Below are 144179 nucleotides of genomic sequence, written 5' to 3'. Positions count from 1 at the left end.
GGCGTGGCAGTATATATTTAGGAAAAACTCGAAAAATATTTTACATCAACAATTCCTTCCAGCGTTTCATAGTGAAAGTACAAATTTTCCTGTAAAAATCTCGTTCCAAGACGAAGTTTCTGGGCTAAATGTTTGATTTTTATGTTAGTAGTTGCTGTAGTCCATTCTCAAGCACTGCTCTCTTTAAACAACCTAAATTTAGCCAGAAGAGAAAATAACGAAAAAAAAGCAAACGCGACGTTTTCTCGCACGAATATTTTGGTAGCATATTTCCCGTCCAGTAATCCATGCCATAGGAGCGTAAGGAAACTGCTTTGAAGCAACTTGTTCGCTGAAAACAAGGTTTTGACGGCTGCCAATGTGGTAAGGAAGATGCATGGTAAGCTGCTGAAAATGTAGGACCCTCTGCGTGAAAGTAAAAATGCGAGACGTTTGCAGCAAATCATGGAATTATTGCTGACAACGAAGAAAAAGAGGTAGAAGGTCCCGTTACGTATATTTAAAAACGTTGCGCAAACAATGTGCATGCACTTGTAGACGGTGGTCATTCTCTAATGTATAGTCGGGAGAACACCACCATAGTGCACCACAGTGCAGGGCCACCCACGTCCGGCGGCGTCCAGGCAGAGCCCCGGAAAGAGCACGCTCGCCTCACCACACACGCGCATACTGTTTATACTTCTCAAATTTCTCCTCCCGGCGTTTCTTTGGCGGCAATCACCGCATCTTTACGGGTGTGAACACGCAAAGCTAATGATTTCTTTCGTGGCTAAGCTTCTACTTATTTAACCCGTATCTGCATACAGTTACTGAGGTGGGTAGCAAGATTTCTAAACCTCAACCATTCATGTGGTTCTCGTACAGTCTAAGCCTCTGCAAATCAGCTAAACATGTTCCCAACAAGTACGGCAACAGAATCAAACTGTCAGAGGTGCGAAATTTTCGGTATATTGTGGAAACTATTGAACAAATGTAAAATCACTTTGTCGTCGATGTTTCTTCTTTCCTGCATAAAGCGTGCAGGACCAGAATAGGAAATTTTTAGTGAAAAAGAAAGCTTTGGTAATTAAAAGTAGTGGCGCAAGATAAGTATCTGTGCGTGGTAAAATACTTTGTACTTAATATTAAATATTATTTGCATGTTTGGTCAACGTCCAAGGTAAGTGACGATAAGAAATTTAAGGAGGAATATGGTGTCCTGAAGCTGCTGGTACCTCATTAGGATGAGAATAAACAGCGCGTTTCATGTGGCAGGGCATCTCATTTGTGTGCGAATATGCCTTCTAAAAGTTCAAGTCATGGCTGCTTAGTAATTAGCCCTTTAGAATACGCCTGCATCCTCGTGTACCTTACTGCTTACCATTGAGTTTGAACGGAATGTAAAGTGCAGCCAACTTATATGGATACGTAAACCATACAGCACATATAACACTACACCAATCAGGATGGCTTAATGAATGTTCCTTTTTGTTTATTCCATATAATCATGCGATTCAAGGGATGAGACTATCAAGGCTACGGTGTGATGCTGCCCCTAAGTAGGCTGGTTTGCGAGATCAATACATACGATGAGCGCCGCTTGCTGACTGGGATCGACGGGGTGTTGAAGGAAGTTCTTTATTAGCGAAAAGCGATAATGATCCTGCAAGAAATGAAGGCAAGCGTGAAACCTTCAAATGCAAGAAAGTGAAACTTTAGCTTAAAACACCGTCGTCCTCATCTATAAAATATTTATCACAGTTAATAGGCTTAAAAGCTTGACCGTGCCAGCTTTCGCGTATGATCAATACGCCATTGTATCTCGCTTGTTTACGCTGAACGCAATGGTATTGATGTTCATTATTAATGCGATAGCGTTAAAAAGATCGTTTCGCAGAAATTCCAGTGTCGGTGTCGTTGGGTTGTGAGCAAAAACTCTGCGTTGTCCGTGAGCGAAAATTTGAGATGGACACAAAAAAATGAATAATAAAAATGTTTGATCCGGGTGGGCATCGAAGCTAGGCCTTCTGCGAGTAGCCTTCGAAAGAAGTGCAGGCATATTAGTTGATGCCTTCATTACTTTGTGCAACTTTTATTTTTTCCAGACTTTTGTTTCTTACGGGGATCAAAACATTATCAAGTGTCAGGGTATGTGCATCGTTTCGTGTCTCGCACCAGTTTTATTTCACATGTTTTTATAGCTGCTGCTGACCGAGAGTTGGCTCCAGCGCTTCACGATGCAAAACGTGCATCATGTTTTTAGGCATCTAGATGCTTTTTAGTGATTTTATATTCTGAGCTCTCTGCCACAGCGATAAATCTGCATGTGCTTTTTATGCAACATGGCAAAGGCTCTACTTTCCGCATGAGTTCCTATTACATGATAAATTGCAGTTTCTAGATTCAAATTTAACATTATCAGAGCGAAACATTTGTCGAGCCTGCCGCCGTCCCTCGTGCATAGAGCTTTTACCGTATAACTAGACACATGATATCTTTTTACAAAATACAGGAGTTTAATTATGAAGTAAATAGGGTACGTTTAGGCGGGTACGCTTACTCTGCCGTGGTAGCTGCAGCACCTTTCCAAGTCCAGCAAAGCGCTGGACTTGGAAGCGAATGTACCACAGGCGTCAATACGTCATCCTGCAATTGACTTAGGGTAATTATGCCTAATTAAGAGTCAATGCAGCGTATATCATTGGAAACCTTGGAAACGTGTTTAAAATAAACCGCGTTTCTATAATTCTGCTGTCAGTGGTGGGATATATCGCGGGCAAAATGATACATACGAGTAGGTGTTGCAGGACCACGCCTTGGTGGTAGTGGAGTTCTGAGGCCTGTGCGAGAATTAGCCGCGTGTAAGGTTTGTAAAAAAGTAAAACGTATTACCAGTGTCAATACAGTAACAAGAAAACAACAAACCATCAAAAAAGTCTGAAACACACCGCTACCGCAGAAACAATAGCTCATGTTCAAAACCCCCATCCAAGCGACGGTTTCTTTTGAGCGTTAGGAATGCTGGCAATATCTCGGGATGTTCCCAAGTTCCTTGCTGGCTGCAAAAAAGCTAGAGGAGTCACCATTAACTCCGAGAGCTGCAATAATACCCTGACTGTAATCTTCTGAACATTCTTGAACATTTGCCTTCATAATATGTTCATATATATTCGTTTGCAGCCTCACAGAGTTCAGTATGTACTGCTAAAAATAGATTATGACGATATTAGTTCTCTCACGTGCTAACGTCTATTTGAGAGGAGGCTGTCCGAAATGAAAATAACACTGATCATATCCTGCCCTATTTATAAGGCAACCATATCAAGTGTATCGCCACCGTTACCAGCGGCTACCATTTCTAGTAGATCTTGCGAAAATTGGTTACAAGCCTTTTTCCCTCAAGTGGCACTATATTTTGAAAGGAAAACAGCTTTCAGTTGACAAGAAGATAGACAGTGTGTGTGCACAATTGATAATAATAATATAATGGGCTTTAAGCTTGAAAAACTCGACATAACTTAGGCACGCTGTTGTCGTTTGCTCTGGAAATTACGATCATCTGGTGTTCTTTAACGTCCGCTGAGAGCGCACAGCAGCACATCACGTGAGCCTCTAGCATTCGGCCGCCAGCGGTTGCGGCCGCCGCGGTAACCCTCAACCCCGTGGCCTTCAGGACAGTAGCCGAGCACCGTAAAAACTGTGCCACTCAGGCAGACATATAGGCACAGAAAAAAAAAAAGGTTTCCAATAGAGAATGCTGTTTTATGTTGTGTCCTGTGAGTTCTCTTGGTGATATTAGTAGAAAATCAAGAAACTACGTACCAGGCTTTAAGTCCCGCCTTGGGTCTGGTGGCGGGCTCTTAGGGAAGTGTTTACGCCCTAAAAATGAAACAGCAGGCATTATTGTTTGAATTGAAAAAGAAAAATCTTAACTCAGTATTACCAAAACATTGCAGGAGAAAACTCCAGAGTGTTTTGGCTTAAAGATGCACTAAATACGGTCATCTTCACGTATCGCATGTCTGTTTTTTCCCGCAAATGAACGTTCTATTAGTTTTTTTTTATTTTCGCACCGCCACCTTTATTCTGATACATCAATTTGACATGGTTCAATTGCATGGTCTTTTTGTATTCCGACATCCTTGGTTCCAGGAAAGCTCATGCAACTTGCGAGTTTTAAGTCCCTTACCTAGACTCTACACAGCGCACTCCATACCTTTTGCCAAGTATAGGTATATGCGCTACTGAACTCTTCCAATGCTCAGGACGTCATGGTGCGCAGGGGTGCTATGTGGACACTGTCGAGTACTGCCATGTGGTCAAAATCGCCATCTTGCCGACGCACGTTGCCTCAGGAAGCTGCTATAAACTCTCTATTTGGCTTAAAATACCTACAATAAACCTTCGTACAAGATAGCGGCAATTGGCTGTTCTCAAAAATGTACCCAGATGTGGATAATTCAAGGTGGCGTTGTGAACCATTGTTACTGGCACTTTTTTTTGGATCGCCAGTGGCGTTTTTGGCGTAAGACCGGTGCTTTTGTTAATTGAAGGTTCGTTTACTAATATTAGTCATGTTTTAATGATGTATTTATTTATTTGAAGCTGTCTCAATTTTCCTGTATCAGCCAACAATGCGGGCATCGAAAGAGGAATATCTGCAACGCAGTTTCTTTAACCAGGGTGTCTACCGACCGGGAAAACCGGGAAAACCGGGAATTCTCAGGGATTTTGTGTAGTCTGGAAATTCTCAGGGAAAACTCAGGGGAATTGTGCTCCCATCAGGGAAAATCCACAGTAACTTTATTGAAAGGCGACGAAAGTCGCGGTAGCGCTTGCTCGATATTTTGTGAACGCATTTTTGAAATCAAACGGCCGCTGCGGCTACGGGGAAGTGGCGTACCTCGATGCTGTCATCGCCTTCGGAGCGGTGAAGTGGGAGAGAATCCGGCTAATGCGTGGCATGCGGGAACCGCGAACCACGGCACATCGTATCGCGCAATGTTGTCAGGGTGTTCTGTGAGTACGCGGTGTTGTTCTGTAATCTTTCTCGCGCGTGCTGTGCGTTAGCGCCCGATATGGTGTTTTTGTTATCGCCGCGTGTCAAGTAACAAGCATGATTAGTTGTAGAAGCGGTAGCAGTAGATGTAACGAGCTTGAGTTAACTTGCAAGCGATCGCGATCGTGCAGGAAGCGGATGTCTTCGACAAGGTTTGTATCTGGCAAGCCATCCCGATCGGCGATAAAAAAGACGACGCTTGTTGGCTGTTATCGGAGAGCTCACTCGCTCTGATCCCGAGCTTCAAATATGCTATTTAGGACTCCGTGAAGAATAGAATAAATTTCCAGGCGAGAGCTAGCGTAACTAACGGGCCCATTCACAGCAAGTGAAAGCTTTATTCTTTCTTTTTTGCCCGGTGAGGGCACTGCTGAAACAAATTTTAGGCAGTCGACTGATATTTTTTGGGGCTGCAGCTCGCACTTACCAGCCACACCACGTGGATGTTTGCTACAAAGCCGAATTACAAAACTTTTCAGAGCCAAGGCATAGCGGCGACCGAAATTCGCGACACCGGCAAATGTCCCACTCGCTCGATTCGGCGCGCGATGTCGGAAAACAGTAACGTTTCCACTATAATCGGATATGCCGTAATTCAGGCTGTTGCCGTGCTTTCATGCGATCTTAGCCCGCAGCTATATTGCTTTTTTTTTGCGATAGCAATTATATAGACACTCCGACGCGAATTTTTGCCTTCGCCATGATCTTCCATATCAAGTCCAAATCGCGATTACATCACCGCGCGCGTCGTATGCTCCATGTGCGAGTGAAAGTGCTTAAGCAGAGATGAAACGAGCCCACCGTCTCATTCGCGCGATGGGCACATGGAGATAGGAGCCAGCGCGTTGGGAAGGTGGGGGGGGGGGGGTGCGTGAGTCCGACAGGAAGTGCGTACTTTGTACCAGCGGGCGTGGTCGCGTGCGCCGCGGTATCGTTAGTGGGGATCAGCAGACGGCTCATACCTTTGTAGGTATTGTGCTGTAACTGCAAAACTTCCGTTGAAGCCATAGCAGTGGCAGATCCCGGGGGGGGGGGCGGTAGCGGTGATCGCCCCCCACTCTAAGCCAGCCCCCGCCCCCTCCCTTCAGTGCCTGTCGTCCACCTCCTTTATCAGGCTGCCTGTTGAGTTTGCCCCCTTTGTCAGGTTACTTTGCCTGCCACTGTTCAAAAGGGGTAAAGAAAATCTTGTCTCTGCTCTCTACCTCTCATGGCTCTACCCTTTCCTGCTTCCCTATGCACATTTACAACGAAGGCTTCTTAGGCACCGCCACAATCCCCTCTGGGCTGTTGTAAATATGAGTGACCCACCAAAATGCACTGCTTAGCCGTGGCTTCAGCCTTTGTACCCCCCCCCCATTATGTACCTGAATCCACCCCTGTGCCATAGATAGGGCACTTCTCTTAGTGCAGCGGCTGCGTTTCCTGAAGGAGCGAGCTGCTAGCCTATATTCATACAAAATTTCCTCTTTGTTGCTATCAGATTTACTATTTTGCTCTCGCGGTGAAACTGTGACTTTTTTTTTCTAACGTGGGATGGTTTTCCATGTTGTGCGTTCGTGGAGAGCAAATGGTTCGGTTGGGCAACGTGATAGCAAAGGCGTTGCATTGCTCTGGGCAACGCGCGAGGATTTGACAACCCGCAGCAGCAGAACAAACGCAATTCCACAGTGCATTAAACACGCATTTGTTTGGTCTTTACATGTGACACTCTGACAACGCATCTAACTGTGATTGCTGCATCTCAGGCTCAACAAAATTGATTTTTTTTTCATGCAAAAAATAAAAAAAAAAGTTTTTTCATGTCATATTAGTCGAGCATTCTGTGGTATTTTCAGTTTAAGATTAATACTTCAGTAAATATGCCTTGCATGAAAGGTCGAATTTCAGTTTAACGAAGTTTCGATATAACGAAGTGAGTTGCGGCTTTTACCAACTTCGCTAAATCGAGGTTTATCTGTTCTATGTACTATTCAAATTGGATTAAGTCGTTTTCATTTTCTAACGTGCGTATTAGAGAGTGACATCACCGAGCGATATGGTCTATACCCATCTTGAGATAAAACAAAGTTCTGTTTCACTCAGGGAATTTTAGCAAAAACACTCAGGGAAAACCTGGAAAACTCATGGAATTTGGAAATGTCAACTTGGTAGACACCCTGCTTTAACACAATTGCGTCATATATCCCAGCGCTTGCGTCGGTGTGTTCAGATAAATAAATAATATAGGCATGACTACGTGAATGTTTAATTGTTTAAAAATACGAATTTGAAGAAAAACAAAAAATGCGTTCGCAAATAGACTGTTAGCTGCAGCTTAAATGTCAAGAACACGATAGTTTGTGATCTGGTATATAACGTTACCTAATTTCCTTTTAATTACCGATGTATTGAGATAATTCCTCTTTTTTGCTTGATGTCAGTCCTCAACATGTATCACAACACAAAATTCTCAATAGCGATTTTGTTTCCACAGTGAAGGAAATGCCATATCCGTTTTATTGCGATAGCAATTATATTAACATTCTCGAGGGGTACTTGCCCTCCGCGTCATGTTCCGTTTATGTATATGTATGTAATGTATAAAAAAGCCGCATAACTCAGAAAATAAATCGGAAGCGCGGAATTCGAACCTGTGACCCCTCGCTGCGCAGCGTGCAGCGTTAGACAACTCTACCACGCGCCATGCGTTCTCCAGCAAACTAACGGCGAGCTATTTACATACACCATTTACCGCTGTCGGCACGCAGAGCTCGGAGGTGCTTCAGCGTGTTCAACCGCAACATGGCGCAAAGGGCGTGCTTTAAACGTAACCACCCTGAACGCTCCCAAAATGTCTCTAAGTTTGAAAACTGCCCTTGAGAACGCACTAAAAGTCGCCCATTTCTACGTCCACTCGCGATGTGAAACGCCGAGTAACCACGTCGAGCGCTACAACGCGGCAGGAAACCCATACAGGAGGCTCAACGCTCCTAACCTTAACACAATGCCTCCGAGTCGCTTGTTCGGACGTGCTGTGGGAATAGATGTTACGGGAAGCAAGCGGCGTACAAGGCCCGCAATTAATGATATCTTGTCACGATGTCGGTCCCTGCCGGCGGCAAGTTATCTTTTCGTCCACTTTACTTTCTGCACATTTATATTCTAATTACTACAAATAACACCCCCTATACTTCCCTTGGCATTGCTGTCTGTTAGTTCTCATTAATATTGTGTCTAACAAAGAAAAACGAGCCCTTAAAAGTGTTCTTCTTTCCTTCTTCTCACGATATGTCGCTCACGTTTTTATAGACTCATGTCGTGGTATGCAAATTGTGGTATACAAAAAGCCAACTACACGGTCACGAGAGCACAGACACGCAGACGATTGCATCATGGTTTACATAACCTGCGTGTTACGATTTTCATGTTGTGACCATCCATTTATGTTATATAATAAGTTAATGAAATGGCTACGACATCACAAAGAGAACCCTAATAAGCTGGGTAGTCGGGATAATAATGCGCCAAACGTCACCGCGCGGCAGGAGACGCAGATCGGTCACTCCAAAGACCGCATAAATAGAAACACGAAGTAACAACTGTGGCAGTTGTTAGCGCTCGTCCTGTGTTTATCTGTGCATTCTTTTCTGAGCTGTGACAGTTGTTAGTTCGTGCTCATCCTGTGCGCGTTCCTTTCGTGCGTCTTTTGTGCTTAAGCGGCGCGCCTAAAGTTTCGAGCTGTTTGCCGTTCTTCGTGTGTCATTCCAATATTTTGCTATCGCAATCATCGCAATCGTTGCTTCGACCTTGTGGCGAAACTGTGAGCTTTTTGAAACAAAGAACCGATAGTTGTTTCTGCAGCGCGATTGCACGCTGATTTGTTTTGGCGAAAGCCATAAATGACAGTGTTTCAAGATGTGTGTCGTGCAAGACAAGTTATCCAAACAATGAGCGAGCTAGGTAGTCGTGTACATCATTCACTTCATCTTTGCGGCTTTCGGGTGCATGAAAATAAAATAAAGCGCGTTAATGGCGCGTCGTCTTCATCTTGGCCTTCAAGGCGTTATGGTTAAAATTGTATAAAAATTTTGATGCACGAACGCTTAGGCCTTTCTCAAAAAGTGAAGGCAAAAGCCTACTTGGACCTTGTATTTATCTTGTGTTGAACATTCTACCGATGTGCTGACCTTCAAGATGAGCGGCAAATATTATTAGAGGCACGTGTTTCGGTTTGGAATTTCACAATCAGCAATGTGTTCAACCGATAGAATATTCATCAAGCTACTTCATAGGTAATACTTGTAAGCGTGGATACCGAGCAGCCGCTTAATGTTGCTTGAGGTGATGTGTACCATTGTGCTGTGTATCAAGTGGGCAATGATATGTTATGTCTTTCGAAGCGGACGTGAAAGGCTCGTTCTGTAAGGATGGGACACTTGGATATTATAGACTATGAATAAAGGGTCCAGATAAACAGTGAGGTTGGCGGGGGCTGAGTTCATTGCAACTTAATAAAAAGAATGTTCGTTGACAAATGCATGTAAAGAGCACATTTGGCGCGCTTTGAGAACATTGCAGCCTAGTAAAGACAAAGTGCTTTCAGAGCTTACGTGCACCTGTTAATGTAGGTCGTCGTAGTATACAATCGGTTGCACAGTACCGTAGCAGAGGCTAATGTAAAATATACTTGAGGGTACTACGAACGCCAAATCAGGTGTTCATAAATAGACCAGTTTCCTTGCGCGTCGACAGCAGCTTTGCGGATGCAAGTAGGCATTGGTAATGACTGGCAGCCTGCGTCCGCAAAACTGCTGCGGACGACCAAATAAACAAGCCTATTTTCAGCAGAATGTGCGCCCATTGCCTTCAATGGGAAATTCTTGAGAAGCCTCACAGATAATAAGAATTATTGATGTATTGACGTTTTATTTTGCCCAAAATCACGAATTTCGGTCAATCAGGGTGACGTGCACCTAGTTCTTGGATGTGCACCTAAATCCAGGCAGAGATATATCTAGCATTTCGCCCCCATTAAAATGAAGCCACTGCAGCCGGGATTCGATTCCCCGACCATTCGGTCAGCAGTCAACCGTCAGAACCACAATACTAGCTCGGCTGGTGAAGGATCATATATAGTTTATAGAAATTGTGATGTAATGTATGGCAGATAGAAAGTCTCACGGGACATCATTACCTAGTTCGCCAAAAACTTAATCAGCAAATCTACTTAGCTTCCATTAGAAAGTTCAGCACACCAGTAGAAAGTTCAACAGAAGGTCACCAGACGGTCCAAGACGGTTTCGCATTCTTAATCAACAGAGACATGTCAGCGTAGACTAGCTATAGTCGGCCGAAGGATTCCAGCTAGCTAAATAATAACCTTTACATTTAGAATTGGCCTCCGCAGTCACTGCAACACGTCTCCAGGGGATGCTATGTTTGGACTCGATTTCCAGTGTTCCTGATGCGCCAAGTTTGTTTCATGCGGAAAAGAACAGAAGGTTTTCGCTGGCTACGGGGCTGTTGTGGGGTTTCAGAGAATGACTTTTGATTTGCTTCATAAGCGCATAAGACATTGTAGTTTCCGTGGCTACAATCTGTGTATTGCCAATAACCGCGAAACATCGCTAAATAAGCACTTCATTGGAGAATTTCAGCTGTAAGCTACGCAATTCCCATGTTTATCAAAATTAGTGAAGTACGCCTAACCTGAAAATTTGCTCCTAAAGAAAAGTGTTTTTGTTATTACAGCCAAATTTAGTAATTTTGAAAGTTTTTGCTCGAGCGCCTTGTATACAGAACCAGCAATACAAGACGCGTCGAATGCGGTGAAAGCTTGAAGGGCCACCTTCATATAAACTGTATTCCTTGAGAGTCCCCATATATACCATGCACAGGTCACGTACATACGACTCTTACTACGAGTCTTATTACGAGTCTCCATCCGAGCCAAGACAGAAGAAAATACGTACCTTGAAGAGGTGTAGGAGGAAGAGGCATATTTCTATACAGCATTTTGGAGCCTGGAAAAAACGGTCATTCCAGAGCAATGAGTAGCCTCGTAGAATTTATTTGCAGCCACGAGCTGTTTATTTCTTCTCAATTTGTGTAAGTAATATATTAAGCAGTCGTGGTTAATTTAAAGTAAGTTATTGCTCACTCTAGGACACAGTGCATATAAAGCTATACAAAACTACGATAAAGGGTTTGTGTGGTTGCCTAACCAAATGGTCTCACTGCCAGCAGTTCCTCTTTCGAAAGATATGGAAAAGCTTTCTTGTGCGAAACGTTCAGCCATGGTGCTCTGCATTCATGCGCCATTTTTTGACAGTGCTTCGAAAAACATGGCTGCGATCGGCGCTGACTAGCACTCCCACGTTTAAATGCACATATATACCCGATATTGTGGACGAGAAGATGACCGCCGCCGTAGCTCAGTGGTAGAGCTTCGGACGCGTTATTCGAAGGCCGCAGGTTCGGTCCCTGCCGGTTGCAATTTATCTTTTCGTCCAGTTTACTTTCTTCATTTTTATATCCTAATTGCTACAAATAACAACTCCCATATTTCCCTTGGCATTACTGTCTGTTAGGTCTCATTAATATTGTGTTTATAAAGAAAAATGAGCCTTTCAAAGTCACTAGCAGATCCTTAGAAAAGCACTTAACAATCCATGACACCTTTTCATTTTATCCGCAAAGTGGCCCAGGACGGCATTTTACAAGCGCTAAGATCATATGTGCCAACCTGAGTCAACCGAGTGCAGGCTGCTCTCTGCAGCATATCGATACGCGGAGGAACGCCGCCAGGATACTCGACAGAACCGCAATGGCACAAAAGCCTTCGGAGCGATGACTGCTGTTGTGTCAGTGCATAACGCACCAACTATTTTGTCTGCACCGGGATATTTACTACCCCGCCTGGTACTTCCTGTAGCCTCTGACCCGTACAGTGGTTCTAACCGCATCGTGCAATAGACGTGCACTGTTAACTGCACTCTATAACCGTTTCCGCCGTAAGTTATTTTTGGGATGCTGAACGTCGTATTGCGTTCGCGCTGGTACGCCAACATTGCTAAGCACAGTTTTCGTGTCCTCCTTTTCAGTTGTCAGCCAAGCTTCCTAGTTTTCATTTGTCAGCTCAGCTTCCTCGTAGTTGTAGCAACAAGGAAAGGAACGCCCGTTGACAACATGATCTTTAGTGTATAATCATGATCACAATGCCATTCTGTCGCTATGCCATAACAACGCGTTATGTTTTTAGGGTGTGGCGGGGGGATAATATTTTTTTATTTATTTACACAATACTGAAGACCCTATTTGGGGTCTGCAGTATTGTATTAGATTGTTTAAGACATAGGTATTTGATAGACAGGGACAAGCTACACATGTGCCCTAAATTTGAACAGTGCCTAATGTTAGCACTTTTGTTTGTCCGTTGTTCTGTCTATAGTTAGATTATATGCAAAATAGTAATTTCCCTTTTTTTCTCAACAGCGCACGTTTTCAGCATTCAGGATGTGTACTAACCTTCTGTTCTGCTAATAAACGGTGCAGAATGAATGAAAATTTTATGTGAACTCCTGATGAAGCATGAAGAAATTGCTTCCGAAATGTTTGGAATTGTGCTAAAACATCGGGAAAAGAGGCTGTCCGTCGTGCACACCTTGTGTGTGCGTAACTATGCTGTGAAAGCGACGATGGAGACAGTGGACCATCCAGTGCATTGTATTTAGCCTCTCGCACATGCTTATGAAATTTCAGTTATGAAATCGCATGTGCCACGGATGAAAAACTGCCACCTCTAAACATGGCAATTGTCGTTACGTAATTTATTTCTTCATGCATGGCCGTACTTACATATCTAGCACTTTATACCAAATAGCTCGTTGCACTCTAATTTTCCACGAGTGCTCACAAATAACTGCCGATGACAATGCCTGTCACCAGAAAATTTTACCACAGCCCAACTAGAAGAAACGCTTCCTTAGTGAAAGCAGCCTGTAACCCAAGAAAATTTGCTGTCTTCGTAGAACAAGTGCGAATATATAAGATATTTTAGGTTGCATTTGAATATATACGACAGATAATGATCTTCTATAGTGCTTAATTATTACCCATGTCTTACAATTTTCGCGTGATGTAGAATTTGCTATCTGTAATGCTACTGCATAAACGCTTTATACAGTGAATATAGGATGAACTGGATCTGACCCGTTGAAATGTATAGGCCGCCAAGTTCAATATATCCAACGCATGCCCATGGTCATGTGATGACTGCGTTTTTTTATTTATGAAGAACTCTTAGAACGCTTTCTGACTGGGTATGTATAAACCCATAGTACTTGATTTCACGATGCAAGACATGTAAACAAGAAATTGCGTACTTGCATGAAGTATCGAAGGAGGAGGTACACCTGCGAAGAATCAAAAATGGTTCCGTATGTTCAAGAAGTTGAACTTTATTGCCACATAGTTACAAAACATGTATAAGCAGCCAGGATGATGGGATAAAAGCTGCATATAGGCAGCTTGACTGGTCCTACCTCCCCGTACAATAACAGCAGCAACATGACAAGTATTCGCAATTGTTACAATATTAAAATAGAAATACACAAAGCAAATTGATAAACATCAGCAAGAGAGAATGTGAGAATGTTTTCAGGCGAAAGACATGTGTAAAAGTTTATAGCCTGTAAAGCATGCCATAACTTTCTTCCTTTCAGAAGTATTTATATCTTTGTGTAGAAAATATATATCGTGACATTGCACTATTTTACCTCAGGTCTTTTCCGGATGTGATTAGGGCTACCATTGCGATAGTAAGTGTTCAACTTCTGCATACGAAACGTCAAGCGCAAATAATTCATGAACTTAATTTTTTATTTCTTACCTTTATATATGTGTAAATAAGTTATAAATTCGTTCCCTTAAAACGCCAAGAAAAATGTAAATAACTCCACGAACATAACTTGATTAGTTTTACCACACACAGTGGATCACAAAGATTTTCTAGGCTCATAAACACCTCTGTACAAATCGTAATTGGCCTGCTACTTCTTGGTTTCAGCGTTTTGGAGGGAACATTTCAAGGTAAAGTATCTTCATATGCGAAATATTTCCGTGTGAGTAAGAATATTCTGAAAGAGATATATCCTCGTTGCTTATAAATACTACGGACGACGCTTGTGTTGAAGTACGTAAGCAGTGTTCTGTTCTAAAGGTTATAGCATAACATGGTCCTAGCCAACTCTGGGAAATATTGCTAGCGCTGTGAGAAATGCGTGGTGCCATCAATCCAAAAGAAAGAGAAACGAAGGTGAGCATGCGTCTGTCGTGCAATGCGGTGTGCTCCTGGCTTCGAAAAATATTGTACAATAGTACTAGGCTTACGACCAACCATGCCCAACATGGGGATTCTCTTCGTATTTAAAATGTAAGATATTCAAAGAAGCGAATACATACCCTCCTTTGGTTTTGGAGGAAGAGCGTTATGTACTCTCTCCCATTTTGTGTCTCCCAGAAGAAGATAAAGCGGGTTAGTCAGAGCTAAGGCGAACACAAGAAGAAAAAAGCACGAAAAGACTTTAAGGCCAGATGTTTGCATCATAATTCGCTTATTTGAAAATTACAGCACTTATATGCATTCGCAAGAGAATATTTTCGTCTAATATATACCACAGAGCAGTGGTTTCAAAGTAGACGTTTGCTAACTCTAATTTTGCGCTTACCAGGCCATATCCCAATAAGAATGGGCAGTGTTCGCAGTAACTGAGTAAGACACCTTATGCGTGGAAATGCTGACGGGCCACCCTGCTTGTTAATTTATCGTTGATGTTAATTTATCATTGATGGATGTTTTGTGTTAAATATAGGTCGATTATTTCTGTTATCAACTTCAATGTCATTCGCTGCTACTTGAGTGAAATGAATATATGTCGTCAATTATTGTGAGAAGCTGAAACGAATGCACAACGTCCAAACATCGATTCGGGGGTGGGGGGTGTTGGGGGAGGGCGTACCGACGGGAGAATCGGGTGGTTTTCTAACATCCGGTGGTTTTAACGCGATTGCATAAAACGTTTGCGCCAAAACATCCTATGCTAGGTCACAAGATTTACTTTCATTCTCTGAACATTTAAAAAAAATGTTTTTGCACTTCTACTGTAACATTGCGTATTTTCAATTGCTCTTTCCGCGCCAAAGCGATTAGAGTAATCGAGCCAGCCTTGTGGAAAAGAATAAGAACTTCCCCGTGACATGAGGCGCACGAGCCAGGACATGTTTGCGGTGCTCGTTCTGCTCGGTTACGGTGAAGCGCAAGGAGGGACGACGCTGAGCCCAGGAAAGGACTGACTAAAAGCTGCGCTCTGAAATAGATATAAGGCTGACATTGAGCCCAGGAATATTGAGTTCTATATCAGCCTGACAGACGCGACAATACTTCAAACTATCTTCAGAAAAACTTCCATTGAGGCCAAATTCATTTGAAGAGTAACGTTATCAGTTATACGCTCCGTGGTAGAAACTTTCAATCGCACCAGGCGTCCCGATAATAAGTGCGTAATGAGTAGGAGGTTAAAGGCTGCCGACGAATATTATTGGATTCAGTCATACTTTATCATAACCGTCGGCCTCAGTGTCAACAAACCGTGCAGCCACGTATATATGAGCATCAGTGCACAGACGGATAGTGGGTAATTAGTAACTTTGCTTGCAGTAGGCATGGTAAAAAGATTACGACATCCAAATCCGATTTCTCGCGCACAGGCGTTCTCTGCCTCTCGGCATGCTTGGTTGAGGAATTCACTGAGGAAGAAATTATGGCGAGCGAATGAGAAGGTGATGCCAAATGTGTCCAATAGAGACAGCGTGCTGCACTCTCAGAGGAAGTATTAGCGTCCTCCAATTTTTGTATCGACACGGAAAGTGCTCAAGAAATCATTGCTTTACAAGGCCAGCATTAATTGTCAACAACACACCCTCATACTTCGTGCGAGATATTAGCTTATTCGCTTTACGGCTACACGAAACAAGTTGGAGCACGAAAAAATCATCACCACTCATAGGCAACTGGCTACCACAAGGTTCAATACATGCGAAATGTACCCTCTTTCTACGGGAAGCTTTGCTACTCAAAGCAACTATGCGACAAAATATTTGGTGTGTGCTACATAAAGTGCTGAAACACTGACTTTTTGGGCTGTTTGAAAATTTATTATGGACAACGCGGTGCTGAAATTGTTATCTTCCAAACATTTTCGCATAATAATGGGATCAGCGGCAGATGTAATTCTGAATTAAAGCTTAACATTGTTATGTCAGATGTATTGTTCCTTTAGAAATGCAATTGTGCTCAAGATGTTTCGGTGCTAGATTCTGGTGTTATGCTAGCTGCGATGTGCTGTGCTCAATAACAGCTTCAGGAACTGGGTTTCTTTTCAGGTTGACGATGTTGTCGTGAAAACTAAACAAATACGCACTCTCATTTGGTCTCAACGGCAGAGGCCGATTTGCTAACTCCTTTCTTCGGCGGGCCAAGGTCCAGGGATGCCCTAAGTTGGATAGAATAAGAAGATTAGCCCAGAATCACAATATCGTAGGCGAGAGACCTACATCAGTATCTGTTTCTTGAAAAATGTTAGGGCAAACACTTGCATTCACATGTTTTACATATTTGTGGAGATAATACCTATGTTCCAAGCGTGAAGCGCTTGTTTGCTTCTGCTTCTGATGCATATTGGGCCGGTCGAGCGAGAGCCAATATTCTAAGTTATAGCATCACATGCTTTCATCTTAGTAATGGCGAATTGAGTATGTTGTTTGTTAATTAGGGTAGAAAGCTATTTCTTACCCTTATATGTGGATGGTAAAGATACAATACTTTTTCTCCTGTTGTCCATTGCATTTATTTTGCTAATATTTAGCGTCACACACGATACTATTGCTTTCAATGCACAATTTTCCGTCGATGTTTTCAACTCTCGCGACAATTTCTGGCTGCTATTGGATTTGCTAAACAAAACAGGACATTAAACGAACAAGCTGCTTGTTACCAAAAAAATAAAACAGCTGTATCGCCAACATCTAATTTCAGAGGGCTTCCTAGGACGTAGAACATCGCTTGTAAGTGTGCGGTTTGCAAACAGCACGTTTGACATGTTGCTGACATACCCTCTGATCTGGACATGCTATCTACTTTCAAAAAGATGCAAAGAAGTCAGCAGAGGTTCATGTGAAATATAATACACTAATTGTTATTTAGTAATTCACAGAAACCCTAGTATTTAATTGCACGCAAAACTGTGCGTTTTGAGCGTTCAACATTAAGCCTCGCATTAATTTTAAGAGTTGAACGCGATAGTGATATCCACAAGCACACGCACGCATGCACACGCACTTGCTAGCCCGCCTTCGCTTCTCAGTCGAGACCTGAACTGTGCCACCAGGGAAGCCAACAAGTAAACGCCTTCCAGCTCCTATCTTTATTTGCATATTCCTTGAATTTTCGCTGACTGCCAACGCTGCTTTTTCGTGCAAAACCATAGACGCCGCTGCCGACACCACCGACACCGAAAGAAAAGTTTCTGCAAAACGAGCTTTTAATGATATCGCGTTCATATCATGCAATAACATCTTGGTTAGTATCCGTGCGTTTCAGGAGCGTAGCCAGATTCTTTCCTGGAAAGGGAGTGGGGGTGCATCATATTTTATGTATGTTCGTGTGTGCATTTTTATGTGCATCTCTATATGCACATCTAAATTGAATAATTTCATAGGGAGGGTGTTGGAACACCCGTCCTCCCCCAACCCACTGCCTAGCTACGCCAGTGACGTGTATGTTCCTGCATATAGCACAATGAGAGCTGTCACATGTGTGCGTGTATATACAGAAATGAGTCATTGAAAAATTTGAGAGGGCCGTTGAACCCCCCCCCTCCCCACCCCACCCCTTCTCTCCTGGCTACGTTCCTGCTAGTCTCCTAAGTCAATCAACATTCGTAAAACAACCACTATCATCAGTGGAATCTCACGTGCCGGCATCCATACGCTACCGCGTTTGCGGTAGGCGAATGCGAAACGGGAAAGGAGAATGAAAAGCAAAAGAAATTATACTGCAAAATAACTGTTTCAGCTGATGCGTGTACTTCCACTGGACTCTGTTCAGATGTCCAGTGCTGCTGATATAGCGCATGCGATATTAAAACATAATTACCCATTTCCATTAAGCAACTTTTTGTTGCCCGCGCGCTGTACAAGAGCTGTAGCGAACAAAAGCTTTCATTTACCGGTGGCCAGAAATACCTACGGTCGAACGATTATAAAATTTCACGGCCCTCTCATTTGGAATGCCATACCGACTGACGTGAACAGGCGAATAATTTTTATATGGCCATGAAGCGCTTCATGTGCAGTTTTAAGTATTACAATTGTATAAGTGGTTAGTATGTCTGTTGTTATTCCCTGCATAACTGAATTATGTGTTTTTTTTTAATATTTGTATCCAGTTTGTTGTACTTTGTCGCTGTTGTAACCGCTTGCGCAATTATGTAGGCATGTCACCCAGTTGATCCCTCTACTAGCCAGCTAGGCTATGGGACCAAAAAAGTTTTTTCCGAAGTACGTGAATTTCAGTCACACAAAAAAAAGAAAAATGTGATGTGCACGTGGCCTTTGTATGTTTGTAATTTAATTTTAAGTTCTCCGGCGGGGGAGAAATTGACCCTACGCGACTACACCTGGTCAATACGAGGCATATCTCTCTTCTGGGCTTTTAGCGGTGTCGCTATAAGCTTCTGTGCTGCCCTTCTGAACCATGCCGAAAATAAAGAGACCCAAGAGTGTGTTGATTCAACAGCGGGCACTTGACTAACCATGCTACCGCACAAAAGGAGATATCGCATTCCGCGAATCTTGCGGGAAAAAGGGCAATTGCACAGCTATGTTCAACTGTTGGCGCTTTGGTGCCATCATAAACAATAACTTGTTTACTTAGTGTCGTAGTTTCTGAATTTTTGAATGTATTCAAATATATTCAAATGCCTACATTTACGACGCTGGAGGCCTAAAACGTGTTTTGCGTTCCTATTTTTGGCATCTGAAACGTTGTTTTGCCTGCCTATTTTTGGCGCCTACAAGGCGCTTTTTGAAAGCCTAAAAATACGGCCTCTAGTGACGATCTTGCTATTTCTATCAAGGCTCTAGGAAAGCTTTATACTTCTAGGTGACCAACCCTTACGTTATGCCTGAGTGATAGTTTTCCCGCAAGGTCGATTGAGTGCAACGTTAACCACGAATTGGAACGTTAAACGGTGTACGGCTAGCAGCTAACTCCTTGGCGTCCTAGATAGCTTAACACTGCAAAACACTGGTTCCAGAAGTGGGGACGCTGCAGCGAGCTGAGCTTTAAGCAAACTTAGCACGGTACAAGTGTGAGCCATCTGCTGATCACGTTAACATGGCACTTACGCTACAACGCCTGGTCGCTCACAGTACACAGTCTCCGCTGGAACACAGCATCCATCTTCCACATCTGGGTCCCCCTAAGATTCATTCGCGTGACAAAAGCGCGCCGGTGCGTTTCTTTGCCGCCTCAGCCGAGACGTCACATGACCTCGCACGCCGTCACTCGCACGTAGCACATACGACGCGCGGAGCCATGCTACCGACATTGACTTTATACGGAACCTCGCTGCGACTTCGACGGCGACGAAAAAATTGTGGGAGTGTGGATATAATTGCTACCGCCATAAATGTAATGAAGTTCAAGCTGTTACGTTACCTTCTCCCGCGGACTGTACATTGTCGAGCTTAATATTTCAAGATTATCCTGCTGAGCATATACCTATGACTTTTCTTTAGATGTGCGATCTAAAGTATGAAACAAGCAAGTACGTACCAAAGTCAGATCTTGGGGGAATGTGCACTAATGGGTTGAGCACCTCCAAGTATGTCCTATTATGTCCTATTATTGAGAGAAAAACAAGTACATCCAAAATGAAGAATATTTTAAAGTAGAACACCCGCTTAAAGACATCAAACTGCCTGCTTGTGATATATATATATATATATATATATATATATATATAAAATTGGCGTAGCCAAGCGGGGGGGGGGGGGTTGGAGGCGTTCAAACCCCCCCGAATTTTTTTCAGTTTTGCCTGCGTATATTACACGCGCTCATACAAACGCACGCACGAACACACACACAATATATATATATATATATATTATATATATATATATATATATATATATATATATATATATATATATCTGGCATAACGATGGTCTGGCTCTCCGCTGTGTGCAGATTTCAATCGCAACAACGCTGCCCCACACAGTGTTCGGAGTCATCGAGTGAGATTTCGGGGTTTTTTTTATGTGTTTTGTAAGCTGCCGTTATGTTAACTCTTACTGTGCTACCAACATTCCTGGATTCTATGTTTTTTTGTATGCCTACAGCACTAATGCATTGCTGCTCTCTACATATCTGTTTTTGCTTGCCCAGTACATGAATCCTTCGTGAATGAGTGAGTGATATATGCGAACCATTTGTTCATGTAAAATGCACGTATAATATGTTGTCTCTGTTAATTATGTGGATGAGTAATGTGTCTGATATTGTGACCCGATGTTATAGATATCATCTCTTTTTTTTCCTTTTTCGGATACATATTGAGCGAAACCCCAATTCTGATACAATGCGCACTTTTTTATATGTAATGTCAACACGTTATGAACTGCATGGGTGCAGGGGCCTCGTCAGGCTGTTTCAGCCTTTGGTCTCCGTTTGCGCAGGAAATGACCTGAAATAAAATGATTGTTATCTTATTTGATTTGATGTTTGGTATGCGCTGGTGAGACGAATCTCGTTATTCGAAAATTATGGCTTATCGCAACATGGAGGGCATAATAATACAATAATAATAATAATATCTGATGTTTGACGTCCCAAAACGAGAATATGATTATGAGAGACGCCGTAGTGGAGGGCTCCGGAAATTTCGACCACCTGGGGTTCTTTAACATGCACCTAAAGCTAAGTACACGCGACACAGACATTTTCGCCTCCATCGAAAATGCAGCCGCCGCGGCCGGGATTCGATCCCGCGACCTTCGGGTCAGCAGTCGAGCGTCATAACAACTACACCACTGCATGTAGGGCAAATAAATCCACAGCAGTTTTTTTTTGCGTATTTCACTAGTGTATGGCGAATACTTTCAATGCTTTTCATGTCGGGCACGGTTGTATTTTCTCTAATTTGATATCGAGTTATCTTGAAGTTTCAATGATTTTTCGCTAATTCATTTGGACTGGTTAAGAAATATCCGCTTAATCAACGACTTGCTCCGGTCCTTAAATGTGTGGCCCAATATTCATCGTGATATGCTAAAACAAATGCATATCATCCAATCATATCGCTATAGAGTGCTTTCTTCGGCACAAAAGCAGGTAAACTTCTGTGAGTGCGCACAAAGAGCGCCTAGGTAGGTAGGTAAAAACTTTATTTTTCCTTTTAAAAGGAAAGGGGCAGAGGGATAGAGATAGGGGGAGGTTGCTACACACGGTAGTCCTCCGCAACCTTCTCTGCCCAACCCAGGATGGCCTCCTGGACGTCGGGTTTCGAGCTGCGCAAGGCAGCTCCCACTGCTCTCGTTATTTAATATGTTTCGGAGGGACGGGGGAGGGGGGTGCTTAGGGCAGCCCCACATGAAATGGCTGAGATTGGCCTTCGTTGCGGAGCAATATTTACAAGAAGAGGACGGGTAGAGACAGGGTTACATGAGGTGAAGAAGGTGAGGAGAGGGAAAGGTGCGAGTCTGCAGTTGTCGCCGCAGAACTTCGCGCCTGCGCGGGGATTTAGCTATTAGCGGCGGAAAGGTTAAACGGCCGAGGCGGTAGTGGCTGCAGATGTCGTGAAATGTTAGAAGGCGATCCCGCGCAGCAAACGGAGCCGTTGTCGAAACGGAGCTTGACTCTTCTAATGCCTGCGCCCGGACCGTAAATCGTCGGGCGCTGGCGTGAGCCGCTTCGTTACTGGCAAGGCCCGCGTGCGCGGGAGTCCATATTAAAGCGGTATCTTGTTGCGGCGGATGGGCCAGGAGGAGGGAGAGGGCTGTTTTGGACACCCTACCCACTCCAAAATTGTAGATGGCAGTTTTAGAGTCACTGATGATACGTGAATAATTTGGAATGGTAAGTGCTAGAGCAATAGCTGCCTCCTCCGCCTCCACTGAGGATGAAGCACAAATGGAGGCAGCAGTAGCTAGCTGGCCTTCATAGTTGACAACTGAGAGGGCAAAAAAGGGACCGGTACTGTATTCGGCAGCATCGACGTAAAGCACTTCTTTAGAAGTAGAAAATCGCTTTGCAAGAGTTTTTGCACGCTGTCGTCGCCGCTGCTCGTGGTGCACAGGGTGCATGTTTTTAGGGAGCGGCGGGATGTGTAGATTCATGTGTATTTGGTGAGGAATAGTTTGTTTAGTTTTAGTGGTTGGAGTTGGCCTTATACTGAGAGTTTCGAGTATGCATCTTCCGGTTTGTGTGTTGGAGAGACGGGTATATTGTGAGGTTAAGTGAGCTTCAATGAGTTCGTTTAAGGTGTTGAATCTGCCTGTCTTCATGAGCCTGTCGGTGGACGTTCGAACGGGTACACCGAGAGCGAATTTGTAGATTTTGCGTAAGAGGGTGTTTACTTCGTTCTGTTCTCTTTTCAGAAGGTACAGATAAGGGAGAGAATAAGTGACCTTATTCAGGACGAAGGCTTGGATTAGCGCCTATTGATTTTACGCGTTTAGGCATCTGAATAGGGATAAGCGATCCTGGTTCATGTAGTTCGCTAAGAAATTCTTCGCATTTGACAAGTTTGCTGAAATAAAGACTGCTTAGTTACGGCGGGTGTGATCGCTGTTCCAATGCCAAAGTGGTTGCTGCGGCTCACTAGGCCTTGTCAAGGGTCGCCAATTGGTTTTCCAAGTCCATGTCGGGTAGTTGAGCTTCCCATGACCACAGCGTCTCATTAAGCAGCGGCGAAATGGTGGCTGGCGGATGCTGCCCATGCAATATTATTTTGCTGTTCTTGTGGTGGAGTAGTGCCAAGAATATGTGTCGATGTGCTTGTCTGAGAAAGTTGTTCATGTACTCGTAATCGCTGGGTCTCGTGAATTTTCTTGCCATCAGATATTAATGCCTGAAACACGCAAAGCCGTACGCTTCATAAGCAATATAATGCACTAGCATTCGTTGTAATTCACCATTACGTCCAGTGTTCCCCAATCCTTGAACGTGGCTTCTGTGTTCCCACGGGGCTAAATGCAATTTTCTTGGGTGTCCTGTTTTGCAGACTCCTCAACTTTCTTCTGTATGGGATACTCAACGAACGTGTCCAATGCTATAGCAAATCATTTGTTTTGGATTGATTAAGATGAGTGCTACTCGGAGAAGAAGACGACGTTTCGTCATCTCGACGCTGGAAATTGCAGAAATTCGGTATTCTGTTTTTCACTTTCTTATTCTTTTTATTTTTAAATTTTAGCCAAGGCTTTCTCCGAAAGCTCGTTAGCTTTGCAAGAGTTTGGCGGTCTCAATAGAGATTTCCTGCAACGTACAGCCTCCCACAACATTTGAGCGAATAACGGTGCATAAACGCAAGCTCAGTGATAGTCAGGTTTTCAAAGCAAGCTTTGGCTTCTAGCTTAGCCATGTTAATTTCCCTCAACCCTGACGCGGCATCGTATATCGGCCCCTAAGGCCGCATTTCCATGCAGGCAAAATGGCAGATGCCTGTGTGCTTAGATTTAGGTAAAAAATCCAGGTGGTCGAAACGTCTGGCGCCCTCCGCTACGGCGTCTGTCATAATCATGTTGTGCTTTAGGAACGTACAGCCGCAAGAATGTTTATTAGTGGCGCTATTTCACCCACTAGTTTCTATTTTTACATTATTTGTACGTACGTTCAATTCGTGATCTGACATGTCATATCGTCAACGAGAATTTATTTAGCATTATACACTGAGACCCACGTTGAAGTAAGACGCCTCTATATCATGTGAGGCGTATTAAATGCGAAGCATTTCTTAGCGAACCTTTGCCACTTTTGGCGTTTCTATCTACGTATCGATCTATCTATCTACCTAGCCGCCTACGTGTGGGTGCTATCGTGCTTGCCTCCTCAACTTGGTGCAGACCAAACTTGGCATGGGAGGGTAAGAAGATTTGACGAATACGTCTGTCGGGTCATACCATGAATAACGTGAAAATTCTGTCCAGAACATCTACAAACCTTTTCCTGCAGACATGTGCGGCACATACCCGTTTACCACGGGCCGCAGTGTGCGGGTATGCGCTACAGGTGATTGGCAGTTTTATCTACCCAGGAACGGCAAGAACAGACATTGGTAATTTAAATGCGAGAGTGTTAAGAAAAACAGACATCGGCAGCGTTGGCCCAAAGAATGGAAAGAATAAAAATGAGGATCCCAGGAGGAATCGAACTCAAGCATTCTGCGTGGCGATCACGTATTCTACTACAAAGCCACGCCAGGCCTATAAACTGGTTTCGAAAAACAGCCTATGCAGACGTAATGTTGGTGCAACGTCGATAGTGGTTGTGGTGCTGGCCATGACAGTTTTACAAGAAAGCAAAAAAACACTGCACTATGTACTCCTACAATCGAGGCGTCATATCAGATTAGCGTCGGTGGTTCCAGTGTTGGCTCCGCTTTTATAGCAGTCAAATAAACATTATATTTGTATTCCTATGATTCAGCAAGCTATAGTGAAGTTTGATCGACCCCGGAGGAATACATTAGCGAAAGTGACGTATGATATTCAGACCCTTTAAACGCCTTTGTTGTCGTCGTCAACGTGTCTGGTATGCCCGCGATGTGCACACAGCTACTACACTTACAAAACCGCGTCGATCCAAATCGCAACGCTTGGCTAAGACCATAAAATAGAACAGAGAAGTACCCGCCGACTGCTTCGCATCAAACCGATTGCCACGACACGTGAGATCTGCGGAATTTTTTACAGCGAAAGCTGTTATGAGATCATTTCTCCGGCCGTTTTGGCGCCGTAGTTGTCCGCCGCCGCCGCCGCCGGTGCCGTAACCAGTATCGCTCGAATAAGAAAAAAAGCTAAATAAGAAAAAAATTCAGGATGGAACGAGGTTCGAACCTGGGCCCCCTGCGTGGGAGCCCAGTATTCAACCTCTGAGCCATGCCGGTGCTTGAAACTGCTTTGCAAAAAGGTCCTATACAGGCTTCATGTCGGGAAGGAACCACATTAGCATATGCAATATAGCGTGGTAGAAGATTAAAATAAGCACCAAGCGTCGCACAACGCGAATTCTGTAACCTAGCGTCAAACAATTGCGAATTTGCGCAACGAGTAGGTTGTTGAATGCTTCCAACCCATTACAAAAGGGCTCTGCCATAATTCTTCATCGTCATCAGGCGCAGAATCAACAAATTGCGCATAATCCCTTACATGCGTTTAGCAGGTACCAACGCTCTCTGTAGAATGACGAAAAATGGCACAGTGCCTGCTGCCCTACTTCTAAAAAATTACAATTATTTATAGCGTAGTGGGTTCCTCGCAAGTGCACTTGTATTGGTTGCCAAGGAAGCCCATAAGCGCATGATCCACTTCCTCGGGGTCTCAGTAAGATTACAATGATTTATAGTGTAGTGGGTTCCTCGCAAGTGCACTTGTATTGGTTGCCAAGTAAGCCCATAAGCGCATCATCCATTTCCTCGGCGTCTCAGTAAAGTTCTTCGCCCCCCTCCCCCCCTCTCTCCCATGTCAACGTATGTTATACAGCATGACGGGAGAGGGAAATAGCGACCGGGCGTCTCCCAATTCAAATTACATAACTGGTGGGCCGTTTAAAGCTTCAAACCCATTACAAAGGGCTGAGCCATAATTCTTCATCGTCATCAGTCGTCACGTCAACAAAGTGCACATAATGCCTTACAGACGTGTAGCTGGTGCCTCGCTTCTCCATCGAATGACGAATAATGGCTTAGTGGGTGCTTCCCAACTTCACAAAAAGTTTGATTTGTGGCGTAGTGGGTACCTTTCTAGTGTACTTGTATTGTAGCCCCAAGAGAGCTTAACGGGCTCTAGAAACGCCGCTCTTCCAGCTTTCGCTGTGACTGTGCTGCGGTTTCAGCGCAGGCCTGGCGTTTTTTCATTACGTGAAGTTCATTAACGTGGCGATGATTGTACACCAGTGTCCTCGCATTTTGTCCCCATCCTAATGAGGCCTGCATGGCCCTGAATCGAACTCACAGCCTCGAGCTCCGCAGATCGAGACATTTGCTAGGTTACCTCAAGGGGCTTATAATTAATCGTAGTGTGTTGAGACACGTTTATGTCATCAGTATCTGCGAAACACTCTTGCAGGATGTCTGGCGAACTATTAGTCCTCCAACTTGATTAGGAGTTTTAAATCTGTACGGCGTACATGGTAGGTAATCCACACAAATAAAAAAATGAGGTTGAATTAGTGTGTGTGACTAATTACGAGATTTTTAGCTACACTTGCAGTGCAAGCAAGTTACATCGTTCTGCGAGTTGGAATGTACATACTGCTTCAGTTTAGGTTTACAGCGTGAGCGCAAAAACGATAAATGCGTAGTTCATTACCTTTTCCAGCAATAACACACATTGGACGTTGTTCAAACGTTAACCAAAGAAAAAGTGGGCCCAACAAGAATTGAATATCTCGACGAAAAACCTGCATTGTGTACTGCAATCTGAAAAGCAAGTCAGCATTGCATTGAACAGCTGTATTAAGCTTTGCCCATTGGTACGTTTTACTCGTAAATAGAGCCCAAAAACCGAGATGGAAGCACAAAGGAAGGTAAAATGACAACAAGCACTTGTTCTTGTGGTTAGCTTCCTTTGATCGCTGCGTTTTGCTTTTTTGGGCTGTTTTACGAGGTGTTTAAAATAATAATAATAATAATAATAATAATAATAATAATAATAATAATAATAATAATAATAATAATAATATTCTAATAACGTTTTTTCTATCAATACATTGATGCATGGCAGCTGTAGGTAAGAGCTGCTCTCTGGAGAGGCAGCTTGACAAGGGCTCGCAGCCACCTGTGTACAACACGGCAGTAGCAACACTCAGCAGTAGCAACTTAAATAGCAAGCAAGAAAGCAAACAAAGAACAGCTTAGTCAACTAAAAATAGCAGTAATGTAATTGCCGGAAGTGCTTAAAGGTTTACCTATGTATCGCGCGCATTTGGGTTTGCGTGCACCACAGGAAAGCTGTGCCTGCTCTCACATATTTGTTATGTAGATCAGGGAATATGTAAGATAATTTCTCCTTGGAGTTGTTTACAATAAGGGTTTTGACTTCCCACGTATTGTTTTATTTCTTGTATTAAGCAATGTAATACCTGGCTGCATATAGTTGGGAGTGGGCGTGGCAAAAATGTCGCAGTAGCGACATTTCTTTCGCTTCGCGCCTGATTGCCAATGCTAATTTAAAAACGTAGATGTCATGAACGTTAATATTCAAACCTGCGCAAGCGATTCGCCTGTGTGAGCATCATTAGAAGCGCCTTCGCCGACATATAGACACTATATAATAACAGCATGCATATCCCCTCTGTATCGCATCGTGCTGCCCTATGTCGCGCTTTCCGTTTCTTTATTCGTTTCCATTACGGAAATTCGTTTTTTTATTCATTATTTAAAGATAATTACTTGCCTCCTAGGTGCGAACACAGAGCTTTATTTTTCGGTAAACTGCTCTGGTATTATTACCTGAAGAAAACAGAGCAAAGTACTGCACATGTGTGAAGCGTAGATACACGTCAGCGGATGGTGTGCTGGTATAAAGGACCGAGGTTGTCAAGACCAACCGTCTAAAATCGTTCAGGTGGTATCTCTATGGGGTGATGGCGCGCTGCTGAAAAGCTGTTTTGCCGCGCTAACAAGATTCGCGCGAAGCGACCTAACAGCGAACGTAGTGCTAAATAGCGGGTCAAAACAAGTGACGTCGAACATGGTCATAAATACTAGTGCATTCCAGATAACCAGCGATGCTAATGTCATGCAACTGTGCTAGAGCAGTTTGAAGCATATGTGTAGGTATGACCAGAGGCACTTGAGGATGCAACTTGATGGTGCATGTTGTAGTGATATAGGACGCCATCATCACAAACATGCGGAGAGATAGTGGCAGTGTGGGGTCAATCAGCCGGTTAATGAAACCTCTCAAGTGAGGTTCACGGCGTGGCTCATCTTCGATGTTGGCAAGCGCTGAAAATGCCAACCTCCATGTACACTTCCCACTATCAGGAAGGTGTGGTGTGTCTACTGGCTGACACGACAACCAAATGTTGTCGTGTCAATGGTTGCTAATAGCGGTGAAGACTCTTCATACAAACATGGGCGAAACGTTCTCGCTGCTCAGGCAAGCGCGGGGCATTCGCTCTCAGTGATCGAAAAACAACGTTCCGCTTGCGAAAACAGAGAGCTAGTGCATGCAATGACGCGATTACTGTCATGCTGCCGTTGAGGCAAAACAGCGCCGATGCCATTGTCGCTAGCTTCGGTGCGCACTTCCATAGGAGTAGACATATGAGAGTGGCCGAGAACCGGAGGCGACAAAAGTCGCATAGTCTGCTTAGCGAGTGCACTGGCTTGTTCCCGATACCGGACAAAAGCCACATCTATCTTGAGTAGTACCGTGAGTGGGTGTGCAAGGCCAGCGAAATTCCGCACAAATCATCTAAAGTAGGAGCAGACACCCTGAAAGCTTCGAACGTCGTTTGCACAGGTCGACCCAGGGATATCCTTGACTACGCGAACATACTCTTGATTGGAAAGAACACCGCAATAATCGATAAGGGTTCTGAGGTCATTATATAGCTGCTGGCCGAAGTGACATATTGACGAGTTTAGCTGACGTCCTGCCTTGCGGAAAACAGGAAGAACTGTCCATAGACGCTCGACTTTTTTCTCAAAAGTCGTCAAAAAGATATTGATGTCATCCAGGTAGCACAAGCAGATTGGCCATTTGAAACCGCGAAGGATAGCGTCTGTCACTCCCCCAAATGTAGCTGGGGCAGTGCATAAGCCGAATGCCTTTAGTTTAAGCTGATAGAGGCCATCAAGTGTAATTATGGCGGTCTTTTCACTGTCCATATAATCAACTGCTATTTGCCAGGGCCCGGAACGAATGTATATCGAAGAAAATACTTCCCACCACTCAGACAGTCAAGGGTGTCATCCACCAGCGGTAAGGAATACACGTCGCAGACTATATTTACAAGATATCTACAGCTGAGCACTCAGTGGCAGGCATACACGATGGAGCCTATGTCCGCTCGAATATTAGGGGCGCCCTTCTTCTTTCAAAGTACCTTCCTCTTCATCTCTGGTAGAGCTTCGTAGCAATACAAGAGCGCTTGCTGCACGCACGTCCAATCTAGGCGCGTCTGTGTCAGGATTTTGGTGTTTCCGTCGATATAAGCGTGATCCAATTACGAATGTCCTCCGTCTAGTCCAGTAGATTGCTTTACGTGGGACTAAAGAACATCGGCAGTCCGACTGGCAGCGTGTGTTTAGGCAGTCTTAAACCTACATGAATTGCAAGACGTAGGGGCTTGTAGGAATTGCAATTTTATATTCTCACGTGGTACTGACGATGAAGCAAGCTGCAGTCAAGTGGTAGAGACGAAACGTTTTGTTGCGCTATGTTGTGCTGTGTCCAAAAAACAATCTCAAAATACAATCAAAGCAAGGTGTTCACTGATAGAGGCGATCAGAGTCGTCGGATAGTTAGTAAAACGCATTGTATTCTGAACATCAGTGATCGAGCCTTCGAGCTTTATGCTCGGTGCTCGCGTAAGCTTCCAAATAAACTAGACTACGCGTGTCCTGACCGTTCTCTTAACAGAATTAAGATTAAACAATCATGAAGCTTCCTAAACATGGCGGCGCGGCTGGCGCTGAGCGGTGCTACCACATTTTGTGGGTGAGAGACGATACATCCAATTAAAGCAATGTGGCCGCCTGGCAATGCCCCCCTCTGAAAGACCATTGCCAGATGCTAAGAACTGTGCACGCAAATCAAGTATACATACAATGGAAAATAGCACAATAAGTTCGAAATTAATTTCCACTGTTCCTCAGAGCGCAGAGTAGGAGATTAAGGACAATTTAAGGACGTGGATAATTTCGCATTGTAACCCGACACGGCAATCTACTCGTTATCGTTCTTGACTGCTGACACGGAGATCGCGGGATGTAATCCCGGCCGCGGCGACTGTATTTTTGATGGAGGCGAAAATGCTTAACGCCCGTGTACTTGGATGTAGGTGCAGGTTAAAGAACCCCACGTGGCCGAAATTTCTGGAGGCCTCCACTACGGCTTCCCGCAATCATATGGTAGTTTTGGAACAGTTAAATCATAACAATTATTATTTTCCTGTCGTACGCGGCAGCCGCTGAGAGTTTGTAATGTCGTAAGGCATACCTCATAGTCAAGCCCATCGATATGACCAAGTACCGTGCGTGGTGTACTTGGTGTCCAAGTACACCAAATATAGTAAAAAAAGTTTCTCGCTAAAGGCGCGTTCACATCGATACATTAGGCGGATGAAGCGGCGCGAAGCACAGGTCGGCGGCAGTAAGATCCACCGGAAGAGGTCCTCCTTCACAGGTGGGTACCGGACCGATTTCTGCAGCATCTGCTGCCAGACTCCCTTACCGCGGACCAATTGAAGTGCGAGTAAGACATTAAAAAAATGGCTGCCAAGTACTATATGACACGCTTGTCATAATACAATCGTCAAACTTCAGCACCAGCGAATTCGTTCGTAATCACCCCATTCTTCTCTTTTTTTTCCTCAAGCGCCAGAAGCATAACGATAACTTGTCACGAGCAGCAATTTATCTCTTGTTCTCAAAACACCACGCCCGATCTCAGAGAAGGAGCAAAATTAACTTGGCGACAACAAGCTTCTCGCAACAAAACACCACCGCTTCCGTGGATTTTTTTTCGGAGAACACATGTTTGTGCTCTTCATGCATAACCAGGAAATTGCTTGAGCTGCTAGGAAAGCAGTGCGACAATTCGGTTCCGGCTTTACAAGATTCGCCCTAGAAGCATGAGAACACGCGCGAGTGGAGAGCCCCGGGAACATCTGAGAAATCCGGCGCCGGGTTTTTGGTTAGCGCATTACACTGCAGGTTGCGTTGTATTGCATTTCGACGGCGTAGTTGGCGAACAGTGTGAACGATGCAGAATTTCAGTGGCAGAAGAATTCCGTTCACAGTTGACGGTGGATTCCCTGGCGTGAACAAGCCTGTAGCGGCATCATCATCATCCCGCACAATCATCATCACCGTTTTAACCCTTACGCGCCGCGCCTCTCGTGCAGCTCATGCTTAGAGCTCGAGGCGCGAGGGTAGAACGAGCTCACGCTCCTGGCTGTCAGGCCACTTGCAGCCGCCGTCGCAAGGTCGGTCGTCTCTGGAATAATGTGGCGAGCTTTCGGCACGGCCAATTCGGCTGCCTTGACGTCTCACGTCTTCTCTCTCTCTCGCTACAATTGGTGACCCGGAGAACACGCCCTTCGCCGAGCGGCCCCCTGCCATGCTTCCGCGACTCTGCCCTCCAGTTCCGCCGTTTCACCCGGCCTACCCCCGAGCGTGATTTATGCAGCTCGACGCCTGCCTCGCGGTGAATGGCGTCACCGCGCAGCCACTAAAGCACGACATCCTGCTTGACGCCTTCCCGTGTGAGCTGCGTCATCTGTCCGCCGCGTCGTCCTCCAGCCCGCAGCCATATGACGACCTCTGCGCTGCGGTGCTGGCCCGCTACGGCGAGACGTACCGCCGGCTACCGGGGACCCGTGAGTTCCGGGTTTCGCCTCCGCCAACGCGAGCGGTACCACCCGGCCCGCAGCCCTCCCATGACCACGACCTACCTTCCCCGGCTACGTGTCTTTCCACCTCTCGTCCGGCCACCGGCGCAGTGGTTCCCGCGCCGGACGACCCGCCCGGCGATGTTCAGGATCCCACGCCCGAGATTTCCGCGCCCGACGACGTTGCTGCTGCCACCGACCAGTCCGCCACGAGCCGCGTTTCTTCGACGCCCTCGGCCGACGGTCCATCAGGCATACCAGCCATCCGCCTGTCGTCCCTGTCCTCGCCGGCTCTAGACACGTCCCTGACCTCAGCTTCCACGCTCGCTACCTTGCCGCACGACCTGGAAGCTGATACGGACAACGTCTCGCCCGCTGCTCGCCCGTCGCTCGCGGAGCTTTCGCCGTCGACGGTACCCGAGCACGACCTTTCACCGACCTCTAAGCTCTGCGCTTCTTGCCAACAGCGACCAGCGTCGCCCTCGACGTCTACCGCAGCAGAAGTTCGTGCCCCTTACCAACTTCGGCCGCACTTGCAGGGCGCTGCTACTATGACAGAAGCGCCTGAGGACTACATGCCTGATGGTTCGCCAATGGCAGAGCAAGCCACACATGTGACGCCTGCCACGTCGGCCGGCATCCAGCATCCTGACCTGCGCTCGAGCCCTCGTGTGCCACCTGCCGAGGATGCTTCAACGCGCACAGGTGCATCATCCGAGCCTGGAGCGACTACGCCTGCTCGGTGTCACCGCAGATTTGCGTCGGAGCCCTTGACACAGGGCGCCGCCCACCCGACATGTGGCCACTGTGCAGGCGCCCTGTCCAGGCCTCCTCCCTACGTCTATATCCACCGCACCCGCCGGTATTTCGTCTCGCACCGCAGACAACGTGCCCGGAGTGCGCCCAGCAGTCACCGGCATCGTTGCCTGTGCAACACCTCTCCTCATGCCCAACGGACTTTCTGGGATCGGTTCCGACAGTTGGGCGCCCTTGCTCCGGCCTACAGCGTCCATTCGTCGCGAACCCCGCCCTCTACGCTGCTACCAGAGCCGCCCGCCAGAGACATACTGGTTCCCGAAGGCCCTTGCACGCTGACGACCTGGACTTCTCACGGACCCCCTTGTCTCGCGTTCCCAAAACATTTTAAATGCGAAGCATTTCTTAGCGAACCTCAGGCACTTTGCCCGTTTCTATCTACGTATCTATCTATCTAGCCGCCTACGTCAGGGCGCTGTCCTGGTCGTCTACATAACTTGTAATATACCAAAATTGGCCTAGCAGGGGATCTGTGTATGACGAACACCATTCACTGGTTATGACATGAATAACGCAAAATACCTGTCGCGTACGTCATGAAACCCTTTCTCTCGGTCACGTGTGGCACATACCCGTAAACCAGAGTTAATGTTATGCGGGTATGTGCCACAGGTGATACAGAGTCTCAACCAACACAGTAACCGCGAACAGACGCATTGCCACGCAAGGAAAGTGATAATAATAATATTTGTTGGGGTTTTATGTCCGAAAACCACGATATGATAAGAGACGCCGTAGCGAATGGCTCCGGAAATTTTGACCATTGGGTATTCCTTAACGTGTACCGAGATCGCACAGAACACGGGCACCTAGCATTCTGCCTCTATCAAAATGCGACCGCCGCGGCCGGGATCGAACCCGCGACCTTCGGGTCAGCAGCCGAGCACCTTAACCACTACACCACCGCGGCGAACGCAAGAAAAGTGAGGAAACTGAACACAGAACACCCCTGGAAGGCGCTCAAGTACCATCCACTCGTCCACATGGTCCGCAGCGTGGACCACGTGGATTACGCAAAAACCGACGTCAATGCTTCCTACAATAAATCTGCTGAGAGAACCAGGCCTGTCATCATTACCGGTGTCTTGAACATTGATTTATCAAGACCCCAAAATGCTTGGTCCTTATATTGCGGGGAAGGCGGATTGGATGGGGAGAGGGCATCAAAAGACCTCGTTGCCACGTCCACGACAGGAGGCATCATAGATCATCATCATCGTAAGAGGCATCCAGGATTACCACCAGCTGTACTATACCTCGCGCTTGACTACACTTAGGCCCCTCCTAACCGCGATCACGAACGGATCCAATTAACAAGTGCGGTCCAGCTTCTGGTGCTACTGATCACGGTGATGATGACCTTGTTCGAGAACTGTCAAGAACCCCTTCTACACAAACACACAGGTTCGTGAAACGCGCGTGCGTTCTCCGTCATAGCGGACAAGTATAAGCATTACAACTGTAACTGTGACTCTAACGTACGTGCAGTGCGCCTGCACGTGCCGTTCGGCTGTGCATATATCTAGGGAAACTTTCCTGAATGAAGCTTAGTTGCGACTTACGCCTGTCCTGTTCGGATTGGCGCTATCCAGTATTGATGAATATGAGCACTACATATCATTTTACCGTGTCTGGTGTTGGTAACACCCATGTGTCTTTTGCCATCTCTACGCAACTGTAAACAACTGGCTGTATAATAGAGATGCGACTCTTCAACATATGAGTGTGCGTATACCACTTCCATATTTCTCTAGCGTCATTCCGTAACGTTTCGCTCAATGTGAACAATTAGGCCACATTCACCATCCTGCGCATGCTTCGCATAACATCGATCCCCACGGTACGTGAGATCTGCCAATTTTTGTATATACGCTCACATAGCTTTCATTAGGAGGTCATTTCTGCGGGGGGGGGGGGAGTAATCTGTACCGGCATCATCATCATCCCGCACAATCATCATCATCGTTTTAACACTTACGCGCCGCGCCTCTCGTGCAGTTCATGCTCAGAGGTCGAGGCGCGAGGGTAGAACGAGCTCACGCTCCTGGCTGTCAGGCCGCTTGCAGCCGCCGTCGCAAGGTCGGTCGTCTCTGGAATAAAGTGGCGAGCTTTCGGCACGGCCACCTCGGCCGCCTTGACGTCTCACGTCTTCTCTCTTCTCTCCTACTACATGCCCTAAGTCACGTCAGAGTATCGGCGTACAGACCCTCACAATGTCACCCGGTTGGCATTTCAAGTGGCGTCAATGAAGATACTAGTGACGGCTGTCGATAAGCAGACGTTGAGCTTCTTCGGCAGTTTGCATATAACCGGCGACGTCGAGATTAGAGAGTAATAGCTAAGCGGCTCAGCGGGCCCAGCCGACGAGCGGAGAAGGCAGCTGCGCATGCGCGGCACACCGGGGCAGCCAGCGCATTTACGAAGCGAACCGCTCGCCCGCTCGTATCCTCTGCCCAGCGGAGCGTGGCTAGCGGACGAGCGTTTTCGCGAGACAAGATTGTGACCCTCGAAACAAGCGGCCGCTGCATGTTTTCAGCGATACCGGCGAACGCGTGGCTCGCTCGGCTGCAGGCAAAAAGTCGCGGTGGTGCTTTTCAACCGAAATCGTTTGGGGGTCGTTTGGAACTAACCTAAAGTATGTTCAAATCACCGGGAGCTTAAGACGGGCGCCAAGCCGCGAGCTGACACTCCGAGGCTTCAAAGGTCGTGTTGGTCATTTATTTGGATATTTCAGAGTAGACGACACAAGAAACATAAGAAAGTACGTGCTAGAGATTACATTTCATCACGTGTTCACAGACGTGGATAGAACTGCCTACATTTTGTGCATTTCGCATGTGCGTCATGTTGAGACGCGGTCAGCTAGGCTGCAATACGACGGCGAAACGAAGTGGAGGCACTTTCTCACATAGCGGAGCGGGAGGTGCATCCTACGTGCCACTGGAACGAGCGGGTCGACGCTAAGTCCCTTAGCTATTACTCTCCCTGTCCTCTTACGCTTCACTGCCCTCTCCGGTCGTCCGCTGGGTCATATGAGCCGCTTAGCTATTACTCATTATTGTCTTCGTCGGTGTCATTTGGTAGCAGGGCGTCGAGCGTCGTTGTTGCGTTCCTTCCGAAAACCAGCTTGAACAGCAGCGCGTGCGTTACTCCTTCCACTGCCATGTTGTAAGCGAAGGTCATGTAAGAATGTATGTATGGCCCCACACGTCTTGCGTTCTACTTTGACGCACATTGCAAGCATGTCGGCGAGAGCTTTACTCAGACGGTCGTTTAGGCTATTCGTCTGCGGGTGGTAGGCGGATGTCCTTTGCTGGCTTCTCTCGCTGTATTGAGAAGTCGCTTGCGTTAGGTTTGAAACAAAAGTCATACCACTGTCGATGATAATGATTTCTAAGGCGATGTGGCACAGCAGGATATTATTGACCAAAAACTTCGCTACCTCACTGACACTGCCTTCAGGTAGGGCGCTGATTTCAGTTTAGTGCGTGAGGTAGACCTTCACTACGACAATCCACTTGTTGCCAGACGTCGACATCGGAAATGGCCGCAGCAAGTCCATCCCTATGTGCTGGAAGGGTCTACGAGGTGGCTCGATCGGCTGAAGAAATCCCGTTGTCCTTATCGGCGCAGTATTGCGTCACGGACAGTATCGGCATGTCTTCACGCAGCGAGCGACGCCACCGGTAAGGCGTGGCCATGAGTACTTTTCTTGTATCCTGGCGAGCATGCTGAAAAAGTCGAGCTGTCCAGCCGTCGGGTCGTGGTGTAGGGTCTCTAGAAAGTCTCTTATGGCCACTAGGTAGTTGGCCGGGCGGCGAGTAGTTTTTCTATGCAAAGACACTGTTCTGAAAAAAAAAATAGCGCCAATCCTCGCCTGAATACCTTGGGACCACAGTCGTCTTGCTTTCAAAGTAATCTGCCAGACATCTTAACTGCAGATCACGTCACTGTTGTCCGGCGAAGTTGACGGCGTTCATGGGCTTAAAGAAGCTCTCGTTGTGAATGTCGTCATGCGGGGCGGGTCTTCAGGTGCACGGGTAAGCAGTCGGCGTCAGAGTGCTTCCGCCCGGACCTGCGTACGTCGCTGATATCACGTTTCCCAAGTCTGAGGCTTCACCGTGATAGGCGACCTGAAAGGTCCTTCAGGTTCGCTAGCCAACACGAAACGTGGCGTTCGCTCACGACCTCGCAGGGCCTGCCGTATAGCTATGGGCGGACCTTCGATGTAGCCCAATTGATGGCAACGCGTGTTTTAGGGCGAAGCACCTTATGGCCGGCCTTTGTACCCCAGGCATCTAGCGTAGCTCTGGTTTACACGGAGTGCGCTAGGGGCGCTGCGGCAGCAGCGCTCGCTCCCGGCGCGTGCTCTGGTTTGAATGGAGACCATTAGGGGCGCGTTATGCTCTCTGATGAATTTCATATGATAGAGCTTCCTGCAATACTTAGTAGAGGGAACTGTGGCGCCTCTCTCTTGTTAGTCAAGACAAGCTCATCGGAGAGCCATTGTATCAAAACAATTGTAAGTCAAGATAAAGAGAAACCGTAGTATGTACTCTAGAGAATATTTCCCTTGGAGGTGGTTTCGCTAGGTGGTGGGATCATTTTTTTTTATTTTTTATTTTCTCTTATTCAATCGAATTTTAGTACATTTTTGTTTGTTATCTAATTTACCGATTTTCGCCTGCGATACTTGGGTGGTGCAGGCAGGGCACAGATATATCTGTTTTGTAAATTTCATTAATTTTTCGCTCAATTCCACTTTAATGTAATGTCTATGGGAGCTGCAACGCATGGTGCTTCAGCCAGCGTGGTAATGATGCGTAGTACACGGATGTGTCTAAATTTCCTTCTTTCCGCTCCGTTTGGCTCCGCCTCGCCAGCACCCGCTTTGTAGCAAAACGAAGTTCAGCAAAAGTTAGCAGTCCCACTTCACCACTTTCTTTTTAGGCTCACCAATTCAAATCTAGTCTCGAAGTTCACAACGCTCTATTCTTTTATCTGAAATGAACGCCAAATCACAGCAATAAACAAAGCCACAAGTGCGTTCCAAGCCGTAAGCATGAAGATTAGGCAAATCCGTCTACTACCGATCATTCCCATGGTGGCTGAACGATCGCAGCACCAGAGTCCCCTCTCGCTAATTTTAGCAAACTCTATGTTTCGTATGACCATAAACATCCAACAAAACCAGGGGGGAAGTGTATAGACCTCGCCTTCGAAATCTTCAGATTACATCCCATACAATACCTCCTGGCTCTTGATTTCATCGATCACAGGCGGTCCTAATGAAGGGGAAGCCAAGTCCGCATCTCAACACCATATACGACTTATGACATCAATAAAACAACATTGTATATACTGTGCAGACGTGTTTGTCACGCATTTGCATGCTCGAGTGGGCGATGTACGGGGGATTCACGGTTATCCGAATGATCACCGGTGCTTCGCCCACTCATCATCATTCGCTTCGTGGATATGCGTGAAATTTTTCTACAAACGTGCTTGTGAGATCAGTCTCACGAGGTGAGGCGTGCTCCTGAAGCCTGTATAAAAATTTGAAGGCCTTATGACTCTTATTGATGCAACCCCATAAAGGAGCATGACGGGACAACTCGGAGGAAAGGGGGGAGAGTAAACTCTGCAAAAGCACGGAACGGAAAGACCACTTTTTCAAGATAAGCATCCACAGTACCGCGTGCCAGCACGAGGTACCTTTGCCTCCTTCAGAAAAGCCGGTGGCTGCAAACCTCTTTTGTGGGTGCTCGGCAGCACTGGGAATCGACACCAGGACCTGCCGCATTAGAGGCTGGCTTTGTACCACTTCACCACAACAGCGCTATTTCCACTGCATCTGAGGAAATGTATAGGTGGATGGACCCTGGTCAAGCAGGGTTAATGTGCAACCTAGCCAAATGTTTTGTCTGAATAAACTAGATTGAACTGAATCTGCGACTGCCAATACTCGCAAATACAAGAAGAACGATGGGAAGGGGGTTGTATAAAGGGTACGAAGTAAGCTTAAAATACCTAAATAATACTTGACCACGGTTTCACAACCTAAAATTATAATTTAAATTGTGAAGGAGATTGTCGAGTTACCCAGAGAAGCCGCAGTGGCTATGCAGATAACTTCGGTCAGCAGCCCGAGCATAAGTTTGGCTCCATAGAGCAGTAGGCCGTAGACGCTCGCTTCTTTCTCACTTCGAATAATATTTGTTTTGGCCTTCGGCCTTTGATAGCGATCGGCTAGCGTAAGCGATCACCCTTTCACAACCATCGATCAGTTATATAAGTGCGGGGCCAAGTGTTATGCAGCTTGCGTTGGCGCGTAAATTTCTGTATGGCGTCTTCGTCGATTAAAGTAGCAGAGCGGGTTTGTTTGCATGGCGAATTTGTTAATTCTGTGGCATAAGAAAAGACACACAGCGCATTGTCTTCGTCGAGGTGTGCCAGAATCAGTGGCGACTGCAAGCCTTCTGTCAGAGTTTGGAATACCTCGCCCTGCGGCGCTTCCTCCTCGAACTTGACGTCTGTCTTTGCCAGATGACGATGTGGCCCGATGTTGCCGGAAATGTTCCCGACAAAGCAGGTGTAATAGGCACACACACCCAGAAATTTCAATACTTCGGTGGCGGGAAGGTAGCTCCGTTTGCAAATCGGCACTTTTCCTGTTCTACTGTAAGCACACATGGCTTGTGAGCTTGAAACACTATTCCAAGACCGCAGAGGCGTTCGTGAAAGCTTGATTCGTTTACGACGACGTCAATCAAGTAGACAAGGCGAATGTTCCACTTCAAGCCTCGCAGAACTGTGCCCATCACGTGTTGAAACGCCGCAGGCGTTGACAAACGTCCGAACATGCGGGGAGTTAAGGAAGAACATTTCGCCGGACCTCTACGCAAGTTCGTCGAAGAGTTGTTCCTCCCCATCCCGCGTCAGGAAGCGAACCTCGTGAGGTAGCTAACTCACCTGCTGGAGCTTTACATGACTTCTTCGCGCTGCCAGGAACTGGACGACTTGAAACGGGAAAAAAGACACCCACAGGGTGAAGCGCGTACTAAGAATAGTTTATTTTCGTGCCACACAGTTCCTTAAATCTGGCTCAGGGAAAGAAAGGAAAAGGAAGTAAGCCAAACAAAAAGCACAGCGTTTTGCAAAGTGTGCTTTCTTTCCTTTTCTTTCCCTACGTCAGACGTCAGGAAGTGTGTGGCACGAAAATAAACAGTCGTCAGTACGCGCTTCACCTATGTGTGTCTTTATTTCCGTTTCAAGTCGTCCAGTTTCGTGGCAGCGCGAACTAGACATGTATTCGCGCCAACTAGCCCCCAGAGCAGCTTTACTTGCTGAAGGTTGCCACCCGGTCGTATCCCTCGAACCGAATTTCCGTGTTTTCCCATGACGGTGCAGGAAAGGCTCGTGGCCGTCTTAGTTGCTGGATAGCGCAGTACGCCACGCACACAATCGAAGCACGTTGTACATTTGGAGTGGAGGTTACAATCGTCCGTAATCTGATCGTCAGCAAGACGCATTGCCTTTTATACATCAGTCATCGAACCTTGTAGGGTTATCGCTGATGCTCGCGTAAGCTCCCGATTCTGCGTAATCGTAAGAGAACGATATGAAACAATGGCGAAGTGTCGCGAACATATCGGCTCGGCTTGCGCGAACTCGCAATCACATCAACGTAAAGGAGTGGAGGCTCGTGGAAATATGCTTGCATGAAGTCCCTTTCGTAGCTTCATGGACCTTATTTGTTTCAATAAATATATGAATACTAGTCAAATTAGCCTGCATGACTTCTGGCAGCCATGGTGAAGCAATGTACCGATTTCACTCGAGACATGCTAGGAACTCGCCGTCACAATGAAGTTGTTATTAACAGCACAGACAACGAACGCATTACGTTGTGTCTCGGGTTCTGTTGAATCAAGGTTAGTACGAAGTGTGTGTGAATAATGCGCTCACAATCGAACAGCCAGCGTTCATCCACTGTTGCCCCGCCACGGTGGTCTAGTGGTTATGGCGCTCGGCTGCTGACCTGAAGGTCGTGGTATCGAATCCCGTGCGTAGCGGCCGCATTTTCGATGGAGGCGAAAATGTTTGAGGCCCGTGTACTTAGATTTAGGTGCACGGTAAAGAACCCCAGGTGGTCGAAATTTCCGGAGCCCTCCACTACGGCATCTCTCATAATCATGTCGTGGTTTTGGGGCGTTAAACCTCAGATATAATAATTCACCCACTGTTTACATGCACCTCAGGATTCGTGTACGAACTGGTGCTCGGTCAGTGTCATCTCAAGCTCAGGTGTCGCGGGCGCCCCCTTGCGCTTACCTACCGTACACACAGCTACCAACCCATCTCAACTAGCGCACTGACCTCCACGCAAACACCACATCTGCCATTATTAAGGGCGCTGAAAATAGCACGTATCATGGTGACGATTGTGTCATTATCGATTGCGCTAGCGATTACACAATGATGGCGTGTTTGGTGATTTTAAGGGGCATGAGCAATGAGTTACACTCTTGTTTTTTCTTCCAAGTACATCGTGTCGAGCATTTACGGTTTTTCAAAGATTCAGAAAATGTGCTAAAAAACTGGCATGGAATATGTGGTACTGGTTCATGTCAAGAGTTATATCGGATACATGTGAACACGGAGCATACGTTTCTTAAGTATCAATTAGGAGTCAGAATAATTAATGAAAGTTATTTAGTGATTTCATAGTAGGAGTTGCCGCTTTTATTGAAAGCAGCTTGTATAGTTGCGGCACCTGGTGGCGCAGATCTCTACCCTCAGCTTTCCTCTACGCGTGCTGTGCGATCCGCTTCGGCAGTGTGACAAAACAAGAAAATTATTCCTGGAATACACCAAAGAACACGAACTTCGAGCGGCGAGTGCCCTTACCAGACACGCATATAAGAAGTAGGGTCGCCTTCATATTTTTGGTGATTTTCAACCAGAAAATAAGGTTGGCTTGAATGGCGGATCAGATATGTCTAAGAGTATCATGTGCTGCGATGCGATCGCCCATTTTTGTCTAATAGTGACAAAAAAAGCGCTGGCGATTCTCATTAGTTTGCATTGGTAAAACCACAGAAACTTACAATTTCTTCTGCCGCTGTGAAAACCGCAGCAAATGAACTCAGGTCAACAGAAACTGTACAGCAGCTACTTTCGCAGGTAGAGTAATATGCGATAGGCAGAGCGACAATATATGGCGAAGGTCGTGAATGATACAATCCGATAGGAATAATGGATGATATCACTTGCAGCTATGAATACCACGAGAACATTTTAGCCACAAAATTTAATTCGTGATATGCACGAACACAATCAGTAAAGCAATAAATTTATTCCCTGCAGAAGTCTGTATCCAGTATGATCATCCTATGGCACACTTTTATTGTATGATTTTCCTGCGTCACTAACACACACGCACACACACACACACACACACATACACACATATATATATATATATATATATATATATATATATATATATAATTATTCGCATGACTGATTGCCATTGATCAACGCTTCATTGGGTACGCCTATGTGCGCACGGCGGGTTATATTATAATAACCATGAAATGATGAAACGCCGCCTACTTCCACCTCATCATGTCAAAGTTAGTCGGTTTGACGTGTATTTTCTTGTTCCAAGTCTGTGCCAGCGAAGCTCGCTGACGTTCTTCTCATTTCGTCACATTATGCGTGATTCGCGAATCAAAATGCGCTCTGCTTTTCAGACTCCAGGAAGCATTCTTAGTACGTTAAAAGACACTTCTCAATTATGTGAAATGCGTATAGTCGGTGAGAAGCGAAGAATAAAAAAATTGGCCGCGTATCTGCGTGCTTCGCTGCAAATGTCGTGTAAAGACGATAGAAGAGGCGCTGTGTGAGATATGGACGCCATCTGGCAATACGTCGGGAAACATGATTGCTGTGTTGCTTGCTGGTAGTCCCGGCGCAGCAGCAGGCGAAGACCGGCGGTGACCAACGCGACCGGCGGGGACGCCAGCCAGCCTGAAAACGCGGTTTGGCGCGAAGCGCTGAAGCAGAGAAACGTCCGCACTCAACGAGTACTCTCCACACACTCTTCGCCCACAACGCTGCTTTTTCATTTTTTAAATATTTTTTTCACCTTCTTGGCCTCCTCAAAACTAAAGTTTTTCAACACCAACCCATGGCATTCGTACAGTGCAATACAGAACCGAAACCGAAACACAACAATGAGCTCGTGCGAAGGGCACGGAGAAAGGCAAATTTCAGCGCAGTCGCATTTTCAGCTTTGTTGAAACAGCGCTCACTAGACGACGACGAAGTAAAAGAAGGCACAGGACAGGCAGCGCCTGTCCTGTGCCTTCTTTTACTTCGTCGTCGTCTAGTGAGCGCTGTTTCAACAAAGATGAACGCATACCAACTCGCTCAAGCTTCCATTCTTATGCATTTTCAGCGCAGCTTAAGAAACTAGGGTCCTTAAAATTACGTATGTATGCATTTTCTATTAAAGGAACACGCCACCTAATACTTACCTAGTGATGTTGCACCTCAGAAATGCATGATATTTACTTTTTGATCGACAACGTTCACAAGTATGAACAGCCGTACCAGTTCAAGACGGCTGGCCCTTCGGCAAGTGGTTCAACTTTGGCCGGGTGGCTGAATCGAGGGACGTGCCGACAAACAGAAAGACAGACAGACAGACAGAAAGACAGACCAAAATTTCTGCGTTTAAGTTCCCCAAGAAAGACTATCGTCTTTAAAAGTAAACTGTACCGCTGTCCATTTGTATTATGCGCGTCCAACTACGGCGACTTTTTACCATGACGTAATGGTTAAGACCATTCAACATGGCGCCGTTCGCGACGAGAGGCGAGGTACCGCTGCATCGAGACCGAGATCCGTCAAATCGAATTTTCTGCAGTGTTTGTTTCTTCCAGAAGAAGCTCTCTTTTACTGTTATCCGCACGTACCCACCATCATCATCGCCGGTCGTCATTCGAAGCAGTAGAAGCTTGTGACTGTACTGCGTTTCAAGTGCACTGAAGCGGCAGCAGTTCGAAGTGTTTGACAAGGCTTTGGTGCGTTCTGTCGTTTCGGCAGCGTCAAGTTGTAACACGGCTTATGTTTCCTCCATTGCTGGGATACACCAAGCATATCGGCTGAGGGTCACTGCATCGGCAATTGTCGACGCGTTCAATCGTGTGCAGTGAGGTGAAAGTGAAGTCAGAATGTGCGCGTCTGTGTAAGGTTTACCGCCCGCAAACGCCACGGCATTAGCGTTGCCACATGTCCGTGTGTGTGTGTGTGTGTTACTTGGAGCTCGCAACGTGGGCATCTTGGTGACCTATTGTGATATGTGCCGTGCTGTGCTCCTATGTGAGTGACGGATGTACGGACGAAGCGTGAGACAAAGAAAGCGACCAACATAACCCTTTAGCGCAACACAATGCGAAAGTAAACAAACCTGGTCTGGAGAACATGCAGTGGTGTGTGCATTATGTGAAGATAATTGTGGTCAGCCGGTGCGTGTGTGATTGTGTGACGTGTGCCTATTGGGGCAGTTGCGTCGTCTCAACGGAATTAAGTTCCACCAGCCCAGAATGATGTGCTAGGTTGAATGATGTGCCCGTCGCGTTAGTCTTACGCTCGATGCACGAACGCCTTGCAATGAAAAACGCCGTGCGAGGTAATCGTCGTCTACAAACCGCGAAATAATGCGAGCTACATATTATCGCTGTGACGCGGGGATTTTCGATTGCATGGATCATGATCGTAACTGAAGTGACGCCGCTAAAAATATTACTGAGTGAAAAAAAGAAGTTTTTGTTGTTAATGGTGTTGCATCATACTTCACGATATCATATTTCGAATTCTTCCTTTTGTCTAACATGCTTTTTTTGCATTTATTCTGTATTGTGTGCATGTATTACGCAGTGATAATTTGTTCATATTAAATTACAGTACGCTGTCGTGAAGCTTATATTCCGTAGACCCATTTCCAAACGCTTATCCCTTCTTGTGAAGCCTTACCCCCTCACTACGCTTCACCAACAAAGCAGGAGGGGGGAACCGAACCGGAGAGGTGGGGCGTGACAATGGACGAAAGGAATATACTTACTGATTGTGTCCACCGGGGTTAGCTGTATGTATGTATATAAATATACATATATATATATATATATATATATAATATATATATATATATATATATATATATATATATATATATATATATATATATATATTGTAGAGAAGCCTTAGGACATAATGGGTTACCCTCTCAGCGCCTTCTAGTGGGTCGTCCTCTTTGGTTGCTTGAAAAAAGAACGCCGCTCGCGCAAGGCGTTTGTACCTTGCTGTGACTGTCGCCATTACTCATTGCCGTTCAGTCTATTAAACATTGTCTATTAAACACCTTAAAAATTTGGTGGAGAGTGCTCTGCTCCCATTCACTGCCCCTGGAGCTCCGTTCCCGTACCCTGCCATCTGCCATGCCTCAAGACGCCGACCAGCAAACGCCTCCTCTCGCAACGAGCACATGTCCCGGTGTCCCCCGTATACGCGATCCACCTATCTTCACTGGCGCCGATAGTACCGACGTGGAGGACTGGCTCGCAATTTACGAGCGCGTCAGTATCCCCAACAAATGGGACGAAGAAGGCAAGTTAAGCAACTTGGTATTCTACCTCGCGGGCGTAGCAAGCTTGTGGTACAACAACCACGCGTCCGATTTTGCGACTTGGTCCGATTTCAAGACCGCCGTCATCAGCATTTTTGGCCGCCCAGCAGTTCGAAAGCTGCAAGCCGAACAGCGCTTAGGTGAACGATCTCAGCAGGCCGGTGAATCTTTCACAAGTTATATCGAAGACGTCCTCGACTTGTGTAAGAAGGCCAACGAAACCATGTCCGAGTCTGACAAGATCCGGAACGTAATGAAAGGCATTGACGACGATGCCTTCACCATGCTGCTCGCCAAAAACCCTGGCACAGTGGCCGTGGTCATAACGCTGTGCCAGAGCTACGAGGAGCTCCGCCGGCAGCGTTCGATAACCCGTCGCTCCCCATCACGCGACGCAGAGCTTACTGGCTTGGCGGCAATATCTGACCAGGCCGCGTTGCTGGCAGAAGTCAAGTCATTCGTGCGCGAGGAAATTGCACGCCAGGTCTCCGTCCTCGCCTTTGCCCACCCGCAGCACGTTCAACAGTCGTCGACCACCCTTCTTCCTCCTCTCCGCCGAGCGATTGAGCAGGAAATTGCGGAGGTCATGCCTGAGTACCATCCGCAACCTCCGGCTCCTGCGCCCCAGAGTTACCCTCCAGTTGTTGGCAGGACGCCCCAAGTAAATCCTGCGGCTGCCCCAATGAGTTACCCCGAAGCCGCCGCTAGACCTCCGCTCTTTGAGGCGGGTGTGCCGGCTACATATGCTGACGCCATCCCTCGGCCCCGAATGCAGCCCACCATGCAGTCATTTCAGCAGCCGACCCATCAATCACGTACTGCGACATGGGCGGGACCTACCCCGGCGAACCGATGGCGCACCCCCGACAACCGGCCCATCTGCTTTGCTTGCGGTTACGCCGGTCACGTGGCACGTTAATGGAGAGATTTAGTTGAGCGTCCGCAACAACGTACGGACGCAGCCTGCCATAGGAAATGCCTGGCAGGCTGCGTCCGTACGTTGTTGCGGACGCCCAACTATATCTGTCTATTGTCAACGCGTGCAGCCACCTCGAGTCGCGTCACCTGTCACCAGCCAGTCAAGCCGTGTATTCTACGACCCACCTCCACCTATGTCGCCGACGTCACGCCCACCTCCAGCTACTCGCCGCTCTCCGTCTCCACGACGTGGATCCCTGTCACCCATGCGGCCACGTTCGGTCGCACGAGAGCAGGAAAACTAGTCGTCGCAGTCCAGGAGGCAAGGGCTGCGACGCTATCGAACTGTGAAAGCCCTCAGCGAAGTCCATCGAATGTCATCGACGTGCTTGTGGACGGTGTTCGCGCATCGGCCCTTATCGATACTGGAGCCGCTGTATCCGTTATGGACGCAAAACATTGCCGCTTACTTCGAAAAGTGACGACGCCACTTTCTGGGATGTCCCTCCGTACCGCGAGCTCACAGAGTATTCATCCCACAGCAGTATGCACTGCTCGCGTCGTCATTCCGGACGTTCTGTACGACGTCGAGTTCATCATAATTGCGGCATGCTCTCACGACGTCATCTTGGGATGGAATTTCCTCTCCCGCCACGACGCCGTAATTCGTTGCGCGCCAGCCGAAATCAAACTCTCACCGTTCTCACATTTGACGCCGACAGACAGTCCATCGGCAGTGAGCAAGATCCTCGTCAAAGACGATACGAAAGTGCCTCCAAACTCGTCAACGGCTGTGTTGGTCTACTGCGCCAGTCTCTCCGACACCATTGCACTCCTTTCGCCATCTGCCCGCGTCTGCACTAGGAAAGGGTTGCTGGTACCTTTTGCGACCGTGCGAGCCACTCAGGGCAGCACCACTATTTTTGTTACCAACCCATCCCCGTGGATTGTTACGTTGGTTCGAGGGGAATGTCTCGGCAAAGTGAAACCCGTTGAAGACGCACACGTTCTGGACGCACCCGATGACTCGCACTGTACCAGTTTCCGCACCATCACTGCTGTTTCCACGTCTGATTCGTCACCTACTGATGTATTTGGTCCCTCCATTGCTGACAACCTTACGTCGGTCCAGCGTTCACAGCTTCTGTGCTTGTTGGATGAATTTCGTCATTCTTTCGATGTCGGGCAAACATCCCTCGGCCGTACGTCCACTGTTACGCATCGACACTGGCGCCCAACCACCACTGCGGCAACGTCCATATCGCGTGTCTCCCACAGAACGCCGGGTAATTAACGAGCAAGTGGACGATATGCTTCGACGCGATGTAATTCGGCCCTCCGACAGTCCATGGGCGTCTCCTGTTGTTCTCGTTGCGAAGAAGGACGGTTCTGTGCGGTTCTGTGTGGACTACCGACGGCTCAACAAGGTCACCCGCAAGGATGTTTATCCACTGCCGCGAATCGACGACGCGATTGACAGCCTCCAAGGAGCAGAATTCTTTTCATCTCTCGATTTGCGCTCGGGGTACTGGCAAGTACCCATGGCTGATGACGCTCGACCAAAGACAGCCTTTGTCACGCCCGACGGCTTGTACGAGTTCAACGTCATGCCGTTCGGTCTGTGTAATGCGCCCGCGACCTTCGAGCGCATGATGGACACCGTTCTGCGTAACTTGAAATGACACACGTGCCTGTGTTACCTGGACGACGTCGTCGTCTTCACTCCGGACTTCTACACGCATCTCCAACGTCTGCGGCATGTTTTGACACGTTTGAGCAGCGCCGGCCTCCAACTGAATCTGAAGAAGTGCCGATTTGCGGCACGGCAGCTTACAATCCTCTTCTACGTCGTGTCCAAAGACGGAATCCTTCCCTATCCGGCGAAGCTTCGGGCCGTGGCCGAATTTCCCAAACCTACGTCCGTCAAAGAACTGCGCAGTTTCGTCGGACTGTGTTCATACTTTCGACGCTTCCTACGAAACTTTGCCACCATCATATCGCCGCTGACGAAGCCTCTTGGCAGTAACGGACCCCTGAATTCGTGGCCGTCCGAGTGTGACGACGCGCTCGCAAAGCTCCGTCGTTTGTTGACGTCTCCTCCCATACTACGCCACTACGACCCTACGGCCCGAACGGAGGTACACACGGACGCCAGCGGTGTAGGCATCGGCGCTATCCTTGCGCAACGCAAACCAGGGTTCCCCGAATATGTCGTGGCGTACGCAAGCCGTACGCTTACCAGAGCCGAGACCAATTACTCAGTGACGGAAAAAGAGTGCCTGGCGATCATATGGGCCCTTACAAAGCTTCGACCTTATTTGTATGGTCGCCCATTTGATGTCGTCACCGACCATCATGCACTATGCTGGCTGTCGTCATTGAAGGATCCCCCAGGCCGTCTCGCCCGCTGGGCACTTCGCCTGCAGGACTACGACATCCCCGTGCTGTACCGCAACGGACGCCAGCATGCTGACGCCGAAGCCCTCTCGCGCTCTCCCTTGCCTGACGACAATGCCCCCTGCTCAGTATCTCTCACAGCTGTTGCTTCAATCAGCGTTCACACCATCGCTACCGAACAGCGCAAGGATAAATGGATCACCTCGCTGATCGATTTGCTCACTGATCCGACGGCAACACCATCCACTTGCGCGTTGCATCGTCAAGCCCACCATTTCGCCGTTCGTGGCGACCTCCTGCACCGACGCAATTACAACGCCGACGGCCGCCAGTGGCTACTAGTGATACCCCGCAGTCTGCGTTCTGATATATGCGAGGCCTTCCACTCTGACCCGCAATGCGCGCACTCTGGGGTATCCAAAACTTACCACCGCATTCGTCAACGAAACTTCTGGCGTGGGATGTACCGCTACGTGCAGAAGTTCGTTCGCTCCTGCCTCGATTGCCAACGCCGAAAACCTGCAACGCACGTGTCGCCAGCAGGTCTACAACCATTACCTTGCCCTAACCATCCGTTCGGGCGCGTGGGCATCGATTTGTATGGACCACTTCCTCTGACTTCGGCTGGTAACCGCTGGGCCATCGTCGCTGTTGACCATCTAACGCGATACGCCGAAACCGCCGCCCTCCCAGCGGCTACAGCGCGCGATGTTGCCTCCTTCCTACTACACCGATTCATACTGCGTCACGGTCCACCCCAAGAGCTTCTCAGCGATCGAGGCCGTGTCTTCTTATCGGAAGTCGTGGAAGCCATTCTGAAAGAGTGCCATGCTGTTCACCGCAAAACTACTGCTTACCACCCGCAGACGAATGGCCTAACCGAACGCTTTAACCGCACGCTCGGCTCTCAATGTACGTCGTCGCCGACCAAACAAATTGGGATGCCCTTCTGCCCTTCGTCACCTACGCCTATAACACCGCCCCTCAGAGCACTACTGGTTTTTCACTGTTCTTCTTACTGTACGGAAGGCACCCGTCGCACACCATCGACACGATACTTCCATACAAGCCGGATTCATCTCAGTGTGCGCCTATTTCTGACACAGCCAGGCTCGCTGAAGACTGTCGCGAGCTTGCCAAGACATTTACGACGCAGGAAGAAGAGCTCCAGAAGAGCATTCGCGATGGCACCAACACTTCTGAACCCACGTACCTGCCTGGAGCGCTCGTATGGCTCTCGGTCCCTACCACTGCAAGTGACGTTTCTTCAAAACTGCTGCCGAAATACGAAGGCCCATAACGGGTCGTCGAGCGCACATCCCCGGTCAACAACTTGATCGAACCCATCGAACGAGCTTCGGATATGCGCCGTCGAGGGCGCGACATTGTCAACGTGGAGCGCCTCAAGGCCTACTATGACCCACTCATAGTGACGAGCTGTTAGGTCGCCAGACGGCTCCCTTTTCGTACGCGGGGTAATTGTAGAGAAGCCTTGGGACGTGATGGGTTACCCTCTCCAGCGCCTTCTAGTGGGTCGTCCTCTTTGGTTGCTTGAAAAAGGAACGCCGCTCGCGCAAGGAGTTCGTACCTTGCTGTGACTGTCGCCATTACTCATTACCGTTGAGTCTATTAAACATTGTCTATCTATTAAACACCTTAACAATATATATATATATATATATATATATATATATATATATATATATATATATATATATATCTTTTCTCTTTACTTCCTCGAGGATGCACGTGTTTTTGTGTGTATACGCGTGGTCCTTTGGGTACACATTTTTCTCATTTTACCTTGTTTATTTGTTTCCTTTTTACAGCGAAAGCTGTTACGAGATCATTTCACCGGCCGTTTTTGGCGCCGTATTTCTTCGCCGCCGCCGGTGTCCGTAACCAGTATCACTCGAAATAAGAAAAAAATTCCAGGATGGAACCAGGTTCGAACCTGGGCCCTTTGCGCGGGAGCCCAGTATTCAACCTCTGAGCCATGCCGGTGCTTGAAACTGCTTTGCAAAAAGGTCCTATACAGGCTTCATGTCGGGAAGAGACCACATTAGCATATGCAGTATAGCGTGGTAGAAGAGTAAAATAAGCATCAAGCGTCGCACAACGCGAATTCTGTAACCAGGCGTCACACAATGCTAACTGCGCAACGAGTAGGTTGTTGAATGCTTCCAACCCATTACAAATGGATCAGCCATAATTCTTCGTCGTCATCAGGCACAGCATCAACAAAGTGCGCATAATGCCTTACATGCGTTTAGCAGGTAACACGGCTCTCCGTAGAATGTCGAAAAATGGCACAGTGCCTGCTGCCCTACTTCTCAAAAATTACAATGATTTATAGCGTAGTGGGTTCCTCGCAAGTGCACTTGTGTTGGTTGCCGATGAAGCCCATTAGCGCATGATCGATTTCCTCGGGATCTCAGTAAAATTGCAGTGATTTAGAGCGGAGTGGATTCCTCGCAAGTGCACTTGCATTGGTTGCCAAGGAATCCCATAAGCGCATGGTCCATTTCCACGGGGTCTCAGTAAAATTACAATGATTTATAGCATAGTGGGTTCCTCGCAAGTGCACTTTTATTGGTTGCCAAGGAAGCCCATAAGCAGATGATCCATTTCCTGGCAGTCTCAGTAAAGTTCTTCGCCCCCCCTTCTCTCTCCCACGTCAGTGTATGTTATACAGCATGACAGGAGAGGGAAATAGCGACGGGGCGTCACCCAATGCCAATTGCATAACTGGTGGGCCGTTTAAAGCTTCCAACCGATAACAAAGGGCTGAGCCATAATCCTTCGTCGTCATCAGTCGTCGCGTCAACAAAGTACACATAACGCCTTACAGGCGTGTAGCTGGTGCCTCGTTTCTCCGCAGAATGACAAATAATTGCTTAGTAGGTGCTTCCCAACTTAACAAAAATTGTGATTTATGGCGTAGTGGGTACCTTGCTGGTGTACTTGTATTAGTAGCCCCAAGAGAGCTTACAACGGGCTCTAGAAACGCCGCTCTTCCAGCTTTCGCTGTGACTGTGCTGCGGTTTCAGCGCAGGCTCGCGTTTTTTTTCTTCTCTCTCTACCTACTCAGGGGGCGTTCCTATAAATTCGCATCGAAGACTCGTAGATATTGCCTTGTTAAAGATCGTTATCCGATCGAAACGTTGAGAAATAAACAGTGTTTTAGAACAGTATATCATTTTCATATATGTCTAAGACTGCGTTTTGGCAATCTACGTGTGCATATATATATGTAAATATATATATATATATATATATATATATATATATATATATATATATATATATATATATATATATATATATATATATATATATATATATATATATAGTACGCTGGAGCGTGCTATATATAGCACTGGAGCGTGCTGCTCCGTATTATCAACCATAACGTAGCGCCGGCCTTTCTAGGCTGTTGTATAGATGTCGGACTGTGGAGTGTGGCAAGACGCGTAGCGCCAGCTGCGGAGCGGTGTTGCGTAGTGCGAAGTCCGACTCCCTTGCAAATTTCGCTGTGGAATCATGGGCAACTATAGCGAGGGCTAAGCAGCGATTGAGCTTAATATGGTATTCAACACTTCGAAACAGAGCTATGACGTTTTCTCCGCTAGTCGGACGCGTCACCGAACCACCATAAGGTGCATGGCTGGATCATTCGCCAGATCAAGGGAGAAAACAAATACAGACGCGCCGTCTCCGCGGGCTAAAAAGAAAAGCCGCAATCGACGCCACTTGGTGCGTTGTAAATTGCCACGGACGTAAAGGACTGAAGAACCAGAATCAGTGTTACGGATTTTCACAGCTTTCCTACGAAGCAGAAAGGCGAGAGGGCTGGATACGGACCCTTGCGAACGTGTTGGGTAAGCAAATTACTCGCGTTCTACACAGCCGGTTGCATGAGAAGGTGTGTTAACGTGGCTCTGCTGTTATTGCTTTTCGTATCCCTGCCGTACAAACATGGTGATTTTGACTATGAAGCTTACCAGAACACATCGCCGTGGTGCGCGACGTGTAACACGAAGTGAGCAACTAGAGGCAGACCTTAGAAGAGCGATCAACATCACGTCCACCGCGTCTTCCCATAATCTGATTGGTCGTAACCACACACCATCGCAACGTACGTCTTGAAGACTCAGTGTTCGCGTTTTAACTAGCAAATGCTAACACGTGCCTCCTACGAGTAAACCACAAAATGTTGGTCGTTACCACCTTCAGGTTCATTTTGCCCGTGGACTCCGCGTTTGCCGGGCGTATTCTCGCAGGCTACGGTTTTGGCTTTGGTTGTACCCCGCGAAAGTGGACATGAACGTATTTCCATTTACAGTAGGTACAAACGGATAATATGCGTCAACAGAACACCCGAGCATGCGTAATAAAACAGTGCAACGCGTAGGAAGCGAGAGATTAAGGGAGAATGCAACTGAAAAAGCGAAAATCGCCGGGTTCATTTGTTCCTGATGAAATAAACTTTGTACAGCCGATCGTTAAGAACCTAGTAAAGTGATCGTGTATGTGCTTCATCGCTTTCACATGATGTATATAACGAAATTTAACGTGTTTAGGCGCTAGAGAACCGATGTCGGAGTGGTTGCTTCGAACTCGATGTCGTGCGATGCTTGCTTGTACTGGCGAGTTGCGGCGCGCCGAAATAGTTGAAACTTCTTCTGCACTATACCCGCCATTCGCTTTGATAAGCTTCCTACTTTTCTGAAGCGTGGATTGGCGGAAGAAGCTTTCCTGGTGCTCGAGTTTAAGAAAACCGTGCCTCGACACTACAAAAGACGGGGGGGGGGGTATTTTTGCCTATCAGCATTCGCTTGCGGACGGCTTTCTTTGCACTACCCAGATAGCGCCAGGGCTGCGATGAGGGCGCTGGTGGTGGCGTTTTTCGGAGCGCCGCCAGTCTGACATATATAGCAAGACCGGTGCGCTCGTGTACGCCTGCGCCGCTTCCATTTGTTGCGCGATCGCGTCGGATGCACTGGCGCTCCTCGGAGCACGGCCACGGTGAGCTGGGTGCACCCTCAGAGTGGAAAGCACAGTACGTACCACCGGAGGTAGCAGGTTCACCGCTGCACTGTCACCAGGAGTTTAGCACGCTGAAAATGTGCACAACGAAAACTAGAGGCCAGTTACGTCTAGTAACACTTTTGTTGGGCCAAGTAGGTACGTATCATTTAAAAAGAGAAGATCAGCGCAAAACAAAACGGGCCACAGAGAATAGAAGAGACAAGCACAAGGAAGGGTTACTCCTAGTCATAGCTGTTGTACTGCCAATCCCATAACACGGTGAGCCGCGAGTCAGGTACATCTTGTGGTGGGTTCGTGACGTTACTGATCGGGCCTCTGCATTTGTTTCCTGGGTTTCTGTTTCTAATTGAACAATGAACCTACTTGATTTTCGCGATTCATTATTAACCCGCAGCCTTACTTTATATGTTTCTTTTTATCATTTTTGCCATGTCTGCCACTAGAACTTCATAATTCGCTTATTATTGTAAATTTTACAACAAGAATGACAAAGCAAGCCTACAACGCTAAACTGTAGAGCGTCGACTTTCGTATTCAGAAATCCAGGTGCGTTTCGTTTTACAGGCTCCACCAGTTTCAAAGAAAATGCTCTACAGACGCAGAAAATGACAGCACTTCTCATTTAGGCATGCCTCCATATCTTAGGAAGAACGTTATCCGAAGAGGGTGGGCTACCTGCAGAACAGAAAATGTATGAAGAACTTTTTTTTCTAAGTCTGTGGCGCTACACACCTACGTGTATTCTGAACAGGATGTCTGACTACGATAACATCGGCGCGCGATGCTTGCGCTGAATTTTGTTCACACGAAACTGTTTTATGCTGGGGCCACCAGGACTTCACTGACGTCATTTCCGTCAGGGAAGTGATATGTTGAAATGTACATGAACAGACGACAAAGGAAAACAAGACGAAATATTTCTGTTGATTTGAATAAGAGAACTGCATTGTATGCCGCAAAATTGAACGCTGGCGTAACAGTCGACGAGTAGCTTGATCAACGGCTCAAATCACGGATCCTGAGAGTGAGTGGCGTCTACAAGCTATGGGTGGTAGAGACGGACTCTCTATATGTGACTGGACAGCTTGACCCACAATAATGTTCGCTCTGCTTCGCTACCATACTCACGCCTTACTCCAGACAAGCATTTCGGTTTTCGTAAAAGAAGTTTCTTTTTTTTTATAGAAATGAACGGTAAGCACGCCGCGGCTACGACGGGCCTTTTGCTGGGCTGCACATTCGCTGACGACTTACCTCCGCAAATGCTGTTTTTCGGCCACAAAAACACTTTCTTAGAAAAGCGCAAACAAGCAAGATATGCGCCAAGGGATATACTTCCTAATCTATCAAGAAATAAAAGACAAGTCGTTTTGAAAACACATGCCTTACGCCTTGCCGTTAAGGGCAATTAATACACAAAACTTTTTCGGGACTGGTCGGGGGTGGACGTCTGATTCCTTTTTATATATGTTTATGCGAGTTCGTGTAACTATACACAATGTGAAAATTTTGGACAGGGGGTTTCGAGCCCCAAAAGCAACGCCTCACTGCGATACTTGCTCGAATATTCTAAAATTACACAATCTCTAGCATGAACTATATCTATTCTGCATAAAGTATACGCACGTGCACTAAACATATAATAATCAGACGAAATATAGCCTACTTTGCAGAAACCTCGTAAACATAAATTTTAAACCAGGCACCAACTCTCCTGGTATACTGATTCTGTAAGAAAATTATTAGTGACTTAATAATGAAAACACCGAATAAAGGATCTGGCACGGTGACAATGTGAGCTCTATTCAAGATCTTCATTAAGATGTTTACTTTTAAATGTGAAATGTGCGCCTCTAAAACATTGTCGTGGTCTGTAATCTACATATTTGTGGATTTGCGAACCACCTTCTAATAGGTTTTTTTTTAGTGATCATAAATTCTTACTGAAATCAGAACTTGCCTGAAGCGCCGACTCAAGTACATGACCGAAGCGCAGGACCTAAATATACCGTGCCAGTAGTGAACGATTTCTTGTGTTGTTTTGACCACATAGTAATTTGCGCACCATTTTCTATTTAACGACAAATTGCAATCTTTAGATTTATCATCAACATTACCAGAGCTAGAAATTTGCTGGGCCTACTGCGCACGTTCCCGCAAATAACGTTAACTGTACGCCTCGGCGCACCCCCTTATGATAAGCAGAGGGACGCGATAAAACGGTAGACAAAAGGAAAAGAATTTACACGGGACGACACGCTACTAGCAACTGAAACATTTTATTCAAGAAAGACATATTTATCCCCAGTGTAATCACATCAACCCCAACGAGTCAACAAAAAAAAAATCACAGCATATCCACGGAGTGAATGATGATGAGTGGGCGAAGCTGCGGAGGTTCATCGGTAAACCGTGAATCTTCCGTGAAGTCTGCCCAACCGACGTGAGATCGGGCGCGTTTATACTAAAGGTTCGATGAGTTATGACGACTTGCAGCTCACTTTAATTTTACATGTACGCTGTGAATTTTCATTGTTTAGAAAACCATTGCTTTAAAAAAATCTGGCGTCTTTCGTTAAGCAGCTGGCGTTTTTTCGTTTTGCTTTAGAAACATCTGGCGTTCTTTCGTTTTGCTTTTACAAAACATCTGGCGTCTTTCGTTGGTTTATTTCATCAATCAACGGCGTTTTGAACAAAACGTTTATCGTTTAGTCACGCACAGGAGAAATCTCACCAGGCACTACCTTGGAGGTAAACAATGGCTGGTAATGGGAATGAGAGACAGAAGAAGTCGGCTTTTAGCTAACACTTACACTTCTACTTCTACTAACGTTTCCTACTGGCACATGCCAATGGCTGCTAATGGGGAATGAGAGACAGAAGAATTCGGCTTTTAGTTACCGCGCACGCTGCGAATTTTTTATTGTTCAACAACGCACAGGAAAAATCTCCCACCGGCACCACCTTGGAGGTCAAAGCGTAAGACTTGTTACGGACTACGACGACGACTACGAGGGACGAACGGGTGCCGCCTTAAGGAGCTTCGCCCCTAAAAACTAAAACCTTGCGCGCAGCATGCCTACGTCAAGTGACCCTTCTTGCAAACTGATAGAGGGGTGACTAATGCAATCCCGCCCCTCCCTCTGGATAACGAAGGCCTGTACTATCACCCTTTGCACGGAGCCCCTATGCTTGTATATTACTGTTGTGTGATCAAAGGCGGGTTTTGCAGCTACCTTGATCACAATCCTTGCAGTGCAGTGCCAAATGGGTAACGGCCTTCCTATTAAAGAGCTGTTATGCTCTCACAGACGCATATTGAGGCATTTACCGGTTTGCCCAATATATGCCTTGCCGCATGACAGAGGTAATTTGTAAACCACACCACTTGTGCACGGGACAAATTGCTTTACATGTTTGATGACACATCCTCTTTTTTCGCCCTGCTGTGGTTTGCCTATTTTCTTACTAACTGCTGAGCAGATCTGGCCCACCTTATTTTCCACGGAGAACACGACATCAATCCCGGCCTACTTTTTACCTTACTGCGCACCCCCCTTATATTAGTGCATAATAGCTAAACGGCTCAGCGAGAGAGTGTGCCCAACGGACGAGCGGATAGGCCAGTGGAGCGCAAGACGAAAGGAAGAGTAATAGCTAAGGGGCATAGCGTCGCCCCGCTCGTTCCAGCAGAACGTAGAACGTCCTTCGCACTCCGCAGTATCCACTAGGTAGCGTCTTCGTTTTGCAGCCAAACTAAGCGCGTCTCGACAAGACGCGCTTGCCAAAAACGCGAAATGTATGCAGTTCACTAACACTTTTGTACACGCGATCAAATGTCATCAATACGGACAAGACGTCAAGTAGCACTTACTTTCTTAAGTTTCTTGTGTCGTCTTGTCTCCGATATACAAAAAAATAATGTACGCGATGCAGTAGCGTACCAGAAATTGTTTTCGGGGGGGGGGGGGGGGGTGTTGAACCATAGTTTATGTATGCTCGTGCCAAAGAGCATAAAAAAATTGCTGGAGTGGCGATTATTGCGAAATACTGAAGCCGTGCCCACCAAAAGATTGCGGCCATACCGCCATCATAGTAGGGGCAAGATAAACCGGCGTTTGGCGAAGGAAAGCGAGCGTTTTCCACGCACGCCAGAGAAGTTTAATATGGCAAATTTTACGGGTGAGATACTGCTGCAAGTGTGTCTTTGTGTTACTAGTTTTGGTAAATAAGCCTCAGAGTCATGGCAAATTTTATTGGATATCAATCGCCAATACTCCTCTCGACGGGTTACTTTTGTCGGCAACAACGATCTTTTATTTTATAGTTAACGTAGTATTTACACTAACAGATCGAAGCCACTTGATCTCCAAGTAGGCACCACCAGAAAAGAGCATGTTTCCGATCTCTGGTAGGCGAAAGCTGGCTTCAATTTCGCTGGCAAGGTGTTGCGAGACCTCCCACTCCAGAATTTTAAATGCGAATGCATTTCTTAGTCGGGGCATGTCAGGCGTCTGTCGGTGTCCGCGCGCCCGCAGGTGTTATCTCTCCGCTCTCACCCCCTCTCCCATAGCAACGGCTGCGGGCGCGCGCGCGCTTATGCTCGCCCCTAGCAACCGGAGCAGGTGGTGCGGGCGGAGTAGCGGAGAGTGAGTCGAGGGGAGGAGCACGCTCTGGCGCGTGAGGGCGCTCGCATCGCGGGAGCTCGGCGGAGCTCCCGCGTGTGTGGAGAGAGGGTAGGTGCAGTGCTTCGCCGCTCCTTCTCTTGCCGTTCGCTCTCTCTCCACCTGCGCCCCACTCTCCCGTCCGCTCGTTCGCACGTATATATAAATGGAGTGAAGCGCGCGCCTCACTCTCGACCGTTCGCTGGCTGGGCGCCTCTCAAGGCGATGGCAGAAGCCGGTGAAGGCGAATTTCTGACGGCAACGGTACCCCGAATTGTAGACCACAAGTCTGAGATTATGGCCGTCAGGTACAATGGCAACCCAAACAGGTGCTGATGAATGTGTAAATAAAAATCCTCGTCTCGTCATTAATTTACGCCATTAAAATTACTACGCCGTGTACTCTCGGCGCAAGAAATGCATTCGCATTTCCTCACATTTTCCTTCGGGGAGGTGGGGCCATTTTTTTTTTAATTTCCATGGTTCGTGCTTCTGTTTGTATATCTGCACGTATGTATACACATGCAGAATATATTTTCGTGGGGACCTGAGTTGAACCCACGCCTCTGGCTACGCTAGTGACATGATCCTTAAGCCTAGGTGTGTCAGCCCGCGGCCTAGAGCCCGTCCTAATGTTTTCGATTATCAGGGGTGAAGCACCTGAGGGCGTCGGAAGCGCAAGGGAGGGCGCCACCGCCTCAGCGCTCGCTGTGTCGTGAAAGAGAGCGAACGGCGCGCATTGCCTATGGAAACTCTCTTTGTGCGATGAACGCTGAACTACTAGCTCGCGAGGAACGTGAACGGGCCCTCACCCGGTAGAGACAACGCCGACGCAGGCAGCGTCGGCTAGCGAGCTTTTTCGAAAAACCGACTGTTCGCGCTGCACAACAGGTCACCGTAGAGTTACTGCATATGCTACCTTTAGGTAGCATAGTTGCGTATATGTCTTCCAAACGGCGCTAGTAACCATGCAGTGCAGAGAAGCTGCCGCTTGGGCCAAATTTTGTTTTTCTCTACGGCGCCGCAGCTGTGAATTTGCTGACACTAGACATCAACTGTGAAGTTATTCACCGGTCTTAGACACGCTAAACATGTCGATCGGCGACACGGTAGGCATGTCGCCTGCGAAAACGGACAGCGACTTCACCGCACAGCTATGGTTGCTTGCCAGACCTATGCGCAACTCTGCTACCTAAACTTAGCATATACAGTAACTCTAGTTCACCGGCCATCCCGTATATATAGGGACTATATCTTGATCTGCAACGTAGTGTCGCTGGCAGATTTATCCTTTGTGTAGTTGAACAATAAAGATTGGCAGCGTGCACGTTAACTAAAAACAGACTGCGGGTCTATGCGTCTAATCTTTCTACTCTTTCGCATTGCCCATTAGCAGTGATTTTGCTGTGGGAAACGCCGGCGCACACTGCATGCCTCGACCCTCAGGCCTGCCCCGCCACGGTGGTATAGTGGTTATGGCTCTCGACTGCTGACACGAAGGTAGCGCGATCGAATCCCGGCCGCGGCGGCTGCATTTTTGGTGGAGGCAAAAATGTTTGAGGCCCGTGTAGTTAGATTTAGGGGCACGTTAAAGAACGCTAGGTGGTCGAAATGTTCGGAGCCCTCCACTAGGGCATCTCTCATAATCATGTCGTGGTTTTGGAATGTTAAACCCTAGTTATTATTACTTATCCACTGTCTTCACGTTAGTAGAGCTGAAACACCCTTCCTTGCATAGTTCGCCCCTGCCGAAATTTTTTAAATCCATTTTACGTCATTTCCAAACGGCCTGGTCGCCGCCACCTTTCTAAGAATGCAGAGGTCTTCTGCTGAAAAGCACCGCTGGGAAATTTTAGCCTGTAGCCGAGAGAGCACTGTGTTGGCTAATATCGCTGATGACATGCCGCTGCCGCTTGTGTTGGGTGTCGCCAACTTGTCACGTAAAAACGCTGGTCCGCTGCCGACGCTCTGCTGGGATACCAGGCGGCGAGCGGTGCGCTCAGTAATGACACTGGCTGTCCCAGCGTGCCGCACATGCGCAGTTGGCATGTCCGCTCGTGCGCTGGGTTGCCTGGCTCGCTGAGCCGCTTTGCTATTACTCTCTATTGCTAAGATGGCAACGTACGGCCCATGTACTTTGGGAATGCCCAAGAATTGAAGATAGGCTACGAGGAAGGACGAGGAGAACTGAAGGACCCTCTGAGGCCTTGCTGAGCGGAGGAAAACCACCCTTCCTAGCGAGGTCCGCGAAGACCAGGCGTGTGCCGTCCAGCGGGCCAGGGGCGTCGCCGAGGACCTCAGAAGATGTTCCTCGAATAGTGGATCCCAGGCAGCCTAGGCCCGGGCACAATTACAATCTCTGAACAAATAAAATTTATTCAACTCAACTCAACAGTCTCAATTTGTCGTGTGTCTGCGTTAATGTGGTCCTGTGCTCATAAAATGCAAGAATGTTTTGACTACCACGTACAGACGCTATGTTTAGCCGGATATGATTGCTCTGTCATGGTAGCAGTGGAAAACCTTCTTGAACTTAAGGGAAAGTTGAAAAAAACGCCGCCGATGGATAAAAGACCGCGAGCCGTGCTGTATATGCACAAATTTGCTCAGAATCTAGAGGTGGCCAACGGGTACAAGTTACCTATTGCAAGGTATATGTAAACTGGTAGCGTAACTTCCGTAGAAGCCCACGTGTCAAGCCGGTGGCTAGTTGTTGCAACAGTCGCCATCTATGTTAGGAGGGGACAAACAAAATTAAAAAAAAGAATAAGATGACGTCACAACCGGAAGCGGAAATGACGTCACGTTTTAACGCGATGGGCGCGAAATTATGAAATTTTTTGACAGGGCGCCGCTTCTTACCTTTTTTTTATAGCTGCACGTTCTTTTTCTTATCACTATCACGGCTCCATAATGGAAGCCTGCAAGATAACGGGAAGACGAAAAAGACATTTGATAAATAAGGTGTATTTTATTGACGAAATATTGCCGTTGAACAGGATTTTACCCCAAAATATATAACACAGAAATCAGAAGTAGCATAACAATTCAACGTGCACACAAACCTTGCACACGTGTTGCTCTTGCATCCGTAGACAGCGCAGCGTTTCTTCGCGTAGCGTGGCGGACTCATCGTCCCGAAGGGCGACAGCAGGCCGGCCGTGCGCTGGCAAAACAGTCACTGAAACGGTTCCCGATGGCTGCGATGGGCTATATTACCTTCTGCCAAGTACCACGACGAGAAAACAACGCTTATGCGAGGAAATCACCTACGGACGACAGGCACAAACCTACTGCGCAAAAACGAGCGACGCCATTTGCATCTGAAAATGCGCAAAACCGTTGGCCCATGTTACCAGACTGCCTGCATGTGCCCGCTGCTTCTGAAAATGAACGAAAAAAATGGCCACTCAACCACATACCCAAGACTAAAGTTTAATGTAATCTACTAATTTAATTCGTGACAAATAAAATATAACTAATGAAAATAAACGTTTAATTAATTTTTTGTTTTCATTATTTGTCCCCCCCTCACCTAGTAGCGCTTTAATCGTCACGCTGGTGTTGATGTTTGTCGCAATAGGTTTCCGACCACTTTTCGTTCCGACTTTCGCGACCTATTTAGATTATTGACCTTGCCTATTGTTTCTTCGGCATCGCGGTAGTTGGCCGCCTTGTAACCACGCATTGCAGCGCCTCAAAAGCTGACCATATGTGGGAAAAAACACGCAGGTCCGTATGTACTGTCGGCCGCAAAAACCTTGCGCGATCTGCAGCGCGTGGCGGAGCGGTGGAAAACAGCACTGCTGCGTCACCTACTGTGACGAGGCTGGTGCTGCGGCTATCGGCCGCGGCCTCCGCGATTAGATCCAGCAACGGCGCGTTGTCTAATCGTCGAGGCCGTGGCCGATAGCCTCAACACCCGTCGCGTCAGGGTAGGTGACGCAGCAATGTAGTTTTCCATCGCTCCGCCACGCGCTGCCCATCCCACAAACTTTCGCGGCCGACAGTAGAGTCTTAACGGAAAAAAGATTGCCACAAGTGAAGTGACCGGTTATCGGATCGGCAAGATTGCGAGCACGCCGATATCAAGAGTGACAGTCACATTCAATATCTCAAAGCAGGGGCGGCCGCCAGAAAGCACTCCAACAAACAGTGTTTTGGGGGGCAACAGCGACGAGGTACGGTTGCTCGCAACTCCAGCGGAAAACGACATAAATATCATGTGCATAGCCACATCTGCCGATAAGCAACGAAAATATGCTTCTTTAAGATATGGGCTTTCGGATGGGCCAACAGCAAGATTGGGCTGCTCTGTGCCTGACCGCCGGCCACCCCTGCTCTGGAAAATGGAATGTGCTTGGTAATATTGGTATCGGCGTGCTCGTGAGCAAGAGCGCCGCGTGTCGCGATTTTGAGGCTCCTGCCGCAGGCACTTGTGCTATTCTTTCTCCCTGTAGAGACTGTGCGTTGCGCGGTGTGCGTGTGCTACGAAATTCCACTTGCATGCGGCAAAGCATTTATGGGCCAGGCTGGCCGCCGCGTACTGACAGGGAAGGGGAGCAGGAGCTTTCAATCGAAACTACGATTTCTGCCCATTCACCCGTGCACCGAGAATCCTGCATGTGTGGGCTGGATCGTACAATATTCGCTTACATGGCAAGGTGCAAGAACACCGTAGGACATGAAATAATGGAGTGCGCTTTAATCAATAGAAAACGAGATCTCTGTGACCCTGACGCATCGCTCACGCTGCGTAGAACAGAAGTACTATTTTTAAGAGATTGATTAGATAAACATGCTGTTGTACCTAATTGTTCTGCGGAAATTTAACTGCAGGCTGAATTGTATGAGAAGGAAGCTTTCATCAAATAAATGTAGTCGCAAGCTGACGCTCTTTCCTGGAGCTCTTGTTTGTTCGCCTTTCGTTCCTTTATTGTCTTCTGCATTGAATGAACCAACTAGCCAGACAAGAATTTTTACGAAGCTACCTAAATTTACCACGACAGCGTTCCCAACTCTTCCGGCTCGTCTCTGTATTTCGAGTTTCTTATCGCTGCTCAAAAAGACGATGTGTGCTCTACCTCTTGGTGTACTTTTTGAAGAAGGTAAAATGAAGCAGTCACATCATTGAAAATCAGGTCACATGAAGATGACGACCACAAAGTGGAGCTCACGATAATACCAGTAGTCGAAATTATTTGTTCAAGGTATTTTATTGCAACAAAACATTCGCGGAACAGTACATTGGTTGTGACACTGTGCTGAAGGAACCACGTAATGTATTTGATATACATAGGCATTGATTTCGACTTGGTGCAATGACGAAATAAACTTCCAGGAATAAAATCCAGCACTTAGGATAAATCTTCTTCATGCCTACTGAATCGAATCGTTAAAAAATTGCTTTTTCTTGCGCACTTTACCAATTATCCAGTTGTCTCTGAAGAAGCACGTACATGGTTGTTGAATGAACCAGGAGCGCCAGCTCATCAAAAGCCAGAACATGAACCATTGTTGGACCTCGAAGCATCCCGCATTGCTGCATCTTGCAATCGGTTCAGAACAGTTGGTACTTCGGTGACCGCTATGGCACAAATAATATTGAATGCTTTCGCCCATGAAGAACTGCTGTGGCCGATGGTCCTTCCGCTCAGTGCCGCTCCAACTTACTGTTGGTTCCGCAGTCGTACACTTTGATTTTCTTGCCGTCACGGTCGCAACGTTACTAAAAAAGAAAGACTAAATTATTACCTGCGGAAATTATATCTTGAAGTACATCGGCATTGATTGGGTCTTATAATTCATAAAACAGACACTTGTTTTCTGCAGGAGAATGCGACTATTTGTATAACGCTTCACGCAGCGTCAATACATTTTGTGTCAAATGCTCGGTAGCGCCCCGATATTATATAACATACTAGTGAACGTTCATTAACCAAAAATAATTCGAAAAAAGTGCTGCGCACGTGTCTGCAGAGCCTCAGGTTAGGTCTTTATTACATAGAGTGAACCCAGCGCGTTTGCTGTGAGCGACAACAATATGAAAATGTGGTGCCTCCCATTGCATATAAACTCGATCATCGCTTAGCTAACGGTATCAAACAAACGGGTTGCAGGGTGTTCGCGGCGTGCTTTTTTAATACACGAGCGGCGCAGCAAACGACGATATAGAGGGGCAATGCGTGTGATTACTGACCTCGTGTTCTTTATTTTGCACCAAATTAAGAATAATTGGATCACTGGCGGAAGCTCTACAAAAAGACGAATATACCATCTCCGTATTACCCTACAAGTACATGTGAATGGCACGGGCACTGCGGCTCTTCCTGCATGCATAGGAGCACTCTATAGCATTATGTATTTACATTGGTTTTCTAACAGCAACTGAAACCGTACATGTTATGAGAAAAAACTCATTCCAAGAGAAAACTGCGCGTCATTTCTTTTTTAATTTTAAGCCCCTGTGCCTGAGTCTAATTCAGTGTAATCGGCTGATCTCGTCAAGTAGCCTAAATACAGGAAGAAGCTACATGAACTGACTTAGGTACATCAGCTTCACAAGCAATATTTTTTCTGGGTAGTTTGTATTTGCTTCTTGTCAATGAAGTCTAATGAACTGCTGTAATGAAGCACATTTCTTTGACATTACCCGCGGAGTGGGTAATCTCGACCAAGATTATCGGCACCACGCGATGACCTGGATAACACAAATACAAGTGAATTCCTTCGTTGTAATAAACATATCCTTTAATTTGGCGATACATCACGCACTTAATGGGGCTTTCGATGAAGCAGATCATTTTATGTCCTTCTCGTGCTTCTTTCAGAATTTCAAATACTTGCAAATCAACCTAATATGCCAAATAATTTGAACAAATGAGTCAAATGATGAAAGAGATGAAATTTCTTGAACTTTTTGCAACATTCTCGAACAAAATATAAACTATCTGTCTTCGACGCGGGGACACAGAAGTCAGAGTGAATAGAGAATCCGAGTGACCAGTCGTTGCAGAGACACCCGTGCCTATGTATGAGCTAAAATTGAGAGGGAAGTGTTTAAATTCTATGATGATTTTGAAGTGGCCTCTGTTAGCTGATAATACTATTTTTAGGAGCATCATTGCGCATATTCAAGAAACAAGGAAAAAACGTTTGCGCACAACACAGCCGCTCAACTGCAGCTATGATTTCGTTCTTGTGAAACTTGCATTTGTAAGTGCTGCCTGTTCCGAGCAACACATTCGTGCAAAAAAGGGAGAGCTATCCTTCGTTTTTTGCATGGAGGCATTGCTTGTCAGGTGTAGCACTTTCCAATACGAGGTATACAATAAACACATAGTTGCCGTTCAGCGCCTGTGTTGTGTATAAATGTCTTCTCCTTATCTCTTATTGTGTGCCGTCAGTCTTATGTCATATGTACCCTATCGGAAACAACAGCGTTTCCAGTGCCTCCCAGTGACTTTCATCGCACTGGGTGGCACTGGAAACGGTGTACAGTGTGTCCCAGTGCACTACAGCGTTCTGGGAGGCACTGGGACAGACTGTTCATCGTGGCCAGTACCGCCCAGTGCGCTGAAAGGCGCTGGGAATACTGTACCCAGTGGCCCAGTGTCTTACAGCGCACTGAGAGGCACTGGCCACGCTGTACAGTGGCTGCTCGCGCACTGGGAACACTGGCAGCACATCGGAAATAACTGGGCGCGTGGGGTCGAATTTGTATCAAATTTGGTGTTGGGTCGCTAGAAGTCGAAAGAAAAACTTATCGAATATGTTAAAAATATTATTCTATTCTTTGTTATACACATATCTAGCTTTAGCATTTGTTAAGCGACGGGCGTACGTATACGAGAAAGCAATCATCTGTCGAGCGCGCGCGCTTTCACTGAAGTGTGTAATCGAGTGCCGTGAATGTAGTTCATATAACTGCATCAAAAGAACTTACGATTCGCAACACAATATGACATTAGTATTACTCTGAAAATGACATCAACCAACTCTACCAGTCAGTCCTTCCATACGGGCTCGTACCGCTGAAAGCCGCGCCGTGGCCGCACGACACCGGCAACAGTGAGGAAATGCAACGCTCAATCTCGGCGTTCATAGCTTCATTACTTGTGTAATCGAAGGTACAAATTTGGCCTCGTTTCAGTCAGGTATGATCGAAAGTACCTTTGAACGGTTATTAGAATCTTCGTAATTGAATATCCACGTTCTTCGCAGTGATCGTGGGGCACGGCGTACAGCTCTAAGCATAACGGTTGGATCGGCTAGGGTGAACTGCTGCGGCTGTTTATTACGCAGAACTTAAACAAAGAGGACGGGAAATATGTTCAAATGGATGACGAAAACTGGAGTGCTCAGTGTGCAATTCAGATAAACATTGTTTTCTGCATAGGTATGATTAAGTGCTTAGCGAGTCAGTGCGATCGCCGCAACACATCTCGGTACGCTAATATTTTTTGAGGCAAGCGTGCCACATAGACGTTCTGATCCTGGGCAGCACATAACATACAAAGTAACTATCTTCTCTTAGGTTCTCGCGAGCACGAAGTGACTAAAATCTCTGTTTCTAAACGAGAAAAATGGAAATACTGGCTACCAGAATTAGTTATATCATGAAGAAAAAAGAGACTGACTCTCGTTTTCCTGGTGTGGCATAGCGGTAACGTGTCTGACTCAGGATGCACGGCGCGTCGAGGAGGTGGGTTGAACTCCCGCTCGCTCGTGCTTTTCTTTTCTTTTTTTAGGTGTTTTTTGTCGCAGTGCTTGTGTTTCAGGCCTAATTATGATCTTGGCAGAACTACAGTTTTTAAAAACAATTTAAAAGCCCGATTTAGACCTGTAACCGGTGTCCCAGTGTGCTGCGCGCCAGCGTGCCTCGTGGAGCGTGCCAGAGTCCTCGTATTCAGCGCCACACTGGTCCAATAATCATGTATGGTACTGGGACAGTGCCCACGGCGTTTTCCAATAGGTTTGGAAACTAGCAATAAAACTTCGTAAGGTATACGGAGTCCTCATATTGCAAGTACTGTTCTATTAAAGAGAGAACAAACAACGTGTTGTCGAGTAACAGGACATGTATTTTAAGTAAGTACGGTCTTTGAGAAACACGACGGTATCACTATTTATCGATTTGCTCTACACGCATTGTTCCTATCTCTTATGCCTTACTGGCTGCTGTTTAGTCGGAACTAAATGGACAGAGATTGCTGTCTGATGAAGCTACAGGTGGAGCGTTTTCCACAGATGTCACCGTATTAAGATGCACGGCTTAATAACCACTATTCATTTCTTCGCATTACATGTCAGCGGGCTATACAAATGAACAGATTTTCAAGGCTTGGTCGTGGTGCTCGCTTAGAGCACGCACTTTATGTGCACAATACTTACGCTTAATGCCGCCTAATGAGTTTACTCGACGCGGAGGCTTTGGAGGAAGTGGTTTTGCCACATAAAGTGATGCTGATCCTGTAAGAAGGTTTGCCAAACATGAAATGTCCAAATCTATAGAAATCAAGCATACGCTTCAAACACCGTTGTCTCTATAATGTTTTCTAGCTGCTCACGACAACTAAAGCTTGAGCGTTCCTTCTCTCCAGCCTGCGCAGAATATTTCAACATCATACTTGCTTACCCTGATTATGATGGAATAGAGGTTCACTCTTCATTCGACTAGCTGAAAACGTGTTAGTTGAAGGACATTACGAGAGCAATTACAATGTTTTGTTACGCGGTAGAGAGGCGTTTCTATTATTCCCGTTAGCAATTAGTTATTACTAAAGTTGATGCTTGGGTTCATACCTACGAGAGGTGAAATAGCGCAAAGACAAAACACACAGATAAAAAGACAGCACAGCGCTTTATATTTTCGTCTTTCTCTCTATCATTTCCTTTCGCGCTGTTTTGTCGTTGCGAGACATTAATAATGTTTCATCGATATGGTTGTAGTATCGAATATGAGTGCACTATAACATGCATGTGTTTAACTATGTGACCAGGGCGTGTTTACGCTTCGTACGCTTACTCTTATTCAAACAGGATACCATTGAAAACACTCAGCAGAGCCATAGACGGCCCTCATTGGTATATCACTCGGCGAGCCGCATCCGATTTCTCTACCAACACAAGCCTTGAATTATTTTCTCGCGCACCAACCTTTTTTGTATAATACCCGAATTTCTACGTCTGTAGCCAGGCGGCACGCTCTTTTAGCCAGATTTACATATGAAAAACAGTTCCAAGCAATTGTTGGTGTTATATGTTAACTGCCGCTGGAGCGTGGTGAACCATCTTAGTGAAACGTCAAACATTTTCTCTACTCTCGAAAGACCCTATGGACATGAGCGCTTCTGAGGCAGTCATAACTGCGTCGCCGAAGCCTTTCTGTTTCTGTCGTAATTACACACAACAGCTGGAATCCTCGAGCAGTGAAGGAACAAGCGTTAAATCTGGAGTAGTACAGCACACTAGGCGTAATTTGTCTGCCCTCTTACACAAATTAGAGATAATCAAGGTGAAATGCATCGTATAATCTTACAAAATATCGTGGAGATATTTGTAAGTAAGCGTGCTGGCCACGTTACTGCCAATTCGGGTGATGAATGCTGAGCAATACGATACGTACGAACAGGTGTTGTAGGTCTATGCCTTGGCGGAGTTGGAGGTGTCTCTTCTGTGGGGGCAAACTTTGAAGTATTAGGCTTTGCAAATATTAAAACATAACACCAGTGCTATGAACGCCGCAATAGAAAAAACTAACAATGAAACAAAATTATTAGCCAAAGGAACCTCAAGCATTATATATTACCGCCAAATCCAGGAATTAGGGATTTTTTCCTCTATTGAGTAAAAGGAGTCACGAAATGGCAGTGAGTTTCGGGATGATGAAGAGTGCAAAAACTACCAAAGTCAGTAATGAAGACTGCAGTTGCAAGTATGCGAGGGATATAATGTTTTCAACATAGCCATATTCTAAGCATTCATCTTCATTTCTCTTCACACCGATTCGCTTGCACTGTATCGTACATCAGTATATCTGCTGGCACAGCAACATTATGCTGATATTCTGCTCTGAAATGCTAAAGTAACTCAGGCAAGAGGCACTCAAATCCTGAACATTCACGAGATCAGATCTTATTTGTTATATCACAGTGGCACATAATTGCATGAATAGGTGCCGTTTCCAATAACAACCACGCAGACGAACTTGTGCAAATGTATTTCATCTATTGCTTACGTGTGCAGTTGGCAAAGTCGTGATATCATTTCGTTATTCTAAAATACGGAGTTCTTAACGAGACAGTTTCATATTGCAAATCGCGCAGTTTTCAACAATTCCTTTGATATATAAAATTCGATATATAACCAGGCCTTCCTGATGTGTACGTAAATAAATATTTCACATTATGTACACCAAAACTAAAATGTTGGCTCAGGCTTGAAAAGCATTATTTGTTGCCATTAAAGCGCGCCCTGCCTAACTTTATCGATGAAAAATCAATATTACTGCGAAGTAATCAGCGGTACTTATTACTGACCGCTTTAAAATATCGCACTATACGCCGCTGTATTTTTTATAAAACTTGCAGCTATACAAGTCCGGTCCATGTGAAGTATCAGCTCCTCTGGCCATGATGGATGTGATTGTAATAGCGTAATATTGAAGATGATATTCCTGCTTCTACAACGCAACATAACAAGTATTAAGGAAACTCCTCGCGTTACGTAACATTCGTATAAAGTTTTTTCGGCAGCAGTTCCAAGGTCAAGGTTCGATTCCCACTCGCACCTAAGTTTTAAGAGCGGTGCTTTTTAAGCTTTGTGTTCTGCCGCGTAGTGCCAAGAGTAATTATCATCGTCATGGATTGCCTACATCTCGGGCGTGGCCTGTAATAATCCTGATGAGCGAGGAGAGAACGAGTGCAGAGAGAGAGAAAGAAAGAGACAGAAAGAATGACATAAAGTTAGAGAAAATCCAGGAGGAAAAAAATTCTGATAGGGCGGCGGGATTTGAACCCGCGCACTCGCGATTCGAAGGTGAGCGTCCTAACCACTCTGCTATCCAGGCACATGAGCAGAGAAAACCATAGACTTGTATAGTAGAGTATAGCAAGGTGGGAGGAAAGGGAGTAAGGGCGAGGAGGAGAGAAAGGAGGAGTGGAGAGGGTAAAGCATAGCATAGAGAGAAAGAGGGGAATAGAGAGAAAGAAATGGAAAAAAGACAGAAGAAGAAAGTGAGACAGAGACATATATAAAGAGAGATAAGCGAGAGGAAAAAGGAAGCGATGAATAGTGAGAAAGAAAGAAAGAAGGGCAAGAAGGAGAATAGTAGAAAGAGTGAGAAAGACAAGGAATTGCACAGTGAGGGAAAGAAAAAAATACAAAAAAAGGTGGCTGATCCCTCTGTCATAGGAATCGCTATAACACGAAAGTGAAACGTGTAGTCACAGAATTAGTTGAGTGTTTATAATGCATTGGTATATGAGAGCTTGTACAATGTGTACTGTTGTTTGGCCAATATAGCCCCGCTTGGTGCGGACGAACATACGTTGCCGCCTAGTGGCACATCTCTGTACCGACTACTAACGCCCATGATCATGATTTAACCCTTGAGGTAGCTTAACTTCTAAACGTATACGTGGACAACGTATATCGTGAATCCCACGTAAATATGGCATCAACAAGCACATAGTAAACACTGCTACTCGATATGCACTCCTTCAAGGCGTCGTGAAACGCGAAGAGAAACGCAACGAGCGGCGTGTCTTCCCTCAGCCGGGCCGTTAATTCTCACAGGGCAAGCGGGGAACGCGGTACGGCAGTCAGGCGAGCGTCAGAGAGCAAGTTTTTGATATGGACGGATGCTTTGCGCGAGACTTGCGCTAAAGCCACCACCTCGCGGTGTGTTAAAGCGTTGACGAAATTACACTTTAGTGGAAACGCGCCCAATGGGACGGGCGTAGCAACGATGCTTTTTTTTTCTGTTTTTTTCGAGCCTAGTGGCACAAATGTCAATATCACGTTGTAAAAGGGACGCTCATAGCATCTATCCATCCATACAAGAGCACTGAGAGGAAAGTGTGAAAGAGAAAAGGCGCGCTCATGTAGACTCCGTTATGTATTTGGCGGTAGCTGATTGGGCCAAATGCCTGGCAGCCATCGTCGCGCACCAAGAGGTCATGGGTTCGACTCCTATCAACGTAACGTTTAGATGCGAATTATCTCTTGCTCAGGAGTATGTCACGCGGCTGTGGTAATCCGCACGCGGCGTAGTAGTCCGCACTCACACTTCGCATGCGCAACTCTCCTCCTTCCATCACTCCAACAGCTGCGCGTTACTCCCTCCACTTCTCTACCAGCACCTGCTTGCGCTTCTCCTGCGTTCTCGCTTCACCTCTCACGGCGCATACGCTACTCTCCTCCTCTAGTCTCCTATCCTTCAAGTGGTAGAGCGCTGAGCGCGTTCAGTCAAGGGCTTGCCTCGGTTGGCTCCTCTAAAATGCGGGCTCGACAAGCCGACATTCTCTCCTGCGCAGCACCGCGATGACGGCCAGCACATGCGCGTCCCCTCCCCTCTCTCTCCTCTCCTACGCTGCCTCTCTTACGCTCGCCTGTCAACCGCGTTCCACGCCGGCCCTGTGAGAATTAACAGCCAGGCTAGAGGGAAGACACGACGCGCGTAGTGCTCCCTTTCGCGTTCCACGACGCGAGGTCACTAGCATGCCCAGCGAACGCCAACGGAACGCGATCGTGCAAGTGCTCCGGCTTCGCATTGCCCCATGGTCCCCTTTAGCGGGAGATTGTGTCATTTTTTGCAGTTTTCTTGCCACTTGATGGCATTCATTTTGCTGACGTATTTCTGTGACGGAAATACGTCATGAAAGTCTTGGTGGATTCGGGCATAAAACACTTTCGTGTTAGAAAAAAACAGAGACATAATGACATGAAATAAACAGTGAGTTGAAAGAAAAAGAGTGAAAGGGAAAGAACGGAAATGTTTGTCTAATATTTTATCATGGACGTTACTCATCGGAACAGAGAGGCGCCACCAAAAGTCAACTTTAGTGCATCCAAGTTAAACGGTGCCACAGCTGCCAAACACCAAAAGACAACGAGCACGCTTTTTTATATCAATGTACACTAAACATTCAACTAGTGTAACGACACACATTCCTTTCGTGTTATACCGATTCCTATCAACGAGGGACCAACCATGTTTTCTATTCATTTTCATCTATTCCGAATTTCCGCTCACGGTCAACGCTGATTTTTTCCTCGCAACGAACGAAACGGACACCGAAATTTCTGTAAAACGAGGTCTTGAACGCTATCGCGGCAGTACATGAATTTGTGTAGCACTTGGTCGTACGTTCCCAGTATGTTCTTTCTGTGAGTATAATAATTCTGACAAAAATGACACTCGTTTATTGAGCTTTCTGCTCCAGTGTGGTAGTAGAAGAGTAATAAAATACATACTAGGCTTCAAATCACGATGTGGGTTTGGAGGGGGACCCTTAGGGAAGTATCCGCGTCCTGAAAATGAAGTAAAACGTTAATAGCATGACTAAACATGAAAATACGCATTGGATTAGACCGCAATTTCTAATAAAATAATAATGAACGCTCTGGTTTTACACGTAACCCAAAAAGAGTGTACGTTCGGTTACACTGAGAGAGAGAACGATGACATCTTTAATAAATATAAACGAACCCCATTCCGGGATCACTAAAAAAGCAAGGCCTAGCCATCAGAAACGCCCGAAAGTTTGAAATGTGCGAGTACTGCCTTCACGGCGTCTGGGCAGGAGACCACCAGCCACTCTTCCAGGGTCGCAGGTCTTAGGTTGGTAGCTATGTGCCTGAGGCTCTCGCCAATGACTGCACGGTCGCCCAGACCGGACAAACCCACAGAACGTGAGCGTTATCCGGGAAGGCACCGTACGCCAAGAAGGCAGGACACCCGTCCTTGCCTTGTATGCAGTGCTGAATGTGTGGAGTCAGTGAGGAGCGTCCATGGAGTGAGTTGGACAAGTTATATTTCGTTAACTCTATTCTAATTTTTTCACGTATCACATGTTCTTTGTGAGAACAGAACCTTCGTTCTTGTAAATTTCCCGCCCATAGGTTTACATAGGTACGTCATTGTGACGACACAAATTTCAATGTGATTTCAAAATTCTGGCCGCCTTGGTGCTACAGAAGCTCTTGAACATGGCGAATCGATTCTGTGAAGTCGCTCAAAGTAAGGAAAGGACGAAACAATTAGACATCAGCCCACTCGTAGCCCAAAGCATTCCCGTATAACGGGAGCATCTTTGTGCTGGTTTTCTCGAGACTCGTAATAATGCGCATTATCTTCTTCTGCTTGTCACCAAAACATCGGGCAATCTTTAGCGGCCTGCGTGAAATGTCCGTTCTGCTACACGAATTTACCCGAACGCGCATCACCCAGTGGTACAGGGTTTGCACTATAACATTCACCGCCTTCTAGTCTTTGTACCCACTCAACACTTTCGCTATGTAATCATGTGGTACACCAGGTAGAAACGCGTCAATGTCAATTCCCCCACAGCTTCTCTTCGCGGCACTTTTCAAGTACGCCGGTGCCAGTTTTTGTTCAGTCCTATATTCAGTCCTCGCTAGAATTCAGTCCAGTCCACTAGAATTCAGTTCAGTCCTCGCTAGAATCTCTTCTGTAGACAGAGTGGCGCATGTCTCAACGCGATAGTCACAGGTGACATATTCCTCAAAACGCAAAGCGCTCTCTGTACCCAGTCTTTCAGATAATTTCTGATCAATATGACGTCAGAGGCATTGGATGGTGTTACGTGATATGTTGGTAGAACTGAAATGCGCTCTGCCCTCATTTCGTTCAACTAAAACAGGTTAGCATTGGGTCCAATGGCGCTTCAGCGGGGGACTTAAAAACGATTCGTACAACCGAACAGTTAGCTTAACTAAAGTTCGTGGTTGCGGTAATTTACAGTATACGGCAAGGATGAGTGATAAATAGAGGCCGCATTTTTAGGCATTAAAAAGCGCGTTTAAGGCGCAGGAAATAGGCAGGTAAAACAACGTTTTAGGCCTCGAACGTCGTAAATATAGGCACAATGAATTGTTACATAAATTCAAGTAACTTCAAACTAAAAACGTGGGCAACCTATATTTGCAATATTGTTTATTTCATGGGGTTTAACGTTCCAAAGCTACCACATGATTATGAGGGACGCCGTGGTAGAGGGCTCCGGAAATTTGAACAACCTGGAGTTCCTAACGTGCACCTCTGTCAAAGTACACAGAGTTCAAGTAATCCGCCTCCATCGAAAATATGGCCGCCGTGGGCCGCATTCAATCCCGCTTTCTTCGGGTCAGCAGTCGACTACCGTAACCACTAGGCCACCATGGAGGGTGTGCATCTACAATAAGAAAGCAATGAAATTCATTGTTTATGATGACACAAAGGCGCCAACAGTAGAACATAGCCGTACAATTGTCCTTTCTCCCGCATGGTTCGCAGAACACAGTCCTTACATTTATTCTGTAGCATGGCGAGTTAAGCGCCCACTATCGAAGCACCGCACTTCTGGGTCTATTTCTTTTTGGCGCGGCTGCGAAGGGCATCGGTGAAAAAGACATCTCTAACCACATCTTAACGTGATTCCCTGTTCACATGGGTCATTTTGAAGGAGGCCCCACCAACCTCAACGAGCTGGCCCACTCCAAGGCGCGAGGTATGACGTTCCGCGCCCACGGAGGTTCTCCCCAGCCCACGACGTTGCACAATAGAGATCAGTCCACCACATACAATGAAATTACGCAGCACTTCTACCTAGGCAGGAGGGTCTACCCCCCTCCTCACAGAAAACTACACAGAGCCCAGGCCATGACGCTTAGACTCCTGCAGACTGATTCATATCCAAATCTGGCCTTGTTTCACAAAATTTACCCGGATACTTACACTAGCAGCTCGTGTCCCCTTTGTGGGGAAATAGCTAACTTAGAGCATATGCTCTGGCGATGCCCCTCGTTACTGGGCAGTGAACAAGCCGACCCAGCCAAGTGGAGCTCCGCCATCAGAAGCCCCAACAAGGGGGATCAGCTTTGGGCCGTCCAGAGAGCCCACGATGCGGCGTTCAGGCTAAGCCTGCCCGTCCCAACGTGGGAGAAGCCCACTGCGCGCTAGTCGCGTCTATCAGGACTATATTTAATAAAGTTCCACCATCCATCCATGCGAAGGGCAGAGCAGCAGCAGATAGTCAGGCCACTAAAAAACTGGAATGGAGAGATGCCTCGTATTGGCCGGGTCGACTCGCGTAGGGGCAATTTCTTGGTGAAACCTCGAAAAATCAAATTACAAACAAAACAAAAGCTGCGTGCACACCACACAATAACACCGAAGCTGTTTAAGCTGTTGGTAACTTGGCAACCAATACAAGTGCACTTGCGAGGAACCCACTACGCTATAAATCATTGTAATTTTACTGAGACCCCGAGGAAATGGATCATGCGTTTATGGGCTTCCTTGGCAACCAATACAAGTGCACTTGCGAGGAACCCACTACGCTATAAATTATTGTAATTTTTGAGAAGTAGGGCAGCAGGCACTGTGCCATTTTTCGTCATTCTACGGAGAGCCGCGGTACCTGCTAAACGCATGTAAGGCATTATGCGCACTTTGTTCATGCTGTGCCTGATGACGACGAAGAATTATGGCAGAGCCCTTTGTAATGGGTTCGAAGCATTAACAACCTACTCGTTGCGCAATTCGCATTCTAGGACGCCTGGTTACAGAATTCGCGTTGTGCGACGCTTGGTGCTTATTTTACTTTTCTACGACGCTATATTGCATATGCTAATGTGGTTCCTTCCCGACATGAAGCCTGTATAGGACCTTTTTGCAAAGCACCGGCATGGCTCAGAGGTTGAATACTGGGCTCCCACGCAGAGGGCGCAGGTTGGAACCTCGTTCCATTCTGCAATTTTTTTTATTTCGTTTTTCTTTTTGTTATTTCGAGCGATACTGGTTACGGACACCGGCGGCGGCGGCAGCGGCGGCGGCGGCGGCGGCCGACAACTACGGCGCCAAGAACGGCCGGTGAAATGATCTCATAACCGTTTGCGCTGTAAAAGATACAAGCGACCGATAGAAAGATAAGAAGAAAGAAAGACAAAAGTAAGGAGAAACAATGAAGGCCGCCCAGCTGCGCTCTTCCTTCAGGCTTTGCGCCATTAGTGCGAAGATGCCACTTTTTTTTTCTTTCTACCTTGCTCTCTGCGGTTTTGCTATCGCCCACCGCTCGCGCCATGTCAGCGAGGCCACGCATGCTGGCGGGCGCGTCCAATTTCACTGCTGCTAGTGGTTGTTTTCCGGACGTTGGCTGAACTAGAACACTAGGTTAGACAGCATAGAGTTCCGAAGAATCGGTAACATGAATAACACTCTCAAACTGCCCACAAAAGCGATACTTGAGTCTAAGTAATGTTCATATAGGCGTGACTTTAAAATAGGCATTTATAGGCATTTAAACACAAATGCCATAGCAGGGCTGGGCAAAGATACTTTCGAAATTGTATCGCGATACGATACAAGATACTCAGGCAAGAAGTATTGGAAATACAGATACAAGATACTGCCGAAAAAATTGTATCCCATATGATACTTGGCAATTGTATCTTAAGATACTTCTATACATTCTCAAATTTGTTATTATAGACCCACACAATGTAGCAGCAAGCGCCTATGCACGAAAATGTCTGTTTGAAAATTTTTAAACTGTGACCTATTTTGTTTCACTCGAATGAAATGTCTGTTAGTATCTCAAGAGATTTGCCCTTCTTGCCCAACGTATACATTAGTTTCCTTCCAAAATAACTTATTGGAGTTCGTTTTAGCTTCTTCACAGGACAACTCATTATCAATTCGCTGACAGCGGTACTTGCTTGTCATTTTTGCAATTGATGGGAGTCACTGTACAGCTTGCCTACCATCTAGCGGGTTGCCATATAATCACAATAACTTCAATGAGAAGATAAGCCTTCGCACGACGGCGCAAATACCGGTATGGACTTTTACGTTGTCCGTAAAACACCGTTTGCACAGTACCGTATATCCAGACAGGGGTACTGCAGAAACAACACTCGTAGCGACATTTTTTTCGGGGGGCGGGGGGGGAGGACGCTTGGCAGGGGCGTAGGCAGAAATGTTTTTTGGGGGGGGGCACCTCCTTGATCTGTAGTGGGGACGAGCAGGCAGATGTGGTCGAGTGTCATTTTCTGCTCTGTATGCTATGGCAAAAAAAAATTTCGGGGGGGGGGGGGCACGGGCCCGGGTGTGCCCTAACGTGGCTACGCCCCTGACGCTTTGTATATAGTAAGGGTTTGAGACCTTTCGCTAACGGTCCAGCCCGCACACATGACCGTCTTCGTACCATTAGTTTTAAATGCGAATGCATTCCTTAGTCGGGGCATGTCAGGCGTCTGTCGGTTCCCGCGCGCCGGCAGGTGTTTTCTCTCCACCCTCCCTCCCTCTACCATAGCAACACCTGCGGGCGCGCGCGCTTATCCTCGCCCCTACCAACCGGAGCAGGTGGTGCGGGCGGAGAGTGAGTGGAGAGGAGGAGCGCGCTCTGGCGTGTGAGGGCGCTCGCATCGGGGGGGGGGGGGAGGTGATTCTTAAAAGGAAGAAGGAAATGAAAATGGAAATTGGGTGTGGAGTGCACGAAAACTGTCTCTCAAGTGAGGACACCTCAACCGATACACTCACGGGGGATTGGGGATTAAAGGGACAGTGAGAGTGAAAAGAGTATGGTAAAAGAAGAAAAACAAAGGTATGAGTGAAAAAAAAACAGTGAGGGGGTGGGGGGGCAGGAGAACAGGCGTCCGAGTCACCGTGGTGAGCGGCTAGAAAATTCGTTCGACTAGGCCGGCATCCTCGAGAAAAGCTAGTAGGGCCGCAAGGGCTGATCGGCGACGGTGTACGTGGCCGGTGGGATCGAGCAAGTCCTGTAGGGTCGCACACGGCAGTCCGACGAGGCGGTACTTCATGGCGAGCCGCTTCCGCGCAGTGTTGAGAGACGGACAGTCAAACAATAGGTGGCGCAGGGTTTCGATGGCGCCGCAATCGGTGCAGTTCGGTGCAGCGGCGCCGCGAAGACGATGCCTGCGTTCCGCGGGCCACACAGAACCGGTCCCTCAGGGCAAGAAGAAGCGCGCGGCTCGCGGCGAGTGAAACCAGTGGCTGGGATGGGAGGAGGGGGGTGTCCGGAGGCGACCCGTGCGTCAGGATGCTCGCGCACCAGCTCCCGGCGAAGGTTGTTGCGTGCCGAGTCGAACGAGCTGGCGTAATCCGTCAGCGAAGTCTCGGCGGAGTGTGCTCGTTTTGAGAGTTCGTCTGCAGCCTCGTTGCCCGCGATGCCGACGTGTGAAGGGAGCCACTGAAGGACCACATCACAGCCTCGTTCCTGGAGGGCCAGCAGGCTGAGAGCGGCACGCTGAGCAAGAAGGGGGCCTCGTTCCTCCCTCGCGAGCTGGCGGAGTGCAGGTTTCGAGTCGCAGAAGATTGCTGCACTCGTGACGGCCGGCGAATCGCGCAGGAGGTCTGCAGCCAGCTGGAGCCCGACTAGCTCAGCTGTTGTTGAGGATGCACAGTATCGCAAGCGGCACTGTCGTTCCGAGCTGAGCTGAGGGGCTATGCAGGCGGCCGCGGCTGAGCGATCCTGCAGGACGGACCCATCGGTGAACACCTGCGTCCTTCCGGCCAGGTCCTCATACATCCGCGCCGCGGCCTCCTGAGCAATGGCACTGATGGGGGTGTGGCGTTTGGATCGAATGCCCGGCAGGTGCAAGTTCACTCGAAGGGGCACTCGACGGTGAGGGGGTGGCCAGCGCGAAAGGCGTGCGGGGTCGTCAGCCACAACACCGTCGTACACGTCGATAAGTTGGCCGACACGTGAGTTTGGCACAGCACGTAACCGCGAGAGGAGGGGACCTGCATCAGGCGCTCGGTGGAGACGCTGCAAGTGGCACAATGCGCGCAGGTCCGCCGTGAGCGACGCAGGCCACGCACGAGCCTCCGCGAGGGTCTCGGCCACACGAGAGCCACGAGGCATTCCGTGACACATGCGGATGACTCGGCGGTGGTCCTTGTCGATCAGTCGCCACTGTGGCGCCTGGAGTTTGCAGATCGGCAGTGCGTAGTGGATGGCAGACAGAGCCATCGCCTCGTAGATGGTGCAGGCGAAGGCAGCGGGGCAGCCGTTGCCGCCTGCGAGTAGTTGGCGCACGGCCGATTCCACGCGACGCGTCGTCTGTCGTACACGTCGCACCGCCGGGAACCATCGGAGGCGATTGTCTATCGTCAGGCCGAGGTAGCGGACGTTGCTACTCCAAACTATTGGTGCACCATTCCAGCTGAAGGCACGGAAGACGTCGTCGGCTTCAGCACGAGGGTGGACGACTAGGGCCTCGGTTTTCGGCGCCGAGATCGCGAGGCCGATGTTTCTCACGAAGGCGGCCACACATTGGAGGGCCTCCTGCATGCAAGCGCGCACCACCGAGCACTTTCGGGTCGGGACACGCACATACAATGCGACGTCATCAGCGTACACCACTGCGCGAACAGGGAACACAGCCGTTTCTGGTAGGCACTTGACGAGCGGCGCGAGTACCAGATTAAACAGAAACGGGCTGAGGACGCTGCCCTTGTGGGACGCCACAGCTGACAGATCGCGGCGCACTTGTCGCCCCGCCCACGCGCACAGTAAACGTTCGGTCAGTGAGGAAGGCCTGAACGTAGTTCAAGAGTTTGCCCTCAACACCTAGCGCGCGCACAGGCACTGATGATAGACTGAGTGGGGGAGCGAGTCGAACGCCGACTTTATGTCAAGAGGAGTAGGATGGCCATTTCTCCATCGTGAAGGGCCTGCTCGAGGGTGCTCACGACTGCAGCAATGCAGTCGATGGTCGCGCGATGTGGCCGGAATCCACACTGCTCTGGTGGGAAAGCGTTGCGCACCTCCGCGATCCACTGTAGCCGGCAAAGAGCCATCTCCTCCATAGTTTTGCCCGCCACAGAAGTGAGGAGAGATGGGCCTGTATGACGTCACCGATCGCGGCGGTTTGCCTTGTTTGAGGACAGGAATCACAGTCGCGGAACGCCATTCTTCCGGGAGGACAGCACTGGAGAAAACTCTGTTGAATGCATCCAACAAGAGTGGGCGCTGGGAGGCATCCAGGTTTCTCAACAGCTGATGTAGTGATTTTGTCCGCTCCAGGGGCGCTGCGCTTGCGCTTTCTGAGGAGAACCCGTTCCAGCTCGTAGAGGGAGAAGTCCTCCTTGCAGAGAGAGCGAATGTCAGCTGAGGTGATGGGATCCACGGGAGGCAGGGGAGGGGCGGGGGTGCGGCGTTTGTCGTGACACCGCCAGCGCTCCCCGCTCTAGGAGGGGAAGGAGGCGCGAAAGAGGCGGCAAGCAGTTCAGCAAGCTCCCTTTCAGTGATGCCCTGCGCAACGGCTATGGCGAGCACTGGGTAGCACGACACTTTCGGGTTTATCAGGACGCGCATGATGTGCCAGCCGCGGCGACGTCGGCGTGGGTCACTCAGAGAGGAACAGACGCCCGTCCAGCTGCGGTCGCGTAGACGCTGCGCGTGCCGCCGGCACACAGCGTCGAGTCGGTTGTACTCTGTCCATGCGCCGGGGACCGAGGAGCGCAGCGCCCGCCGCTGTGCTCGTTGGCGCACTGCGCGGAGGTTGAGCAGCTTGATGTCAGGGCAGGGCGTGCCGGCGGGAACAACACAGCGCGTTGTCGCACGCTCAGCACAGTCCGCGATGCGCGAAAAGAAATCATCACTGCTCTGCACGCTCGCGCACAGGTCACGGAAAAGTGGCCACCGTACAACACTGTATTCACGAACGGCACCACGGCTGGGGTGGCACGGAAGGAGTGTGATCGGGTAGTGATCAGAACCAGCAGTGTCAGCGTGGCGTTTCCATTCGTAGGAGCAGCGTTCTGACACCAGCGCCAGGTCAATTACTGTCGAGGCCGCACTGCGACGGAAGAAGGTGGGTTCCCCGGAGTTTAGTACGAGGAGTCCCACCGAACTGATCGCGTCGCATAGGTCCCTACCGCGCGCATCCGTGGTACGGCAACCCCAGCTGACGTGGTGCGCGTTGAAGTCTCCACACAGTACGTGGTCACGCGCGAGCACGGCGACAAGGCGCGGCACAAACGCGCAGCTGGCCGCGACGACTGGGCGCACATAAACACTCGCGACAGAAGTGTCCACGCCGTCCACACGGACTGTGGCAGCAACGCACTCACTCGTCGCACAGCATAAATGTTCTGTGGGGACAAGCGCATGAGCGAGTGCGTCACGAATGTACAAACCGGCGCGCGGCTTCCCGGGCGGGTGGGCGGTGTCACAGCACGGCGCATTATTGCACTCAGCCAGCGCACACTGCGTGGAACTGCTGTAGCCGATGTAGCCGGGCAGCGAGACATCCTCCACGCGAACATACGTCTCCTGCAAAGCAAGGACGTCGTAGTCGCGCAGGGGAAGGATCGCTGCGAGCTCTGCTTGTCGGCGACGCAGTGAACGGCAGTTCGACTGCAGTATGCGTGGCCTAGACTCGTGTCGATCACTCGCCATCATTTGTTAACGCAAGGTGGGTGGCCAGCGCTGCAGCACAGAGCGGGCGAACGGGGCAGCCGAGAGGGAGAAAATCCATAGCGGCTGTCAGCGCTGCCGAGAGCACAGCGATCACAGAGTTCTCTTGTCTGATGGCGGTTTGTGAGCTCTTTGCAGACGGAAGACCAGCGGCCGCCGCAGTACGAAAAGTTCTCGCAAACCAGGGGTGGGCACGGGACATGGTGGTAGAGCCGCGTGTTGCTGGGTCTCCTGTATTCTGTCCACGCGCGATAGCGAGCGCCTCACGGCGCGAGATTGGGAGCGACGATTCGGCGCGCACTTCCAACAAGCGCCGCTCTTCCTGCCAACGAGGGCAGCGGGGCTCGGTAGCAGGGTGAGCTGCGCCACAATAGAAGCACCTCGCCTTCTTCGCGGTGCACTCACCGAGGGAGTGCGGTCCGCCACAACGCACACATCGCCGCTCAGACGTGCACGTTACGTCCGTGTGCCCATAGCGTCCGCAGAGCTCACACTGGGTTGGTCGTGGACGGCGAGCACGCACGGGCCGGCGCTGTTTGAAAAGTTCCACATCAGGGGGAGCCTTGTTGCCGGCGAAGCGCACAATACGTGGCGACCAGAGCGAGAGCACTGAAGGACAGGCAACCGTGACGCGATGTTGGGGCGGATGGAATCCTCGTCTAGCGCGGGGTCGACGTTATAGATGACGCCGCTGCAGGTGTTCGTCGACGCCTGCTTCGCGCGCATAGCAATGCCGCAGATGTCAGCCACAGCGAGCAAGGGGTCGAGTGGAGGTTCCGGCGGTGACGTCGACCGCGACGACGTTGCGACCGAAATTTACGCGGACGCGACTGACGCCCTCCAGAGGAGCCAAACAGGAGGAGATGGCTTCTGTGTGGCTGTTCGGAAAGTTTCTCTCCTCACAGCCGGTCTGTAGAGTACCGTCTCCAGCTGGGTGCCGGGGCATGTGTGCCGTGGGGGCCGGGGGCGTGGGTCGCTGGCAGCGGGCTTCTCAGCACGCTGAGACCGACGCCCGGTGTTGATGGGAACACTTGGTGCGCAAAGCCTCTGTAGCGCTCGGGGCTCCAGTGGGGGAGAGGGCGGGGAAATCTTCAGCCGTCAGCTGTCCCAGCACGCGGCTGGCGCGAGGGAGTGGGGAGGAGGGCACGCCATTCAGGGGCTCCTTTCCCTCAAGAATGGGCAATGGCTCGCCTGACCTTGCTGTGCACGTGTGAAGCGGGAGCTGGGTTACCTGGAGTCAGCTGTGCTTCCTCCGTGACGTCAGCAAAGGGGGAAAGGGGCCTGTGGGCGCTCGTGTGGCTTCATTCAACGAAGCTGATGAGGCAGTGATTTCTTCGCTCCCCCCTGCGATGGGAGGGGGAGGGTTCTTGTTTGACAAGGGGCATTGTCCCTCCTGGTTCCCCTCTGGAATGCCAATGCGGTCGTTACCCTCCTGATCCACCGTGACTTGCTCGCTGGAATCTGCCTCGGCGTTAAAATGGCCGACTTGGGAGGGAGGACGAGCCAAGATGGCAGCAGCGTCTTTCTCGACTGTGGAGGAACGGCGCCCGTGGAGTTGAAGGGCCGGGGCTGGATGGCGGTTCGGGCGCCTGGTTGGTGGAGCCTGGCACAACAGTGGCGGGTCGTTTGTACCTGCGTGGCTGAGCAAGACTCTTGCGAACCTTGCGAGGACGGCGGCGAGGTGACAGCGATTTTTTGGCGTCATCTTGCCGGAGGAGGTTGTTTGCCTCCCGAAGAAGAAGTTCAAACGCTCGAGAGCGCCTAGAGCTACAGCTCATGGTGATTTCCGACAGGGAGCTTGGCGGAAAGTTGTCGTCCATCACAAGGAGTGTCGAGGGACAGGGAGGGAATCGGCTGGTGGGGCGTAATAAAAAAACATGATATAAAAGAAAAGGCCGATCGAAAAAAAAGGGTTAGGCGGACCTACATCGCCCTACTTAATCCCCAATGAGGGTTGGACCCGGGAGAGCAGAATAGATAAGTAAATCAAACGATAGAGGAGGGGGTAAGGAGATCATAACTGTGGATGAAAAATAAACAAAAAATAAAAATTCGGCAGATCCCACGTACCGTAGGAGTCGATGTTATGCGAAGCGTGCGGCGGGTAGGTGACTGTGGCGTAACTTTTTTTACTGAGCGACACGTTCCAAAATGATGCTAAAGATTCATATAAATTTTATACGCACACTTATATATGTTGAAGAGCCGCATAAGTGTTATATAACCAGTTGTTTACGGTCGGGTAACGCTGCCAATGGCAACGTGGGTATTACCAACACCAGAAGCGGTAAGCTGATATGTAGTGCTTATACGTGTCCCGAGAACGCACGCACGTTTCACGAACCAGTGTGCATGTGTGCAAGAAGTTCTTGGCAGTTCTTGAACATGGTCATCATCACCGTGATCAGTGAGCACCAGCAGCTGGCCATGACTTGTTATAGGATCCGGTCGTGATCTTGGTGACGAGGAGTCCATGTGTAGTGAAGTATGTGGTGTAGAGCTGTTGGAATCCGTGGATGCTTCGGTCATTTCGTCGACAAATTGTCTGTCGACAGAGCTGGCGACATGTCGGATCCTGAAGCCACCCCATCGCGTTGGTGAGGTATAGGCCGTCGAGGCTGGTAGGCCTAGATAGTGCTACGTAGGCCGACATCAGTGGATGGTATTTGTCGTATTCGTAGACTACCTGGGCGTATGTGGCCTACGTAGCGTAGTCTACAAAGCGGCTGTCAATCACTCTGGCATCATCCTCGGTCAACATGAGGCCATCGTCCAGCCTCGTAAGAAATGAAGAGGACACTGCGTCGTTCTAGTGGACGAAGTGCACTTTACGGTGCGGTGATGTGGATATCATATTGTCACGTTTAATACAAAGGCGACGTGCACAAGGCGGCGATACAAGGCCCCAAGTCCCGAACGGGGTCGGCACAGCACAGCCAAAACAAAGGCACTGGCGCGAGAGCTACTGCGTCTTCGTCTGCCTCTTTCTCGCTGGCATATTAAGCGCGTGGCATTGCCCCTCCTCCCGCAGGAGCATCGCCTCGATGCTCAACGAAGCATTCACGGTAAACATAAACGAAAACCTAATGTCATCAATGTCACAATGTGTAGTATGGTTTTAACCGCACCACGTGCACAATCTCGGGTCGTGGCTGTCGGCGTCGTGGTGATTGGCTTCCGTCCGGAAGGACTTCGTAGTTGACGTCGCTCACTCGTCGTAGCACTTTGTAAGGGCCGAAATACCGACTGAGAAGCTTTTCAGAAAGACCTTTGCGGCGCACGGGGGTCCATACCAACACTTGGTCACCCGGTTGGTAATCGACTTGTCTGTGGCGGAGGTTGTAGCGCCGTGTGTCGACGTCCTGTTGTTTCTTAATGTTCACGCGGGCCAGTTGGCGTGCTTCCTCGGCTCGTTGCACAAACACTCAGCATCTTCGTCAAGATTGTCGATGTTGTCAATGTCGCAGGGGAGCATTGCATCCAACATCGTCTGAACATCACGACCGTATAGGAGACGAAACGGCGTGAAGCGTGTGGTCTCTTGCGTAGCGGTATTGTACGCGAATGTTACGTAAGGCAGCACCTCATCCCACGTCTTGTGCTGTACGTCTATGTACATAGACAGCATATCAGTTATCGTTTTGTTCAGCCTTTCGGTCAATCCGTTTGTCTGTGGGTGATAGGCTGTTGTCTTGCGATGCGTGGTGCAACTTAGCTGAAAAACCTGCTCAAGGAGCCTTGCCGTAAACGCCGTACCTCGGTCTGTGATGACGCAGGATGGAGCGCCGTGGCGTAGTACAACGCTCTCTGTGAAAAACTGAGCGACTTCGGAAGCTGTGCCTTTGGGAAGAGCCTTCGTTTCAGCGTAGCGGGTTAAATAATCTGTAGCGACGATTATCCACTTGTTTCCCGAAGACGACAAGGGAAACGGGCCCAGGAGGTCCATGCCGACTTGATCGAAGGGTGTTCTGGGTGGCTGGATAGGGTTAAGTAACCCCGCAGGCTTAACAGATGGGGACTTTCGGCGCTGGCATTCGCGGCAGGCTTGAACGTATTGTTTAACGCAAGCGGCAAGTTTCGGCCAGTAGTATGACTTGCGTACCCTAGCGAGGGTTCGGGTGATGCCCAGGTGGCCAGATGAAGGTTCGTCGTGGCAGGCAAATAGAATTTCGTCACGAAGCCCTGCTGGAACGACCAATAGATAAGTTTTGTTGCTGGCAGCAGCGTTCTTCTTGTACAACACGCCCTGTCGCAAACAAAAGGATGACAATCCGCGGGCGATATTCGGGGGCAGAGATACGTTGCGGCCTTCTAGATGTTCCATTATAGGTCGCAATCCAGCGTCTGCTCGCTGCCGTGTAGCTAAGTCTGTTATGCTTACGGCTCCAAGAAAATGGCAGTCATCTTCGAGGTGTTGAGCGGGAGGTTCAACTGGCGCGCGTGATAACGTGTCTGCATCTTCGTGTGCATGACCTGACTTATACACGATAGTGACGTCGTACTCCTGCAGACGTAAGCTCCACCGTGCTAGTCGTCCGGAAGGGTCTCGTAAGTTCGCGAGCCACCACAGCGAGTGATGATCCGTCACTATCTTGAATGGGCGGCCATAGAGGTACGGTCGAAATTTAGCAAGTGCCCATACGACGGCAAGGCACTCCTTCTCCGTGGTACTGTAGTTGGACTCCGGGCGTGATAGGGTGCGACTTGCGTAAGCGATGACTCTTTCAACTCCCTCCTGCCGCTGCACGAGTACCGCGCCCAGACCGATGTTACTGGCGTCGGTGTGAATTTCTGTTTCGGCTTCCTCGTCGAAGTGCCCAAAAACAGGAGGTGATGCCAGGCGATGGCGAAGCTCGGTGAATGCAGTTTCTTGTTCAGAGCTCCAAACGAATGGTGTGTCGGCTCTAGTGAGTCGAGTAAGTGGTTCGGCAATTTTCGAAAAATTGCCTATAAAGCGCCGGTAGTATGCACATAGCCCAAGGAACCGCCGAACACTTTTCTTATCGGCAGGAGTCGGGAAGGCTGCTACAGCGGTGGTTTTCTCGGGGTCAGGACGAACGCCTTCCGCGCTCACAAGATGCCCAAGGAACTTCAGTTCTTCGTAGCCAAAGTGGCATTTCTGTGGCTTCAACGTCAGGTTAGCCGACCGGATTGCCTCGAGTACTTGTCGTAGTCGCTTCAGATGTTCGGAGAAGCTGGCTGAAAATACGACCACGTCATCTAAGTAGACAAGGCAGCTTTGCCACTTTAAGTCGGCTAACACAGTGTCCATCATGCGTTGGAAGGTAGCTGGCGCAGAGCAGAGACCAAACGGGAGCACTCGAAATTCATAGAGGCCATGCGGCGTGACAAAGGCTGTTTTTTCACGGTCGCTTTCATCAACCTCGATTTGCCAATAGCCACTCTTCAAATCAAGGGAAGAAAAATACTTCGCTCGCCGTAGCCGGTCAAGAGAGTCATCAATACGCGGCAGCGGATAAACGTCTTTTTTTGTGACGTTGTTGAGCTTTCTGTAATCGACACAAAAGCGAAGCGTACCATCCTTCTTCTTGACCAGGACGACGGGTGATGACCACGGACTGTTCGAAGGCTGGATAACGCCATCGTCGATCATTTCCTTGACTTGCTCCTTAATGGCTGCGCGTTCTTTCTGCGAGACACGGTATGGCTGTTGGTGGATAGGTCTTGCGTCATCGTAAGTGATTATCCTGTGCTGCGTGATTGGCGTCTGACTCACTTTAGACGATTGAGCAAAGCACGTCCTGAATTCAAGTAACAGCTCTCGCAAGGCCTTCTTGTGCTCTTCTGACAGTGCGTTGTTGATGTCAACATCTGTTACGGCTTGTCCATCGCGGCTACTGTCTTCACACGTAAAACACTCAATGACGTCCTCCAAGGCTTCAGCGTAGGCGACGGCAGTGCCACGGAACAGGTGACGATGCTCATTTGTGAAATTCGTGATAATGACCTCGGCTTGACCGTTCCTAATGTCAACGATGCCTCGTGCCACAGAAATTCCAAGCGCCAGCAACAGGGAGACGTTGCACTCTGCCAGTGTTTCACCATCACTTGTTCCTTCGGAAGACACCTGAATCATGATACTTGCACGAGGTGGTATTGTCACACTGTCGTCGGAAACACGAAGGGCGGCTGTACGGCGGCAGGTGTCCTTTGACGTAGCCTTGACTGTAGAAAAGGAAATGCAGCGTCTGCGTAGGTCGATTATGGCACCGTATTCCCGAAGAAAGTCCATTCCGAGAATTAATTCGCGGGAGCATTCGCGTAGCACGAGGGAGCTGACCAAAAACGTGGAACTTCGTATTTGTAGCCTCGCAGTGCACACACCAAGCGGCGTGACAACATGTCCTCCAGCAGTGCGTACGTGGGACCCTGTCCAAGGCATGATAACTTTCTTCAGTAGGCTGGCCAATTTTCCGCTAATAATCGAGTAGTCAGCGCCAGTATCTACTAGAGCAGTTACATTCCGACCGTCGATAAGCACAGGTATGTCCATTGAAATGTCGCCAGGCTGGGATACATGCGTCGTCGAATTTCCGTCGGTCCGATGTCTCGTCGATTGGAGGTCGAGGTCTTCATCACGTCGATAATCAGCGGCCTCGCCTCGAAAGGTCGCTGGCGTCAGTTTTCCAGGTGAGGGCTCGGAGATCGTCCTTGCGGCATCCGACGCCTGTTGCCCGAATAGGATGGCGACCGTGGTGATGGTGAACGCGACTGACGCCTGGGTGGTGGACGCTGCCGAGCGATAAAATCTTCAATTTCGGGTGGTCGCTGTCCGAACCGGGGACGAGGTGAATTGGCAGGAAAACCCTGAAGGCCAAGTCGCCGGTACTAGCACTCTCGGTACACGTGACCCGCCTCACCACAGTGGTAGCAGAGCGGTCGTCGGTCCGGCATGCACCAAATGTCGGATTTACGCGCTGCGGGCCGAGTGTCCTCAAAATAAGGAACCGCCTGTGCAGACTGAAGTGTGGCATACGGGGTTGCTGCCGATAGCGGTACTGTTGCGGGTGAGATGTGTCCGAATGTGTCGGCATAACTGGCGTGCTGGAAGCCGCTCACCGGAGGTGGTGTCACCGACGACGGGACGGTGCGTCTCAAAGCGTCGGCGTAACTCACACGTCGAGGTTCACTTGAAGGTGCGAACGCCTGAAGTGGTGCAGGAACCTGAACAGGTGCTTCGCGACGATGCGCTCCGAGCGCATGCTGCTCTTCTTCGCGTATGATGCTGGCGATGCAGTTAGTGGTAGGCTGCTGCTGCGCCTGGTGCAACTGTTGCAGTTCGTCGCGGACAACCGAACGTATAAGCTGCCGAAGCGTTTCCACGTCAGTCGGGAATGATCCTAGGCTGGTAGTATAGGTAGCATTCACTTGCCGATCATACTGGTTCCGCTGCTGCAGCGCCTTCTCCATGGCGACGGCTTCAGTGAGGAACTCCGCAACCGTCTTCGGCGGACTACGAATGAGTCCACCAAAGAGCTGCTCTTTCACACCTCGCATCAAGTGTCGCAGCTTCTTGTCTTCCGGCATGTTTGGATTGGCTCGGTTGAACAGATGGACCATATCCTCCACGTACATAGCCACACCTTCATTAGGCATCTGAATGCGGGACTGGAGGGCCCATTCAGCTCGCTCTCGACGATCAGGGCTGGAGTACGTCTCGAGGAGCCTGCGACAGAACTCGCGCCATGATGTTAGGAGGCCCTTGCGGTTCTGGAACCATGTACGAGCACCATCCAGAAGACTGAAGTAGACATTCCTGAGTTTCGCGTCTTCGTCCCATCCATTGAAATCCGCTACGTGCTCGAACTCAGCCAGCCAGTCTTCCACGTCTTCAAAAAGACCACCACGGAAGGGACTCGGCACGCGCGGTTTTTGCAGTGTGTAGTAAGCGGGTGCACCTGCAGCTGCAGCAGCAGGGATGGCAGCAGGGGTGAGCGCAGTAGTATCCTCCATACCTGTCGACGTTGAAGTTGTACAGCAGGGCACAATCTCGGGGGCCAGTCCCAGAATTCTCCGGCTAGCACGGTGTACTGGCGTAAGTTCCGGTTTCTGGTTCGCGTTCCTGCTACTGGAAGGGGTCTGTTGCATAGGTGAGATTACCCAGCGCCTCCACCAATAAAATGTCACGTTTAATACAAAGGCGACGTGCACAAGGCGGCGATACAAGGCCCCAAGTCCCGAACGGGGTCGGCACAGCACAGCCAAAACAAAGGCACTGGCGCGAGAGCTACTGCGTCTTCGTCTGCCTCTTTCTCGCTGGCATATTAAGCGCGTGGCAATATGTAACTTTCGTTAATGTATTCCTCCGGGGTCCAGCAATGCTTCAATATAGCTGGCTGAATCATAGGAATATAAACGTAATGCTTATTAGACTGCTATAAAAGCGGAGCCAACACTGCAACTACAGACGTTAATCTGATATGACGCCTGTATCATAGGAGTACACATCGTAGGAGTATCATGTAGTGTTTAATGCTTTCTTGTAAAATTAGATAGCCAGCCCCACAACCACAATTGAAGTTGTACCGATATTACGCCTGCGTAGGCTGTTTTTCCAAACCAATTTATAGACCTGGCGTGGCTCAGTGGTAGAATACCTGATTGCCACGCAGAATGCTTGGGTTCGATTCCTGCTGGGATCCTAATTTTCATTCTTTCCATTCATTGAGTCAACGCTGCCGATGCTGGTTTTCTAACGCTCTAGCATTCAGGTTACCAATGTCTGTTCTCGCCGTTCCTGGGTAGATATAAACTGTCAATCACCTGTGGCGCATACCCGTACACCGCGGCCCGTGGTAAACGGGTATGTGCCACACGTGTCTAGTGGAAAGGGTTTGACGACGTACGCGACAGGATTTTAACGTTATTCATGTCATGACCCGGCAATGGTATTCGTCAAATCCTCTTACCCTCCCATGCAAATTTTGGTCTACACCAAGTTAAGGAGGCAATCATGAGAGCACCCAGACGTAGGCGGCTAGATAGATAGATAGATAGAAACGCTCAAAGTGCCAGAGGTTCGCTAAGAAATGCTTCGCATTTAAAAGGAGAAAATGAAAAACTGAGGAGCTAGAAAAACGCGTGCGACCGCGACGGCCACAAGACGGCCACAAGACGCGGGAGCTCGGCGGAGCTCCCGCGTGTGTGAAGAGAGTGTAGCAGAGGGTAGGTGCAGTGCTTCGCCGCTCCTTCTCTCGCCATTCGCTCTCTCTCCTCCCTGTGCCCCACTCTCCCGTCCGCTGGAGTGAAGCGCGCGCCTCACTCTCGACCGTTCGCTGGCTGGGCGCCTCTCAAGGCGATCGCAGATCCTCGTCTCGTCATTAATTTACGCCATTAAAATTACTACGCCGTGTACTCTCGGCGCAAGAAATGCATTCGCATTTTCTCACGATACCTTTCAGGGAGGTGGGGGCATTTCTTTTATTGTCTAAATAAGTATATTCGTGAGCTGCACAGGCATGACTGGTCTCAAGTGCTTCTTTCGTGAGGAACATGTGGTCAACATGAGCTGAAACATAAGCTTTGAACAAAAACTATATATATATATATATATATATATATATATATATATATATATATATATATATATGAGAAAGATTCCTTTCAAACGTTATTTTGTTCAAACTCTCTCCGACCAACTTCACTGGCCCGGCCTTTGCAACTAAATTTCGCTACTGCGGCCCGCTGGCTATAAGCTCAGTTTGAGGCCTCTCGTGTATACGTAGATGACGTAAAACTGCAATGAATTTTCATATTCTACTTATCTCCTGGCGTAAAGGAAGCTTTGTAGATATACACACTAACGTGCAATATTTTTAGCAATCTTGCTTGAACGAGAGTACATGTGTAACACAGAAACATCTGAGACGTATTGTATAGTTCCACAAAGCGTCGCAGGACACCGCCGCTATTCGCGCTATCGCCGCTTATGGGTCCCATTACGTGGCGATTAGTAAAGCAAAAAATATTTAGGAAGCCTAAAACTGGAAAACAAATGTAAATAAAATAGAGAGGTAGTTCTGTATCAAACATTCACATCGAATGAGTACAGAAACACAATACAGACGGCGCCCTTAATAGCTATGAGCATGAATTATCGTCTAATGACCTGTTGAGACAATAGAAAATTCGGTGCTTATGGAAAATTGCCTGAAACGGCTCGTTGGAACGCTCATGAGTAAAACAGATCATTCAGTCAAACAACGTTTCTCGAATCATCTTCCTAACATCTTTAAAATGGCTCCTAATGATTTCCATTATTATAATGCAAACTCAATTTCGCGGTTTAAGCGGTAAGCAGAACGTTTTGTACTATTTACTCAAGGTACGCCCACATAATTATACATTATACATGTGCCTCTTGGAACACAGATACGCTTGCCAGCAGTTACAAGGAGCAGGTCACCTCGCGGCGCATTGCAAACGATGTTCCTGCACGCCGAGGTTCCGCGACACCACGCTGCTAGCACGTGGTAGTGATAAAGACACTAGGGAGATAAAAGAAGCCCTGTTCATCTTAACTGCAAAAGAGGAATGCATCAGCACACCCTCGTTACATTTAACGCAAGCAGAAATAAAATTTCTAGAAAGTGCCGTACGCTGATCTGCGAAAAATTTGTCTGAGCTCAAGATGGCACACGTCATATGCTTGCATTATCTATATTTACTTTTTGCCTACCTTATTCGCACTTTCCCTCCCTTCACCCTATCCCATCTGATTGTTAACCTATATTTGATACTTCGCAAGATGTGAATAAACCAGTTGTAAGTTTGCGCACCACCTGTCCTGTTTCCCTGTATCGACCTACCGTCCTCGTCTCGTCATCTGCAGCACAACAAGGAAACCATGGCACCACTACCAGCTTGAGAAACGGAGCTTGGCCAGCGATTATCGTTTCGCATGGTTGTGTTGCGATAGAAGTATCTTGTATCTTATGATACACGATACAATATCGAATGTACCAGAAATACAGATACAGATACTCTATTTTCGAGACGTATCACGATACAGATACAACATACCCATAGAGTATCTAAGATACATGTATATTCGATACTGCCCAACACTGTGCCATAGATATTCATTTATATGCACTATAAGACACTATAAAAGCTCTTCTTCACATCTCATTCATCCTCATATATCAAACCGGGCGATCGGAGCGCAAGCAACAAAACAGGTATTTGTCTAAAATCGGGTCTCTAGCAACAACATTTTCTTTTGCTGCTAAACGATATAGCGTAAAAGCAAACGCCACCCGGAATCCTTACAAACAATCATAGAAATTACATCAGAAGGGAATTGCCTTAGGTTTAGAGATCTTGATGTAAAACTGATAATGGCGCAGAGTGCATCCGTACGTGAATGTGTGTCTGTGTGTCGGGAGCCAGTACTTATGGGTATGCGGGTCTACGTAAAGAGGCGAATGGGATATTTGGTCATCATATTCACTCCTGGCAGATTACTTCTGTATACACTCTCTGTGATCTAATCATTGATATACAAACAACTTGTTCCTGAAGAGCGTGCAATGCAGGTGCACTCAGAAATAAAAATTTCTGTAGTTCGTATTTTCATATACATATGAATAAGATAAGAAAATGTCACTCTAGAACACAACCGCTATCTTCAATACCGCGACCTTACTCTTCATGTGCTTAAGAGAGCGATTCGTTGGGCAAGTTGGTGACCCATAATGTTACTAACAGCGCAAAAATGGACGAAGGTCCAGGAAGAAAGTGCCCTAGTGCACTTGTGTTACCGCAACACAATGTGGCTTGTGACACGCACGATTGCTAAACTGTCCACGACACTTACAATAGCCGGAAAAGTTGTACAGTGAACCGATAGGGAGGACGTTTTTATTAGTGAAAGAAACAGCTAACAGTAAGTTAGTAAGTTGTATTCCTACCTTGTAAAGAATTTCCGTTTATGCTGAGTTCGCCATTTGCTGTCCAACTCCCGGCAAACTATGTACAGTTGCGCAAGGCACACTGTGTATTCATCACAATATTGTGAAAACAACGAAGTTCAGTATGTCCCAGACATATTGTATAGACTTTTTCTAGCCTGATGTGTAGAGCTTAATAACTACTGCAAGGTTTTCTCACTACACAATGCGCAGTCTCTTTATTATTTCAATGTGAGCTATGAGAACAAGGTAATACATACCCTCATGAGGTTTCGGAGGGGGAGGGATCTTTTGTGGCAGCGTTGGTGGGGCTGAGTTGAAGGAAGAGAATAATTCCAGAACTATGACTATATTGTGGCAAACACATGCACCACAATGCATTTACTGAAACGCATCAGATAATTTCGCACCATTCCAAATCTTCTATCTCTGTCTATGACAATAGTGTCGGAAGGTCGCGTGGCTTTCTTTAGTTTTTCTTCCGCAATTTGTTATGCTAGCGCTGGGACAGTCAGTATTCGCAGTCATTTCGGGATACGTATACATGTTTCAAAATGCGCGTTGCACAATGTTTCACATTCCAATTAATAGAGAACTGTTTGCTTCAAAATATAAGACAAATTACTATCACTACATCGCTATCTTTGTGTTATTGCCTAACGTCTTGTTATCGGTATCAAGTAGCCTGGGAACACTATTTCTTTTGTAAGTTTTGTAATGTGGCACGTTAACTCATGGTGTTCTGGAGCCATGTATATTTTTTGCAAGGTACTAGTTAGAAGAAAAAATTCCTACTGAAAGAAATGCAATAATCCAGGCACGCTTTAGAAGTTCTTCTGCATAGAAGTGGACGGTATTCTGTCATCCTTGGTGAAGAACTTCTGAACAAACCATTTAGCTATCCTGCACTAAATTGATAAGGCCCTTGTGTAGGATAACGATTATAGATGTGCCTATATTCCACATCTTACATCCCGATAAAGGCCATAACTAAACCCTGCATCGAAGGCATTAGCTTCTCTTAAGCTTATGAAACAAGCTTCAACATATATTTGGAGTGTTTAGCACAAGCGTATGATAGAATAGGACAAGAAGAAACATGCGCGCGCTTTCTGCGGTGCTTAAATTTAGTGGTGTGTTGTATCCACGCTTGTTCCTATATATACCTATAAATTTTGCTACGAAATAACTACTTCTTGCAGTGCTCATCAGTGCACAGCTGTTCCAGTGTAGTTGTGCAGTAACGTCTTCTACAGCTAGTAAAGTATGCAGCAAGACAAAAAAAACAGCAGATCCCTCGCACTGTGCGAACTGAGCTAATACGAAGCATTCAGTCACGAGATGCATGCACCCTATTGTCTCGCTGTCAGGCAAATTAAAACACTCATACCATGAAGGCATTCACTGTTGCATGCACATCATGCATGCACGCGTACAGTCACGAGCGAAGTTTACAGACCACGCCACCAGCAAAAAATGAAAATTTGTTCTGGCACTGCTTCGCAGCGAAGGATTGCTTCAATGTACTTAAAGGGACACTAAAGAGCACAACGATTTTATTGCGATAGCAATTATATGGACAGTCTCGGCTGCAAAATGTCCGTCCCCGTCGCCGTCATTCACCGTATATGTATAAGTATGTATATATATAGAAAGGCCACAAAGAAAAATAATTAAGAAATTCTTTCCGACGCGCGGAATCGAACGGGCGACCTCTCGCTTTGCAGCCCGCCGCGTTAGACGTTAGGCCACGACAGCACAGTCTCTCAGCCAGCTAACGGCGAGCTATTTATATACACCATGTAATTCGGCATGCTTTCTTAGTGGCCACATACATGGCGCGACGTGCGCGCGTGTTGCGCGCTTTAACGATCGTCGCCCCGCCCCTGCGAACTCCTTTGCTGTTCGCTCTACAGGGCGTCGTCGCTTTCGTGCGCTTATCTCAAGGAAAGAAGGGGCGGCCGGTGGGGTGCTTCGCTTCGCTCGCTGCAGCGGCCGCGTTTGCGAAAGGAGCGCGCTGTTCAAACAGAAATAAGTAACAACTGTGACAATTAGTTCGCGCTCGTCTTGTGTGTACCTGTTCGTTTGTTTCGTGCGTCCTGCTTTATGTTTGAGCAGTGCGCTTCAAGTGTCGAGCTGTGACGCATAAGTTCGCGCTCGTCCTGTGTGCGTTCTTTCCGTGCATCCTTTGGGCTCGAGCGATGCGCTGGCAATTTCGAGCTGCTTTCTGTTCTTCGCGTTACATTACAATTTATTGATATCGCAATCTTTGCTTCGCCGTTGCGGCGAAACTGTGACTTTTTTTTCTCGTATTAGTAAACTACTCATTCACGATACCAAAAACACCACGCTTACTGTGCGAAGGTGCTTAGTAAACGATCAAACATGAAAAAAGAAAATGTGGCGGGCGACGCCACCTTCAAGTTTCCGCACCATTCGCCATGACGTCACATATTTTGACGGCGCCTTCTAGATCCTGCGTAGTTTCTAATCGGTAAAAATGAAGTACAGTGTCTTCTGAGGGGATCGTAGGCTTAACATAGCAAGTTTGAGGAAATTTTCTTGGGAGAATGGCCCCAAAATACGATAGATACACTTCGAAATCGGTGACGCCATGCGGAGAGATTTCGGTGGGAAATTTAAAAGTGAATCTTCGAACTTGATTTTCTCGTCTATTAATAAAAGTATGATGGTGAAATTAACGACATTAGAGTTCTCAGAGTACAGTTTATCGATCTATACGAATTCATTGTTTCTGTTTAGTGTCCCTCTAAAGTGTATTTGGGCGTGTTGTTAAAAGAACAGAGGATAACCTTATTTTTAGGTCTGGCGGTCCCATGTCACCAATTTCCTACAGTCTGGGTGTCCTGCCATGTGACTACGTACTTCGTTCTGCCGAGCACCAGGCCGGAAGTGTGCTTGTACCTTTTTTACCGGTAGGTACCGGTGGCAGTAATTCTTTGCCTTTCACAGCAGCGGCGGATGCTCGACTATCTCACCAAGGCTTTGGTGGGTTAAGGGCCAGGGGCCTTTACAGAACCTTATGGGGCCACTTTTGGAGATGAGTCCGCGTGAACAACCGAGCGCCAGGTCGGTGTACTCCTCTTCCCCTTTGGAAAAACCGGTGGGTTTCCGGTCGGCACTGGGAATCGAACCTGGTACCTACCACATTGGAAGCGGATGCTCTTCCATACAGCCACCGCTACGGTGCCCTCATTTTGCATGATTTTTACGTAACTTTCATTGGAGAAGCGTGCGCACTTCGGCTGCATGGATTCACTTTCAACCACCTACCATAGAACCAGTTAGTCTATGAACTTCTGCTCAAGAATGTACATACTGCTATATATACCATGAGAAACAATGGCGACAACGATCGTTGCGGCAGATGACATGGATGTAGTGATAGTTGAGGTCGTAACCTGTCGTTCGTGTTTGTCAAATACAGACGTAATATGATGCACATTTGAGGACACAGGAAGGTAATGAAATGAAGAAGATAATATCACGATAACGCCTTGTCATGTAAGTCATGACGTAGGAAGCATGCATACAATTCATCTCATAATATTGATGTCCATAACTCATAATGTGACGTCGTGTCAATTTTGCCATATATCGAGTTGATGAAACGGGTGCGAGAGCACCAACACCGTGTCATAAACAATCACGTGGATGATTTACATCACACTATTTGGTATGTTATTACCTGTGATTACCTTCGTCGTGCACTCGTGTCATGCTATGCAAAATGTAACATTTCATGTATCAACCTAATGAGACATCCTCGAGAGCAGCAAGGCACTGTCATGCAAATCATGATGTACATGGATGCATAACGTGATTTTCATGTTACGACGTGTTGTTTCTATTCATGGTACACTGTTATGTCATGCCAATTTTAGTATATATCAAGTTATTGAAATGGGCGCGACGGTGCCAGGACAGTTTCATGTAAATCGCGATGTGCACGACATACATAGCATAATTTTCATCTCATGGCCCGTCATTTATGGAGAAAAAGCGGCGGATCACCATAGAGGGCAGTCGCACCTCAGTGTGGCTCCGACAATTTCCGGCCATCGTGCCAGGCGTTTTGATCCTATCCAGATCATTTTTTACGGGTGGCTCTACCACGATGTCTTAAAATTTTCGACAGCCACTTTATTGTGAAACAGGCCAGGGGTGGCCCAGGAGAGCCTTCGAAACCTTCGACCTCACAGTGCACCAACCTAGGCCTGTTAGGCTTAACTCGAGTGCGGCCGCCTGCACGCATTCTCACCGACGGAGAGACCGCCCGACCGTCCACCGCTGCCTTGTCTCCCATCTCCTAGCTGTCCACCGCTATAGAATACACTGTCGAAGGACAGGACAGGACAGGACAGCAACGCCGAGTGGCCTTGCGCCTTGCCGCCGCTGCCACAGATAAGCCCACCGCCACACGGACTTCCTAGCCGTTACTATCGCCGCCATCGATGCGGGCAAGTTTGTCGCCTCCCCAGTCCAACCATCGTGCTACACTTCGTCATCCCCCGGCCGACACGATTCGCGTCGTCGGCCGCCAAAAAAGCCCCGTAGAACTTACCAAGCTTCAGCCTTGGCACTTGTACACCGCCCTGCCGCAAGCTCAGGTACGCCGCTTGCGGCAGGGCGGTGTACAAGTGCCAAGGCAGGGCGCCACTGTGCGGATTGTCTGCTTGCGTCCGCTTGCGGCAGGGCGCCAGTGTGCGGATTCACCCTATCAACAACACATTTACGCTAAACATGGCGGACTCGGATCGTGCCCAAGCCTACCGCGGCATCACCACCGTCACGGTCTCTGGCAACACCTGGACCGTCCACTTCTACATCCGACCTCCAGACGATGGCCAAACGGGCCACGCCTTCGACGGCGTCACATACCAAGCCATCCTTGACGACCTCCAGGCTCCTACTCCTACTCTCACTGTTGTAGGTGGTCGCCGCATGGGCAAGTCCCGCCAAATATTGGTCCCCCTTATCACTAAGCTACGAATACTATAGAAACTTGAGCGAGTTGGTACATCGTCATCATGCGTAAAGTGCAGCGCGCAAGGGAAACAACGGACGAACGAGAAGCAAAAAGGACTACCGCGGTGGAGCTAAGCTACCGCGGTGGATTTTCTACCGCGGTGTCCAGCGTCTCCTCCTTCCGTTTCGCAACAAGGTGGAAGCCTACTTCAATTGTCGCTCGACCGACCACCGGACCAACGTGTGCCCCAAGCCGCTGTAGGAATGGTGCCATAACTGCGGTGCCGCTCACCCACATCGCCTGAGGTAACCCCACCCACTTGCACCCCCTGCTGCATCGTCTGCAACGGGCATCACTCCACACACATCTCTAACTGCAAACACCGCTACGTGCAGCGCGCTCACCGTCCGAACGCCCTGGTACCTGACCCTCGCCCCTCGACCCCCTGGTGCACCCATGGCCGTCGCGCGCTCTCCGCAGCAGGCTGCATATGGTCCCTCACCGCCTGCACCTCCAAGTCAGTCACTTCATTTCCGCTCCTTGTACCATCATCATCAGCCTGTCTACGCCCACTGTAGGGCAAAGGCTTCTCCCATGTTCCGCCATCAACCCGGTCCCGTGCTTTCTGCTGCCACGTTATACCTACAAACTTGTTAATTTCATCTACCCGCCTAATTTTCTGTCTCCCCCTCACGCGTTTGTCATCTCTCAGAATTCAGTCAGTTACCCTTAATGACCACCGGTTATCCTGCCGACGTGCTACGTGCCCGGCCCGTATCCATTTCTTGGAAAATTTATTAACCTATCATTTTCCCTTCTCTGGAAAGGAAAAACATAGGTGCAACCTTAAGAGACAGGGCGAGAGCAGAGTGGGTCTGGGAACAAACGAGGGTTAAGGATATCATAGCTCCTCGTACCAGCGGTGCCTAAACTCGCCTCTCAGCCCACGCATTCGACACGGCCCGGACTCGCCCTCGGAGCCGCAGGTCGTTGCATTGCATCAAGCAAACAAACACCTCCCTCTGACAGCTGCTCACTGCACAAAGCGCTCCAATTGCAGCTCAGAAGACACAGATTGATACCCTCAAGACGCAACTGGAAGCTCTTGAGGGGAAGCTGGAATCATCCGTCACCCAGCCATCATCTCTTCTCTCGCCCATCGACTTATCCTCAGACATGGACATTCAGACCGCCGAAGGATGCACTAGCGAGCCTAGCAGACCCAACGCCCTCCTTCAATCTCTTCACGTTTCTGAAGACGTCCAGGTAGCCACCAAGACGGCCCTGGTGGATCTTGAAAAACGGTTGGATAGCCGCTCCAACTCCGACCACCAGCTTCTTGCTGCACAGCATAAAGCTCTCAATTTGCTGCGCACAGACTTCGCCGACTATTCCCCCGCCTCATCCTTCCAATCTCTTCGAACAACAGTCGATGCCCTACAAAGTGACGTGTTTGAAAGCATCCGAGCCAAGCCATCCCTCCATGCCCGCATCACGTCAACCCCCTCCAACCGACCTACGCATAAACCGGCCGAGGCGTCAACTTGCGCTATTAATGGCTGCCCGCTTCGTCGTCACCGTATGGCAGTGGATCTGCCGTGGCTTTGGTCCAAAGCGTAACCACCTCCTTCTCCACCTTCAACAACTAGACCCCTCTGTTTCTCCTGACATCATCTTACTAGAAGAAACTCACGCCACCGTTTGCCTTTCGGGTTAGGTCACCCACAGCAAAGTAGGGCATCATCCTCTCCCCGTCCTCTTACGGCCGTCCTCAACCGGCAGATGCTCGTATTCAATTGAGCATATCTACCCTTCCCTAACGTTCACCACGTCTTTCTCGAGATACTACCTTAGCGACGGAAACAGCCATCTCTGTTTCTTTTCAACGTATACAAACCCCCGCGCGCCACGAAGATGCGTCGCTCCTCGTTCTGCTGCGTGTCGCTGCAGCGAGAGCAGCGAAATCCCCCCTTGTCATTCTAGGTAACTTCAACACTTGGCTTACCCCAAAGATGACAAGCCCGGAAGAAGGCTATGGCAGCTTGCTCAAAACCTCCACCTCTCCCTGCTCACCGACCACACGCATCCAACGCGCATCGGTAAGAGTGTGTACCGCGACGCCACTCCGGACCTCAGCTTCTGCCGCAGCGTGCGCGACGCGAGCTGGTCCAACACGCACCAGTGCCGTGGGTAGTGACCAAAACGTTCTCACCATTCAAGTCTGCACATCCCCGTGCAGGACGCGCCCACACACGGCTCGCCATGCAGATCGGGGCGTGTTGCGAGAACGCCGGCTGCACTGCGCCGCCTCTAACATCGATAACCTTTCGACGAGGACCGACGAGCTGCCAGCGGGCCTCGAAGCGGTCACCGCCTCAATCCCCACCACAGAGGACCCTCCGGCAATCGACTGCCGCCTGGCCCACCTGTGGGGCGCTCGCACGGGCCTAACCAACCTTTGGCATAAGCAACGTCACAACCTTCGGTTACGCCGCCGCATCGCGCATCTTGATCGTACGATCGAACAACAGACCACCCTGTTCGCTTGCCAACAGTGGGAACAGCTTTGCTCGGGGCTCTCCGGTCAACTGGGCTGCAAGCAAACCTGGCATCTCCTTCACCACCTTCTAGACACTGCATTCGCCAATTCGCTCACTCGGCAACAATTAGAACGAGTGGCCCGGGTCTGCCCGGCAACACATCGTCGCTGATGGAATAGTTGCCATCAGCGACGTTGCCATCAGCTTTTGCTCCTGGCACACCTTCTCACCCTCTCGCGTCCTACTCCGTGGTCCCCAGCCAACACTGGACGCCAATATCACCGATACGGAGGTCAACGCGGCATTACTTAAGATCAGCACCACTTCCGCCTCCAGTACAGATCGCATCCCCAACAAGCTCCTCCGAAACCTCGACGCTCCTTCGGTCACTACACCCAATTCCTTCCTCAACGAGTGCTGCCGCTCGGGCAACCTCCCTCAGTCATGTAATCTTATCGAGCATCTTAGGCCCATATGACTGACTTCGCGCGTCTGCAAGCTTCTAGAACATGTCGTCCTCGCTCGCTTACAAACGTACACAGACGCTAACCATCTCCTTCCCCACACCATGCTTGGCTTTCGCCGCCATCTGTTTACGCAAGATGCCCTATTGCGACTCCACCATGACCTCGTCGATCCAACCACATTCTCAGACACTAAAGCTCTCCTTAGCCTCGACCATCACAAGGCGTTTGACCACGTCACCCATTCGACTGTCCTAGCTGAACTTGCTGCCCTCAACCGCGGCACCCGTACCTGCAACTACAAGTGCGCGTTCCTCACCACCGGAACGGCCGAAATCACCATAGCAGATCTCCTGTCTCCCACGTAGAAAACTTGGCCCTCGTGGCACCCCTCAGTGTGCCGTATTGTCACTGTTTCTGTTTAATCTCGTCCTCCGCTCGCTCCCTGGCAAGCTGGACGATATCCCCGGTCTCAAAAACACCCTGTACGAAGACGCCATTGCTCTAGGGGTATGTAGGGCTCTGATGACCACGTAGAGCAGACGTTGCAACGCAAAACCGACGTTGTCACGTCCCAAGTGCACGTGGCCATTCTCACTTTGCTGAGTGGCAAAATCGGCCCTGCTTTTCATGCTGCCTCCTGACCGGCGTCGCTATAAAACTCCTCAACCCATCATCATGGTTCCTGCGAACTCCGCTCCCGTCCTAGTAGTTTAATTCGCATGTCCGCGAGCTCGAGATGATACTACAGTCTAACCATCATAACATACACGCCATCGACAAGCTCTCGCTCTCGGTGCAGCATACCGCGCGTATGCTCGCCAGGGTCCGCACAAGGCGTGTGGGCATGCGAGAACACGATATGCTCCGCCTTGTCGATGCTTTCGTTCTTTCCCGCCTCACGTACGGCCTTCCTTAAACTCGTTTCCTCAAATCGAACGCAATAAAATTGACGTCCTCATCCGGCGGACATACAAGACTGCCCTCGGCCTTCCCTTCAACGCGTTCACAGATTGTCTTCTCTGCCTGAGTGTACAAAACACACTCGACGTGAAGTTCACCGCTCCGCTTTTGCACCAGGCCTTTACCATTCTCCGACCGGCAGCCACATAATTTCCTCCCTTGGCCACGACACCTCCTCCCACCAACCGGATCCGGTCTCATTGCCCGATAATCCTCGAATGGCCTTCCTCAACAAGCCGCTGCTCAAGAATATGCCCGTGGTCCACCACGACGCTTGCCGCCCAGCCCGTGCGGCTGTACTTCACGTCAAGTACGCCGTCCAACCGGCAGTCATCTACGTGGATGCTGCCCGATACGACTCACCCATTGACGCCTTCGTGGTAGTTTCCGTGTCGCCCTCCTCAGCGATTTGCGGGCTGGCAATCACGGCCGGAGCCAATCGAACACCCTACGCCGTCGAGCGGAGAAGGCGGCCATCGCTTTGGCTGCGACCTCGGCCAATGCTGGCGTCATACTCAGTGACTACAACCAAGCAATCTTCCATTTCGCGCGACGTCTCGTCTCGCCTACCACTCTACGACTCTTTCACCCGCTACTCCTGCAAGAAGAGTGCGCCACTCTGAACTGATCTCGGTCCCCGCCCACTCGGGTCACCCCGGCAACGAGAAAGCTCACCAACACGCTCGAACATTCGTCGACCTAGCGGTGGGCCCCTCAGGGTCGGATGTCACAGTGCTGGAGCCCCTGGTCACCTACATTCGCAACAATATCACCCAGCACTATTGCCTCGAGCGATACGCCTAACCACTTCCTCACGACAGTCTTCCCAAGTGGTCCGAGATCGCCTGGAGCCGCTTACAGACCCGCATCCACCTGTGACCCCTAGTGCATCCACCCAGATGTCGTCAATCCGCGCTACTGCCACTGCGGTGATGTGCCTCAATGAACCACATCCTCTGGGGCTGCCCGGATGATCCTCCGGCTGCCGATCTCATTCGCTCACCCCCGACTGATGAAGAATGGAAGGCCCTTTTCTCCAGCACCAACAGAGACATCCACACACTGGTCCTGGGGCGAGCTGAAGACGTCATCGAGAAATACAGCCTGGAAGCCTACGTGGCTTGGCCTCTCTGATTGATAAAGTTGTTACGCACTCATTCACTGTCACTTATATTCGTCGTACAATCCTATCGTGCCATATCAATTCCGTATGCGCATAGATAGATAGATAGATAGATAGATAGATAGATAGATAGATAGATAGATAGATAGATAGATAGATAGATAGATAGATAGATAGATAGATAGATAGATAGATAGATAGATAGATAGATAGATAGATAGATAGATAGATAGATAGATAGATAGATGCGCTGGAAGTCCGTTTGGTTCGCCAGTAGATGCCTCACATTAAATATTGTGAATTGAGCTACTTGCGGAGCATGAGGTGAATTGCTCCCTAAAACTCCACGTTATCGTTAAATATTACAAAGTGAAACTGATAGCCGCACACACTGTGCCTGTATGATTAAGCTGACAGGGCGACAATTATACTGACTAGGTCTCTTCTGTATTCCTACATTCTCTCATCTATTACATATCTTTGTGCCCAGAACTTCTTCACAAAGAATGTCCTGAACTGCGTTATGTAGTCGAATTCCAAATAGACGCGCGCGTGGCATGAGTAAGCGCAACTTGGGAACAACAATAATTTTGTCATTAAGGCAGGATCGATAACGGCGTGTTGTATCGCTTAAGTAGTATCCGTCCATTGTAAAGATTTTTGCACCACGTTTAGCGCCCTGTTTTTTGTCCTACGCTTGGAAAGCCTTGCACAGCTTTGCGAGGTACATTACATCGAGGCAACGTTGATCAAAAGCGAGGAACTTGAATGTCTCCAAGACGTCTGCAACTGTCTCTCGCTGGCTGCGCTGTGTAGTTCTCAGCAAATATTACATGGTTTTGTGACAGGTCATGAACACGCGCCTTCGCATTATAACCGCGATGCAAGGCATGAAAACAAAGAATTACGTACCAGCAGCGGGTTTTGCAGCGGGAGATTCAACTTTGGCTGGGCCGAGGAAAAACAATTCCATTAATACACTGTTTAGGCAAGAAACGGGTATAATGATCGGTTATTAGCATAGTATGAGAGAATTTGCTTCACAACTTATTAATATTTGTATAGGCAGTATGACGCGTTGGAATGTTGCGTTGCGTTTGCTCCCTTCCCTGAGCTTTTGGACTGAGCAGTGTTCAGACAGCTAGGGTTCACCGTCATTGTACGCTCTAAAAAATCATTTAGTTCTTTTTGGAGAGCTCTCGTTTGTCACGTAAATGACTCTCTTAAAAAGACATGCCAGCTCTCTCTGGGGATTATTATACTAATTTGGAGAGTCGTATGGCCCCCAAGCGAGTTGACGTGTCTCTTTAAAGAGACTCATATTCGTGGCAAGTCTGGAGTCTGCGAAAAGAGCCACACATACTCTCTTTTTTCTTGGGGTATATCACATGTATTCCTAATACCGAATGTGCACATTACACGAGCGTTATGATTTTTATCAGTGCATAATTGTTTTATGTAACATGTGGGGCAAAAAATAGCTTTTATACTATTAAAGTGGTTACCTATGTGTTCTTACTATTTCCACCGATATTGCAAGTTTTTCTGTGCAAACCTTTCCCTAGTGGTGTTCTGTAGTCATGAAACTTGTGGCAGTAGTTAAGAAAAATTATTCCTAAAACAAACTGCTTCGTACATCGAGTGTGGGGCGTCAAGTTTAGCGAAGAAAAATCAAAACTGATGCATACCATCCAAGTATCTCTTTAGAAGGCTTTGCTGCGCATAGAACCGTACGGTTTTCTGCCCGTCCGTCGTTTGTACCTTTTACGAGAGTATATTGAGATCCCGCTTTACTGACTAGTGTCTGGATGTAGCCCTTTATTCTGCATCCGGCTACCTCCAATACCCTTAGTCTTTCGTCAACTACACCGGCCTAGCACCGCTGTTCTTGCCACGTCGTGGATAACAGAGTTGCTGTTAACTACACGACAGAGCATCTGGCGTCGTCAAACTATTTTATGTACCGTAGACTCCGTACGGTGTAGATACCGATGTGTAAACGTTACTACGTTAGTCTTTTTTTGGTTGCTGATAGAAAAAAAGGTACATGCAGGCCCAAAAATGGTCTGCAACGCAAAGCAGAACAATTTGTACACCCCATAATATCACATTGCAACAGAAAAAAATCCACAAGTGTCTCTCTAACAGATTATAAAACATGGCTAGCGCCTTAATGTCCACAAAGTGAATGTTAAGGACACCTATAATTTCTATTTTCCATCTAATACATCAAAAGGAGTAAATACATACCATCAGCAGGTAGTGGAGGAAGCGGCGAATGCTCTTTCTCCCAATTATCTCCAAAAACAGCATAAACTGGATTAGTGATAGCTAAGGTGGACAAGAAATAAACCGACAACAAACATGTTTAGACATGACAACTAAATTCTAGTTTCTGTTTTTGACAGCATTAGAGCATTTGCTGTCATTAATAAGCTTTCATATTCTTTCTAGAAACTAAGGCTGCAAAGTATAACTTCACTGGTTGTAACTGTGCTGAGAAAAAGAAAATGATGCAACCAGACCACCGAGCGAAGTCTTCGGTCATTGATATTCAGGTCTTCGGCAAAGCAGGTCCGTGTCTACACATGTGTGATCGAACACTCCAGCGCCATTGCTGGTAGACATTTTTACTTATACAACAAACTCAGTTACTCGCGTCGGGCGTGCAACCTTGTCGGACCAGTTTAAACAATTGTGAATGCTCCCATTCACTCTTTTTAGCAGTCCGCAGTGGCGCAGTAATACATAGTATTGTCCTGAAAAGTTTCACTCGTGCAACTCTGGTGCTGTGCAGCAATACGCTCCTCATCTAAACATTTTGGTATGATCTTCTGATCTGTACTTACAATCCTCCTTTGGCGATTAGTTATAGTGGTGTGCGAGATTCACTGTGTCTTCCCCACTTAAAGAGAAATAAACCGAGCTTATTGTCTAACCGATGTGCGTAAAACAATGTTTGAAAATCCAGTGTAATTTATATTGAACGCTTTTATCAATGGCTTGACCCATATATCCAAAATAACGAAACAGCCTTTTCGGCACCTGTGCGGTTGGCATCGTCAGTACACAAATAGCTGCAAAAGTAAATCCTGCTGATGCCAAATACTGCCGCAAACATCCGTAAGGGGGCCACAGTTGCATTTGCATGCAGATCGATTACGACGGGTGAACACGACGGTCATGTTCCGTTGTGATAAAGCGGTGAGACAGGGCATGCCCATAGAGCCTCTTTTTATTACAACGATGTAAATCACAAGAACATAATAAAACACGTACCCTGGCCTGGTCTTGGAGGGAGAGGAAGAAGTGACCTTTCCCTATCCTTTTCCGGGTCTCGGACATTTCCTAAGGCAGACAAAATGAAATCAGCCCACAGCAAAGAAAAAATTAAGCGGACAACCTGCACCATAGTTTCTTTCTCGAAAATCATTAGAATATTTCTTCGCATTCGATTCTTTCATAACTTGTCAACAGAGCGTATATCAATGGATGAGCTGCATTTGTTCACTTCTGTCGTTACTCTTCATCAGGTCGGCGTTGTAACTGCCAGCTTCTGCAGTCATCGATTCACATGATTTCCAGCCATCAGTTGCCTGTGGGGCACTATGCTTGTTATTGTAAGTAGGCGATGATTATCTATATTTTGGTATAGGAACGATAAACACTGCAATCATTACTTTATTCATTGCTCTAATCGATCATCGTTACCACAAAACAAGATGGTTTAGAAGACAAAAAACCTTTGGCTTGCCAAAGAAAACTGCTAAGGATAGAACGTCAAGGGAAGATGGAGGCTTGTAATTATGAAAAATCGCTGAACGTCGAATGCATGCGCCATTCACCGTTGAACAATTTTTTTATCCCTCACAGGACGAACACATTCATGTGAAGAGACTTCCACTATTTCCGCGGCCTGATAACTTTCGTTTGGAGCCCTGTAACACCAAAATATTTCGTGTCTGCTAAAACAAGTCTGTCACCATAGCAATCTGCTTCTTTCACTCGAATATTTACGTGCGACAAATTCGTAATAAAGTTTTGATGTAGTAACTTTGTCTTTCAAACACTTTCTCATCATGATAATTTTGCTTTTTGGTGTCTGACACAGGGAAACAATTATAACACTGATGCAACATTCTCGTACACATGGTCCGCACCACATTTATGAAAAAAGGTATGAAGCTCGAAATGTATCACTCGCACATTGCGGTGTTCCGTACATTGCGGGGTTCCGTACTGCTTTTTAAAAATTTTGTGACTGGACATTTGAATGCGGGATTTCATTACTTTGCGATGTAAACCATGAAACAACAAAATACGTACCCGTCTGATTTCTTGGAGACTGTACTGTAGTTGGTGGGTCCTTTAGCACAATCAGGTAACTCCTATTATTTCCTAACGCACAGAAATGAAAAAAAAAATAATGCCGGGTTGAAGAACACATGAAAGCATAAGACTTGCGCCATAAAATGCAACCTGAAAGGTCAGGAAGCATCGGTGTTTACTAGCTAGCTTCTGTATTTGCATCTGCATAATATTTTCCTGGATTCGTCTGTGCGTCTGTATTGACTGCTAGTGTTTCATTTGAAAAAAAAAACCAATCCGATACGTTTGATCTGTATTATTCGTTCGATTCGTCAGACCGGCGTTGTGTCGCTCATTGTTCCCAGTCGTCGAATGACAATGTTTTCGTTTGTTTCGACATGCGCACTTTGCGCCATGCAGCATAAGTATTATTAGGTGGTAGTTTAACGTAGTATAAAGGATGACCAGCCCTAAAATTCTTTGGGTAGTCGTCTAGCAGAGTGTTACCGCTGTCATGGGTCGGAATTTTGTGTGATGTAACTTTTCAAATGTCACGCAACTATTTCAGGGAGTTATTTACAGTGTTTCAGAAGAAAACTAAAGCAAATCATCGTCATGCATCGAACCTGTGTCACCGATTAGCACGGTCATATGTGGAATAAATGCTTGTCGTCCGAGCATGCTTTCGGAGGGCTTGGTTGTGCAAAAAAGACCATAAGTTTCTGAAAGAACCCGGCAAGCTGGCCGAGTTCGTACATGAACAAATGCGGTTCTTATTCGGCCTTTCTTAATGTTATTATTACTCTCGTTCGCCATTCGACCATCTGGGCTGCGCTGCACCTGCTTATACGCATGGGTAGTTTGCACATACAATGGTCAGTGCGTTTTGCCCACACATCATTTTATCACCCGTCACTGAATATTGTCATGTACTTTGTAAACGGATTTCAGTAAAACATTTCGGCCTAGTTGGTTCATAATCCTAGCCGCACGTTTACAGCGCAAACCCAAATACGCACCAGAAAGATAGAAAAGACACAGGAAAGTGCTGTGTGCGTCGTTTCTTTCTTTGTGGTGCGTCTTTGGATTGGCGCTCTAAATGTCCTTCTGGGACTTTGTAAGCGGCCTTCGAATGTTTAGTAGCGGCCTCTGGCATGGTGCGATATTAAGTTCAATGAGCTAATTTTCAGTCCATAGAGTAAGTTTTCAATCTTCCAGTATTTGACACACTTCCACATTTCATTTCTGGTCGCGCATTTCGGGCATTTATGACGCACAAAAAGCGGAAGTAAAGACGCTTATGTTCTTGCGCTGACCACTTGAGTCGGGTATCTTTGAAACAACGAGGTGTACTTGTTTCGACTCCCTTTCAGATAACCAGGCGGTGGAATGTACGACACTTGCTCTTTATTGGTTACTCAGGCGGGGATTTCCAAGGCGCCAATAGCGGTAGGTGGCACTTCTCACCAATCGTTGCGCCCAGGGGCGTAGCCACTTTAGGGCACACCGGGCCCGTGCCCCCCCCCCCCCGAAATTTTTTTTTGCCATAGCATACAGAGCAGAAAAATGACACTCGACCACATCTGCCTGCTCGTCCCCACTACAGATCAAGGAGGTGCCCCCCCCCCCCGAAAAAAAATTCTGCCTACGCCCCTGGTTGCGCCTCTTGGTTACCCTTCGCACTCGCTATGGGATGGACGCTTTGGCATCCGCCTTTTGGATGTTCAGAGTGGGCATGCACGATATTGAAGTGGCGAGCGCAGGAAACGTTATGTGTTTCGAAGGCGGTTTGTGAAACAGGCGACGCAGGGTTGGCTAGTGCTGGTGGCCTGCAGTACGTTATACAAGGCAAACGCGATTCCGATGCCGAGAAGTCGTCGACATACACTGACGCCATGACATTACATGATACTGACGGCAACATTGGGTCGACTTATCAGGGGACCTTGCAACAGCCAGAGAACACCAACGAGAGCGAGTCGCTGCTGTACCCGTGCTTTCGTGCTGGCAGAATCAGTTTGACGGACCAGCGCGATTGGCCGGTGAGTGAAACCTTCGTATTGAAAATGCCAATGCTACAACACATGCGCTGCGCTCACACGCCTAATTATTCGTGCTCACACGTACTGTAAACTTGTTTGCGAAGTTGAAGTGAACAATTTTACAGGTCTGGGCATTCGTCCACGTGGAGTTTGAGCAAGTGTAACGATCGAAAAAAGCTGTGCTATCGCCTACCAAAGCCGATGATCGATCAAGTTTGCACGCTACCGATAAAGTAGTTTCCCCGATTTAGAGCAAAGTAGCGTGCTGTTCTTAATTAAGGCATGGTCATGTCACCTACAAGAGAATAACTATTGGGTCATTCCTCGCGAACTGTCCCAGCCGGGGCGCTCGACAAAAATCAATTTCGCCGAAAAAATGTGAGAAATTTACGCACATATAGACATTAGTTCTACAGTATTTTCCCCAAATATTTTCAGCGGCAAAAATTTTTCGGGCACGTGAGCGCTACTTGAGCTTCTTGATATGGTGCAAAACCAGGTACTAAAGAAAAATTCGCTATAAATGGACAGTTTCACGCATTCATTCGAAACTTGCTTTTTTTGTGTTTTTAGAGCATCGCGCTTTTGTTATAGGACAGTTACTTAAAGTAGCTTTATATTTTTCATTCCTTAGCGTGTAGGTAAAATCAGAGAATATCTACCACTTTAGAGAACGGAAACTGTACCTTTGGCTGTAGTACGGAAATAAGGGTAGCGGCGGCGTACTGAACTGTAATAGAGCGAGGCTAGATGGCGCTGCAAGTACTATCATCATCATTAAACAAACGCGTTTTTGCGGCTGGTTTGCCCTAGTCGCGCTACTGCGCTTTTTGCTCCCTGTGGTATTTTGTTCTTTGTCGTTGCTAAATCGCGGCTCGCGTGTGTAATAGTTATCGCCAGGTGACCAAACTGGCCTCGACTGGCAAAAACAGCCTCAATCAAGTAAGGTTTGCATCGTTTATTGTGAGTCCCCAAGGTGGTACAAGCAATGTATACAGTCAGTTCCAAGCAAAACAAGTCACTCATACACGTCGAAAGCTTTCAACCCGTGCGTGTGTAATGAGTCTCAAAGCTGACAAATATCTGCATATAACTGAACACCGAGATCGCTGAAAGAACGTTGCTCTAATTGTGTTGCGGCGTCCGAGTTTAACAGCATAGCTTTAGGACAAGGGTCTTATCCTGCCGTTAGGTATGCGGCGCTTGCCAGGTTGTGTTGATCTTTAAGTGAGTGCATGGTGGTGTAGTTTGAAGGCTGTTGCTAGGGTTACGTCCAGACGTAACTGTAGTCACCGCTATCGTTACGTCCAGACCAAAGTCCCTAGATTTTTCCCTGTTGAAGAGCAGGGAAAATCTAGGGACTCTAGTCATGTGGCTTTCCACAAACGTGAGTAAATTATTTTCCTGTTGCTCAGTGAAGGCCCTCTGCGCCCTTCGGGCGCGGCAACCTAATCGTGGCTTCGCCCTCGCTTCGCGAGTGCGGCCATTTCGCTAACGCTCAATGGCCGGTTGGCAGGGTCACGGTCACGCGCTACTGGCCGCTGTCGCGGCCACGTGCTGTTTAGCCCGCGCAGCCTGCCCCTTCGGGGCAGGCGGAGGCGTACGTAACCCAAGAGCCGCGTCGCGCTTCTCTGGCAACAGACTTCAGCAACACCTGAGACAAAAAAAAAAAAAACCACCACCAGCAGCGAGGTTCGAACCAACGTCCTCGCAGTTCCGAGCACGACACGCTAGCCGCTGCGCCACTGAGGCCAATCGGTTCGGTAGGTCTAACGGGCTGCATTTGTATTTCCACCCTGGACGTAACTTTTAAGACTCGTTATTCTTACGTCCAGACGTAACTGCAACGGCTCGTACCGTTACGTCTAGACGTAACGCTAGACACTCCCTAGTTTGAAACGAAACATGCGCTACGCCGAGAGATAGCTAGCGCAGTGAGAGCTATGTAGTTTTGGTAAATTTTTTACGTAAACAATCGCGGATTCGTACAGTTCTGCATCTTTCTCGCTCTGCGATGTCACCTCGAATGCGCTACAAATAAGGAATATCGCGTTGTGTCTACAGGGTAGGCACGAATTTCTCAGCGAAATTCTCGGCCGTGAAGCCATTCAGGTAATAGGTGGAAGAAAATATTTCAGGCTCGTTTCGTTCCTCGTTATAGTTCAGTTACACAGTTTCTACAGCTAGAATTTCTTGGCGCTAGTAGTAATCGGACTGCTGAGTATGCAGCGTAGATGAATGCTAAAGAAAAAGAGACAAGGCGAGTGCTTGCAGATTCCAGAAGCACAATTCTAAGAAAATAAGCTTTAGGCATGCAGTGTACATCTTTGTTGGTGTTCTCACAGAACACTAAACAACTGCTCAGCCACGAGCACAATCTTTGTATGACATAGACATGTCGATAGAACTTGAGCACTATATTGCAAGCAAACACTCACGAAATAAACTGGTAGGTCATGATGTGCACCTGTGCCAATGCTGGATAAATAAAGCTCATATATATATTGCATACTTGTTATTGTGTTATTTACTTTTTCAATATATTTGGGCTTGGAAGCTCAAGTATGTATTCTCCCTGCCACTTTTAGAAGCTCCGGCTTGAAATACTGCCACATGCGCTCCTTCGTTTCTATGTTTTACGTTATTGGCCAATTGCACGTGCAGTTACTGCGTTGAGCAAACCGTGCCAGAATGTCTGGGAACATTCCAGATTATTTTAGGATCTTCTGTTAGGCGCGCAATCGCGAACAGCTGAGTGTATTCTTCAACTAACGCAGCCGCCAGTGATAATGCTCGAATGTTCGATGCCGCAGGTATAAATGTCGACGCGCCTTGCCGCGGATCAGTTTATTGACGCTCTGTTCACCAATTTCAGTGTGCAGTGTGTATTGATGTAGTTTGACTTTTCGTTTCCCGGCCACAAGCTCGGCCAAATAAAAAGTTTCATCTTGGACACACCAACTGCTGATTTCGTCGACGTCACGACCCCGTGACAATACGTAAAATCTTGTAGTGTGGCTGTGGATAAGTCCAAGTTCATGTATGTTTTAAATTACCTCTTCGATTTCCTAGGTTTTTTTTCGTGACAGTAGTTCACAGACTTTCACTTCATAGTGCTAGGTGCTACAACTGTGGCATGTTAATTTACTCAAACAGCAGAAGTAGGTGTGCTCGAACAAATTTGGGACATTTCTCTGCTATATAAAAAAAAAAAACACTACCATATTCACTGAACACACTCTCACTCTTCACGACAACGTAAACGTGCTTGGTGAAACTGTGATGGAAGAAGTGCTCGTCACACCTATATTTTTTTATTAGCTGTAAATAATTTGAAGGAGCTGATTGAACATATGTGCAAAGGCTAATGTAATTGAGCACAGCCTTGTAAAGCTTTGTCGTATCTTTTTGTAAACTTCTATGATCTAAACACAGTTAATTAAGGCAAAACGGTTTTGAGCGTAGTTTGTAAACTGTCTCATTAGGCACAACTAAATGTTGCATTTATTTGTGCGGCGGCTGTATTTTCGATGGAGGCGAAAAATGTTTGAGGCCCGTGTACCTAGATTTAGGTGCACGTTAAAGAACCCCAGGTGGTCGAAATTTCTGGAGCCCTCCACTACGGCGTCCCTCATAATCATATCGTGGTTTTGGGATGTTAAACCCCAGATATTATTAGATGTTGGAAAGACTGTTAATTCCCCTCACTGCCGTGATGTTCCTTTTGTAATGTGATTTATAATTTAAAAAAAAAAACACCCCATGTTTAGAGACCCGTTCGGTCTCTTAGTGTTTTTTTAAATTAAGAAGACTAATGATTAAATGTGGCTCGAGAGTCTTTTTTATTCTTATAATCTTGCCCAGCCAGACAGACTTATATATATTCACCTTTAAATTTATAATTTCTGATTATTCACCTGCAAACCATGATATAATTATGAGTCATACAGTAGTGGGCAACTCTAGATTGATTCTAACTGCCTGGAGTTAAACAAACGTAGTTGTAGCCTTGAAGAAGACAAGACTGCTTGTCGAAACATTTGCTCCAGCGACACCTCTTGTTCACAAATTTTTCGTCTCTTCAATCTTCCGTCTTTCCCTGAACTTCAGACGCAGATCTAAGCACACGAGTGTCTTTGCATTTCGCTCCCAATGAAATGTGACCACCGTGGCTGGGTCACATTGGCTGCGTCGTTGAGCTCAGCAGTGCCACGTAACGTAACTAATGCACGGAGCTAGTGTTCAATTTCAACGCTATTGCGGTGTAGACTGCATGACACAGTAAACAGCTAATACTTGTGGACGATTGTAGGCACCCCTCCAGGAGATGCCTGGTAAACCATTCACAAATAATGCATTGCAAGCGCGAGGTTCAAGATGACCTGTTGTAGCAGACGTTCCCATGTTTCGCCGCACTTGCAGAGTGGACGTTCGGAGGTAGTCACCCTGTCGTTGCCTGGCAATCCTGTAAAAACAAGTAATGACATCATCAGATATTGATAAGCATAATCAATGAATAATAAATTTTGCAAAAGTAAACATATAAACACAGTGAACAAAAGCAGCGGTTTGTTATACATATATGTAAACGTACCTTAATGCATGTTGTATCACTCGGGCTAGCTTCTTTACAAGGCGTGTCATGTAACAGGTGCCTTGCTCATTGCACACAGCTGTTTCCTTGTCAGGCCAGGAGGCTACAGCAGAAAAAAAAAATTCTGATTATAGTGACGCTTTTTATCACACTAAAGTGAAAGTACACTCATAATTATGTGAAGCTTTTGTTATACTAAATGTGTAGTAAAAATAACCTAAACTGGAAAAATGAGACCTCTAAACCTGGCTTCTCAAATGCGACTCCGGAAAACTATAACCTATATGTTTTTTGCACTGATATACGGGCTAGTTACGAAGATAAATGCGAGGCGTTGGTGATGCAGTTGCCTTTCTTTATTGCAGCGGCCTGGTTAATGTTAAACGAACGATAACTCAGCAACTCGCACCCACGTGAAGCCACGCCGCAAGGAACGCACGTTTTCTCATCTACAGAGTATGACGTTGAAAAATTCAATATTTCATTGCGTCGCCTTCGTGTGACACCCGCACAAGCCATAGGTAAAGGAACTGAAACAATGGGTTTTTACTCACCGGTCCGCATATTCTCGGGCTTGAAACGAATGTCATCCGGTGAAAGCTTCAACGGTCCCTTCGTTCCCCCGAAGTCAGCTCAATGCACTTGGCGAAAGCATTTTAACGAATCAAAACAAATAGAACGAAAGCGAGTGTGTCAGCCGGCAGTGGCTCAAAACATTTACAGCTAAACGAAACAGCGCGAGAACCATCCGAATGCACCGCGAACCGTTACTTGCCGTTGCCCGTTGCTGCCGTTGCGCTGCCTCTGCCGCCGTATATTTTGAAACGAAGATAATGATGCCGATAGGCTGCTGACAACTACGAGTCTGTTGGAGCAAAAACTATTACAAAAGATTGATGACGCGGTACCTGGCAAGGCAAGGCCACTTTGTATAAACAGAAATTTGTTTTATTGAAGTGCAACAGTAAGCAAACAACTAAACTTCCTTATTTCAAGAATATTTTGATTTGAAGTTTGGCCCTGACGAGGGCGCCCCTACCTAAAAAGTCAAATAGCGCGAATGGCGGCCACCACAACATCGCCATGTTGTCCTAACGCAGAGGTTAGTAGATCCACTCCCGGTGTTTGAAGCTGGAACTCGCCGCGGTCGATTTTTTCGCCCTCTGCGGCGATCGCTGGAACTTGAGACTTTCCGGGGCCTGGTAAAATTGAGTAAATTTCAGTGTTTTCTGGTATTTTTTAAAAAAGACTTTTAGAATTATTTTTATTGAACTCTCCATAAAACGTACTACCTTCTAACGTTTTAGGGGCGTAGCTCCTCTTAGTCTAATCTTGTCACGTCTCCGTTGTCCGGCGTAAACGGATCTCCCGTATGATGCAATATATGGCGCTGTCTCATAGAAGTACATACAAACTGCAGTTCAGGGACGATATTCTAGATGGCGCTGTACACAACCTGTGTCGTCATCACCATTTCTAGTCTCATTTCCTAGATTGCGTTGGTCCAATAGAATTGTGTGCAATATGGCGCTGTGTGAATCGACACTAGATAGCGCTGGAAGTGCCGCTGCTCTCCGATTGGCTGCTGCGCGGGCTGCGCGGGGATGCGCGGGGAGCGAGCGCCTCTCTCATTCTCCTGGATCGTCGCCGTACGTGTCGGATCGTTGGCGGAGCATGGACGATGCGCAGCGGCGGGCGCTCGCTTGGCAGCAGCCAGGCGGATCCCGTGACGGTTCGCGCCAAGGACGCCGCTGCGAAACGGGCTGAACGATAAGCGAATCCCGAGACCATGATTGCCTCAGGAGCTTCGCCCAAGCTTTCATCATTCACCCGTGGATATGCTGTAATTTTTTGTTTTGCCTGTGTGCGGCGCATAGGCTCTAAACTAAAATCCTGAACATGAAAAAAACGCTACATTGGCCTATGTTGAGACGTCTGTAGCAACCTAAGCTGGTCCAAGAAAAAATGGGTAGAAAAGCGCATACGATTGAGAATCATAACAACTTCGTCCACAGAAAGTTTAATCAAAGTAGTTTTTGTTTCAGTCAAGAAAAAAAGTTTTGAAGTTTAGTCCCACCATGGCATTATTTTGCTGTGGGGGCAATACAAACCGACCGAATATACTGTATAGGAAAAAGAGGTGGTGTATTCGTAGCACTTGGTTTTCAGTTACTTACGTTAGTACTTTATAATGTATATTACATATCAAGGAGATGATAAAAAGGTAAAAATATAACAATACGATTGGCTTCGATGCCGAAATTCCCCAATAATGAATCGCGTTGCTTATTGCATTGTTTACGCACACTGGAGGCGGCAGCGGCGGCGCCGGACAACTACGCCACAAAAATAGGCTGTTGTGATCTCATAACAACTGTAAAACAGTGCACGTTACCAGAAAGACAAATTCTACTTTTAACCAAAATCTGCTGCCTGCAACCATCCAAATAAGGATTTGAAAAATAGCTTGGCATATCCCGTCCGCAGTGTCGCGGACGACGGACGGAATGCGTGAATACGCGGCGCGTCGTCACATCGTGCGCCGTTCGTTCCGGAATATGTAGATGAACTCCATTTGGATCCGCTATCAATGGCCACGCTCACGCCTCCTTTCTCCAGTTTACACGAATTTTGAGACTGAACTTATTTTGACGCCAATTGATTATCAGAGCCCCGTGCAATAAGTAACGCGATTAATTATTGGGGAATTCCGGCATCTAAGCCAATGGTATCGTTATATTTTTACCTCCGTTTATTATGTCCGTGATATGTAATATACGTTATAAAGTAGTAACAAAAGGAACTAAAAACCATGTGCTACGAATACACTACCTATGTTTTTTATGCAGTATATTCGGTCGGTTTGCATTGCCCCCATAGCAAAATAATGTCATGGTGGGACTAAACTTCAAAAAAAATTGCTTGACTAAAACAAAAACTACTTTGATTAAACTTTCTGTGGACGAAGTCGTTATGATTCTCACTCGTATGCGCTTTTCTGCTTAATTTTTCTTGGACCACCTTAGGGTGCTACAGACGTCTGAACATGGGCCAATGTAGCGTTTTTTCCAAGTTCAGAATTTTATTTTAGAGCCTGTGCGCCGCACACAGGCAAAACAAAAACGTTAGAAGGTAGCACGTTTTACGGAGAGTTCAATAAAAATAATTAACGTATTCGGTCTACAATCGTCTTTTGTAAAAAAATTCCCGAAAACACTGCAATTTACTCAACTTTACCTACATGCTAAGGAATGAAATATATAAAGCTACTCTAAGCAACTGTGCTACAAAAAAGCGCGATGCTTTAAAAACACAAAAAAGCAAGTTTCGAATGAATGCGTGAAACTGTCCATTTATAGCGAATTTTTCTTTAGTACCTGGTTTTGCACCATAACGAGAAGTTCAAATGGCGCTCACGTGCCCGAAAAATTTTTGCCGCTCAAGATATTTGCGGAAAATACTGTAGAAGTAATGTCTACATGTGCGTAATTTTCTCACACTTTTGCAGAGAAACTGATTTTTGTCGAGCGCCCAAACTGGGACAGTTGGCGTGGAATGACCCTGTTAGTTAGCAAGGTGGCAGACAAGACACAAGAAGTGTCAATAGGCCCGAACGCCGCATTGCCAGCATGAGGGGCAAGTCACCGCACGTTCTTTTTCGATGGCAGCCGCGAAGATTTGCCAGAAATTCCATGGAAGAAATGCTATTACGAAGTGTTTGTGCGCGCAATGTTATGCATACATTTTTTTTAGTTAGCGAGAGGCGTAGCTTTCCTTTTAGACAAAAGCAAACAAACAGAAACTCAACGCCAATCGGGGAGTTTAGCGAAGAACAACCGCCACCGTGAAATGTCATGCGCGTCCGCAATCGCAAGAACACTACGCGTTCTCTACATGAGCGCCTATGCGCGCAGACAGCACATACACTTCAACAATGCAATAAGAAGCACTCAAACTTCGTATCATAAAGATTACAAAATGCAGGATAAAGCTATCAAAACCGATATACATATATATGACGCCCCGATGAGCCGAAAAGTTCACATGAACTCGCTTCAGTACATAATTCTACAACTCTTATATGCGCAAATTGGTATTTTTCAACATTTTTTTCAGTATTTCATTGCGCACTTTCAAGTGTACTTCAAGCAAACAACGATCAATGACCATACGTGCCTATTTGTACAAATGCAATGCTTTCTGGTGATTTCATGAATGCCTCAGCGGGCATCGTCACCTGTTTAAACGTATTTACAGCAATATTTCAACAATAACAGCAGCTTTTGTCATTAACCTTCATCTTAACGTCAGTTCATATCAAGCAGGGACAGGCGCACGCACTTTACATCAGCGTTTCCAAATCTTGAAACGTTGCTGGGTGTATCCTCAAAACTAAACGGAATCTACGCCTCCTCACTTGATGAGAGTGACTGGCGAATGCTTGATATAGCCCATTTCTACTTCCGATGCACGTTCGTTTTCACGTCGGTGGCAATAGGGAGTTTTAGCAGAGCGGAAAACGCTTACGTTAGCGTTAGTGTGCGTTTCGACGTTAACGCTAAAACAGAACTAGTGGTCTTTTAGTACAGCGGAAGATATTCCCGGTAGCGCTAATGCAAACACATACGGCGCCATCTATACATAAGAACACTAAGTGCACTGCAGAATCCACAAGTGCGCCACTTCGTAAGCAATCCTTCTTAGGCCTTGTGCAATGATATGCCACAGTGCAATCGAAAGCGGAGCTATTTCATAGGCAGTATACGGCTGGCGAACATCATTACTGAAGCCTAATTCAAACACGAACATTATTTACGAACGAACGAGTTTAGTAATGCAGGCCCACGACTCGAAAAATTCGATGTGGACGGCTCTGGCTTCAACAGGCGCCGCAATCTTGCCCTGCGTACAGAATCCCTTGCGTGTGTTATCGTTCAATGCTATATTCTAGAAATAGCGTACGCAAGTTAGCTCTCGGGCTACGTTTGCGTTCTGCGCATGGTCAGTTTCGAGCAGGCAGCGCTAACGCTAAATGCTCCCGTTTGCTCTTTTCCGCTATACTAAAACTCCCTTCTGCGTACGCAGTTAGTGCAGCTTTTATCGCAGTAAACACATTTGCAAGAAATAAACATATTTCAACGCCAGCAGTATTTGGTTGCTGTTTGAAGGAAACCAGCCCACCAATAGTTGGTGCAGTCGACATTGTGACAAGGCTTTCTGCAGCCTCTTACCGCAGTGCAGGACTGCTGCAGTTCATAATGTTCTGGCAACCTGGTTTCTATCCGCTGCGCTCTCGTCCAGCAGCCAACTCATGCGACTGGTTTTATTGATATAAATGGTACAAAATGTCGCACGTCATGTGATGACTCGGGGCTAAGTATCCTGCCGCAATCTTCGTCAGCATGGAAAAAGGAAAATTACTAGGGGTGTGCGAATATCAAATTTTTCGAATACGAATCGAATACGAATATTCACCTTCGAATATCGAATCGAATATCGAATATCAAAGGAAAAATGCCTCCACAGTAACAATATTTTATTTAACATCTAGCTATTTAAAAAAAAACCATTAACTGCCTGACTGGCAACAAAACATACACTGCTATCTCCAGAACACAATGTCCAAGCTAGCACAATGCACATCACAACGCAAGTGAATATCACGGCACAATGAAAGTAATGACTAGATGGTATCATGAAGAAATATGAGTTGCTCCACATGATCATGCAGCAGGCGCTCCCTTCTAACAAAGACACCCACCCCCCGGTGCCACTGAAAAGGTACGCTCGCTTGGAACAGAAGTGGCTGGTATAGGGACGTACATGGGGCAAAGCTTTGCCAGACAGGGGTATCTGAAGGTGCCTACAGTGCGCCACCAGTCACATGGGTCACTGTCTTTCTTCAGAAGTGGTCCCGCATAATGAGCGAGTGGTAGTGCGGCACGTTACGGCCGCATAATATTGAAAATGTACGGTTACATGATCGCCAACAGCGCTGCACGTTGGATAATACGCACAGACTCTACATCAGCCATAAAGGAGCTCCTCAAGGTATACAGGGTGTTTCAAGAAATGTGTCCAACCTTCTCAAAAACTCAGGAAAATGCGATATTTGATTGCTGCCTTCAGAATTGGTTTTTCTGTAGTGGCACGAATTTTAAGATGGTTAAAGAAAGTATTTGGGACTGTAATAAAAAAAGTTAAATTAATTAACTTTTTAATTATTGGAGTTAGGTGGTTGTGTCAAATGGGAGAATTGAAGGTCTTCATGCCAGAAACCCAACCCAACTTTGAGATTTCGAAAAAGTACCATCTAGTATTAATTACGAAGTAATGAAATTCAACCAAATTCAATGGCGAAACCTAACAGAAACATGGAAGAACGCAACTGCCATATTCTTCTGAGACGTCCAAAATGAGTGAATGACTTTTCTGTAGCGCTGGGCATCTTAAGATGGTTAGAGACATGACTTGAGACAGTAATTGAGAAAGTTAAATTAATTAACTTTTTTAATTAGTGGAGTTAGGCGACTGTGTTAAATTGGGGAATTGAAGTTCTTCGTGCCAGAAACCCATTTCAACATTGAGATTTCGAAAAAGCGGCCTCTAGTAATAATTACGAAGTAATGAAATTCAACCGAATTCGATGGCTTTCGCTGTTGAAAGCCGTTGCATTTCACTGAATTCCATTACGCCACAACAATTACTTGAGGACGCTTTTTCGAAATCTCAAAGCTCGGATGGGTTCCTCGCATCACGAACTTCAATTCTTCCATTTGACACAATCACCTAACTTCTCTAATTAAAAAGGCAATTAATGTAACTTTCTTAATTACTGTCCTAAATGATGTCCTTAACTACCTTAAGATTCCTGCCGCTACAGAAAAAGCATTTCTGAAAGCCCCGAGAAAATATCGCAGTTTCCTGATTTTTTGAGAAGGTTGGACACATTTCTTGAAACGCCCTGTATAACGCGCACACTTTCGCAGGTGATATACAGCGTATAACTGCACAGATGCCTGGCCAGATAAGGATACAGTGGATACCACGGGACACCATTTCTGCTCACATACAAGCTGACACCGCCACCCACAGTGAGCTGCCACGTACTCTAGAAGCGCCTTTCCCGAGTGATCCCCGGGGTGAGTTCCTCCACCGCAAGGAGATTCTCCGCCGCACCACACGAGATTTAATTCCACCGTGTGGTTCAAACCTCCCAGGTGGGCTTACCCGCCAGGAGGAGGTGGTGTTGCGGAGACTTCGTGTGGGGGCGGCACTTACTCCGTCGGTCACATATGCCTGGCCACAACATCTGCATGGACATTTTGGGGATACTTGCCCATTCTGTACCACCGTAGCGTCCACGGTTACAATCAAGCACCTGTTGTGGACATGCCCTGGCCTGAATCAGATACGGCGGCGCTACATGAGAACAGTGCGCCTTCATCCGACAAGACCACCAGATTATGATTTGTGGCTCTATGGGCCCCACCATAGAGCATTGTTGATGTATATAGCGGAAGCCGGCCTCTACCTGTATATTTAACTATGTATGCCGTCGGGCAAACTCTCGAAATTAAAAAAAAAGATGCACCAGCAATAAATCATACGTGTTGAGGCGCTCGTCGCACGCAGATATCGTGCCTCCGAGTACTTACGATGTGTATCGCTCCTCTCGGCAACGTTTTTTGCTATACGAACGCAGCAGAAATGTGGAAGACGAGTTATTTTATGCACGATAATAGAATCGCATATTCGAATTTTTTGAATATTCGAAGTTATCGAATATTCGAAACTTTTCGAATACACGATTTTCGAATCGAATACGAATAATTCGAATGTAATATTCGACGAATATTCGAAACTTTCGAATATTCGCACACCCCTAAAAATTACTAAAGTAATATTGAAAAAAAAATCTCGTTGCAGCTTCCTTGATGCAGCGCGTACCCAACGCTGTGCACCTTATTGGTGGCGCCACAGCGCCATGCAAAAGGTGGATGGAAGGATCGACATAGTTGCACAGCGCTAAGTCAACGAGGACACATGAAAGAACGCAACACAGGCTCTGGGACACAACACAGGTGCGATTGTGCCGATGTGTGCTTGTGTTATCATGTGTATACAGGGCGTCCCAGCTATCACGCAGCACGATTTAAAAAAAAGAGGAACGGCGTTACGCGAATCAAACCTACAGCATATTGTTCCTAATACACTAGAGTAGCCACTGCTATTTTTTCGTTAATAAGGTTTAATTAATTAGTCATAACTATATTTCTAACTCGAGAAGTACTCGCCTAATTGTCAAAATGTCAATGAGGCGTATGTAGGCATGTTCAAATGGCATCTAACTGCGCTACTTTTAACAACGTGCTAATTGCGCGCTCATTTTTTCCGGCTGATAAAGAAAGCCCGATAAATATGAAAAATAACACGTGACTACGCTCCCACCCGCAAAGGAAACCAGCGCCCTCAAATAAGCTTACTGCAAACAACCGCTTTGCCTGTTGCCTGTTGCGAAAGACAGCGTTCCGCATTTTGGCAAGGGTACAGGTCGGGCGCCAGCGATATGCGTGCAATTTCGCTGGGATTCATTCCGTTCGATAGTCCACCGCAATCATCCATATCTCACGGCCGACTGTTCTCATTGATAACGCGGCAGGTGTTCTGATTACGGCCTGACTCTGTAAAGCCAAGCGGTGCGTTTCTAGGACGGGGAGTGGCAGATAGGGCGATGCGTTTTTTTTTCCTTTCTGCATTTTTTCCTTAATGCTGTCTGCCTCATAGCGAGCCTGTTTGAGGGCGCTGGTTCCCGACGCGCGCAACACTCTAGTCACGTGTCACTTTTCATATTTCGCGGGTTTTCTTGATCAAGAGGAAAAAATGAGCGCGCAGTTAGCACGTTGTTGAAAGTAGCGCAGTTAGATGACATTTGAACATGCCTACATACGCCTCATTGACATTTTGACAATTAGGCGAGTACTTGTCGAGTTAGAAATGTAATTATTAATAATTAGTTAAACCTCATTAACGAAAAAAATAGCAGTGGCTACTCTATTGTACTAGGAACAATATGCTGTAGGTTTTATTCGCGTAACGCCGTTCCTCTTTTTTTAAATCGTGCTGCGTGATAGCTGCGACACCCTATATAATTCTAGCGTTTTCGTGAATAAAATTTAGTGAAGTACGCGCCTGTGTTGTGTCATTTTCATGTGTCTTCGTTCACTTAGCGTTGTGCAAACGTGTCGATTCTAAATCACCAACTAGCCCAAGCTGCCGTTCTATCGAGGACTCAAGGAGCACCAACACGCACAGAAGCGGCAATTCGCTCGAAAACGACGTGTAGCCGCTGTCGCCGTACATGCAGCCATAGGCGCTCGCTTCCATCTTCGCAATAGCGGAAAGACTGTAAATTTTATGTTATTTGGCTAGTGTTGCATTCGTAAACAAACGCGGACAAGTCCTATGAGAAGCTCCCTGAACATTGGACCTAATGGCTTTCCGGAAAGAAATGGATAGTTATATATCTCGACAGTGATTTTGTCCCGCCACTAGGGACGCGTGAAAATTCGATGGCGAGACCTGAACACATACTAATATCAACAGTTAGTTTTAAATGATTTTATCCTGTCGTCGTCATAAAAAAAAAATCTGGTATGACGTTGATATTTCTTTTTGTGCTCTAAGTGCAGGATATCTCCCGATGTACCCAAAAATAATGAAAGAACCTCCGACTCCTACGCTACGACCTTATGCAGGCTATGGTGTGAAACAGACAAACACTCAGTGTTGTAGTTTCGCACTCGCATACTGCTTCAATTTAGTCTTACGTTGAAAGCAGGGGAAAAAGAAAATACGTACCCAGATTGTTTACTACAGCAACTACATGCGTAGGTACGGGATGTAACGTAGAGAGATATGAAAACAAGCCCAACAAGAATAGAATGTTTTGGCAAATGTCCTCCACCATAGTTCGTTTCCTGAAAAGCACGTCAGCATTACCATATATTCGTATGCATTTAATTCTTCTCATAACAAGGGCTAAATATTTTGTTTATTCATCGTTGCTAAGTCATGCTCTGCTTCGCCAGTCTTGAAATCACTGCCTTACTTTTGATGAAATGGTATGGCATAACCTGAAGACCACCAAGCAAACCATGGCGCATAATAGCAACCATTTATGTGAATCATGTGTCATTTGAGACTGTTCAATATAATGTATATAATGTGATCCCGAAAAACGCTCATTCCGTTCGTAGGTATTAAGGAGCAAACCGGAAGGTACTATTTTAGAATATCATGCAGTATTCCCCTTACATGCTGCAAATGCGATTTTTTTTTGGCGTTGGGCGTGTGGTATTATGCATTGCCCCCGTAAAACCAACGGCAATCGCAAGCAAAAGCAATCTGTCTTGAAACTCAGAAAAAACACTTCGAACTGAAGAAAACATTCAGGGGCTCGTGTATTTCTGCATTATCACGTCACCTGAATTCTCCTCTAGTCATGTCAGAGTCAAATGTATTTGATATAAGACAAGTAATAACATAGCACCACCGAAACGTCAATGGAGAGGTCCACATGATTTTGCTGGCGGCACAGTTGTAAGCATCCATGCAACTGCGCTTACATCTACACGCATGCCCATCAGGGGCGTATCCTTATCCAATATGTCTGGAGGCGTGTGCGTATTTCGGGGAGTGTCACTTTACGGTGTTTTAGTTGCCTGGATCTCATTCGATTAGATAACACGTGTTTTAGTTCGGTCAGCAGTTGCTAAAGTGGTATCTACTTAAAATGCGTTGTACTATAAGCACTACTACCTTTCAAAAGATGCAACAAAAAAAAAAAAAACATATCGCGCAGGTGTCAAATGTCCGACAGTGTGGCTATGTGTCGATGTATGAGCGCGACAGCGACCGACGTGCAGTGGCTTCCACTCTTAGGGTGAACACGACTCAGCGTGGCTGCGTTCAGTAGAGCGCCATTCCAGCCGGCGCAGCCGGCACGCATCGAAGCTCAGCGGCGCATCGGAGCTTAGCGACCCATGGGTGATACATGGCGCCGTATGCTAAGCGCTGGAGTGCGCCGCTTCGCAATGGTGCCGCTCTTTCCTGGCTGTATTACATCAAGAGCAGCGTGCTCGTGTGGATCTGAGCCGCTTTGATCCAATGAACAGCCTCACCGCATGCTATGGCGCTCCGCGGAACGCGCCCACGCTGACCCATCCTTAGAGTAGACACCACTGTAGAACAGCTCCATGAATAAAGGAGCGACAAGGTGGATTGATGCTTCCGCATGATTTGAGGCAGTCCTTGTTTTTAGTTGTCTTGTTTTTAGTTGTTTTAGCCTACGAACCCATTAGCCAATATGAAGGGCGAAAATTTCTCACAATATACGCATCCGCGCCTTGTCGTCTGCTCACCGTCTCCCTGGCGCCTGCACGCACGCGTTGGGCGAGTAAAAAAAGCAGGCGGCAGTCAAAAAACAACAACAAAAAAGAAATTGGCTGCACCCACTGACGCTGGTGCCCTCCGCCTCGAAGTTATCACGTCGTTGACGTGTTTTGTGTGTTCAGTAAGTTCCAAGCTGACGCTTGTATTTGCTTTAGAGTTATGTCCTGACTCTTCAACAGCAGTCTATTCGTGACTGTACCGCGCTATTTTCAGAAACCGTTATCAAATTTTGCCCCACCGCTAGGCTTAGCATACGTGGCTAAACAAACCGCTGATCTCGTCAATAACGAGTAAACGTACCTGATGATTTGTCCTGATCGTTAAATGGTACACAGTGATGGCTCATTTCATCATTTATTTATGCCGTCACCGCTCTGCGCAAGTAGCAAGCGCAAGTTCGGACCGAAGCGGGCGGTAGCGTCTGCATGAGCGGTGCCATGTTGATTTGTAACCGCGATTACCAGCGTTTACTGGTACAACAAATAAAGAAATACGCATAAATGCGATGAAGAATAAGCATATCACTAATTGATATGACGCAACACGTGCCAAACAAGCATAAATAGCTCAAATATGCCAATTGTATGGTAATAATATCTGGAACTATGCTTTGCTGCGCAAGCATATGGCATACTTACACACTGTAGATATGGTAGTGCTGAACAGTCGTAGTGAGATGGAGTATAAATCGTCCCACTGACCTTGCATTTCCTACTGTATGTAAAATTTGTCATCTTGATTGCCACAACGATATTCCCTACATTATTCGAACATTTGACATTCTCAAGTGTTGTGCATATCAGTGCATGTAAGTCGTTATTTCTTCTGATAAGCTTAGCGTGTGGGTTTCCTGAAGCTCTATTTGTACTTCGGGGTTGATAAAAGCTGCTTAGTCTTTCGTGATGTCTGAAACAGAAGATCGCGATGGCCAGCATGACGGTGGGACGAGATTTGTTGACAATAGTTACGCGCTGTCGCGCGTGCAACTCTTCCAGTGTTGAATATCAATGGTGATATAAATAAAAAACAGCAGTAGTGATTGCAGTAAATCCGAATTACCGAGGGATAACCAAACTTACTCATCGGTTCACCACTTCAAAATACGTTCAAAGTATTCTAAAGTCAATAGCCGTACTACAGTAACCACTCTCAATGGAAACAGTAGAGTGATATAGGCGGAGCAAATATATATATTGTAGTTCATAGCTGAGATAATGAAATCAAAGTAATGCAGGATAAAATGTGCAGCCAAGTATAGCACCGCAGCTTCAACACTTTATATCACCCTTTGTTAGGGATTCAAACACAAATCAATCAAGCAATACGCTTATTCTACGATGACATTGGTATGCGCTAAGATATCACGACTTCGAGAAAAAGACGGACGAGTGTCTGTTAGTCTTGAAGTGTCACTTATGTATTTTGAATGCGATCCCTCATATTCTTTCTTAGCAAATTATTTATACGGTATGACTCTTCAGCATGCGAAAAGATATAGTTGTAACCAAAAAAGGAATTGTAACCAATTTGCAGCCCGTCCTTCCTTCATCTCGCGGGTGCTTTATATTTCACACTTTGAAGTCTACCTCAACGGGGTTCGATGGCGTTCTTCGCATTTTTTATGTGACGCCTGTTGCGCGATTAAAAATGCACGCTGTCTTTCTGACGCTGCATGACATGCTCAGAGCATTTAGTTGAGAACTACTTTTTGGAGCACTGGTATTGTGTAAGTGTTCCTCATAATGTGATCCTTTAACCGACGCATGGCAACATTAATAGGCATCAGGCAATCGTAGCTCGTACGTGCTGTCATATAGCTAAACCCATTAATCAAGAACGAATGCTAAGCATTAGGCAACATTTTTTTATAACTGAGCCGACGCTAGTCAGCATTGGGCAACACTAATTCACGCACCATGACCCAACATTTGGCGATATTAGCCAACATGAGACGGCATCAAGTATCCCTTGGCAACACTAGAATAAAATGGCCGTTATAATTTTTTTCATGTAGCCAAAACAATCCAATATGAACCATTACCAACTGATTTATGTGGCATGCGAGTTAGTGCGGTATGCCAGATGCCGGTGGTATGCGGGAGCGTACAGTAGGTAAGACAGGCCACTCTGCCACCACACTCTGGAAATAGAGAGCTATACGCTAAGATATACTCTAGCAGCTGGTATAGTTGCATAGTTGCCCCTGGTTAAAGCTGCACTGTACTCCGTCCTTCATGCATACACCAAAGTGTTAACATGCGCACGTGACTTGAATTTTGTCGTGGCGGAGTTTCACTGCCTCAAACTTTTAGACCTGTTATTGCCTTTAGCTGGCTCGGCCTGAGTGTATTAAAACATGCTCGAAAGTCTCTCCAGGATCTAAGCAGTTTTGACCCACGAAGCTAGTGCTTGGAAAATGTCTCAAACATATTTTAGTAGTAAGTAATAAAGTCGAAAGTAAACGAATACAGACGAATAGGAAAGCTGGAGAGGCACTACATTCTGCTTCCTATCGTTCACTTTTTGCGTTTTGTCCTAATATGATATTCACTTTCGCGTTTAGTCCTAATACGAAAAGGTTAGAGAACACTGACTCGCTCACGATGAAGATATCATGACCTGTAATTTCCGCGAGCACAAGCGATGTCACTTGCATGTAGGACAGATCTTCCGTAAATGTAAACGCGTTTTATCCCGCAGATAAGACTCTTGACGACACTGGACCGTCAGCAGTTCTATCATTATACTAGAAGCGGTTCTTCTGCTGGGCGCATATTTGTGAATAAATAGTTTATTTTCTCATACATTGACTTATGCGATGTTATCCTTCGCGGTACCCTGACAACATAGCAACTTGCTGCAGTGAGTTCACTCTCAATAAAATATCATTTGTTGGACTAATGCTGTACTTGAGGGAGCCGGATTTTTCACTTTATTCGTGATCATCCCAGTAATAGCTATTTTATGGATGGAGGGGCGGGCTGTGTACGCGGAACATAGCCGAGATTGGTTACGTAATAAAGAAATATGGCGCATCAAGCCTTCCGTTCCTTCATGGAATGTAATTTCTGTGCCGGATATTGGTGTTAGAAGGCAGAGGGCATGTCATTTGAATAGTAATCGCTTTCTTTCGAAGATGGGTGCAAGCGAATTCATCATATGTCGTTCCACGCACGCTTCTGCACAACCTTTGGTATTTTACTCTGATTAACAGCCTGTTCATCTGCCTACAGATTTTATTGTGAGTGAGAACATTTCAACATGACTCCGAGATTCTGTTCACGAACATCTGGTGGGTTTCTTTTTCTTCTACCGTAACACTTAGGCGCTTTTTATGCGTATCTTAGTGGACTTATTTTTCTATAACTTATTTTTCTATTTGCCCTCAAGCTGCCAAGTACTATTTCTTAACCCGATGACTATAACAAGTTCGGACGCCGGTTAAAGGGACACTAAAGAGCAAAAAGATTTTTCTCATATTAGTAAAGTATTCTTTCACGATACCAAAAACACCACGCTTGCTGCGAGAAGACGCTTGGTCAGCGAGAAAACGCGCAAAAACAAAATGTGGCTGACGACGGCACCTTGAAGTTTCCGCACCATTTGCCGTGACGTCACATGTTTTGACGGCTCCTACTAGGGACTACGTAGTTCCCAATTGGTAAAAATGGAACACATTCGCCTTTGAGGGGGCCATAGATTTAACATAACAAAATTGGGGTAACTTTGTTGAGCCAATGGAGCCAAAACACGATAAGTACACTTTGAAATCCGTGACGTCATGCGGAGAGATTTCAGCGCGAAATTTAAAAAAGAAACTGAACTTGATTTTTCGTGTATTAATATACCTATGATGGCTAGATTAGCGACTTAGTTTATCAATATAAACCAATTCATTGTTTCTGGTTAGTGTCCATTTAAAATGTCTACAAGTGTATTAGAGCATAGACGAATACAACACACTGACCGATGCATCCTGTTTTCATAACAACGCCCTCCAATGTGATCTCAAGAGCATAGTAAACTGAACCTCACAAATGTCCTTGAGTATAGACTAACCATGGAGCATATTCATACTTCCGCCTTCTGGGCGTACGCACCTATTTACACCCAGCAATCCTTGGGCGTGAATGCGCCAAATATAGTTGAAGAAAATCGCCGGCAGGAACACCACGCCTGTGAAGGTAAGTTCGCTCATTATTGTCCACTCGTATGCAGCCCCCTATACAAGCCGAAAAGCCTTGTACGAGAAATACTGACGAGGTGCCTGTGCGTTGGCCTAAGACGACACAAAGGCGAATGAAATGTGGTGCGGTCATCTTACAGCGCACTTTTTACTCATGTTTAACTTTCAGCAATTACATGCCATTAATTAACTCACAACACGATTCGTAGAATTTCCATAATACTTACTTGCACTCTAATAGTTTGCCTTGTTATTTATATGAGTTTCGCTATCCTATACGTCACGTGATACTCCCTGACTCGCTTGTCTCACGCCGGCTTTTACAGCCCTGCTGTAAATGGCATATCTCCTGGATTTTACGGCGTCCCTCCATGTACAAGAAACGAGTAGGGCCCCCCTAGGATGTGCTGATTTATTTTGATGCATTTTCAAGCAATAAAGTGACAGCATTGCACCCTCTACGGAGTAGCAGAAGAAAGTAATAATTAGAGTGAAAAAGAAAACCCGAGCGCGCAAATCGTGCGTGTTTCGCCATGTCAGGCCAGTGTAAGCATTGCGCTGACGCTGTCTAGCATGGTCTAGCGTGGGGCAAGTATGGGTCGACAGTGCACAGTGACAATCCCGAAAAGCAGCGTGTATAACGAATGAAGTCGACGAGAGCAGAAACGGCTGTACGCCCGTGAGCTCCGGTGGTCACACGGCTTCAGAGTGGAATTGTAACGAGTTTTTTTTTCACTTGCCTTACCTTCCGTTCCTGAAGTGTCACGCTCGCGTGCAATATACAATACTTCCGCCTTGAAAATGTGCCATCCACGGGATACCCTAGTACAGTGTCTGCATGCTCATATTGATTCATGCGTACGGTTTCCGTTGTGTTCAAGTAAAATGCCGCACCAACTTGCGCAATAAGCCACCATTTGCATTTCGCTCATGCCGTGGGATAGAGCACAGTTAACGCGGAGTGTTAGAGCAATAGATAGAGAATTATATATAAAAAAAACATGACTGATAGCTCTGTCATAGGAATCTATATAACACGAAAGTAAAACGTGTCTTCACAGACGTAACTGAGCGTTTGTTCTGCATTGTTTCGCCCCGAGGACGAAGGGACGAATGTTATAGCAACAAGTTGTATTGTCAGGCGAAGAACGGCAAGCATCTCGAAACTTGCAACTCGCTGATCAAGCACAAAGCACGGAACGAACATACACAGGATGAGCGCGAACTAACAACTGTCACAGCTCGACAGTTACACTCTAAGAAAAAAAAGAGTATGCGTGACTCTTTTCGGAGAGTTCTGGCTTGCCACGTATAGGACTCTCTTTAAATAGTCACGGTGACTCTTTTGGTGGGTCAGGGTCAGGATCACGTTACCACTTATAGGGAGTCAGACGACTCTTGAGGGTAACGCTCGTAGGGGGGTCAAAGGACCCACACCGAAGCATCAAGCGACTCCACAAGTATTTTAAGCTACTCATTTGATCCTTGCTCTACTTTTGCGCGACTAGTGTTGAAAATAGTGGAGTATTCATTTTAAGCAAGTCCAATAGTACTTGCCGTTCTGCCCAGCGACTGTAGAAAAAGAATAGTTCAGTTTTAGCATTATTTTATTAAAACTCGTCAAAACAACACATATTTCCCAGCAAAGTTATATAGAAAGCGCGAAAAGATGGTCTGTGATTTCCAATTAAGAAGTTTGGGTATTCCTCATTTACATGCTTCTATGAGTATAGCCAACTAAAATGTGTGACTGCGATGTGCACAGTATCATATGGTGCTAAATAAACAGCAAAAATCGCCATCATGTTTCCATATTTATTCCTTGTGATTAAGAATAAATGAAAAAGTGGTGACGGCTTGAGGCATCAGACCTGTGGCTTGCTAGGTTGTCGCTCTTGTTCAGCGTGAGCACCATGAAAAACGGTATCTGAAAAGCAGAACGTGATATTACGATGCGAAAATGAAATTGCAGTAAAGGTTTGCAAAACCTACACAATAAGTGGTTCACACAGACATAATAAAGGCTAACAACAAAACAACAAAGCACATCCTCCGGCAGCCAGGGGCATGCCGTGAGCGGTTATTGACCGCATGTTTTACAAACGTAACCCATCCTTAAATACTCAGATAAACAGATGCGAGTACTGGGGCCCGAACGACACCCAGCGCGTGCGTACGCCGTCTACGTCGGGATCAGACACGTCATATGCTAGAATTAGCGCAAATAACTCCCACAATCACGTACACTCACTCGATTCTGTTATAGCGCCCAACGCCATCGCAGTGTATGCAAACCACGAAAGCAGCAAACTGAAACGAAGGAAAAAAGTGCACGGCGGGCGGCCGCAACAACCGGCGCCGTCGAAAGTCTCTAGCTTTTTCGCCTAACCGGCGAGGCGCCGCGTAATGACTACCGCGTACGTTCTGGAAGCCACCGTACTATATCTGCACCTCAAACTACCGTCTTTAAGCCAACAAAAACCATTACATATAGTGCGTCTGAGCGTTCTGTACACAGGCCTTTTTTCACGTTCCCACGCGTGGAAGCACGCTGCACACTCAAGGTCGATGGAAATGTTAATATGAAGCAGAGTAAAGTGCATCTCAAAACGACATCCTGCACCTTCAGTAGTGCAGACACGACGTGCGATCAGCAAGAAATGACCCTCGATTATTGTTTCCATCGCTCACTTTATGGGAGCTTGTACAGCAACGGGCATAACGGTGGCAACTCGTTAACTGACAGCTTTAGTTTGGCATCCGCAACAGCCACGCGGATACAGGCTACTGTTGGAAATGGCTGGCAGGTTCCGCAGAGCTGCTGCAGGCGCCCAGCTAAAGCTGTATAATTAGTACCTACGAAAGCAGTACACTCACCGTTCACTGGCGACCGTTATCGGTGTCCGCAGCTCCATGAATATTCCGCCCTCCAAGCGTCACTCCGTGCATGGCTCGAGCCGGCGTCAACACCACCGAAGACGCGCAACCTACGCAACCACGCAACGCATTCCAATAGACCAGGAGACTGAGACAGACTGAGACGACTGAGAGAGGAGAGCGGCGCGCCACCCCGGCGCCAACCCCGTCTACGTTGCCGAGGAAGGCGCCACAACGGCGCCAAAGGGCGAGCGTGCGATATGTATGGCGTATACGGCGGCTCTTCCGTTTACCGAAGCCAATCGAAACGCGCTTCAGGAGGGTCCAGTGACTCCTTCCCAAATGCGAACTCTTTTTCTCTGCCTGTACCTTCTAAAAGGGGTCAGATGGACACCCGAAGAGAGTCACGGTTCCATGGCCCTCTTTTGACTCCCTGTTTTCTTAGAGTGTAGAGCGCGCTGGTCAAATACAAAGGATGATGCACGAAACGAACGCACAAGTATACACAGGATGAGCGCGAACTGTCACACCTGTAACTTATTTGTTTGTGAGCAGCGCGCTCCTTTCGCAAAAGCGGTCGCAAAATGACCTTCGTGCTCTCTGTAACCCCAACGCAAACTCGCGGTGACAGCGCAAGACGTGCAAGACAAGCGCGCGCGCAGGAGCGACCACGCCCTGTAGAGGCACAGCCTCACCTCAACGCGTGGGGCGACGACCTTTAAAGCGCGCTCCTCGAGCCCTTCGCGCCATCACGTTAGTGATAAAGAAAACACTGATGTACCCAGATCTCTGAGGACCGCCACCGGCAAATGGTGTATATAAATAGCACGCCGTTAGTATACCGAAGAACGTGACGTCTGTGGCTGAGTCATTTCGCGCTGCGCCCTGGGGATCGAGGGGTTGTAAGTTCGACTCCCGGTGTCGGAACTTTTTCTCCTAGTTTTTTTTTCTCTAGGCCTCAGGCTGCCACGCTTCGAATGCTGTCGACCAGGTCTTATCCTAGTCTAGCAACCCTAAGTTCTTACACGGATGCTTTTGAATCGAACTGTCCCGACTCTGGTGAGAGAAGCAATTTAGATCACATGCTCTGGCGGTGTCCCTCCTTACGGGGCCCTCAACGCCTCACTGAAGAAGAGTGGTGCTCCGAGCTAAGGAGCTCGAATCTGCTACACCAGTTAAGGGCCGTCCAGAGGGCCCACGACGCGGCGGTGAGGCTTGGCCTCCCCATCCCCACGTGGGAGCGGCCCGAGGCGCTGCCGCCCTTAACGGCTGCGGTGCTCCTCAGGAATATCTTAATAAAGTTCATTGTCTGTCTGCCATATGTTTGTCTTTATATTTTACAACGTCATATCCGTGACGGAAATGCGTCAGTGGAGCTTGATGAACCCTGGCATAAAACAATTATTTGTTAAAAAAGTTGAAGCGAGAACTAGAGAGACAGAGAGAAAGGGGGAAATAGAAAGAAAGAGCGAGAAGGAGAAATGAATATTGAGAGGAAGACAGAAATAGATATAAACCGACAAAAAGCGACAGAAAATACAGAGGGAAAGAAAAAGAGAGAGAGGAATAAAGAAAGCGGAAAAGAAAAATTATTGAGGCAGGCCACCCTCTTCTTTCAGGCGTGGTACCACTATTGCGAAGCTGCCTTATTTTGTTTTGTTGCAAGTAAAGGCACCTTCGTTCACTGATGATGCGCTGCATTTACAGCTTTGATAGAGCGCCCCAACATTGACTTTATCATAGAGGAGTAGGTTATATTGGGCTTAGTGGCTCAAAATAAATTATAAATATGCTGCGCATGTCATATGGTCAAAAAATTGCGTCAGGAGACGCCTCATACGCGGCGCAGATGAAGATTACTTCAAAAATTATTTCATCTAACAAACTGCTTACGTCAGTCGGATGTATCACAGAATCATCTGAACTTTCGTTCTTTCGCGCTAGGGCCAGGATTATAAAAGTTTATATAATGATGACAAGTAGAACAAGATTATTCAACTAGCATGGCTGCAGAGAGGCCCATGAACAATTGCAGCGTGAATGCGTAAAGAATATATTAAACGTTATGATGATACCTGGTTTGGTATTTTTGGCGTATGCTGCACGGGAAGCGATTATATTGAAGACGTAAGCATCCACATGGTGTTGCCGCATCAACCGTGCCCTTTTGCCCTAGAATAGAATGTAAAGCACGTGGCTTTAAAATAGCTGACGACGCAACTGCCTTTATGAAGAGGCCGTGCTACAGGCCCCAGATAGTAATAGAATATGCTATTTGCAGAAATATAGTATAAGCTGTAGTACATAAAGATTATTTGAAACTTCTGTTTCATCTACCAAACCAATCACCGTGGTGACTGGCGCTAGTGCATCGTTTCTAAAAATTAAGATTGGCTGAACTGGTGTTTGTGGCTGAAACAATGTGTGTTACTGTTAATTGTTCATGACAGTTGCCGCAAATCTCGTGGACGCGCACGATTGCAAAAAAGAAAATCACGCCATATCCAAGAAATGAATGATGATTGAGGAGCTGACTCGGAGATAGCCGGGTAAACCGTGAATGCTGCGTACAATTCCTCTACTTTCATATAAAGACGTGACACGTTGTTGTAGCAGCGATTGTGGTGAGGTTGTTGTCGAACCCCAAGCGGTCGCAGAACTTGCAGCTGTGGCCGACCATGTGGTCGAGGAAATCGCGCTTGAAACGCGCGTCGAGGCCAGCAATTTCTGGTGGTGACCGCTTTCGGCACTTGGCCGCTGCATCCCGCGCTCATCCCTCTTTGAAGTTCTCTTGCCGCCACTTGCGCGCTGCTTCGGCTACGCGGGCATGTGTCTCGGTGTGCGCACGAAGCTGACCTCTCTCTGCGGCCTCGCGAGCTCTAACCTCAGGGTCTTGGCAGCGAGCCCGCGATGCCGCTGCCTTGCGAGCCCTCGGCTCCGCCACCTTGTCTTCTTCGTTCATGTTATTAGTATCCGAGCGCATTGACTGAAGACTGTCGAAAGAGAGAGGAAGCGCGCAGTTCTGGCCCTCTAGCAGTCTGGTATCAAACTAAAGCACGCGTCGGAGTGGAGCGAGTGCCGCTTGCTAGAGTTGCCTATGCTATATGTGGTTTCGCCTGCGTTATTATCATCGTCAACGGCGCTCGAAGAACACGTCGAAGAAGACTTCTCTTTCGCGCGAGCGTGCGCATGCTACAGTTGGCTATGCTATATGTTGTTTTGTCTGCGTTAATATCATCATCAAGGAGCTCAAAGGACAAGAGGAAGAAGTCTTCTCTCGCGCGAGCTGAGCTGGCGGTCGCCTCTGTTACTAAGGTTACGTTTACGGCGCGGGACTTTGCCCCAGCTTAAGAACCTGGCGAGCCAGCGCCTAAAATTTGGCTTAGCTGTTCATAGCGGTGTCTGCTTTCCGCAGGGTGTGTCATTTTCACCAAGCCCGGGGAGTGGTTCGTCACTCTGTTAATGTCCCTAAACATTAGCTTCCATTCAGCGAATGGAATTCATCGTTGCTAAATAGGAATGTGCTGATTTCTGGTTCTATTTGCAGATTTCATTTCTTGTACCGAATTCTTTCTTATGATTAAGGGCTTCCAGGTGAAGCATGCGATCTTTACACGATATTTACCAGGTGGATAACGCTTTGTACATAAAAAGCGAATGCTCTCGCCAAGTCTAAAGATGACTGTAGAATATATTAACAAGGCGAAAAAAATCAGGATGATGCGAGGACACAAACAAGTGCTGCGGTTGTGTTTGTTTGTCTCCTCCATTCTCCATTCGCTTATTTTTTCGAGCTGTTAATGTCATGTGAAATACTGCACCGACTACTCCAAGTCCTCATGTAAAAACTTGGAGGACGCTTGAGCTTCGCCTTCAAGTTTAGAACGCGATACCGTAATCGGGTCGCGTGGACATCATCTTCAACCATGCCACTACAACATAATTCTTTCTTTTGCAAATCGACGATGTACCCACTACATGTTCTTAAGGTTCCACGCACACATGCGCAGGTGCGCCTTTTGTAATGGGTGGGCAGCTTTAAACCACCCACTCATTACGCAGTTCACATGTTTTTGGTGCTTGGTGCGATTTTACGATTCTGCCACGCAATAATACATGCTTCAAGGAGGCTTGCTCCATCGCATGAAATTCTTGTAGCGTTTGCTGAAGAAGCAGTTTCAAGTAATGACGTGACTCCGTGGTAGAATACTTCTTGCCAAGCAGAAGGTGTGGGGGGAACGAAACTTTTTTGTGTTATGTTTATTTGCATCTATCCCGAGTGTTCGCTCACGGAGTGTGGCCGCAAGGGCGAAGCAATAAATGAGATAGCAAGCAACTGGAATGTCACACGAAGAACGAGAAGCATCTCGACACTTGCAGCGCGCCGCTGAAGCACAAAGAATGGCGCCCGAAAAGAACGCACATGCATTTTTTCTTCCACATCACGAGAGGGTACAGAAATAGGCCACTTTACAAGCGCGTATCAAGGGTAGTTTTCAAATTGGAAGAAAATTAAGAGCGTTGCGTGTGCAAGTGTCCAAAATGGAGAATCAGATGCTCTTAGATATTTCTTCTTCATTTAAACTGTGGCGCGTGTAGTGACCCCCTGCGTCTCCGGCCACACGGGGGCGTCTGATATAAGGTGTGCCTGTTGTTCTTTTTTTTTTATCTTCCACATCAAGAAAGCTTACAGAAATCAGCCACTTTCTCGTGCGCGTCTCAAGGTCAGTTTTCAAACTGAGAGAAAATTAGGAGCGTTGCCTGATAGAAAACACGCTCAGGCTCGTCCGAGATTTCCTTACTGCCAGTGGTAAATGGTGCAGTATAAATAGCTCGCCGTTGTTTCGCCGGCGCATGCGTGGGGCATGGTTGAGTTGTCTGATGCAGCGGGCTGGGGAGGAGGGAGTCGATGGTTTGAATCCCCCGTCAGGTGCTTCGGACATTTTTCTTCTGCTTTATTTTTCTTTGTGCCTTTTTTACATATATACATACATATACATATCCGGGACATGACGGTTACGGCAAAAGTCAGCCAAGAGTGTCCTCATAATTGCTATCGCAATAAAGCGCGAAGCAATGAATGCGATAGCAAGAAATTGAAATGTCACACGAAGAACCAGAAGCAGTTCGATACTTACAGCGCGTTTCCAAAGCACATAGACGTAACAGCTGTGACAGTTGTTACTTCATGCTCAGGCTGTGCGTTCTTTTAGGGCGTCCTTCTTTGTGCTTCAGCGGCACGCTGCAAGTACCGAGCTGCTTCTGGTTCTTCGTGTGACAAATCAATTTGTTGGTGTCGCATTCATTGCTTCGCCCTTGCAACGAAGATGTTGCTTTTTCCAGCAGCCTCGGCAGCCAAAATGGCTGACTGGCTGCTGGAACCAGTTGCTGCTGGAAGCCTGTCCGTGTGTCATTTCTTTACGTCTTTGTCTACGTTAAGCGCTCGCATTTCAAGAAAACTAGGCAGCCAATCCGAAAACGGCTATCATGGCACGTGGAATGTTCACCCATTTCAGTTTTGTAAAATAATAAAATCGAGAACTGTGAAAGGAAATCAGGCGACTATATTGCATACTTGACGGTGTGCGATTTAAGGGTAATTATGTTCCTTACACTCCACTTGATACCAGTGTAACATATTAAGTAATTCGGTGTATGTTATTAAAACCACCCTTATACAACGGCACGGGCGTCCTTACTGACACTTTCGTTGGCGGGGTATGTACGAAGCTGACATTTTATTTCTGCTATTTGGAGAACGGGAGCGGTGCGCGTAGGGTGGGCGGGGGCAGAAAGCCAGACTAACAGTGCATAGGGAGTAAGGAATGGAAAAGATATGTTTTTTGTTAAAAAATTCGAAGTTTCTGCGATATTTATTCCTCCCTTCAGCTACGTGTTGAAAACGAAACTCAGCTGTTTGGTAGTGCTGCCAATGTATGCGGCACGTGCATTCCCTCATCAGCAACCTGAAAGGAAATATGAGAGCAGCCCTAGGCGTGTTTTCACTAGACCAAATACCGAGGCAAATAATTTGAGAGAGACCTTCATCTAGTTGCAGTTACAGACAGATTTTTTAATTTCACGTTTTTTTTAATTATTTCAATTTCCTCAAAGCGAAATCCCAAGATGGTTCATCAAACGCGATAATTGACTATCGGCGGCATCAACACGAGTGATGCAAAAAATCAGCATCCCATGATGACGTCACCACATGACCTCGAGGCGCTGTCACACATTGCCAAAGTATGTGGCATGATCATAATGTCATAATTACATCACGATGATCTCACATGACGGCGGTATCACGTGGAATCGTCGCTTGGTGAAAGGTGGGCCGACCACAGAGGCAGTGCAAAACCAGGTGAGGTGGACAAAGCTTGCAATGCCCAGATCCTGGAGGCTGTGCAGAACCACTTTAGGTGCAGAAAGCTTTCGGAGGGGAGCAGGCGCGGACCAATACAACGACTGAGAAGAAAAAGATGAAGATTGCTTTGGCCTTCGAGTCGTCTGAGGGGAATGCAGAACGAAGCCTGTGATATTTCCTAATTTTTAGGGGCGAAGCTCTTCTTAGTCTAACCTTGTCACGCGTCCGGCGTAAGGCGTAAGGCGTAACCGGCAGTATACTACGACTCACCACCGATTATTTGCAAACTGCCCACTACTTCGTCTTTGGAAACATCCCACTATGATCCATCACCGTTCCATTACTTCACCGACCATAAAGCCGTTATAATGAAGGGGGAACGGAAGCCACCTTTGAAAAAACTGCCCACTACTTCGTATTTGCAAACATCCCACTACTTCCCACTGCTTCCCACTACACTGCTTTCCAATACATCCCACTGCTTCCGGAGCTTCGCCCAAGCTCTTCGTCATTCACCCGTGGATATGCTGTGAATTTTTTAAATCTTTCTGCCTTATGTTTCGCTGCAAGAAGTGCAATTACAGACAGTTCTTTATTTTCATTTGTTATTGTTTCTTTATTCTTTATTAGGGGCGAAGCTCCTTATAGCGGCACCCGTTCGTCCCTCGTAGCGTAGTATGTAAACAGTCTTACGCTTTGACCTGCAAGGTGGTGCCGGTGGGAGATTTTTCCTGTGCGTTGTTGAACAATAAAAAATTCGCAGCGTTAGCTAAAAGCCGACTTCTTCTGTCTCTCATTCCCATTAGCAGCCATTCTTTACCTCCAAGGTAGTGCCTGGTGAGATTTCTCCTGTGCGTGATTAAACAATAAAAATTTTGTTCAAAACGCCGTTGATTGATGAAATAAACCAACAAAAAGACGCCAGGTGTTTTGTAAAAGCAAAACGAAAGAACGCCAGATGTTTCTAAAGCAAAACGAAAAGACGCCAGCTGCTTAACGAAAGACGCCAGATGTTTTCTAAGCAATGGTTTTCTAAACAATGAAAATTCACAGCGTACATGTAAATATAAAGTGCGCTGCAAGTCGTCATAACTCATCGAACCTTTAGTATGAACGCGCCCGATCTCACGTCGGTGATGATGTACTGGGCAGAATTCACGGAAGCCCCGCCACGGTGGTCTAGTGGTTATAGCGCTCGACTGCTGGCCCGAAGGTCGCGGGATCGAATCCCGGCCGCGGCGGCTGCATTTTCGATGGAGGCGAAAATGTTTGAGGCCCGTGTACTTAGATCTAGGTGCACGTTAAAGAACCCCAGGTGGTCGAAATTTCCGGAGCCCTCCACTACGGCGTCTCTCATAATCATATCGTGGTTTTGAGACGTTAAACCCCAGATATTATTATTATTATTAAGAATTCACGGAAGATTCACGGTTTACCGATGAACCTCCGCAGCTTCGTCCACTCATCATCATTCACTCCGTGGATATGCTGTGATTTTTTTTATACTTGCATTTATTGCTCCTCTTTTATTTCTACTTTCATTATATTTTCTTTTTCATTTCCTAACATTACTTTTTTTTTCCACTTTCAGCGGCGAAAGTTCCACAAAATCGAGCCGCGCCTCTGAAAAAGAATAGGCTGGTCACGTGACTCGATGCGCGCCAGCCAAAGAATCGTTCAGTGTTTTGCTGTACGACGCACAGTACACGAACGCTCGTCGAAGAGCTGCGCTATAAAAAGCAACCAGCCGAACGGGAACCGGCAGTGAATCATTTACCGGATGATTGACACTACCTTTTTTTATTTGCGACATATACTTGCCCTTAAAGCATAATATTTGTTGAATACGTTTGTAATAAATGTGCGCCGTTAGGCTTGTGTTGTGTATGAAGTGAAGAAGTGTCTTGTGGAATGTATTATTAGATACGAAGTATCTTAAGGCGGAGCTCAATCCGGTGGTGGTGGTGTGGTGTGCGGCGTGACCACCCTTACTGCGCATGCGCATACCCTCTCCACACAGCTCCTCTCCACTCACCCTCTCCCCTGCCCCTCTACACTTTCCATCTCCCATTTCCCTCTCCCATTCCCCTCTCCACTTTCCCATTCCCCCCCCCCTATCCCTTCCCCTTTCCACTCTTCCTCTGAAACGCGGGCTAGACATGCCGAAATTGCCTCCTGCGCAACGCCGCGATGAGCTCGAGCGCATGCGCGTCCCCTCCCCTTCTCTCTCCTCTCCTACGCTGCCCCCCCTCTCGCCCGTCTGTCGACCGCGTTCCCCGCTCGCCTTGTGAGAATTAACGGCCAGGCTAGATGGAAGATACGACGCGCGTAGCGTCCCTCTTCGCGTTCCACGACGCGAGGTCGGTAGCATGCCCAACGAACGCCAACGGAACGCGATCGTGCAAGTGCTCCGGCTTCGCATCGCCTCATGGTCCCCTTTAGCGGGAGATGGTGTAATTTTCATGTATCCGTCGATCATAACTGTTTGTGTCACTGTAGCGAAGGCCAGCTTGCAGGAGATCATGGGAGCGTTCCGACTGTAACCCTTGGCAAATCCATATAAGATGGTATGCATCTGCTTAAACATGTGCTTCTTTAAGACGCATGTCATTGTCTAACATGACTGCTCATAAAGAGTGACATGCAGCGTTAATGTGCTGCAAGCGGTACTAGCTTGAGCTGCATAATTTTTCAATTGTATTGCACATTCATGTATTTTATTTGTGACTGCGTGAATGTGTCTTACAGGCAAGTATGTTGGTGCTACTGTGTTTGGTTTAATGTAGCAGAGGCAATTGAGGTTATGCTGTGATATATGGGGTGATAAAATTCACTAGTAAATGCAGCATACAATGCAGCATTCAGGAGACAGCCTCCAGTACCTCAGCAGACTCTGACCTTTAACACCGCGGCGTGTGGTGCAGAACTTCGATCGACATTTAAAAATTGGCCTTAACAGCAGGGTTTGAGCTGGTATCTAGACCAGGCATTCAGCTTTACTGCCAACTGTTCTACTCTAAAGCTAGGCCAGTGCTTGAAATCGCTTCAGAAAAAGGGTCCATGCAGGTGTTGTGTCGCGAGACGAGTCACTTTAACAGGCGTTATATTGCGTCGCAGAAGCGCACAATCACAGCAGGTTTGACGGTATGTTAATTGCCTAACGCGTGAGTGGTGTAGAGCTGCTCAGACATAACAAATTGTTCAGCCCTCACCCGTGATCATCATGAGCCACTGCATCAAGAAAAAAGTTGCCCCTACTAAAAAACGTCCATTGCTTTACATAAGTCTGGTGGGTGATTTGCTGCAGCCAGAACACACTTGAGAAAAAAGGCATACAAAAACTGAAGCGCCCGCATGAACTTTAAAAATGCTCGATTTAGTGTAAAACATATGTAGTTCCACGTCGCGACTCCTTTGTGTGGAAAGAAAGCAGCCAGGCCCACGCGTTTTTTGTTAGAAGAGCGCTACACCTGTCGAACTTAAAAAAAAATATTTTGAAGGTACCTGTTTCTTGCAGAAATGCGTTTGATCTAAGCCTGTCTGATGACATCGCAATGGATTATTTCATGACTCAGTTCCAGCACAATGCCAAGACTGATCCATTGCTAATGATGTCTCTTTCAAGCAGTCATAGCGGAACTTGTCCTCGTTGATTAATGAGCCTGGTATTCCAATGAAGCCGGGTATTGCGTCGTTAGCTTTTTTTTCATTTTACGGCATCGGAATTCTGAAGCAAATTTTGTAAAATTTTTATGTGGCTAGCTCTTTTATGCGATTCAAAATTTTCAGAAGCTGCAAAACAGCATTTTACTATTAATCTGAAACTGCTGGCTAAAAAAAACTAATAGGTATTCTTGCTTTTCAGGGAGCCCATGGACGAGCGGAGAGTCACGGCGTCTGTTCCAACGTGGCATTAGCCAAGAGCTGGGTAGAAGCATCTCAGGCTTCTCAGGACCTAAATAAAGATGATTTTCTGACGGAAATTTTCATTCCCCTAAAGTACTGTTATCGTCACACAGACAATATATACATATACTAACTACTGCTTACTGCCAGTATGAGGTACAGGCTAGCCCTCCACTAAAATGTTAGTAACGCCTTTAAGGTCGAAAATAGCATTTACCATAGTGACACCAATTGCAACAGTCTGGCAACACCCACAGTAAAGGCCAGTACTAGTGTGCAATATAACTCGTCAGTTCTCAGAAC

General features: G+C 47.3%; 1 protein-coding gene across 1 annotated transcript; it reads right to left on the bottom strand.

Annotated features, from left to right (window-relative positions):
* Nucleotides 1-63668: 63668 nt before the first annotated feature.
* On the bottom strand, nt 63669-126891 carry LOC119402190 (uncharacterized). The gene is made up of 11 exons (XM_037669305.2): nt 126844-126891; nt 124951-125069; nt 108472-108543; nt 107425-107493; nt 106396-106476; nt 105058-105093; nt 94326-94376; nt 72942-72998; nt 69091-69138; nt 67857-67934; nt 63669-64191 (listed from the first exon to the last, which is right to left on the bottom strand). Exons 2-11 carry the CDS (start codon nt 125057-125059, stop codon nt 64175-64177), a joined length of 618 nt encoding a protein of 205 aa, XP_037525233.1. The 5' UTR covers nt 125060-125069; nt 126844-126891; the 3' UTR covers nt 63669-64174.
* Nucleotides 126892-144179: the final 17288 nt, after the last annotated feature.

Source organism: Rhipicephalus sanguineus, chromosome 8, assembly GCF_013339695.2.
Source record: "Rhipicephalus sanguineus isolate Rsan-2018 chromosome 8, BIME_Rsan_1.4, whole genome shotgun sequence".
NCBI lineage: Eukaryota > Metazoa > Arthropoda > Arachnida > Ixodida > Ixodidae > Rhipicephalus > Rhipicephalus sanguineus.
The sequence above is the reverse complement of the archived record's forward strand: the minus strand, read 5'-3'. Positions and strand labels throughout refer to the sequence as shown.

What these genes read in the sequence shown, in the direction of transcription:
- LOC119402190 (XM_037669305.2), bottom strand. Translation starts at nt 125,059, where the DNA reads ATGGTGGAGGACATTTGCCAAAACATTCTATTCTTGTTGGGCTTGTTT. An exon ending in GTCTCCAAGAAATCAGACGG is followed by an intron (nt 107,494 to 108,471) that starts GTACGTATTTTG and finishes TGTCTGCCTTAG; the next exon opens with GAAATGTCCGAGACCCGGAA. An exon ending in TAGACCTACAACACCTGTTC is followed by an intron (nt 67,935 to 69,090) that starts GTACGTATCGTA and finishes ACCTTCTTACAG; the next exon opens with GATCAGCATCACTTTATGTG.